General features: G+C 43.5%; 3 protein-coding genes and 1 long non-coding RNA gene across 4 annotated transcripts; 3 read left to right on the top strand and 1 right to left on the bottom strand.

The window, feature by feature from the left end:
* The first annotated feature begins 4213 nt into the window (after positions 1 to 4213).
* LOC310847935 (BPI fold-containing family B member 4-like) lies at positions 4214 to 26170 on the top strand. Its single transcript, XM_083746271.1, has 16 exons — positions 4214 to 4223; positions 9427 to 9692; positions 11376 to 11562; positions 13932 to 14036; positions 15595 to 15741; positions 16382 to 16442; positions 17409 to 17472; positions 17981 to 18072; positions 19197 to 19364; positions 21826 to 21867; positions 22462 to 22617; positions 24067 to 24134; positions 24479 to 24521; positions 25057 to 25120; positions 25251 to 25327; positions 25953 to 26170. Exons 2-16 carry the CDS (start codon positions 9452 to 9454, stop codon positions 25974 to 25976), a joined length of 1539 nt encoding a protein of 512 aa, XP_083602397.1. The 5' UTR covers positions 4214 to 4223; positions 9427 to 9451; the 3' UTR covers positions 25977 to 26170.
* An 11075-nt stretch (positions 26171 to 37245) lies between these two features.
* Positions 37246 to 116932, bottom strand: NECAB3 (N-terminal EF-hand calcium binding protein 3). The gene is made up of 13 exons (XM_083746312.1): positions 116623 to 116932; positions 86810 to 86834; positions 83828 to 83936; positions 71734 to 71759; positions 71094 to 71191; positions 48756 to 48892; positions 47065 to 47186; positions 44983 to 45062; positions 42561 to 42617; positions 40511 to 40623; positions 38695 to 38772; positions 38213 to 38304; positions 37246 to 37559 (listed from the first exon to the last, which is right to left on the bottom strand). Exons 1-13 carry the CDS (start codon positions 116737 to 116739, stop codon positions 37531 to 37533), a joined length of 1083 nt encoding a protein of 360 aa, XP_083602438.1. The 5' UTR covers positions 116740 to 116932; the 3' UTR covers positions 37246 to 37530.
* Positions 54851 to 59225, top strand: LOC310847988. The gene is made up of 2 exons (XR_014566090.1): positions 54851 to 55297; positions 58792 to 59225. It is a non-coding gene; the product is annotated as an uncharacterized lncRNA (long non-coding RNA).
* ACTL10 (actin like 10) lies at positions 61719 to 64861 on the top strand. Its single transcript, XM_083746305.1, has 2 exons — positions 61719 to 61882; positions 63448 to 64861. Exon 2 carries the CDS (start codon positions 63538 to 63540, stop codon positions 64654 to 64656), a length of 1119 nt encoding a protein of 372 aa, XP_083602431.1. The 5' UTR covers positions 61719 to 61882; positions 63448 to 63537; the 3' UTR covers positions 64657 to 64861.
* Positions 116933 to 144179: the final 27247 nt, after the last annotated feature.

Genomic DNA, 144179 nt, shown 5'->3' with positions numbered 1-144179 from the left:
TTTAAACAATTATTTTTTAAAAAATACATTTTAGTACAGAGTGCTACATCCTATGGCTACTTAGATGGTGCTGTTGCCTCAGCGGCCAAAGCAAGAAACACAAAGAAAGTGAAGTCCAAAAGCTCTTCACCAAACCTGGTAAGTGATTTACCGTATTTTTCGCTCTATAAGACGCACCTAGTTTTTAGAGGAGGAAAACAAGAAAAAAAATATTCTGAATCTCAGAAGCCAGAACAGCAGAAGGGATCACTGTGCAGCGAAAGCAGCAATCCCTGTTGCTGTTCTGGCTTCTGGTATAGCTGCGCAGCCTGCATTTGCTCCGTAAGACGCGCACACATTTCCCCTTACTTTTTAGGAGGGAAAAAGTGAGTCTTCTAGAGCAAAAAATACGGTACTTACTTTGAGGATGTGTCTACAGTTTGCTGGGGAAGATACAAGGTAAGCTTCCATTGAACTTGTTGCTCTCAGTGTCTGGGGTGGCTGCATATTTCCTGACCCCTTGAAGCCGAGAAGTAGGTTAGGGTTCAATTTGTAGCTTGGGATGGAAGCCAGAGTCAGTGCCACTGTTACCAAAATTTGTGGGTTTGCCAGAGAAGATCAATATAGGTCAGGGGCCAAACCTGCAGGTGAGATTTAGCAGCCTCTTGGGCAGGGCCTCCATGTTGCCAGAATCCTTAAGTCTCATTTCCTGGATCAGGCCCATCAAGACAAGCATCCTGTACTCAACAGTACTGCAAGCAGGACCTGAGCACAACAGTGCCCTCCACTACTGTGTTTTCCAGCTACTGGTATTCAGAAGCATTCTGACAGTGGAAGTAGAACATAACCAATCAAAAACAGTAGCACAGGCCATGCTGGTTGTGGAGCTGGGAATCCAACAACATCTGAAAGGCCAAAGGCCCCCCAGCCACTCTGTGTAGGGAGACAGGAATCATGGAAATTAGTAGCCAGACAATGGTTAGTAATCAGGGCTGCCTGTCTTGTGCAGAGGCAGGGAAATTTCCGGCTCTCCGTATTTGATGGACTCCGATCTCCCATCAGCCCCAGCCAACAGTGATGGGAGCTGTGCTCCAACAACAGCTGGAGGCCCAAGTTTGGGAAACCCTGGTCTCATGTTTAAGTGTGAGGTGGGATTTTGGAGAGTTTTTGCTTTAGCACACTGCTGTGGAGTTCTATAGTTTCAGAGTTTACTCAAGAGCCTCACCTCCCTCCCACATCAATATATAGAATATTGCTTGTCCATCTAGGGCTTCCTGGCCCAGTATTGGCCCCCAATATTGCAACAGAGGGTCTGCTGCGGTTTAGTCTTGCCACCACTATTTTATTATATGTAGTATGTAGTATCCCTGCAACATACACTATATATTAAAAGTATCTGCTTTTGTTACTCCTTTTTACTTCCTGCCCTCAGCATTACATAAATAAAATAATAATATTCCCGTACATATTTTCTCACCTACCATAGGTAGATACAGGGCTGACAGACTGGGGAATTAGGGTCTGAAAGTCAAAACAAATGTGATTTATTAAAATTTAAATACAGAAGAACATATTTAGTTGCAATTTGGTTATGTAACAATACTTTGCTTCTAGGGATTACTGTTGCTTTATTGATGTTACCCTTAAATTTAATGATTACATTTATTTTATTTTATTATTTTAATGCTTTTGCTGCTACACAAATACCTTTCCTACAGTAAAACCATTACTGAAACCTGGCAACTTTCTTCAGCATCAGCAACTGATTAACTGCCTCTTGGCAGATTGCCTGCTGAACCCCAGTGAGGTCCGGCCCACCCATGAGGTAAAGTGAAACAACTACCTCAGGCAGCAGAATCCACAGGAGCACCAGTTCCCGATGTCAATCTTTCTCTCCTCGCCCCCTTGTTCCTGATGTAGATCTTCCCTCACCCCTTCTTTCTTGGTGGGGAGGGGGGAGTCATTGTGGGGTCCTCCTCAGATGCCAAAATGTCTTGCGCTGGCCCTGAACCCATCCAATGCATTGCTCTGGCTTCAGCTAGGAGTACAAGACCATTGTCCCCCTCACACAGTTGATGATATAAAGTCTGAGCCGTGTTTAAAACAAAACTACATTTTTTCATTTAAAATTTTCCTTGGAAATATACAGTTTCTACACATTGTCAAGAGCTTTAAAGCTGTATTTATCAAATAAAGAATAAAAATTATGCAGAATGCAGGCAAACACTCCCCCCCTTTTTTTTAGAAGTTAGCATTCACAGGGAAAGTGAGCACCTCTAAAACATTTCTGCAGTTTTGCAGGCTTCTTGCAACTGGCATGTCTTCACTTGCTATTTGTTCTTGCTAAAGAGAAAGAGATATATACACTCTTGCTAAAGAGAGTGTTCTTTTTAGTTGTTAATTGTTTCTTATAGAATGTGGAAATTCTCCTGATTTTAAGTTCAACATGTCTTTGTTCTATGTTATAAACCATGTAAAAAGGTAAAGGTAAAGGACCCCTGACTGTTAGGTCCAGTTGCAAACGACTCTGGGGTTGAGGCACTCACCTTGCTCTACAGGCTGAGGGAGCCGGCGTTTGTCCGCAGACGGTTTTTCCGGGTCATGTGGCCAGGTCATGTGACAAAGCTGCTTCTGGCGAACCAGAGCAGCGCACGGAAACGCCGTTTACCTTCCCGCCGGATTACCTATTAATCTACTTGCACTTTGACATGCTTTCGATCTGCTAGGTTGGCAGGAGCAGGGACCGAGCAACGGGAGCTCACCCTGTCGCAGGGATTCGAACCACTGTCCATGTAAAGATATATAAATTGCCCAAATAAATAATTTTGCTATGGGCCATAAGGTTTATAGAATTTATAGAATTTAGCTTGTCTATGAAAAGCTGGGAGAAAAACCAACGAAAAAGGGTGATTACTTCAAGCTATATATAAGTATAAGAAAGCAAACATATAGAATAATTCTGAAGAACAGTTTTGTTCCCCAAAACGCCTATGCCCCCCTCCTACCACAGTGTGGCGCCTGTGGCCTATCTTTGTGAATCACAGGCTTCACGCTCCCCCCCCCCCCCCAAGGTTACACAGATATTTTCCATGCATGTTTTTAACCGCTGTACATCTCTGGATGATTCAGATTAAGCTTCCCAAAAGAGTCTGGTTAGCCATGGTTTAGAAACTGGACTCTAGACTAGCCCAACCCTTTGTCTGAACTTGCTTATAGATAAGCAAATTGAAAGGAACTGCCATACCACTTCCCTATAACAAACTAGCTAGAGGAAAGATTTGGAATTTTCTGCATCCTCTGAGCACAGTTTGCATTTACGAACGCATTTCCAAATAAAAACAGGAAAGGCACAGTCTTGAACCACAATAACTTGAACCACGATAACTAAGAACCTCCCTAACTACAGGACCTTGGGAGAAAAGCAATGACAAACCTAGACAGCATTTTAAAAAGTAGAGACATCACCTTGCCCAACAAAGGTCCGTATAGTAAAAGCTATGGTTTTCCCAGTAGTGATGTATGGAAGTGAAAGCTGAACCATAAAGAAGGCTGATCGCCAAAGAATTGATGCTTTTGAATTATGGTGATGGAGGAGACTCTTGAATGTCCCATGGACTGCAAGAAGATCAAACCTATCCATTCTCAAGGAAATCAGCCCTGAGTGCTCACTGGAAGGACAGATCGTGAAGCTGAGGCTCCAATACTTTGGCCACCTCATGAGAAGAGAAGACTCTCTGGAAAAGACCCTGATGTTGGGAAAGATGGAGGGCACAAGAAGAAGAGGATGACAGAGGAGGAGATGCTTGGATAGTGTTCTTGAAGCTACCAGCATGAGTTTGACCAAACTGCGGGAGGCAGTGGAAGACAGAAGTGCCTGGCGTGCTCTGGTCCATGGGGTCACGAAGAGTCGGACACGACTAAACAACAACAACAACTACAGGACTCGTTTTTCCTTCAGTTCATTCAGAAGGGCTTTAAACAACAATAAACAATAGGTTGGTATTTCCCCAAAATTTAAACATTCCATCAGCCTAAAGTGTTCTGTTTTTGAAAAATAACCAGGTCCTTTTTCCCATGTAAGGCAGGCAGCCTAATTAAAGCACCAAGCAGGGCATCATCACTGATGTCTACATTACCATTTTTAAATGCACTTGTTGCAATCTGTGATTTGCTTGTTGGTAATAAATGCAGAGGATCAACAAACTGTTGGCCACATTTCCTCAATGCACAACAACACCTTTTAGGTAGGCATTTGCTAATTACTAAATATTCATTCATTTGCTGGTTGCTAAATATTCATTATTACTGTTAATTACTAGAATTTCTGCAGAGTCTGGAGGCTACAAAAGAAATCAAGGCTCTACATGAGATTACAAATGCAGATTTAAAAGGGAGTGAGGAAAGAAAATGACTTTTTGAGTGAATCGTGATTCAGCCTGTCTTAATGGTGGCTCAGTATTACGTGCTTTAGCAAAGCAGTGTTTAAAAACCAGAGCAGTTAAGAAGTGCTCCATTCCTTGTTGTTTTCTCTCAACGGATATTTTGCAAGCGGGTTGTGAGATGGAAGGGTTAATGTTTCCATGATAAGAAGTTCACAAGATGAATTGTATGTTTGGTCAAACCCATGGAATAGGTCTCCTGACAAGACACTCATCACTTATAAGAATAGTCTTAGAGAAAAGAAACATTTGGCATATGCAGCTTCTCATTCGATAGCACTGAATTTTTGTGGGGGAAGTTGGATTTGTAGAAATTCTCCCATGTATGGAAGAAGGCACAGAAGCTCAGGTCTATGTGGAATCACATAGGTAAAGTGAAACAACTACCTCAGGCAGCAGAATCCACAGGAGCACCAGTTCCCTTTGTAGACACAGGTAGTGAGGATGTATCACTTATATTCCACAGGGCAGGCGTTGAATGCGCTTGCTTGTGGCGTGATAACGTTCCATCGACTGCTGTGGAATATCATAGGGTATGCTTGAAAAACCCACCTGTTCAAAAGTGTGAGCGGCTTCTTTCTGGTCCTCATTGTGTTTCACCTCATTGACCACTTTGAAATACCATGGTTACCACCTCATCATAATGCAACCCACTGTCCCTTCCTGGTGCTCTGTTGACTTGCACAGCTGCTGTTTCTTACAACAACTTCACCATAGTCAAGCAGACCTTCCAAGCTGAAATCACTTGGTTTCCTCCTCCCCCGCCCCCACCGCACACACACACAAAACCACAAACACACAGTAGCAACAGAATGTGTTGGTCTCCAAATGCAATCACCCTTGACTAGCATTCAGCACCTGTGTGTCTAGGCAAACTTCTAAATGACCCAGCCATAGAACTGGGCACTGCTTCAAGTAAGAAAGGCCCACACAGCCGGGTCATTGACATATTCTATCTGTAAATTTAAACATGCTCAGGAGCTGCTTGTTCACAAATAGCTCCCTTGGTGCTAGGAGAATGTCTAAAGGCACCTGTATCTCCTCAGAAATAATGGACAAGCAATTCCACCGTTGTGTCCTCAGAATAGCAGCAGATGCCTCTGACCTGCAGACATGGGTCCCATCTGCATTATATATCTAGAGCCATAGCATACCACTTGAAAATGTCCCCACCTTGCTCTGACCCCAGCAGCTCTATACAGGCAGGCAGGCACACCATTCCTTTTCCTGCCCTGCATCTCCTTCAGTCTTGGAGATATATGTGTGACGCCATTTATGAGTTAGCTGGACCTCATGCTGAATCCAGCTTCCACAATCTCTTTCAAGTATTTGCTGTGGTTCTTCCTGTTATGATAAAAAGAGTTTCTGATCGTCCCTTTAGTGAAGCCAGGGGACATTTCTTTTTCAAAGACCAAAAATGGGAGGCGAAATCTCTGTGACATATTTTGCGTTGCCTAATCCCCTCTCTACTCTTGATGCCTTTGAAAATCTTCCCCTAGAGCAATTTCTTTCCTGCTGCTCTGCTTCCATACCTTGTGTGTTTGCATATGCTTACATGGAGACAGATATGAAATGTGGTATGTGTGTGTCTATATATAATCTCACTTTGAGAGGGACCATCCTAACGTCTGGCAAGCGCATCCCCCTCTCAACCCATGTTTTTCCATTTCTTGCATGGTCTGATTCTTTAAATGAATAGCATCCCTTCTTTAACTAAGAGGGTTTAGAGATGGCAGCCCTCATAATAAGAGCCAATAATTAGTTAGCAATGAATAGCAGGTGATAAACAAGCTCAGTTTTGTCATTTTGAAATCAAGGTTAAAGCTTTTGTGAAGAGCAGCTCTTCTGTAAGCACAAGAACAGAAGAACAGAAATACAAAGTGAATTTCACTTAATGGGTACAACAAGCTTTTTTTGGTGGTGGAACTTTGGGATTTTCATCCTGAAAGCAGCTCTCAAGGAAAGGCCAAACTCCTTCAGCAATATCTTCTTGGCCACTTGCTGTGGTTACTTGTTGCTAAAACTTAGAGACCAGCAATCACATAATTATGGATCTTCATTATACTACCTAGTTAGGGATGTAGGATAGGTTTAGTCTATTTGAATCTTTCTTGAAATATCTGCTGGTGATTTGAGACCTACAACTGGATCTATTGTGTTTTTAAAGGGTTGCTGGCTTTTAAGGGGTTGGTGGAAGAAAAATGGCCAGGCGTCTGAAAAGGCTACTCACGTAGGGGCTATTTCCGTTCTACTGATCCCAACAGTGCTGACAAATGGCGTACTATAGGCTGATCTGCTACCAGCTTGTCCATGAGGAGATGGAGAACTGTGTGTGAATCCAGCAATAAGCTCAACAGGACTAAGGAGCAGATTTCTATACACACTGTAACGGCAAAAATTTCACCTGGACCCTCTCTGATCTCCTGATTCTATGCAGCAGTGTTAAATCAGGATCATAGACAGCCACTGGCTGCAGGAAATTCATACTATCATTGTTCCAGTATCTATTCACAGTCTGAAGCTAAACAGGTCTGGATCTGGTCAGTGCCTAGACAGGTGATCTCCTAGGAACCACGCATACGCCACCTTGGACTCCTGCAGAATCAATCCAGTCGTCAATGCACATGGTTCATACTAGCAAAATCTAGCAAGTCTCTCAAGCAATGGCAGTGATGAGACTTAGGGCTCATCCACATTTACCTTTAGCCCCATGTGTTCTAGGCACAGGTATCCATACTTTCCCAGTCCATGTCTGAGAGCTCCAACCCTACCCCACCCCCACTTTCCCCAGAAAAACCCACTCTTTAATGCTGAATCAGAACAGTGGCAAAGAGCAGGTTTTCATGGGGAATGCTGCGGGGGGGGGGGGGGGCAGTGTTTGATGGAGAGTGCTCTTCATGCAACCAAGTTCCATTTGATTCTCAATATGTGACATCTGCAAAGAACAAATATTAAGAAAGTTGGGAGGTCTGCATCCACTGTTCCTGCCTCTTTTAATGCCCACTGTGTTGCTTATCAACATCAGAGTCCAAGAGAAATGAATAACCAAATTGGCTCAAAGTCTGTAGCCAAACATAACACCTACTGCTCACAGTCAGAATATTGTATTTTACCCAATTATTTACCTTGGAAGGTTGGCAGGAACATAGGTCTGCTTCCCACAAACAATCATCTTAGTGCACAACCCCTTCATTAAGATATTATTCAATTAGTATATAACAGTGAGAGCAGAGGATGGAGCCAGTTTGAGAAGCCGTTGCTGGAAACTCTTTACTAGGTAAAAGCTACCTGCCACGTCATCCACTTTCGGTAAGAACAAAACCAAAACAGACTATTTGGGGACTGGGCATTTAGAAGAAAATTTATTAAGAATGTAAATACTCTGGTTGGTGTTTTTTCTATCCAAAAAAACAGAGAACAATGTGGAAGCTGACACCTGTCCTTTAAAATATTGGTCTTGAACTGGTGAGTCAGGACTTACTAACTCTGTTACAGCAGCCTAACCACAGATGAGTTGCAACACCAATATGGCCACCACACAAAGATTTGGTAAAAAGTCAGCCTCAGTCAGTTTTATTGCACATACCCAAAGGCTGCCACAATGTACACAGAATTATTTGACAATTAAAAGTTATGAAGTAGGTCTCTAAATGCGTGTTTGGGCTAAAGGTGGGTCCCAGATGTTAAAATTACTGCCATAGAACATGTTTAAGGGTAGTGGTGCTCTCCCTGTAGAACGCCCTCTCTTCAGATGTCAAGGAAAGAAACAACTATCTGACTTTTAGAACACATCTGAAGGCAGCCCTATTTATGGAAGTTTTTAGGGGCTGATGTTTTTATTATTATTTTAGATATGTTGGAAACTGCCCAGAGTGGCTGGGGTATAAATAATAAAATTGTTATTGTTATCGTTATTGCTGTGTGCTACAACTGAGCTTTCATTTTGTACAGTCTTGCTTCTTTGCATTTAATTCAGTGGTGGGAAATATGCATAGGTGGCATGACTAACAAGACTGAATTTCTCCTCAGAATCCACATGGGTGTAGGTGTGCCATAATATTCACACTGAGATCTGAGAGACACACAGGGTGTCTCTGGAGGCGGGTAAAGAGCAGGGAATAAACTTCCACAGTGGAGGAGAAATAGGTGAGGGAAACGACGAGGTATAAAAGGTCAAGTCTAGGAAAGCAGGGAGAAGAAGAAAAAAAGAAATGGAGAGGGATGAGGAAGCCATTTAGGAGTGTTTAGGTTGTGCGTTGGCTCCTAGAAAATTCAGGCAGTGATACGGACCACTGACACAAGAAAGCACAGCAAGGGAAACTAGACTGGAACATAACACAAACTTGTAAAACGTTATTTTTTACTTTCTTACGGTGCATCCAGACTGACAGTATTTTGCTGGAGGGATTCAAAAACATACTGTACCTTTGGCATTTGCACTTAAAGTGGAATAAATGGTTCTATTGCCCCATCCTATCACAACAAATCCACTTTTGAGAATAATCTGTCTTTTTGCAGCTGGCGTGACAGGGAAATGCATTGAAAAATGACATGGGACAGACAAAGGGAAGACCTGTAGATATCCTACAAGCAAATTGGGATGCTCATTGTCACATAACTGTAGTACATGTTAATGTTGCTGGGAACTGCAGCATTGTGATGGGAAAACTACAGTTCCCAGGACTCTTTGGGGGAAGTAAAGGTAAAGGTAAAGGGACCCCTGACCATTAGGTCCAGTTGTGGCCGACTCTGGGGTTGTGGCACTCATCTCGCTTTATTGGCCGAGGGAGCTGGCCAGCATGACTAAGCCGCTTCTGGTGAACCAGAGCAGCGCACGGAAATGCTGTTTACCTTCCCGCCGGAGTGATACCTATTTATCTACTTGCACTTTGACGTGCTTTCGAACTGCTAGGTTGGCAGGAGCAGGGACTGAGCAACACGTATTTCTTGGGAATCTAAGATATGGAAAGCATATTATTATTTGATCACCGTTTCTTTCTTTGCAAAGGTGCTTTCCCCATGTGTCAGGGGCAATGATGCAAAGCCTCTGGAATGTGGTTCTAATCTTCTTTTACTGCAAAACCAGTGCCAGTATAGTTGACCCAACTGTTGGGGAAGGAGGAGGAGAGTATCTGTTTGGAAATGGAAGCTATTTACCAGCTAGTAAAACAATGAGACTAACCAGAACCGCGAGGAGTCAAGTCGGTTCATTTGCAAACAGAGCGGTCTATGCCTCCATCACTGCAGGCATCAGTGACACTGCATTCAATGACTGTAAGTAATCAGCATTGCATATTTCTATTGCATACACTGCCCTAACTGCCAGAAATAAACTCTTCCATCAGAAATACTGACCGAAAACAGGGATATGGCATTGCTTTTGCAGTTATTCTCTTTGATGTTTCTTCCCTCTGTCACCTAAACTCCCATTTTAAGCAGGGACTGGGAACCTCAGTCCTGTGGGCCAAATGCAGCCCTCTGCCTGGCCCTTAGAACCCTCCCAGGCCACCCCCTCACTGGTCCTATTTTGTTCAGCTTGGAATGTTTCCTTGAATTCTGATGGAGGTTGGAGAATAGAGATGGGGTATGTTAGTGTGCAGAAGTGACACTAGCTGCACAAAGATTTTTAAAAATTCATTCATTGCTCTGCCCACCTTTACCTTTTCACCCGATGCTGGTGTATGGACCTTGGAAGCGGGCCCAGAAGGAAATGCATGTTAAGTATAATTGTTTAATGCACATTAAAATGGAAAATAACTCTTGTGGTGTGTCTGTATGCATGCATGGCATGAAAATTTCCACTGAAGCTAAATTGGAGCTGAGTAGAGAGACTAACAGTTGATCATTAAGTGAGGCTGTTTCTCTGCTGGGTCAGTCACAAAGTGTTTAACTTCAACCACATGAGAAGTATACTGTTATAAATCTATGCATATGCTAATTTGTAGAGCTCCATTTTGGGTAGAGCAAGTCTTTGTTCTGAAACTGCTGAGGAGAATGTTGCTAATCTCTTTCCAGGAAAACAGCCTCAGGCTAATGGAGGCTGTTTAGAGGAGAGGCAGAGCTTTGATTTTTAGCTCTGTATGAAAGAGGTTTTTAATTCTAAGATATTTTACCTGTGCTAGAATTTGCAAATGATATTATGCAACTATTTGAATGTAACTTTGTTGTTTTAAGTTTTTCTGGAGTTACGTTCTGTAAGTAAGGCCTTTGAACCATATTTTTGGACTGGGGAATTTTTATTGCAAAGAAGAGCAAGTTTTTTTAAAACCAATTTGCTTCCGTATGCACAATATCAATAACCTCAATAATTCAGCCCTCAGGCTGAGAAAGGTTCCCCATTCCTGATTTAAGGCTCCCTCTTGCAGAAGGTGAGTGTTTATTTAATGATCAAAACATGCAAATTGTCTTTCTGGATTGGACCAGGTATTCATTTTATCTAGCATTCTGCTACAAATGGTGGCCAGTCAAATGGGCCTCTGGGTGTCCATAAGCAGAAGATGAAGGTGATAAGACTTCCTTTGTTGCTATTTTCCTAAACATCAGGTGGTTTCACTGGTTATTCTGGATCCCTGAAACACGGCATCAATAGCCACAAGCCATCCCCCCACCCCAGTGCTAGGAGCCCTGCTCAGGTCAAGAAAACAACAACAGCTGACCTTCTCTTTCAATTTAAAAGTTTGTGGTTGAATCCAGCATTTACAAGCAGAAGAGATAACATCATGTACAAAAGTTCCCCTCTTCCCACTTTATCTCCCTGCTTTGCAAAGATTCTCTATTTATCATAAAGTAATAGATGCCTTAAATCATGGTCAGCCTTTTCTCTGGGAATTTGTCAGGTTATTTAACTGTGATGGATCATTGTGATACCCCAGCCCTTGAATTTTGTGACCTTCTGTGTTCTCTAACTCCCTTAAAGCTTGTTTGTGAAGAAGTCAGTGTACCACCTCCCACTTTCAGATATACAAGGCTTACTGTCAGAGGTGATCAAGCAACTGCTGCCACTGGACATAACAAACTCACTGCCGAAGACAATCAAAGATGTAAGTGAGCTCTTAAAAGGCAGAGAAGATACAAAACTGACTGGAAGCTTGAGAAACAAGGCTGACGAAACAGAGATGCTCAAAGTGATACAAAGTATAACGCAGTAAGTATATCACTGTCTTCAGACAGCTCTCATCATGAGTGGCATGCATAGCCCAGACAAGGGCAGTATCTTTACAGATGTTGGCTTATAGGCTATGCTCCATCCTCAAAGGGGCATCCTCTTTTTTTTATAATAATTTTTATTAAGGTTTTCCAAATTAAAACAAATCAAAACAAATTAAATCCAATCTATAAACTTTTTGCCAATAACTAGGACTTCCCCTCCCTACCCCCTCTTGTGTTCCAAATCTTCCAAATAAGCAATTAAATTCAACAAGTTCTTATCCCCAAATTACACTCTTCATCAATAACCCAATTTATCCAAATTCCCATCCCCTAAGATCGATCTATACCCTTCCACGAGTTTCCCCCTTTCAAACATAGTACAGATGGAAATAAGATAAATATGAATAATAATTTTACAGCCTTTGGATTCCAATTTTCCCTCCCCTCTTTCCCCTTTGCGTTTCACCTATCCCTCCACTTCTAATATCTTCCTGGAGTTCCCACATTACACTATGTCCCTCAGGTTCTTTGCCAGTCTTTAATTACGGATGTCCAATCGTAGAAGGAGTCTATCAAATAAGGGCCCATTTCTTCTATCCAGGTTTTTATATCCAGGAGTAAAAACTCCAATTTTGTATCCATAAGCTTGTCAAACCTGAATATCCCAAATGTTCCCCCAGTTCTGTCCAGTTCTTGTTATTTCCTTGTTCTTGTCAATCATTCTCCTCCTTTTTATTTCTCTGTTCTCCCACAGAAATGTTCTTTTTCCAAAGGTTTCTAGTGTCTCTGCAGAGGCTTGTTATTCATGAAGCAAAGCATTGCATCATGTTCCTTTCATTTTCCAACAAATAGTTCCATTGTTTCCTGTAGTGTGTAGACCTCTGTAGACAAAATAATGTTCCATTCCTGCAGTTTCCCAGGAGATTAAAAGTTCCATTCAACTGTTCAAATTTCCTGTGAAAAACACATGCAATATCCCTCGGCTCCTCTAGGTGGATTGCAATAACAAAGTTCCCTTCCAGAATCACATCCACCAGACCAAGTAGCTTGTTGACCGATATTTAAAACAGTTTGTATTCAATTTGTAACAAATATAACCGGCAAAGTCCTCATAACAAAGTCTCTATTTTAATCTTCCTTTTTGACAGCTCTTTGACAGCTGTCAAAACCTCCATCACTTTTCTCCAGGCAGTTTCACGAATCGCTCCAGGGATTCCGGGGAGGTTGCTTTTTTTAAAAAAACAATTCCACTTTTCTCCTCCAGCTCAATCTTATAATTTTCCCTCGCGAAGTTGCTGATTCGGCAAGATAAGGTTACACTCGATCTTAGTTGTCCAGTCCTTTGTTTTGGCTCTTCTACAATTTAGGGGTGGGCTGACTTCCTTTTTTCCGCCTCCCCCGTTCGCTCCGAATTTTAAAAATTTATCCCCCTTTTTTTAGTCCATATTCCAATTACTAATGGGTTCTTCTTTAGAGCCGAATTTTCAATAGAAGAAGTCAGCGCTCTCCGCCGGATGGCATGCGACTGCGCTCGGCAGGGATAGCAGAGAACTCAAAGCACCACGCTTCTCCCCGGCACCCGATCCGTAGCCTTTAAAAAGGCTCCTTCACGAGTCGGGAGAGCGCTAACGGTGCCAGCCGAGTCTCCATGTCCACGGCCTCACTCTGGCCGTGGTTTTTAAGGGTCCCCGCATCGCCGGTGCGGTAGGACCCAGCCCCTGCCAAGCCGGCTCCCTCCGGAGCTCGGAGGGAGCCCGCCATTCGGCGATGGCGCCGACCCGGAAGTGCTCAAAGGGGCATCCTCAGATGCCCCTACAATAGGGGTGGGAAACCTGTCGCCCACCAGATGTTTTTGGATTCCAGTTCCCATCAGTCCCAGCCATTGTGGTCAATGGTCAGGGATTATAGGAGCTGTAGTCTGGCAACATCTGGAGGGCTGCAGGTTTTCCAGACCTGCTCTAGAGCAATGCACCATGGGATAGAATATTTGCCTGATGCAATGTCATCTAACCTCCTTGCAAACCAATCAAAATGGATGCTCAATAAATAGCCAACATTGTGTTATCTACCCACCAACAAATTAGGATAAATAAACAGATTATCTGGAAGCAACATCGTCTTTGCTTTAGACAAGGGGTACCAAGGCACCTCCCCCCCGACCTATATTTACAAGAAAGCTAGTTACAGATGAAGGTGGTTGCTAGACGCAACAATGGGTCATTGATTGTCTTTCAGTCTGGTAAGGAATCAAATGATTCTTTCATTACTATTCTGTTCTCACCAGAAGTCTGCTTGGGGGAGGAAAGATTGCAGTAAAAGACCTGCTTGACTGTCTCTTCTCAATACTCTCCCTGCTTTTTTCAGCTTGGCCATTACAAAAATTACAATTCTTCCAACTTTGATGAAGTTTTCATCTGGTGACAAGGTCCACCTTTCCCTTCCAGTTGAAATTTCCATTAAAGGTGGAAGGTAAGTGTCCAAAAAGATCGGGCTGACAGCCAGAAGAGCACCAAACACACTTTTCCATTTCTAACAGTTGGCTTGAGCTGCAAAACAGCACAGTCAGAAGTTGGATAAGACTTCCAATCTCCATAAATACCCTTTCATGAAGTTGCACTGTGGCTGATGTCAAGAGGAATCTTGCCTGAACCTTGGCAATAGGAAGTCAAAGAGCCCCAGTGTCACCTGTGCCCAGTAGCTCATTTCCACCCACAATGTGTACTATTGTGTCCTGATGTCTGTTGAAGTTTCTGAAGAAATGTTCATCCCAAGATAAATGTTCAAAAATGTTTAATAGAATTATGGAGTTTTTGCAAGTGGCCTTACTGGTCATCTACTCCAACCCTCCGCTTTATATGGGGTATGCAATGCATGACACAACTACTAGAGCATCCCTGATGACCACCCAGCCTCTGATTTAAAAGCACCAGCGAAGATGAAGGGCCCACCACCTCCCAAGGAATTCAGTTTGACAGCTGAACAGGTCTTACAATTAGAAAGTTACACATGACACTTCACCAAAATCTGCTCCCTTGGAATTTCCAGCCATTGGTTCTAGTCCTGCCTTTCAAGCATCAACCAAATAGTTTGTAAGTTGGCTCATTAGCCGCGCAAGACAAAGTATCTTTATTGAAAAGTAAATTGCAGTTTGCTGAAGGGGACTTACTCTCTGGCAAATGTGCTTAAGGTTGCAGGGTATGATATAAAAATGGGCAACCCCTGTGAAATGGCTGGTTACCACTGTTTAATATGTTTTAGAGGGCAAATAAATTGTCCATAGGGATGATTATTCTCTGTGAATTCCTATGCAGAATGTGATCAGTACTTCTTGAACAAACATGTGCATTGGTTCTAAGTCTTAACAAACTTAGTTTTATGTTGCTGGGTTTTTTAAAATGAAGTTGGAGATGTTACGTTTGCTGGAAATTTTATGTTTAAATTCTGATTATGTGTTGGGATTAAATTTGTGGGTTGTTTTGGTTTTTATTGTTTTATTTTTGATTTGTTAGCTACATTGTGAGAATTAGGTCTATTTTTGAAGACAATAAAATAGTTGACCAGCAAATTTTGCACTTCTCCAAATAATGTGACATAGTTTCTCATCAAAATACACATTTAAAGGCTAATCTTTTAGATAAAGTAAGTGTTTTGCATACATACTTTGAGAGAAAATGCACATTTCAATATATACTTTGAAATTATTTAAATTAATAATAATAATAAATTCATATAAGTGCAGAGATGGAACAGAACAGAATTATGGTTAAAACATGATAAAATGACAGAGACCAGAACTATAATATGTTAATCCTTAATGTCTATAGTCTTGGCTCTAACTCAAATCTGATTACATTGGGAATTTCTTTGAAATAAAATTCTAAAGAACAAGAATATTAATAACACAACTGAATGGTGATGGCTTTCATAGGAATGCAGATGCAGTCATTAAGAATTGTTGTTCTGCCAACATCCCGAGCCCTTGTAAAAAAGGAGAAAAATTGTTTATTTGCTTTTCCTTGGAGTTTAGCACCAAGAGTGGTGTCTTCAGTTCTGAAGTGAAAGTCAAGATTGATGTTGTATCCAAACTACTCTGGGATTCTTCCAAGAATCAGATATTCATCATTGAAGCTTCAAGGATCTTTATCAACGATATTCAAGTCAAACAGCAAAAGAGGTGAGTGGGGAAGATAATTCATATCCTGGTAACTGAAGAAGGTCATGAGCAGAGAAGGATACATCTCAAATACAAATCTGAGATAAAACTAAAGAGTAGAAATAAATAGCTGGCTCAGCTCTTGCTGTTAGTGCCATTTTTCTGGGTTAAACAGATAAGTTTCAGTCTAGATTTTAAATGCACCTGTTTCTGTTGGATTGTCCCATGAGTCTAACCCAAAGTGAAGAATAATGGCAAAAACTGAAGCAATTTTGATAATGATAAAATCTGATGGCAACATTTTTGGCTGCAACCTAATTATATTCTGCAACCTTGCTAATTTGCTATCAAACGCATTTTGTCTTCAGTTGTGGGTTTCTGCATGTGTAACTTGAAGACCATCAGGCCTCTTCCAAAGACTGAAGTTAAAATTATTTTTCAGTGTTTGGACATGTGGAATACACCCAGCCATTTGCCAGCAGCATATATTCTCTAACTTTTTCATGTTCTTCCTTTATATCTGTATTCCTGTTTTGCAACCAACCTAGGTTTAAGCTTTAGAATGTGAGATAAGAATTGTAAAGCAATAGGAATACTGAAATTTCTACATGCTTATAATTGATCCTTATAATCAGTGATGTCAATAATTCCTTTTGCTCAGTGTGGCTGGACCAGATGAGAACAACATGCAATCTGTGGTCTGGACAATTTTGATTGATGTGGTAAGCTGGGCAACTATGTACATTGGTTTCACAAATATATATGTTTTTGTGCTCAATTTCCCCTGAAATAAGGTATCTTTGTACCCATTTTTTTTGTTGGAGAACTGCATCATGAAATTTGGCGTAAATTAGCTGTCCTTAAATTTGCATATTGGTTTGAGAAATGTGAATTATGCAGGTTCACGTGAACCACAAGAGTTTCTTCCCTATGAAGAGCATGCAACTCACAGTGGAGTAAAGTTGACAAAGTTCTCCAGCACCACATTTTCTCTATCTGGGGACATTTGGGTTTACTCTTACAGGATACACACAGAAATTTCTGTGTCGCAGACACATAGGACATTTGGATCCTAATTTGTCTGCAGGGAGATTAGATGACCTTGACTATTTAAGGAGCATCTGTTGCTATTTGTTTGTGGGGAGGCTAGACAATGCTGTGTCAAAGCAAGTGTTATCTCACATTTTCCATTGCATTTCCCCATCACTTTCCTTCTTGCAAAAAGTCCAATATTTGGGGGGAAGTGGGGTTGTTGTGCAAAACCTCCTGTTCAGCTATGATTGTGCAACCTGGATTTGCTGGTATGTGATTGAATCCCACCCAAAAATCGCTATGGCCTAGAAGTGTCTGCAGGTATTCAGCCCTGATCTGAGTGAAATTCAGAAATTCCAGAAGAATTTCCTAGGTTAGCTAATTCATTGTGTAGTTCTATACCAAAATATGCATTTTACATGATTCTTAAAGAAGTCTCTCAGCACCTTGTTTCAGGAGGACTTGGTAACAGTCCTTCCCATTCCAAAATATTCTCTTCCTGACTTTGTGTGTTTGATTCTTTACTGTGTGCTCTGGTATCTGAAGAAGTGTGCATGCAGACAAAAACTCATACCAATAACAAACTTAGTTGGTCTCAAAGGTGCTATTGGAAGGAATTTTTTTATTGTGTGCTCTGCATTCACTCTGTTTTACAGATCCGTCACTGCATCCGACTGGTGGCTGACATCCTTAATGTGTCACTTCTGAGTACACTGGCTTGTAAGTTGCTGATGACATCCTCTTTTCCCAACCACCTTTGTTTCTGCTGGGGAGACTTTGTGGAACAGCCTAGCAGAGGCTAACAGATAACTTTGTTCGGAAACAGAAGATAAGAAATCAGCTGGTAACTCTCCAAGTGTTCTATGCCCTAAATTAGGTATGATTATCTCACAGTGATTCTCCATGGTTTTATTAAGTCAATCCATCAGTGGAAGTGGTCTATATTCAGGGACACCTATCTGGTCCCAGGAATTGCTGCCAATTGACTCATTGAGCATCATAAGCAACAATTGCCGTTGTCTGATAGCCTGCCCTATTTCTAAGGCTCGAGGCAAGTGGTTGAACTGAATGTACTTTTCAAGTCTGTTTTAACCTTACAATTATAAAGATATCGTATATCGTATATCGTAAAAGAGCAGCACAAAAGAGGTGGCTCAGGTTGCAATAGCCACATGCTCTTTCATGGGTTTTGCACGTGATTCAACAATCTCTTTGTATGTCTCTGCAGCTGCAGTTCCTGTTGGAACATTTGGGACCATCCATTATGATCTAATAGGTTCCCCTAAAGTAAACGATAGGTATTTCCTGATTCCTTATCAGGCAAGTATTATTCTTGGCTTTGGAGAACAGGTTGCCTTATGAAATTCTGACTAATCCCCATATCTATAACCTCTTTTCTTGCCTTGTGATTGTGGCAATGGAAGTCAGGCGTAGATGTAGTTGTGGTATGGCTTTCTGCTGCTGTTCCTGTTTTATTTCTCAAGATCTGCCTTTATAAGAAGAAGCACATGACACAGCTCTCTTGGGAAGGTACCATTTCAGGATATGTGGGGGGAGCGGAATTGCATGACCCAACACCAGAAATTTCTAACACAAAGAAAACTAGTAGGTTGAGGGGAAAGGTAGACAAGAGGGAGAGGGAGAGAATGTGTGTGTGTATCAGGTGAGAGGATAATCAGCCCAGCTTTAGGCAAAACTCCCCACCTGGGTCCATGGCCTTAAGTCTAATAACATCTGTAGGACTCAAGAGCACAGAACTTGACTGAGGGTTAAAGGCAAAGGGATCCCTGACCATTAGGTCCAGTCTTGACCGACTTGGGGGTTGTGGCGCTCATCTCGCTTTATTGGCCGAGGGAGATGGCATACAGCTTCCGGGTCATGTGGCCAGCATGACTAAGCCGCTTCTGGAGAACCAGAGCAGCGCACGGAAACGCCGTTGACCTTCCCACCAGAGCGGTACCTATTTATCTACTTGCACTTTGACATGCTTTCGAACTGCTAGGGAGGAGCAGGGACCGAGCAACGGGAGCTCACCCCGTTGCGAGGATTCGAACCGCCGACCTTTAAAAATAGTTCCAATACAGATGGGGATTGGGACAAGATCTCCACTTAAAAGTCTTTCCAAAAGAGGAAGGTCTTCAGTAGGTCCCCAAATGATAACAGATGGGGTCTGTCTAATATGTAACAGGAGGGGAAACCAGCATGCTGAAGTTCTTATTCCTGCAGAATCCTGAAGTTATCTGCAGGATACCCTCTTCTGCAGAGCGCAGTGGTTGATTGTGGATAAGGGGATAAACTGGGTTTTTGAAATACAAGATTCTCAAAACAGCAAGGAGAGTTCCTGCAAACAGCTGGGAAGGAGAAATAGCAGCCTTAAGGCTGACATACTCTCTTTAAAGGATTAACAAAGATGTCCTGCATTTCCCCCTTGGATCTCCCACCAGGCTACATTTCAGGTTTCTCTGCCGGGAAGTCCACCCAGCACCACACTTTTCCAAGCGACTCCACAGTCTGGCACTAACTTCCACTTGACTCTGAGCAAGGATTTCATCAGCATCGGGATTGCTGCCCTGACTGGAGGCTGCAGTGCCAACCTTACCAAAGGAGCAGGGGTAAAGTGACCATAGCTTTTGGGTTTCCGTGCTTCTATATGACACAGTGTTAGTGCTATACATTTTGTGGCTGTAGATGATATGTTGCCAAAATGATCTACTCTTAGCCATACATGTGCACCTGTGAGCCCTTGCAACTCCACTCCCCACACTGGTGATTCCATATTTTAGGAGCAGTATGGGGAGCAACAACAGGAGATGGATTCATATCTTGCTTGTGGGCATCTGTTTGGCTGCTGTAGAAAAGAGGATTTGCTCTGATCAGCCAGCAAGTCTCTTATGTTCTTGTTCCCCTTTCTCCCTTTACCTCTCTTATGCCCCTCCCCCATCCTCTGATGGATCCATTGACGTTCTCATGAAAAGCGCCCCTTTCCATTCTAGAATCTGTTCTTTACCAAGGGTTGATATTTTTTTCACTGGCCTCTGTGGCTGTGCTTTTAACAGTAGCTTAGTGTACAGAAACACTAGGCAAAGCTTTTATCAACCTAGAGATAACTATTTAACAGCTAATTTCCTGTAGATTAAGCTGTTGCCCAAGAGAAAAATGTGCAAGCCCATCTCCATTACTTGCACTTGTGTAGAGCTAGGTAGGAATGGTTGAATCTGTCATTTTTGGCTTCTCTTGATTTCTCATTTTTCCAGTCAAATTCAGTTTATGACATTTCTGCAGCTATTTGCAGCATATATATATATATACACATATATGCTTTCTGGAAATTCACCAGTGTTTTACTGCTAATTTCTGCTAATGAACCCAGTTTGCACCAGAGAAATACTTTCATTACAAGCTTGTTTCCAGCAATTGCTTTGATTATATTCTTCCTCCATCATTTAAAAGCCTCATGCAAAGCTTACAGCTCACACTAAGAAAAGCTTCAGGGAGATATGAAACTGCAGCAAGCAACCACCCAAACAATGGAACAGTAGCTACAAAATCTATATTATAGTAGAGGTGGGGGACCTATGGTCCTCCAGATGTTGCTGGGCTATATTGCCATTGTCCTTGACGGTTGGCCATGCTGGATGGGGCTGATAGGAGCTGGAGTGCAACAACAGCTGAAGGACCACCAGCTCCCCTGCTATAGAGGACTGTTCCAAGGTTATCCTTGATAGATTTAGGGCAGGATGACTGGACATTTCCTGGTTTTGAGGATTGCTTCTATTTCTAGAACAGCGTAGCCTCATAGAACATAAAAGGTCATCCTCAATCTAGAGGATGCATAATTGGCTGTGCATCTCCTTCCTTCTATTGTCATTTCACCAGAACATTTTCAAGCACACTTTCTCTAAAAATAACATGATGAATGGAAATGGTTTGCTCCTCATCCCCTGTCCTATCACTGATTGCCCCTAATTAGCTTTCTGCTTCCTGACTTCTCCCTCTGAAACGGACTGTCTTGTTAAGGAAGTAATATTGTTTCTGTGGTCACTTTGAACATATGTCTTGCAATGTCCCTTATTCCTGCCCTCATCTTTCATAATCAGATGCTTCTCCTTCTCCTTGCCTTTGCACACACCTTTCATCTTGTTTGAGAGAGGGAGATTGCTTCTCCCTATGCTTTGTGGATGAAGTTTAGTGCCAGGCTTATCAAAAAAATGTATGATGTAGGAAAATCCTGATTGTTCCAGCAAGTCTCCTCGACAATGGATTCCTAGAACCCATGACAATCAGGCAAAACAAAACAAACCCCCAAAACAAATTGTGCTTGGACACAGACAGCAGCTGATGACCACTGAAGCCAGTGGGGCAAAGGACAGAGCAGAGGGCAAGGCAACTAACAGCAGGTAGAGCTAGTGTTAAGTGGAGCCAGAGGTCTTGCACAGAGAGAAAACACTCAGAATTGAAGCAGTGGGACAGGTAAAGAAAAGATGAGGCTAGAGGTTAGGTGGGGGAGAAAAAGATTAAGGGTTGGGTCTCTTGGAGACAGGAGAGAGAGAGAGAGGTTAAGCAGCAGGAGGAAGCAGAAAGATCAAGGCCCAAGAGGCGGAAGACAGACCAATGCAAGGGGCTGGGAGAGAGGAGAAACAGAGAGTAAGGGGAGGTGGGAGCTTTTCTGTGCTGCCCTGCAAGAAATGAAGTCCTTTTCACACAGCACAACACAGAAGCCAAACTCTCTTGTCAGGGTTCCTTGTCCCTGCTGTAAAGCAAGGCAACACAGTGTCCCTTCTGCTGTTCCCCATCCCGCCTCCAAAGTGGTGTGTTAGCTCATATTGGAGTTATTTGGTTCCAACTACCTACGTAAGCCCTTTTTGTATGCAGAGTAAGGCAACGTGAAAGGAGAGAGGAAGAGAGACAGAGTGAATGGTTCTAACATGGGAGTAGGGAAGAGTGGGCCCAAGCTGCTGTTGGTGGGTGGCCTTTATGTTTTGTCCTATTGGCCTGCTAGCCCTGAATGAGTGTTTCAGAAATTAATTAGAGATATCCAAAGCTGATTCACTTTACTATTCCCTTTATCAACAGAAACAACTCATGACAACTGACTTGGCAAGTGCAATTACAAAGGTTAGTGTGTTTTCTTCTTATGCTCCTCTGTCAATAGGCCATTCAGACCAAGCACTTGATCTTCTCCTTATATGTGTGCATCTTTTAAAGATATACCGTAAGTCATTAAGGCTGCAGTCCCATGACAGAAAGCTCCATTGAACTCAGTGAGGCTTTCTTCTCAGAATACATGCATAGGATTGCCCGCTTACGCAGCACAGGACATAACTAAGCCATTCAACACAAAGTTTGCTTGCTTAAAAAAATAAGTGCTTCATACAAATTTGCATGAATAGAGTCAGCAGGCAATCACTGTTGTTGCATACAAAGTCTAACTAATTAGCTACCTAGATGCACTGCTATGCTTGCCTAAGTATTAGAATCTTATATGCTTATTAAGCTTGGAATCTGCTGAATATATATTTGCATTAAAAGCTCTTTTGGTAGCAGAACCTGAACACAGTGTCTGCATTCTAAATCTCATTGTCTCCTGAGACCATCCTTTAGGATAATAGTCCTGGAAATTGTGTCTTGTCTTAATGGGAACAAAGGTCTGTAGAAGTGGCAGCCAAACACAGATACCAGAAGCTCATGACACCTTGCCTTCTCTTGCAGATTTCTGAGCGCTTCCCTGCTCCACAACCTTTGGTGGTAAAGATAAGGGGCTCAAATTTTCCACTCATTTCCATAGACAGCCAGAATGTTGTGGTGAAACAGCCTCTTTTCTCTGATATGTTTGTACGTGGTCAGTCTGTCCTGCAGTGGGAAGTTGTGAGTATTGAAGTAAAACACCTGCATGACCTCCATTTTAATTATTTATCTAAAAATGTTCTACCCTTCATCAAAAGCAGAGATAGGAACCAGGGCCTTTCAGATGTTGACTGGCCACAACTCCAACAACCTCTGTATATTAGCCATGCTGATGAGAGTTGGGAGTCAAACAGCAACAGGAGAGCCAAAAGTTCCCAATCTCTGATCAATAGATTCCAGGAGCAGTGTAAACCAATAAATACCACATGGCATCTGGTTGGCCACTGTGAGAACAGGATGTTGGACTTGATGAGCCATTGATCCATTCCATCAGGCTCTTCTTATGTTCCTAAATAAACTTTACAAAATGCAGAAAAAAAACATGAATTGCACAGCACATTGGCCACGGTACACTAATTATATTCTTCTGATGGCCAAGTTCACCTCAACTAAACCTCACTTATACACGCAAGATTCATACACATGCCCCCATACAGTAAATGCAAACTTGTCAGAGTATCCTAGCCAGGTTTTCACTGACAAAGCAATGGCCAATTCCTGTTGAACAGAATAGAAAATAATAATAATAATAATAATAATAATAATAATAATAATAATAATAATAATATATTACTTATACCCCACCCAATCTGGGTGGCTTCCAACAGAAAATAAAAAAGTAATGAAATATCAGGCATTAAAACTTCATGATACAGGGCTGCCTTCAGATATCTTTGGAAAGTCATATAATTGTTTATCTCTTTGAAACAGTTCACTCATAATAGGATGGTCTTGTGTTGTATGTCACTTGATATATGTAGAAATGAATGATGTTCCCTATGCAGCCAGAGTAAATTAACAGTGTCTTTTACAAATAAGAAGAAAGAAATAGAAAAGGGGTGTGGGGTGTGCTATAATCCATGCATGTATACATGCAACTCCCAGCAGTTCCCCCCCCCCCCCATGGCACAAACTTGTTATGTGATCTACAACAAACAGAACAGCAATAACAACAAAGCTAAGACTTTCTAGAGATGTAGAATCATAGAATAGAATCATAGAATCATAGAGTTGGAAGAGACCACAAGGGCCATCGAGTCCAACCCCCTGCCAAGCAGGAAACACCATCAGAGCACTCCTGACATATGGTTGTCAAGCCTCTGCTTAAAGACCTCCAAAGAAGGAGACTCCACCACACTCCTTGGCAGCAAATTCCACTGTCGAACAGCTCTTACTGTCAGGAAGCTCTTCCTAATGTAGCATTTGCTGTGCTAGTCTAGGTTCCACAATTTAATACATATATTATGGTATTAGGTTTACATCTGATGAAGTAGACGCTAGTCTGTGGTGCCATAATAAATGTTAGCCCATAAGATGCCACAACACATTTTTTTAAAACAGTAAAGACTGTAATTGAGGCTGTGCCAGTCCAGCCATTTGCAATGATACATATTTTTGTTGTTGTTGCAGGTCATCATCTTCAATGCAAAGCTCTCAGCTTCTAATGGCAAACTGTTGATCTCTTTGTCACAAAAGAGGTATGGGTATTTTTCTTACTGGATTTGTTTTCAGGTAGTAGTGAGAGATTGTGAGCAGCTAGTAGAAATAAGGAATACAACCATGGCACACTGGTTGAAAACCACTGCTGTACAGAGTCATGCAGTGGCGTAGCGTGGGGGGGTGCAGGGGGGGCTGGCCACACCGGGCGCAACATCTGGGGGTTAGGGTTAGGGGGCGCAAATCCACGGGTTAGGGGGTGCAAATCTACGGGTTAGGGGGCGCAAATTACTTCCCTTGCCCCGGGTGCTGACAACCCACACTACGCCACTGGAGTCATGGCTTGCATCCCATCCCCTAATCTGATTGCTTTCTTTCCCTGTAGCTTTGATGGTGTTCAGGCATCCTCATCTGTTGGTTCTACCAATGTAAGTCTTCTCTTCAAGGCCTGAAATATGCCACAAGCAAATCAATCTATTTTGCATGAAACAATAGGGTGTGCTGTATAGCATGAGCCTTCAATCCACAACCTGATCCAAGAGAATTGAGGATATTGACTGCATGTTTTATAGCCAGATACTCTAGGAGGAGGTAAAGCTCTCTCTACTCCAAGTGTATCTTTGCTTACATGTCTTCTTGTTCCGCGCATTCTGCACAAACTTATCTACCTGGCTTAGGTACAGCTTTGTGGTTTGACATCTGAGAATGAAGGCTGAATACACCCTAGCCACCAGGCAAATGGGTGATTAATGGATTATGTGAAAAACTTCCTGATGAAGCTGTCTGTGCATGGATTTCAATAGATTACTTGAATCCACTTTTATTATAGTCCTTAAAAGACAGCCCAATCCTTTAAAAAAGTATTATAGTACATGTGGTGGATATATATGGATTTAAAATATGTACTAAATGTGGGACTCAGGCCTGTCTATGATTCTACTGAAAGAATGTCCTATATTCCAGGCCCAGAAGCTCCATGAGTACATCAACAACCTTCATACAAACAGCTTCCTACCAGCCATGAATGGTAAGCCAGGCAGCTGTTTCACAGAAAATGGAGGGCTTCAGCTGAGGGAACAGGAGCTAACATTTCATGAGGGGCAGCTCAGCTAACTAATGACCATGAAGGCAGGTCCATTGGCTGTTCTCTGTTCTAGGCATGCTCAGGAGAGGAATTACGTTGCCTTCCATGCTAAATGTCAAGTGGACCAAAGTCAACACTGCCCTTTTCCAGGTACAGCAAAGACACAGAACCTTATAGCAAATGCCCATCAATGGAAGGCTGCCATCCTTCTAGCACCACCATGGCATTGCAAGATGGACACTGTGGAGGAAGGGGACCTATTTTCTTGTTTAGATCCATTTATTTAGTTCCCCATGTATATTGTATTTGTCCTGCTTGGATTTCCAAGGGAAGTGGGAGCACAAAAACAAGGTCAGGCAAAGAGCAGCATCCACTAATCCTTCTGGCTAAGCTCTGAAAGGTGCTGTCTTAGGAAAGAGCTAGGCCCACCTGAGGCCTTAGGTAGGCTGGCAAGGTCTGCATTGAGGAGCTAGCTGTTCTGACTCAAAGGGTCCTCAACCAATTCTGCACTTCTACAATGTGGAAGGGATGGGGTGGGATGTTATTGGGGGTTCAACCTGTGAGTTGGAGGGAGGCAAAAGAGCTATGTCCTTAGGTTGGGAAGGCCCATGGCACCGTACCATTGAGGGGCTCCCACTGAGTGGAGTTGCCTGTGTTTCCTCATCTGTTTCCTCCTTAAGGTAGTGTGCTGGGCTGGGTACTTCCATCTGTTATTGGAATAAAGACTGGTATCTCAAAGGAATAATTTAAACACCTATAACTTCTCTCTTCTTAGGATGGCCTAGTGATTTCAATGTGACCAATCAAATCAGCAGCACCTTGAAGAGGCAGAATGTTAAAAGAGTTCATCAAATGTTCACTTCAAACTGATTGGATTATACCTTCTAATGCTCTGGTATTTATCATATTTCAGCTGGGTGATGGCTGTTAATTCAGTTTGTTGTAGGTACCGCATTTCTTGTATATCCTGTAATAAAGGGCTCACATGGCCCTCTAAGGGTGAGATCTTCATCTCTTGGTAGGAGGGACACCAATATGCAAGAATTATAGAATTGTAGAGTTGGGAGGAATCCAATGGGTTCAATCCAATCCAACACCCTGCAGTGCAGAAGTCATACCCTGACAAATGATATGGTTAGTTCCCTGCCTCATCTTCTACTAGAGGCTTTTTATGGTACCCTTTAAAAAAGCCAGGTGGGCAGTGTACAAAAAAGGTCATTAACCCAAAATGATGCAATAGGGATTGGCAGTACAGTACTCAGAAATACACTTTGGGCTCTGCTCATTAAAGCAACAACTTTCCAGTAGCCAGGAAAGCTGCATAATATTTAAAGGTTGTGTTTATTGGAATTGTTCACCGTGGTTGAAAGTTTAAATTTGGAAATAAGTTCTGTCCATAGTCCTCCTTTCCATCTTTACAAGGGGTTGTCAACCTGCTGCCTGCCACCTACTAGTGGATTCTAGGTGGGCGGTAAGGGGTTCTACAGCACAAGCTGAATCCTCCTTCCATTGAGCACTGGTGGGCGGTAAGGAAATTTTACCACCAAGAAAGATGCATTAGTGGGCGGTAGGTATAAAAAGGTTGACTACCCCTGATCTATACAGATTGTGGTAGGACCAAGGCTCCTCCAGCCTCTTCCTGCAAGTCTTGTTGCCACAGCCACTACATCCCTCATGCCTCTCCCTTCACTTCTGTGATTGCATCCAACCAAATGCAGGTTTTCTCCTGTGGTCAACAGCTCTTAACCCGGAGTGCTGTTATACCTGACCCTGACCATTGTGCTCCTGAAAGGTCCTGCTAATGCTCCCTCTGGCAAGTCATGCTGAGCTGCCCAAAGCACAGTCGCTTTCTTCCCTTATTAAGCATGCCAGGCACCTTTCCGCATAGTTCCTGTGTTGACATGATGCCCTTCTGCTACACAGATGGGGGGAGATGGTGGCTGCTCGCTGCCACTCCCAGATAGAAAGTCTGGTTCATCTATTATGCAACAAACGTAACAGGGCAGTTCTGCTGGAGAGATGAGGAGCGTCAGGCACACAGCAGGAAGGAACCCTGTGGCCTTTCCCCCGCTATTGTGTCTTCCTTGACTCCGACTCAATTTCTCACTCTCCCAGCTGTGATGACCACCTGGGCAGACCTGGCTTTAGCCCTCCTGCTCTGTGGTGGGGAAAACTGGGCTTCAAAGACACCAGGAGAAGGTGTAGATTTATGCAAGTGTGGTGCCAGAAGAGACACAAGGAAAGAGCCTTCTCAGGGATGGAAGCAGAAATGCTAAAGCTGTAGTTTGTCCATGTGTCTGACTTTACAGAGGTCAGCCCTCTGAACTGAAGTGCTATCTGTCTGGAGGTATCCTCACTTTGAAGGGTTGTCCCGTCTAAGTCCATTTTAAAGATAAAAAACCACGAAAAGGAAGGACAGCAGCCTTGAAGCTTATCAACAACACGAAACAGCAAACTGAGCTGGCACAATCTTTCCCACTTTGGTGTGTTGTACTTCTGTTTAAGGAATAGCTCAATGGTGGGAAAGCACAAATTTTGGACACACTTTACTAAAAATCAGTTTGGACACCACCTCCAATTTTCTCCCATGATGTGTCAGATGGAGCACCAGTGTCCCTTCTCAGGAGTTACCGTACTTTAAATTGCTTTTTAACACATAGTATGGAGAGTGGGTTTGTGGGAATGAGCATCCCCATCCACTGTTATTTCAGTCACCTACTGGCTCCCCATACATTTCTGAACCCCATTGTGTCTCCACATGTATATTGTGTATACTTCTAGGGTAATTTCCATGGTATAGTTCCAGGGTGGGCTACAAAAATATTGCAATTAAACTAAGTATGATTATCATTAACATACCCCCATAAGTGTCCTAGAAAAACTGGGACGTTGTTTTTCCCTGTGAGAGCTGGTGGCCATTTTGGGCACCGTGATCTCTTAGGGGGCACTTGACTTGTGCAGGAACACGGCTGGGAAGACGCACATCCCAGTTTGGGGAGGCAACATGTTGGGTCAACATGTATTAAGAGCAGCAACCCATCATGTTAAAACCTAGCCCATAACAAATTTAATAAAATGTCAGTACAACCATGCATGACTAACACTTGAAAGTATGGATGTTGAGCAGGACTGAGTAGAAAGAAGCAAGGGAGACAAACCTAGCTATGATTCAGTATTAAGTGATTCAAAACAGCATCTGTAAAGTACAAGTGAAGGTAACTAAGGTTGCAATCTTAACAATGCCTATTCAAGTCAGGGTAGATGGATCTGTTGATTTTTCTTCTCTCAATTTCTCATTTTCCCAATCATAAATTCATTTATCCCTATTTCTGCAACAATTTGCAGTGTTTTTAATCAAAAAATCCTCATGAAAACTTTTCAGCATGTTAGTGCAAATGCCTTGCAATAAATATCTGTTTTGTATGCAGTTTTGACTAATGTACATATTTTAGGAGCACTTTCCCCAATACATCTATTTGTGTAAACATTGGTTGGAGACGTGTACCAGAAAATTTGTAAAAGTTCAAATTTTAAAGGATGGCCGTGTTTCATTTCTAACACTGTTTTGGAGATTGAAAATTTGGTAGGTTTGCCTTTAAATGTAAACTGAATCAAATTTCTCCCCCATCCTTACCCAGAAGCAAGTCCCGTTGATTTATATAGGGCTTCATCCCATGTAAGTGAGATTAGGATTGCAGCTTAATTCTCATTGGTTAGTCCAGCTGTAGCTGTGGCATAAATGAGTCCTGGGGATGGGGTGAAATTGTGCTTACTGGTGTAAAGTGACAGTGATTGGAAGCAGAACCAGTGACTCCTGCTGCATCTACAAAATTATGGACCAAATCTGAGTTTCTACATGCCTTGTTTGCATAAAATCACCTATGAGAAATCACAGATGCTCTCTATCTTTAGGTCTCTTGTCAGTTTGTGAAAGCAGATGGGGCTTGTTGCAGCAATTTCACAAATGGAAATGTGGCCTGTTTTGATTTCCCTTGCAAAAGAAAACACCACCACCACCAGATCCCTTTCTATGACTGATAAAAGGAGTGCCGCAGAAATAGTGGCGGGTGTTAAAACTCTGTGACTGATGGACAGTCCTTCCTTTGACCCTGAACAGTACATTAAAGGTTCAAGAATCAACCTTATCTGAGGAAGAACGGTTGCATAAATGTTAGCAACAAGCCTGGTAAAACAAGACAGGTGATTGATGTTAACGTAACAGCCATTGATTTTCTGCCCATCTTAGGACTAGACCACAAAACAGATAGTAGGTCTTTTGCGCGGTGGGGGGGGGGGATAGCCCTCAAATGAGGGCCCATTGCAAACAACTACATTGATAATTCGTAGAACAACTGATATATTGTGAGGGAAGGGCAACCCATGTATTCTATTCCAGTACCAATCGATGGGGCACAGTTTTGTAAGTTCAGTAGTCTGTATATGAATCCTGCCATCTCTAAAGGTGCCTCTCCCCACATATCTTTAGCACAACAGGACAAGTAAAGTGCAGTCAGTCACAAAGCAATAGAGCCACCTCTTTGGGCTAGTGTTATGATTTGCAAAATCAGCCTCAAGAGGACAGTGGTTGTTGAAGAGTAATAGGCAAGTGGATAAAATTGTTTCTGGACATTACAGAGCAAAGGCAGTCAGTTAAAGCTGCCATGTGGGACTGCTTGAAGTTGTCTCTGCCTGGCAACTGCTCCATATGATCACTGCAAAATGTAGAGCAGTTTGCCATGTGGATCACCCTGAGTTTCAGTAACCCCTTTGGCCACCATGACTAAAAATGCCCAGTGGTGCCATGTGGAACGTCCACAAAATACAGGTGTTTCCACCCAGGAAACTCTTCAAAACATTAAGGCTGCCATATGGAGACTATTTCAAGCATCCTTCACCTGATGCCAAAATTATGCAGGCCCGCATAAACGGGAGGGTGGTGCCTTTATGTTACAAACCCCAAATAAGAAAGCACTCCAAGATGCCTGAAAATATATTTAATGCAATATTTTTGCTATATTTGGGCTCAAAGACTCCATACTACCAGTTTACACAGGAACATACAAAGCTGCTTCATACTGAGCCAGACCATTGGCCCATCTAGCTCAATATTGTGCTCTGGAAACAATGAAACAATGAAAGTTTGCCACCCCTCCAATGGCTGCGTGCTGGTGTGTGCGTGCATGCTTGTGTGCACATGATCTCATGGAGCATACACAGCACACAAACAAATACACCCTAAGAATGGGGGCTGGAGTAGGCAAGCAGCTTCAGCGGAATGTAGACTCTGCCCTAACTGCCAGTTTCAGACCAGGGTGGCACTGTGGTTTAAACCACAGAGCCTAGGACTTGCTGATCAGAAGGTCAGCGGTTTGAATCCCCGCGACGGGGTGAGCTCCCATTGCTCTGTCCCTGCTCCTGCCAACCTAGCAGTTCGAAAGCACGTCAAAGTGCAAGTAGATAAATAGGTACCGCTCCGGTGGGAAGGTAAACAGCGTTTCCGTGTGCTGCTCTGGTTCGCCAGAAGCGGCTTAGTCATGCTGGCCACATGACCTGGAAGCTGTACGCCGGCTCCCTCAGCCAATAAAGCGAGATGAGCGCCGCAACCCCAAAGTCGGCCACGACTCTTTACCTTACATCCCAGTCCTACTTAGAGATGCTGGAGAGACTGAACCCAGCACCTTCCACATACAAAGCAGGTGCTCTCCCACATAAACCAACTTCAGACTGTGGTTTCTGAAAGCAGCTTGCTTAAACTAACCATAATTAACGTTAACCAGAGTTCGTTGTGGAAGCAGAAGCTTTTGAACTCCTTCTCCTGGCCACACAGAGGGAGAGGGGAACACACAATCCTAGGAGGAGGCCATGTTGTAATATACAGTTATTGACTCACACTTGGATGCGTGAAAAGGTCAACTTGAACCCTAAGCTCTAGCTACATGAGTAGGTGAGGTTTAGCAGGCTCTCAGCAGCCTCTGTTCCCCATCCTGTCAGTTTTCCCCTCTTCGTTCTTCCTGGAAGAAATGAAGAAGGAGTCATGTGGCCATGGCTCCCTGCAGGTGAAATGAATCTCTCTAAAATGACATTTTAAAGTCTGCATCTTTGCTAACCTGAAGATTGTGAGATTGGTTTTTGTAAAGAAGCCAAATTATTTTCTTTTAAAAAGTTGTTTGGAACCTTTTTCATCTTCATTTTACTGCCAATAGATGTTTGCTGTAACGCTGTGAGTAAAATATTCACTTGTTTGCAAAGCTAGCTGCCTGTGATTTAGTCCAGCCTAAGTATTTTTGTGGGGAACATTTGTTTAAAGGTGGGTGGTGGCAGATGTAAATCTAACCAAGTTTTAATGGGCTTGGCGCAAACGCCGATGTGCTAACTCTGCTATGAGAGAGCAAAACTCAATAGTAGCCATTAGTAATGTTGACACCTCATGAAAGCACCACCATTAGAGTTCTCAGATGTTTTGCTTACCAGAGCTGATAATGAAATATGCCCGAGTGTCATTGAAGATCCACTGACATCTGCCCCTGTAATCTTTCAAGTCCATTACTGGCACCCAGGCAACCCACAAGCTATGCCCTCACAATCCATTGAAGTATCCCTTCATATCATCTAAGGATTAGCTTCTTATCCTGTACTGAATACCCAGCTTCTGTAGTTACCAAAGCCTTCCTTCATATTCCACTACTAAAGAAGACTACCCTGTGTTCTTTCCCCCTAAATGTTCAAATAAACAAGACATTTCAAAATGAACCTGCTAAAAATATGTATATATATATTTAAAAAAACCATTGAATGCAAAAACACATTTATAGAGAAAATACAGATGGCAAAGCATCAAAGTGCCACTTCAGAGAAATCAATCCCTTGGTTCCGCCCCCGCCCCCAGCTCACTATTTTATGCTTTCCCTTGTTTTTTTCAGGTTTTTGTATGCGTGTTAAGGTTCACTTTATTTATAAGAGAACAAGTGTTTCTGAGTGGCCTTATTCTGAAGAGTTCCATCAGGGAACCTGCACTCTCTTTAGCTTTGGATATTCACCCAAATACATTTAGGAAAATTCATCAGAGGAGGCAGACTTAAAACTCAACCAATCCAGTCCAGGAGTGTGGAATTGTTTATTAAGAGATAAGGAAAACTGGATAACACAGCCATGTGTCAGTTACTGAATACAGGCAGAGCCTTGAATATACACAAAAGGAATACTAAATAACCAGGCATTAGTAAAATAAATGAAGCTGCTTCTCTCTCTCCCTCTCTCGTTTTGAAAACGACTCCTTATTTTACTGGAAAAAAATATTCACAGAACATAGAACGCGCTACAGATGGCAAAGTGCCACTTCAGAGAAATCAATGTCTTGATTTGAAAAGCGTGCAATTTTCTGTTCTTCTTTGTTGTTGTTGCTTTTGTTTCAGGTTCATATTATTCATAGCAGAATAAATTTTGCTGAGCTGCCTGTTGGCAGTGGTCTGCCATCTAGAACCACAAGAGAGGAGCAGGAGGGCTTTCTGCAAATCATTTTTACTGGTATAGTGGTACCTCGCAAGACTAATGCCTCAGAAGACGAAAAACGCGCAAGACGAAAGAGTTTTCCGTATTTGGAGTCGTTCCGCAAGACGAATTTCCCTATGGGCTCGCTTTGTCTTGCGAGTTCTTGCGAGTTTGTTTCCTTTTTCTTAAAGCCGCTAATAGCCGCTAAGCCGCTAATAGCCGTGCTTCACAAGACGAAAAAACCGAAAGACGAAGAGACTCGCGGAACGGATTAATTTCGTCTTGCGAGGCACCACTGTATTTGCAGGAGGGGAAACCAGGCAGTTGCACCGGGCGGCAAATTTGAGGAGGCCATGTTGGTTTGCATCCTTGCCCGGCAGACCACCCTGCTCCTAGGCTAGTCCGTTTGGGATTCATGGGAAGATATGCACCACAGGCTCCTGAATAGGAGCGATTGCAATTCAGCTTGCATGCACTGACTGGGTGACATAAATTACCTGAGATTCATTCCATGTTGGGTTATTTTATGCTGAGCAGCCACTGCACATGTGAGCTTATTTGCTTTCATTTGAGAGATGAGATCCTATAGTGCTGTCCCACCAAGTACAACATGCTGGAGGAAGCTTGTACGTGGCGGCAGCAGCAGGCCTGGCCTTTCTCCTTTCCCCCATGCTTTTGAGCTGACAGGTCAGACTTTGTTTCTCTTCTCTAGGAAGGTGATGCTTTCTATGTTTACATTATCATTTCTAATGCTCCACACACTTCATCTCAGTCTCTTACCTTTTTACAGCACCCTGGTAAAGTAGGTCACAATTATTCCCCACATACTGCAGATTGTAAAAGGAGCCAGATCATTTGCATGTCTACTTAGAAGTAAGACCTAGAGCATGGGTAGGCAAACTAAGGTCTGGGGGCCGGATCCAGCCCAATCGCCTTCTCAATCCGGCCCGCAGACGGTCCGGGAATCAGTGTCTTCTTACATGAGTAGAATGTGTCCATTTATTTAAAATGCATCTCTGGGTTATTTGTGGGGCATAGGAATTCGTTCATTCCTCCCCCCCCAAAAAATAAAGTCAGGCCCCCCACATGGTCTGAGGGACAGTGGACCAGCCCCCTGCTGAAAAAGTTTGCTGACCCCTGACCTAGAGAATAGCATGGAACAGCATGAAGGAGCAGCCCCATCAAAGAAAATAAATTTCTAGCCTCTGCATCTAGCCTCCCCCTGATTATATCCCTCCCCTTTTGATGTCCACTATGCTGAATAGACTGCAGTTTCAGTTATCTCTGCCCCATGGCATAAATCACAGGACATGATCCAGCCAAAATTAAGCATTTTTCACATGCCATTCATTTCAGCAGGGCTTTAAAGTTGATTATCTTTGACTACAACATGCCCCGTAGTTTCACTTCCCTGCACACACACACACACACCTGTGCCTCTAGAAAGTTTGTCTCCTGTTAATGAGGTTCCCCCAAAATAAAATAAAGCACACGCTCCCTTTCCCCAAGTCCAAATGCTTTAAAAAAATTGCTTTGAAACTCCAGTAGATTATTTTCATCCAAGCTGCAACACTGTTGAGTTGGTGTGTGTGTGTGTGTGTGTGAGAGAGAGAGAGAGAGAGAGAGAGAGAGAGAGAGAGAGAGAAGAGGATTATTGTGCTTATCAGGCAGTCTGCTTCTCTCTCCTGCCACCAAAGCTGCGTGGAGGAGGAAGCCAGCCCAGATTGATCCTATTCAGGATTCAACACAGTTTTAGCCCCACTTACCTGTGACTGGACTTAATTGTCAGGGGTCCCTTTACCTTTTACATGAGAGGAAACCTCATTCCATCTGGCAGGAATTATTTCTGAGTAGACATGTAGGATTTATTATTGAAGGGGTGGAGCAAATCTCTTCTGCCCAGGGGCAACAGCCACCATCAATGCACCACTGCTTAGGGACAAACCACACATCACGGTGCAGCCACACGTCACACCCATTCGAGCAACCCCTTCACCTTTGCAAAGTACTTTGAAGCAGAGAAGAAATAGAGAGGATGGGGGGGGGGAGTGTTTAACTCTTCAGTCCTGACACTTTGTTTTTCTTTGCAGATTTTAATAATATGATGCGTGAAAGACAGACATTTCAGGACCATGTTTCAAATGCCAGCTTTTTAAAAACTGAGCTGGTCCTATGATGCTTTTAATTGTTGCTTTATGATGTTGTTTTTCTTCTCTTTTTTGTTATGTTTTATATTATTTGCAGTCTTGCAAGCCACCCAAAAAATCAATGTGAAAGAACAGCATTGAGTGTTTTATATAGGACTCTGTTGATGGAGGGTAATTTAGTTGTTCAAAACCCTGGGTTATTACTCTACACTGCTGTGTTTTGAGATGAAAATGTGCTTTTATTATTGACCATGTGTGTTAAGATTGTTGGAGAAATTGGTGGGAAATGGCCTTGTGATTGCTATGGATAAAGAAGAGCAATCTTGAAATTCAGTAAATACATAAAATTAACACACCCACCCACCAAAAGACACTGTTTTCACCAAGTTTTCTATTTTTAGGAGGATAATTAAAATTCTGTTGGTGATACTCATCTATATTCCTAATGCTTCTTTGAGAATATTCTCAAAGCCGAAAAGGTAGTTGAGGCTAGTTTTAGATCAGGGATAGCCAATCTGGTGGGTCTCCCCCCCACCTCAATGCTGAGGACTACAACTCCCATCATCCCTGACCATTGGCCATGCTAGCTGGGGCTGAAGGGAGTTGTAGTTCACAACATCTGGAGGGCACCCCAGTGGATATCCCTTTTTAAGATTAAGAGTTCAACATGTTTACTGAAACCCCACTGGGGATTTCTCCAAGGAAAGTATGCATAAGATTACAGCCTAACAGTGCAATTCTATTCATGTATAGGTAAAGAGACCTCTAACCATAGGTCCAGTTGTGACTGACTCTGGGGTTGTGGCGCTCATCTCGCTTTATTGGCCGAGGGAACCGGCGTACAGCTTCCGGGTCATGTGGCCAGCAGGCCTAAGCCGCTTCTGGCGGACCAGAGCAGCGCACTGAAACGCCATTTACCTTCCCACCGGAGCGGTACCTATTTATCTACTTGCACTTTGATGTGCTTTCAAACTGCTAGGTTGGCAGGAGCAGGGACTGAGCAACGGGAGCTCATCCTGTCGCGGGAATTCGAACCGCTGACCTTCTGATCGGCAAGTCCTAGGCTCTGTGGTTTAACCCACAGTGCCACCAACTTTGGAGTTCAATGGAACTTTCTCTCAGATAAGTGTTTGTAGGATCACAGCTGCCTAAGTCATACTCAGGGCTTTTTTCAGCTGGAACCCTCTAGAACTCAGTTCTGGCACCTCTCAGATGGGTGCCATTGCCATTTTAGGAGAACAAGTGAGGAGTTCATGGTGAGTTCCGGCACCATTTTTTCTAGAAAAAAAGCACTGGTCATACTCCTTTGCTGCATGTATATTGGTGAGATTCTAGGAAAATGTCTATCTTGAAACAAAGAACACAAGAGCATGAAATTTCCTGTCAGCTACTCATGGTACTATGATACCATAGATGACAAAACACATTGTCTGTTCTGGCTCTGATGCTAGTTATGACCTATTTCATTTCATGGAATCAAGCGGGAAGGGACCCTGAGGATCATCTAGTCCAACCCCCTGCAATGCAGGAATAGGCAGCTGTCCCATATGGAGATCGAACCTGCAACCTTGGTATTATCAGCACCACGCTCTAACCAACTTCTTTAGCATTAGGAGCTGGACCACCTTTCTTTAAGCTTATTAGTAAGGAACACACTGTCAAAGGTACTATAAATGCATCTATAAATTGAGGAAGTGATGCTCAGAAAGATTGCATTAACAAGTAAGGCAGATTTGGAAAAGGTCAGGGGCTGCCATTTAACTTGAACTGAACATTGCAGATATGACACCTAGTTCTCAAAGGTCAGACTGGGCTTTAAGTATGTATGTATGTATGTATGTATGTATGTATGTATGTGTTGTTGTTGTTTTTTCACTTTGGCAGGATCACAAAATGCACACAGCCCCTAATGCAAAACATTGATCCTTACTGGAGAATCTTCTAATTTTACCCTCCTTGATCAAACTTTCCTAAGCACTCTGCAATGACCTCAGGCACAGGGCAGGAAAGAGCTGGTTACAGCTGACCTAAAAATTGTTCGGTCTTCTCATTAATTTATCCCCAAAGCTTTGTGGGATGACAATATACAGCTCCAGTATTGGCCTTGCATCTCAGAGTTATGGCCTTACATCTCCACAATAATCTGTATGAATTGTGCTCCCTTTGTGGCGCCATCCTCATACTGCAGGAAGCGCTTGCTAGATGGGGCCAAAGGCCCATGTTCATATGGTGGGTGGACAATCAGATGCCTATGGCAAGCCCCACAGGTAGGACCTGAGTGCACCAGCACTCTTCCTACCTGTCATTCTCAGCAACTGGAATTCATAGCCGTGCTGCCTCCGACAGTGGAGGTACATCATGCTATGCCGGATGGTCAAACCGACTGTTGTAGCACCAACAATCCGAAATAATAGGCTGTTCTTATCGTCAAAAAGGCTAGCAAGGCTATGGCATTATTCTGGGTGAAACTCCTAATGTCAAAATGGTAGGAGGTGGCAGGAAGACGACGTTCAGGAAGGATTGCAGGGTGCATTCCAAAGTGCTGCCCCATTCCCAAAGCTGCAGAAGGAAAGAAGGTAAAAGCATTCCACATTAAGATAGATGAGAAAAGCAACACTGAAGAGGGTGGGAGGACAACCCTGGAAGGAAGGATGTCTTTCGAAGAGAATGCTTGCTCCATCCACATGCTGGCTGCCTTGAGGGAATGCCATGGGGAGATCAGTTATTGTTCATGATCCACCAGCAAGCTGAGGAAACAAAAACAAGGGGTTCACAAAACTCAAATGCAGGACCGGCCCACCCGTGAGGCATGGTGAGGTGACCGCCTTAGGCAGCAGGGTCCACTGGGGCAGGAGAACCCAATGTCCATCTTTCTTTCCCATCCTCATTTGTTCCTGATATAGATCTCCCCCCACCCCTTCTCCCCTGGTGCAGAGGGCAAGGCACTATAATGGTGCCAAATTGGCTTGGACCAGCCCTGCTCAAACGGACAGACTGGGCTACAATTTAGTCTAATAATTTTTAAGTATTCCTTTTGCAAGAATAACTACAACTTATTCCAAGGACCATGAAGTATGGAACACAGCTCTGAAATGCCAAATAAAATTTAGATCGGAATTGAGACACATCGAGACATGTGACCTGTTTCTGATGTAATGTTAAGAGGTCTGATTAGAGATGGGAAGGCCTGGAAAAAAACCAACCCGGAAAAATTGGGGAAATAACCAGTTTTTCTGCCTTTTCCAAAGCCGTTTTTTAAGTTTGGAGAAAAAGAGGGAAACTGGTCCCCTCCCCATTTTTCTGGTTTTTTCCAGGCCTTCTCATCTCTAGGTCTGATGCACTTAAAAAAAAAAAAAGCAATACAAGCAAAATTGCAAATCTACATCGATCAGTACTCAACCTGGAAAGAGCATGGTGGTCAAAAGTTCTGGAGAGTCCAATAAGTCAATGATGGCACGCTGAAACTTCTTACTGTAGTTTGATTGCAGGTGGCTGCAAAGAAATGGGGAGAGTTGGGACGGTATCTATATATCTATATCATCTATATCATCTATATCTATATCATCTATATCTATATCTATATCATCTCTCTCTCTCTCTCTCTATCTCTCTCTCTATCTCTATCTCTATCTCTATCATCTCTATCTCTATCTCTATCTATATCATCAGGTGGCAACAAGAGGCAAGTCTTATGGAACTTCTTCTTCTATGGGTGACTTCTGAGATTAGGAGTAGCCAATGTGGTGCCTTTCAGATGTTGCTGAACTACAACTCCCATCATCCCTGAGTACTGGCCCATGCTAACTGGACATTCGCTTTGAGGCCTCCCCCCGCCACTCCGTCTCCCCACAAATACTGCATGAATTGTCAGGAGCCACCAACCTTCTCCATGAAGCCACATCTTGCCAAAACTCATAGAGGATGAAGCAGGCATCGCTCGACAGTTTGTGGGCAGACACACTACAGGAAAGGAAGACAGGCCATGAGGGAAAATGTTATCGCTACATGTCAGACAGTGTATAGTCTCTGACCCCAGGATTCACAGCCAGCCTAGCTCTTGAACCATCTTCACAAGGATGTTTAAGAACTGCCAATGTTATTCAAGGGATCATTTGGCGTGTTGTGACGGCCCCATTTTTTGCACAGCCTGCATTCGGCAGACTAGGAGACATTGAATTTTTTATCTGATGCTGTGACCTTCCATGTCACCCAGTGGCGTAGCGTGGGTTGTCAGCACCCGGGGCAAGGCAAGTAATTTGTGCCCTCTAACCCGTGGAATTGCGCCCCTTAACCCTAACCCCCAGATGTTGCGCCCGGTGCGGCCGCCCCCCCCTGCACCCCCCACGCTACGCCACTGATGTCACCTTGACTTTAATGAAATTGCTGGACATGCCGATATTCTTCACTCACAAGAATTGATACTAGCCTCAAACTCTACTAAATAGGACCTGTTCACAGAACCACTTCTGAGTGGAACTGGGTGTTATACTTGCTGTCAAAAATAGTAGCCCTGTGTCAAGTTTCCTTCCAAACATTGGGAGCTACCAAGGATGTGGAATGTGGGTGGGTGACTGTGATGAGGTCATGGCACACATAAATTGCTTTAATGTTTTGGAGGATGCTGGTGATTGGAGATCAAAGGATTTGTTGATTTCAGATCTCCCAGTTTCTCATTTTTCCAATCTTAGATTCGGTTCTCCGCATTTCTGCAGCTTTTTGCAAATTTCATTTTTTGAATAATCTCAATAAAATGCTTCAGCATTTTAGGTGTGGCTTTCTGCTAATAAACATTTTTTTGTGTGCAGTTTTGGCTAATGTACACTTTTTTGCTAGCAACTACCTGTTATTTTCACCAACATATTCATTTCTATGCATGCTTTCCCACAAATATATGCATTTCTCCAGACATTATTTGGTTGGAGAACTACAGAGAAAATTTTGTATAAATGTAACTTCTGAAAAATGGCTGTGTTTTGGTTATCCTATAGTTTTAGACCCAGCAAGGTCATAGTCTCATGCTCCTTCAGACCATATCCTGCCTTGAAGAACTGCCATCACACAGCCAATTCCAGCAAACAATGAAATTGTGCCAACTTTCCCACGAAGATAATTGATTAATGCTAATACCTTCCCAAAGTTTTTTTTATTATTATTACTGTATGTTCATTAATTCAGTAACTTAATCTGCTGACTCTTCCTTTCTCACTGTTTCAATGATGAATGCTTTTGTTTTTTTCCAGTATTTGGAAGTAAAATACAGGCAGTTACTAATACATTTCCAATTACTTAATGCATTTTCCAACAGCAAAAATAATTACAAAACTAGGAAAGGGGGGAGAGTCTGCATTCACAATCATCTGAGTGTGCAATTTTCTTTCTGTGCTTCTGTTTGTTTTGCCATCTGTACAGAAAAAGAGTAATAATATTTCCCTGTAATGAGTCTGTATTTTGTAGTGCAGCATTCATCTACTTTATGGGGGATGTTAGGAGGGCAATTTAGTTCATAGATATTTTTTTTTCAGGATTAACTATAAAGCAACCCTGTATCTTTGTTCTAAATAATAACACTAAGCTGTTTGGGAGAGTGAGTTAAAATTAATAGCCTGAAGATGGAGAGTTCGACAAAAGCCACAATTCCTGTTCTTAACAACATTTCTCATCCAAACAGCCTATGAAAGTCAAACTCTGGAAGACTTACTGTAGGCAGCTGCTCTGTCCGGCTGTGATTTCTGTGTAGGATTGGAGAGCTTGGCGGAACGCCTCTAATCCACTGTCTGCCACTGAGATCTGTCTCTGTGCCACCAGGATGTGCTGCAGAAAGTGGCAGAGGCAGGAGGGGGAAGAGAGATGGTGAGGGGTGATAGACCCAGTTCCAGTATGCTACATGCAATATCCCTGTGATCAAAGGCAGCCCTTTGTATCTAAGGACTGCATTCCACTTAGAAACACACACACCCAAACAGGTTCTGCAACACCCACTTATATTGATTTGGCAAGTTTATGGAAGAAGCCAGTGGCAAACAGAGAGTAACAGAGAGAAAGATAGTTCAGGAAGATGTGTGTATTATTGCTTAAGAAGCAACCATCCCTCGCATGGTGCCCTCCAGCAGTCTTGATCCAGAGCATGCAGATAACAAGAGCTCTCAGAAGCACTGACAGTGTACTATAGCTCCCCGTTATATGCAGCATATCTCTAACTGGCACAGAATACTTTTTAGCATGCATTTGGCTGGCCCATCCATCCATCCATCCATCCATCCATCCATGCTTTCCTTTATTTTGTGCAAAGGCTATGGCAGATGTTTTGAAGTCCTTCCTGTGATCATACATTGATTAAGCTCCACGAATGAAGAAGAAGAAGAGTTTGGATTTGATATCCCGCCTTTCAGTGGCGTAGCGTGGGGGGTGCAGGGGGGCCCGGCCGCACCGGGCGCAACATCTGGGGGTTAGGGTTAGGGGCATAAATCCACGGGTTAGGGGGCGCAAATCCACGGTTAGGGGGTGCAAATCCACGGTTAGGGGGCGCAAATTACTTGCCTTGCCCCGGGTGCTGACAACCCACGCTACGCCACTGCCGCCTTTCACTCCCTTTAAGGAGTCTCAAAGCGGCTAACATTCTCCTTTCCCTTCCTCCCCCACAACAAACACTCTGTGAGGTGAGTGGGGCTGAGAGACTTCAAAGAAGTGTGACTGGCCCAAGGTCACCCAGCAGCTGCATGTGGAGGAACGGAGACGCGAACCCGGTTCCCAGATTACGAGACTACCGCTCTTAACCACTACACCACACTGGCTCTTGCAAAGTGAGCAAAGTTCTCGGAACAACACAATTGTTCTTGGGAGATGACTTACCCACTTTAGGTATGGTTTTAGTTCAAAACTCATGTGAAAACCTGCTCATCTAAAGACACACTGTGGCTTCTGCAATTTTTGTTGGGTTCCTTCAGACAACCCATTTATTGAGCATTCGTCCTGATTTACTTGCATGCAACTTACATGGAGGCTGAATTGTTTTTGGTATTTATTACACATTTGTTCTGGTTTGGTTGCAGAGAGGTTATACTACAATGAATATTCACCCTGCATCCATCCTGATGTGTTTGTGGGGCATTTAGATGTCTCCCCATTACTGATTTGTTCATTCCCATGCTTTCCGATGCATGTCACCATCGCTATCCTAAAGGCAAAAAGCCCATTTATTTATTTCTTAATGTGAATTTGTTGTACTGAAGCAACAGAATGCTTTAATCCACTGTAATTGTGCCAACCTACATTTCCTGGAATGTGCTTGAGTCCTTCCAGCAAAATACAGTCTGGAGTCCCCTTTTGTATTGGCACATATTTTCTCAAAGGTTGACAGCTTTAGAAATGTCAGTTTTGATCAAACTTCTGCAGAGGCTGCCATATAAACATGTCGTCACAAGCTGGTACTAGCAGCTTCCCTTGCTGAGTGATCACAAGTACTAGAGAACTAGATTGCAACACCACTGACAGCCCTGGGCAGAAGAGAAAGATCTGGTGGAGGCAACTTTTCTCACCCTTGTAGCCCTGTGATATAAAAAGCTGTTCTTTCTAAAATTCCTTCCTCTATACGGCTCTCAAAGGCATAGGAGCCCTGTCCTTTACTCCATCTGGTCATTAAATCATCTTCTTTGTTTCCACCAGTATATTAATAGTATCCCAAGCACATTGGCTGAGGGATTTGCTCATTTTGATTATCAAATAAACGGAGCAGTCACAATTAAACTTACAGAAGAATCTCTTCCTTTGCAGACCACATCATCTTTCAGAGGTTCCAGCCTTGGACTCTGAGTAGACAGAAATGCACAATTATTGCAAAAGTAGAACAATGAATGTGGAAGTGTGAAATGTATAATTGACTTAATGACTGCCTTTTTTTTGCCAGCATTCACAGTTGCTACAAACCACGACTTGGCTGCTTTCTTTCTGGGGGTACTCAGGGATACTCATACCCCTAAACATTTTGTGAATCTTTGTACTTTTGTCCAATTACTGTATTTATTTTTTTCCGATTTGACTATAAAATGGTTATTTTCTTGAGTCAAAATGAGAGTACCCCTAAACATTTTTTTTTTTAGAAAAAAAGCACTGCATAGAAGTATGTCAGAGCAAAAAACCTGGTAAGTTGGCCTGATGCAATATATATGAGAAGAATTGGAACCCCACTCCCTTTAGGGTCTAGCCTTTGTGCTTTTGAGCTCTTCCCAGAAGCAAAACCAGCCATTTTTACTGGTATCCAGACATAAACCAGTGGGAGTTTTAGCAGTTGGTTATTTGATGTCTCACAGAATGTGTTACGGGTGAGTATAATGTGTAGAAATCAGGGTAACATCAGATGGTATTTCATACGTATGGAACACTCTTAAGAGACCACACACCATAGGCAGAACTTTCCTATCTCCGGACACAATGATTTTCAACAGAGGCTGTTCACACTTTCAGCTGCAAATGACGAGCGTGCATATATGAATCAGCTCCAAGGTAATGAGGAGGATATTTCATTATCTCATCAGCAGAAGTCCCATCTTCTTTCATAGGCGGAACAGTAAAAAACCCGAGGAAGTGAGTCAAATGGTATATAGGAACCTATGTCATAGGAGCCTAGGAAGCCTGCCTTATACTGAATCAGATCACTGGCCCATCTCACTCAGTATGCACTGAGTATACACTGACTGGCAGCAGCTGTCTGGGATTTCAGGCAGGAGACATTCCCAGCCATACCTGTAGATGCTGGCGATTGCACCTGGCACCTTCTGCATGCAAAGCAGATGTTCTGCTACTAAGATATGGTCCTTCCCCAGAAAGATTGGAAAGTGGAAAGAACAAAATTTTCTGACATGTTAATATATGCATTTATGTATTGTGTGGCATAAGCTTTTGTGGACAACGGTTGACTTCACTGAGCTTATGCCATAATGAATTTGTTAGTCTTTAAGATACCACAAGGCCTTCTTTCCCCTTCCCCCCTCTTTTTTCCTTTTGCAACAGGCTAACGCAGCTACTGTACTGGAATATTTCACAGTAAACACCCTCTAGAAATGCTCCTTAGTTCTCTGTTTCATTCTAGGGTTTTGGCTAGGTTCAATTTCAGCAGAAAGAATATGGACCTTAATCTAAGCTGTGAGAATGCGTCACCTCCCTCTGAAGTATAAAGCATTCTTTATACATGACTGGAGACAAGGGACTCCTGGCACCATAAACAATTCTATAAAAACTTTTATTCCTTTGTCTTCGCCCTGGGAATATCCCAGAAAGGGCACAAGAAAACCATTTTGTTTAAGGACAGAATTTTATTTAGGATTTTTACTGCCACTTTGTTTTGAAATATATATGATGCTGTACATTGAACAGACTCTGGGTTGGATCCAGACTACACCTTCCACAGACGGAAAGGCTCCTTTCAGCTGGGAGGCAACGGAGGGATTTTCCTAGGAGGTGGAGGGAGGCAACATTTGCCAAGTCACTCAGTCCTACAGGGTTCACCCAACCCTCTGAAACCAGCAGAAGCAATGTCTGGATCTCCAACTCATAATGTATTAGGCAGGCAATGCATGTACATATATTTGAAACACATCAGAGTCACAAAATAGGGCCCACCATGTAGAAGCTATTTGCATTTTAGATTTGGTTGGTTCATATCAGTTGCTTTGGTTAATGCAATAAACCTAAAAGAAAGGTTGCAATATTTCTATTGACACTTGGCTTCTGTACTCCCCCCCCCCCTTACTATAACTACATATCTTAGGGTCCCTTGACTGGTAATTGTGACAGTTTAAAACTGGCTTAAAGATGGGTTTAAAGCATAATCTACTAAGAAAAGGTACAAAGGTGGGGCCTAATGGATAAAAATAAATCAAATCTTCCAAACCCTTGTCAGTAGACAAGTTGACTTTGAGAGGCTGGGAAAGTGATGAATGATTATAGGGTTTTATGCTCAAAGATTCCCTGGTCGAAGGATGAAGACTTCAATCAGATATGTCTAGGGAGAACATGAACTGCCCCAACAAGAGATGATATTAAAGCGAACTAAGTTGTATTTTGGACCAGATCCAAATGCCCTGAGAAGCAGCCAGGAGCTTGGGAAAATGCATCTCTGTTCTACACAAAATCTCCATCATGTATTATTACTACCAGTTCCATCTGTTGGCCCACCTTACATTCCAGTTTGTCAATAAGCTGCTGTAGTTGGTCGATCTCAGCTGTCCACTGGCTGTCAGTTTCCACACAAACACCTGGATGCAATGGGGAAAGGGGAGAAGGAGGAGCTGAAATCATGCAAAGTCTCCTTCTGCCTGTAGTTCAGCAGATAGGGAGTACTTCTGTAGAGTCAGCAGACAGATGGATGGCATGGCAAACCTTCACTCCTTCATTTTAGCACAAATTAGGCAGGTCTATTTGCTTGTTATTCCTCCTTGACCCTGTGGCATTGCCCACTCCAGCCCACAAAGGCAATATTCCATTCTCTCTCTCTCTCTCTCTCTCTCTCTCTCTCTCTCTCTCTCTCTCTCTCCCCCCCCCTCTCTCTCTCTCTCTCTCCCTCTCCCCATAATGATTTCCTTGTGGTTGCAAATGTTTAAAGAATAATGTGCTCTGTGCTGCAACACAGACAGTACCTCTGCCTGGAAAATAGCTATGACCACTTCTGACAGGTTTTCATTTGTGAATGTACTTACACTGCTGGTGTTGTGGTGAAAAATGTAACATGGGAGAGCCCTGGCCTGTGTTAGCTCACAGATCAGAAATGGGCTTTCAAGCTACTTCCAGGCTTGTTGTTAGAACGATGCCTCAGGGCCTAACTAGATGTCACATGGACTGAGTGGTTGTCACACCCAGCATTCCCCAACCCTTGAAATCAGTAGCCAGTTATTTGGAGTGAAAGGGGTGGAGAATGCAGAAAGTGATGATATCACGTCAGGTGTTTCTTTTACTTGACATTACTTGGGAGATGTGGGCTGGAGACAGTTCCTTGTAGGGTGGGGTGGGGAAAAGGATCAGGCTGGAAGGCCTGACCTAGAAGTAGCCTGGCCTCGTGGGCTATTTTGATAAGTGGGTGTGGCCACCTACCTGTCAGTCACCTGACTGCACAGTGCTAAGGTTAGAGATAAGCCATTATCGTTGCTGCTTTTTATTATCAAAGAGCAAGCAGGGAGCTTGTCTCCAGTCCTAGTGCTGTGGAGATTAGCACTAAGATCGGAGATTCTCCTCTGCCTGTAAAAGGATAGCTAAAGACAGCAGCAGATGCTTATCTCTGATCTTAGTGCTGTAGTACAGTCTAAGGTCTACTTGGGCCCTGATTTGCAGCAATTCATTAGAAAGAAAGGCCCAGTGTTTCTTCTTATGAAGGCATTAAGTGTGCCTACCTTTTGGTGTACCTCTTGTATCCCTCGTGTACACCACTTAGAAATGGCAGTATTAAGTGCTGTATAAATTATTAAAATAGGTAAATAAATAATTGTGTCCCTCGTATGCTGACATCAGCATCAAATGGTGACCTGCATGAATAAGCCCCCGTGTATCAAACTCTGTACCTAGAATTTCCATATAACCTTTCATGACCATGCTTTTTTCAAAACACAGCGCACACCAAGTCACCAGATCACTGAGTAATCAAGGCCATGTTCATGTGTTCGTTCACATGGAGGACACTAACATGTAGCAACAGGAGTGGGGCTGTGCTTCAAGTCCTGTTCTCGATGCGTGGAGTTCTTATGCATGAGTGGTCAAATGTTTAATTTGCATCAGGGGCCTCTGTTACATGCGTGAGACCTCTGTGCTCACGATGCTGAAGGTCTGGTGATAGGAAGATGATGCAACGGTGGGGTGGGGAGGGGTGCAACTAGAAGCATGGTCCTGCTCTGCTGCTAGATGTGAGCACTCTACGTGGGAGTAAACATGTAAACACGTTTTACTATGTTTTTATATGTGCTGTAAGCAGCCCAGAGTGGCTAGATAGGTGGGTGATGATGATGATGATGATGATAATAATAATAATAATGATGATGATGATGATGATGATGATGTCAATAGTGCTCAAGTGATGAGAAACCAGGTGATGCCTACGGCTGTGTGCACCAGGCCATTGTTGACGGTGGCCAGGAATTTGTACAAGACTTTGTTGCTGCATTCAGACATTTTTATACCCTATTTTTCCAGAAGCCACCCCTCTGCTTCTGGCAGTGAAGCAGCCAGCCTCAATGTGAAGTCTGACAAGAGGGATGGGGAGCCTGCCAGTACCTGTGGTGAGCATCCCTGAATAAGGATCTGTTGGAGACAAACAGATGTTCTTCTGAGCTCTACGGCCACATCTTTTAGCAGTGCGTGGACCAACAAAAGCTTCTGATTTGGTAACATCCTTCCTGAAAAGCACAAAATATGATGATGATGATGACAATCTTATTATTTTTTTCAATGTATCACCTGTCCTTCGCCATCAGGTCCCAGTTCAGGTTGCAACAATTTAAAATTCAATATTAAAAACAGTTAAATTATAGATAGGGTAAAGAGATGTATCTTCAGCATTCACCAAAAACTGTGCGATGAAGGTGGCAGACACACACAGCTGCCATAGAGAATGTCATCTCCCAGGACACACACCCCCAAAAAAAACCCACCCCTCCGAAAGAGGTGGAACCCATAGGGCCTCCTCTGCTGTTTTTAATACCCAGGAGGAACTGTAGGGAAAGGTAGTCTTTCAGATATTAGGGGCCTAAGTCATTTAGGGGTTTAAACATAGTATCAACACTGTGGGTGGCGCTGTGGGTTAAACCACAGAGCCTAGGACTTGCCGATCAGATGATCGGCGGTTTGAATCCCCGCAACGGGGTGAGCTCCCATTGCTCGTTCCCAGCTCCTGCCCACCTAGAAGTTTGAAAGCACATCAAAGTGCAAGTAGATAAATAGGTACTGCTCTGGTGGGAAGGTAAACGGCATTTCCATGCGCTGCTCTGGTTCACCAGAAGCGGCTTAGTCATGCTGGCCACATGACCCGGAAAAACTGTCTGTGGACAAACGTCAGCTCCCTCGCCAATAAAGTGAGATGAGCCCCGCAACCCCAGAGTCAGTTACAATTGGACCTAATGGTCAGGGGTCCCTTTACCTTTACCTTATCAACACCTTAAACTGAGCGTGGAATTGAACTGCCACCCAAAGCAGCTGTTTTAAAACAGGGGTTATATGAGTTCTAAAGAGAATCATAGCCAGCAATGCATGCCTGAGTCACTTCTATTGTGTGAGTTTCTGCACACAAGGCCCCTCATTCTTCATGGCAGGAACACAAAGGAGACATACCCTAAGCGCACTCTTGGTCTAAAATCTGTAGGGGCTTTTTCTAAAGCATTGTATTATTTACTAGTAATTCTGAAAACTTCAAGGATACGAAAAGTGGTATCCGCTTTGGGAGATCAGATCTCATAAGAATGAAATATTGGTTCCTCTCAGTTCCTGTGGGTTGCTTCTCCCTGGTGGCAATTACGTATTATTCCTGTCTCTGCAACTGAATGTCTATGTGACAGCTACTCTGACTTCCAGAACAGCACTGCAGCATTCAAGCAGGCAGGAAATGCAGGAACTGCTCCCAGAAATGGTGGGGACTGGGAGAAACCCTGGGCCAGAATGGGATGCTGGATGTAGACTGCACAACCCACTCCAGTCCTGTCACTGCCCCTATTGACTTTGTGGGCAGATGAAATATCAGTAGGAAAATAAAGTTCCACATGTGAATGGAGCCTATCTTTCTGGTTTGAGACGAGGAGAAAAGGAAGGAAGGAAGGAAGGAAGGAAGGAAGGAAGGAAGGAAGGAAGGAAGGAAGGAAGGAAGGGTGCTCTGAGACCATTATCACATGAAGTGGCATGCCCAGAGAACCTTCTCCTCAGATTTTGGTGGCGCCTTTACATCTCTTTCTCACTCCCCCAGCCCTTTCTTGTACCTTTCTCGGCCAGCCTGTTCTTCAATGGTGTCTGCAGCACATTCCAGTGAGACCTGCAGGGACTGCAGCTGGTTCATTGTCTCGCGAAGTAAGAAGCGGGTCACAAACTGTTCCATTTTGGAGGAGCTCTCATATACCTGGAGAAGTGAGGGCAGGGGGTTGGGGGACACAGCAAAATACTTCTGAACAATCTTTCCCCAGAACTGCTACCATTGCTCTTGCTCTGTTCAATGCCCCGTGGAAACTCTTCTTTCCACCATCCAGCTGCGTTCACCAAGGAAACCACCTGGCAGAAGGAACCTGAGCTCTGATGCAAGTTCAGAGCCTTGAGGGGAAGACCCAGTCAGTATCGTGCCGCTGCTGCACTCTAACATCTTTTATCCAAGGAATTCCAAATGCATAAATATAAAGGGGAGTTTTCAATATCCTTGGTAACAAAGAGAAAGAAATGCATTGAGATTGCTTTCCATACATGAGGAGAGAGGGCCATACAAACAGAAGCTCTGCACTGTTATTGTGGGTTTTTTTTTTGGGGGGGGATTATAATTACAAATAAAAAAATGCTCAAAGCACTCTCACATAAAATTAAACCAGGAGCATATAATCAATAGATCTTTGAAATATTAGCAGGCGCATTTGTTTGTTACTTTCTTTGAAGTGTTACCTTCCCTGCTGCAATTAAGTTTAAGATCATACACACACACACACACACACACACACACACACCCCAGTGGGCTTTGTTCGACGATAATGAAAATAAATAAATAAGAAGTGCTTTGTCCACCAAGCTACGCTGCGAATGAAGAGCCTCTGTTTTCACACACAATGGAACAAAGGGATATATATATATCTTATTAGCCACGCTACCAGAGCACAGGTAATAATGCAATATTGTGAAGCTTCTGTTCCCCTCATTTTTTGTACAATAAAGATGATCCACATAAAATGGCTACTTCATCCATCCAGATGAATTGCTATTGTGAGCACAAATCTATTAGGCCTGACCTGATTATATAATTGTGGATTCAGTCATCTGGCAGAAAAGTTTCCGTCAAGAGACTATACTTTTAATCCAGTTGTAGGTGTACTTAGATGTAACAGCAGCTGTAGGATCCTTGGATTATTGGAACATAGGTTGTGCTGAACAGGTATAAATTGGACAGTGCAAGTGCTGCTTAAAGCAGAGAAGCAATGGCAAAATAAACATAGTGCTGTTTCATAGAATCATAGAGTTGGAAGGCACCCAAGGGTCATCTAGTCCAACCCCCTACAGTGCAGGAATCTCAACTACAGCATCCATGACAGATGGCCATCCAACGTCTGCTTAAGAACCTCCAGTGAAGGAGACAAACATGGCACAGGTCTTGCAGGTCGCTGCAGCAGCTCCCTCGCTATCCATGTCTCTTGGTCCTAAATTCTACAATTTAGAATATTCATTTAAACATCCTTAAAATATCAATTACTTCCTTTCTTCTCCTTCCATGGTTCATTTTGCATATCATAAATCTCTGCATATTTTACATAAACTAAACCATTCAGTATTCCATTATTACATCCATCAAGACTTATTTACACTGTTGAATTTAACTTAATGCTGCCAACGTTTTCGAGTGTACACAGTTTCTCCCCATATATTCAGTAAACATTTTACAGTCTTCTTTAAACATATGTTCTTCTTGTTCTCTTATTCTATCCTCTTTACAAGTCCTAGTCACAAGCTCCCAGAGGCTGCAATCAGCTAAATGGAACTGCTGCTGGCTTTTAACTTCTCAAAAAAAGAGAGAGATTAAAGTTGGTTATATCTCATTTTATTAGGATGGTGGGGGATATAATATGAGCCTTCAATTCTTGCTGAACAGATATAGCACCACATTTATTTTGCATTTCTTAGCTTATTGAAATTTGCCACCTGACTCTGGAACTCTAAAAGGAAGTACATTGTGTAAGATGTTGGTGATGGCAAGTATCCACAAATGGCAGGGTGGATTTTGAACAAGAGAGTCAATCCATCTCCAGAAGACCCAAATGCATTACATTATTAGTGCAATTAGTTGATTAATTCCTATGGCGGTTTAGATGGATGTTAAGGGGATCTGTCCTCTGTGAAAGGTCACTCAGATGACAAGTGCAATGACTCAGTGGCTAAAGAAGAAGTCTTTAATCCATGAGAGCTGGGCTGAAGTTCCACTCCTGCCATAGTGCAGTCTTGGCCAAGTCTTGAGCTCACTTCCTTGCTTGTATTGCAGTCAAGCCCTTTGTGGAAGTTTGCGCTGTATTTGCCAGCACAAAATGGAAGCTGAAGAATGACTGGGCTGTGTGCTTTTTACAGCCAGTCCAACAAAGCAGATGGAGAGGAAGACTAGCGATAACAGCGGTGGCAGCCTTTCAGAATAGTCAAAAGCTTTCATGACTACCTGTAAAAGTAGCTTTTTTCAGCCGGAACTCACCAGAACTCAGTTCTGGTACCTGTCAGGCACCATTGCCATTCTAAGAGAACGAGGGAGGTTCCAACACCTCTTTATCTAGAAAAACAGCATTGATTATTCCCATATTGCGGCAGGATGTGTGTTTGTGGGGGGGGGGTGAATATGAGAGAGGCTTGCCCAAGGATCCCACCCAATGAGTTCATGGCAGAGGCAAGATTTGAAGCAGGAAGTTCCTGGCTTCTCAATGAGCCTCCTTGCCCACAATACTACACCAGCTCTCAGTACTGGACTTTCCTGACATATCCCGATGATGCCATTTCCTTGCACAGACAAAACTAGACCTCTGAAACACACATATTAGTTTTTTGTTTTTTTCCTGAACCACACATATTTGGTTCAACCTGTTTCTTTGTCTGTTGCTCAGTCGTGGTGCCAGCTATTTATTTATTTTTGTTAGGGAATTTTTTTTTTTTACCCAGCTCTTCAACCAAAAAGGATTCCTTGGGTAGCTTACAAATCACTAAAAAAAACAACAACCCAGACAGCCCCTGTCCCTGAGGTTACAATGTAAATATGCATGACACCGAAGGAAAATGGATTGGAAGGGAGGAGGAAATAAGCAAATTCAAGTTCAAGTTCTTAGTTACATGTTGTTCTAATGAACAGCTGGAGTGGAATAAGTTGCAGAATGCACCTCTACAGAGCCCTCCAGTGGTAAAAATGGGAATAAGAGTTGTTGTGGCTGATGGAAGGCCTAATGTAATGGAAGCCTGTACAGTGGTACCTCAGGTTAAGTACTTAATTCGTTCCGGAGGTCCGTACTTAACCTGAAACTGTTCTTAACCTGAAGCACCACTTTAGCTAATGGGGCCTCCTGCTGCATGAGCACGATTTCTGTTCTCATCCTGAAGCAAAGTTCTTAACCTGAGGTAATATTTCTGGGTTAGCGGAGTCTATAACCTGAAGCATATGTAACCTGAAGCGTATGTAACCTGAGGTACCACTGTAAATGTTGCTGAAAGACATTCCACCATCCCTGGCCATTGGCCAGGCTGGCTGGGTCTGATGGAAGTTGTAATTCAGCCTCATTTTGAGGGCCACAGGTTTGTGATCTCTGGGTTAAAGGCCTCAATAAATTAAATGTAATTAAATGTACTCAGTTGGTAGAGCATGAGACTCTTAATCTCAGGGTCTTGGGTTCAAGCCCCACATTGGGCAAAAAGATTTCTGCATTGCAGGGGGTTGGGGTCCCTTCCAACTCTACAGTTCTATGATTCTACTACTAATAAAAATAGTAATTTATGGCCCACCCTTTCCCCTTAGGTCCTAGGGTGGGTCAGAACAATTTAAAACAAAATACAATCACTAGAGGGATGTGGGTGGCGGTGTGGGTTAAACCACAGAGCCTAGGACTTGCTGATCAGAACGTCGGTGGTTCAAATCCCTGCGACGGGGTGAGCTCCCGTTGCTCGGTCCCTGCTCCTGCCAACCTAGCAGTTCGAAAGCATGTCAAAGTGCAAGTAGATAAATAGGTACCACTCCAGTGGGAATGTAAACGGCATTTCTGTGCACTGCTCTAGTTCGCCAGAAGTGGCTTAGTCATGCTGGTCAGAAGCTGTACACCGGCTCCCTCGGCCAATAAAGCGAGATGAGTGCCGCAACCCCAGAGTCGGCCACGACTGGACCTAATGGTCAGGGGTCCCTTTACCTCACAATCACTAGAATAGGCTGAGTCCTAAACTATGCATCTCAAGTGTCAAAGCCCAGGTTTAAGAGGTGCACACAGGTCAGCAAACCTCTTGAAGCAAACAATGTAGCGAAGATTTCCTAAAATACTATATGCCTAATTGAGGTGCTACAAAATTCTACAATCGATTGGTTGACCAAAAGCAAGACTGTTGTTTGAAGCCAATCCTAAAACATTGTCCTGTTTGTGTCAGCCATCCCCAGTTCAGCTGTTCGCTGGTGGTGGGAAGTTTTATTACAGGAGCCATCATGAAGTCCGACGCAGACAGAACCATTTCTGTGTAGGAGATAAATTACTGAGTAACGTAAGGAGGCAGTGAATAATTAGATACCAAAATGGGGCTCATAAATTAAAGAAGAGGAAAGATGCCAGAACTGCACACAATAAGCTGATAGGGGGGGAAGGGAGGGGCCATTTTACCAAGGTAAGTATCACCCCAGTGCAATTTCTGTGAGATACTCCATCAGCTGACAGCATCTGCCTGGTTGCTCTGAACAATGCACTTCCATTTCCATTGAAAGGGAGGAAGAGGGATTTTTGATTCATTAAGAGCCAGCACACCGCAGATTAGCAAAAGGCAAACTCCAGTGCACATCCTCTGGCCACAGGAGCTTCCCCCTCTTGTTCCTTTTTGCTTCATAAATATGCTAATTTCCCCTTTCTTCTGCATTCCTTCTTCTTTCAAAATTCCATTTCATGGAGACATGATGAATCTACTTTCCAGCTATCTCTGCTTTGCAAAATTATCTTGGAGAAACAATCATGCAGTGGGGGGGGGGAGAATCTGTCTCTTTGCATGTTTCTAGGGTAAAAGGTAAAGGTACCCCTGCCCGTACGGGCCAGTCTTGCCAGACTCTGGGGTTGTGCGCCCATCTCACTCAAGAGGCCAGGGGCCAGCGCTGTCCGAAGACACTTCCGGGTCACGTGGCCAGCGTGACATCGCTGCTCTGGCGAGCCACAGCCGCACACGGAAACGCCGTTTACCTTCCCGCTGGTAAGCGGTCCCTATTTATCTACTTGCACCCGGAGGTGCTTTCGAACTGCTAGGTTGGCAGGCGCTGGGACCAAGCAGCGGGAGCGCACCCCACCGCAGGGATTCGAACCGCCGACCTTTCGATCGGCAAGTCCTAGGCGCTGAGGCTTTAACCCACAGCGCCACCTGCGTCCCACGCATGTTTCTAGACAGGGGCTTAATATTGCAAGGAGATCATTTAGATGTTGGATGATTGTTAACAATTTTTTTTTAACATCGATTCTTGCTGGAAAGGGTACATCCAGGTTAAATGGGTGAGAAATGCAGGCTGGCATTTTGGTGCCAACCACATCTGGAAGACCCTTTCCCTCATAAATGGAGAAAAAGCAACAAAGAAGATGAAAAGCAAGAAAACTGTAGGTCAGATCTGGTCGCATCAGATTAGGTTTATTCAATTTATAAATCACTTCCCACTAAAGCGATTTACAACCAGTAAAAAAAAATACAGCAAAAACCTAAATAAAGAACAAAAAACAGATTCAACAGCACAATACTGTTATCATTAGTGCCTCCCAAATGTCTGAGAAAACAAAAATGCCATTGCCTGTCACTGAAACAATGACAAGGTTGGTGCCACACAGACCTCCTTATGAGAGAGCTTTCCATAAATGGGGTGAATGCTACAGAGAATTCCCATTCTCTTCTTGCCACCCTCCAATTCTCTCTCAAAGGGGACACACAGAAAAGGACTGCAGATGATTATCTCAGGGTCCAGAGAGGTTCAGGTGGAGACAGGAAGTTGTTTAGGTATGGTGAGCTCAAGTTGTGTAAGGCTTTCAGGGTCAAAACCAGCACACTGTGAAATGATGCAGGGCCTAACACAGACCTTCTAAACCAGAGGAAGTCAATGCTGTGCCCTCCAAACACTGGACTACAATTCCTTTCACCTCTTATCACTGGCCATGCTTGATGGAGGTTGATAGGGTTGCAGTTCAATAACATCTGGAGAACTCCATGTGTTCTGCTTAATTCAAATATATTCCTGCTTCCTGGTTGTTGTGGCTCAGTGACAGAGAACAAAGGGCAAAAGAAGAAGAAAGATCTCAGCCACTGGTGACCGCAAGGGCTTAGCTGTGTATCTCTCAGCCATTGTAAGATTGCCCTATGAACTTGGATGACATCACAATAGCACCTGATGTTAAAGTCCCAACCACAGGAGGGGCTGGTAGCAACATTATCATAGCTGCTTCCCCAGGAGGAGAGCCACTACCCTGGTGGCATGATGGGGAATAACATCTCCCACAGAAAAATAAAGAAAAATAAGTCTGATAAGTCTGCAGACCAGGACAAGGACAAAAGGGGAATTTTAATCTGCTTGAAAAAAGACAAGTCCACTGTAAGTACCAGTCGATTAGTTGCTCCCCCATATCCTCACCCCCAAAAAACACCAGAAGCTGAGGGTGCCCCCTACACCCTCTTTCTGCAGTCTTGTACAACTGCGTATAATATACGTCCTCCCCCTACACAAGGTTTCTCTCCTGCCAAGCTGTTTCTACATGCAGAGATTATGCCATAATGCTGACAAGACTAGAGGTAGTGAATGTGTTGCCCTCCAGATATTACGGGACTACAATTCCCATCATCCTTGACCATGTTACCTGGGACCGATGGGAGTAATTGCTCACCAACACTTGGAGAGCATCATCTGGGCTACCCGTGAAGTAGACCCAGGGACCCCAGTGTCACCACCATCTGAAAAGAGACCTGGGAGTGAGTATTCTCAGCACTGCCATCCCAACTGTGGAAGGCTCTCCCCCCGAGAAAGCCACCCGGGGCCTACTTAGCTGTCCATTCAGACCAAAGAAAGACATTTCAAAAACCTTTTCAGGCTTTTCAGACTTCACTGCAGCCTTGTTTCTGGTCTCAAATGTATAACTGTGGATCCTTCACACATACCCCTCCATGTAGGTTGGTGGTGTCACATTCTATAAGTGGTGATGGTAATCTTCAAAAATATTGGAGAGATTTCCAGATATCAGGAGAGTGCCTTTTTGCACTTATCATTTATGGTGGCATAACTGTTCTTTCCATCAGGGTTTCTTTTCTGGCATATTGCTGAGCAACTTCGTTATTACTCAGCTAGTACTGTATTTTGAAATGATGTACTACCCCCACCCCTGTGTACCACAAAAAAATGGACTTTTGTGAAAGATCTGGAATGGATCATCAATATTTGCATTTGTGTGGCATTGTGTAAGCATTGTCTCAGTTTTTGTGTGGAAGGGTTGAGAGATGCCTGTTTTCCTTCACTGCGAGCTGTAAGCACACAAGCTCTGTTCAGAGGAGGGATATATACAGGGTGAGTCTTTTAAAAGAGGCCCCATGGAACATGTGTACTCTGTATCCACGGGGCCTCTTTTAAAGGACGCACCCTGTATATGGCAAAAGGAATCAATGGTACTGAGTCAATGCACTGCCTATACCTTCAACTATTAGCTGCAGACAAAATTCCATCACATTGACAAGGCAGATAGGTAGCCGTGTTGGTCTGCCATAGTCAAAACAAAAAAAAAATTCCTTCCAGTAGCTTTCATGTGCATGCACACTTCTTCAGATGTATCTGAAGAAGTGTGCATGCACACAAAAGCTCATACCAAGAACTGACTTAGTTGGTCTTTAAGGTGCTACTGGAAGGAATTTTTTTTTTTGTATTGACAAGGCAGACATAGTTCTAATCTCCTATCCTCCCACAATATCTCCTATCCTCCCACAATATTCCAGCACAACAGGCATTAAAATAAAAATGATAAAAGCTGTGAAACGGCTATCTCAGTGCACACGCTCATAACTCTGACATTTGCTGAGGGACACAAGGGTACTTGAGGGATAGAACTACAACAGTGGCACTTTTCCCATGAGGGCACAACTCACCCTTAGTTTGGAAAGCAAAACCTCAAAGTCACTCTCTAATAACTGTGACGTGTGAGCAAAAGTGCAGGCAATCAAGCTACAAATTAACTCTTTAAAAAAGCCAGATCAAATAGCAACAGTGCTATGATAATTGGTAAGGGTGGAAAGGAACTAATTCTTCTCAGTCAGCTCCCAAGAAGAGACATCTATTGATCATCCAAAGGAATGGTCAACCAATGAAGTTGAAGGATGAGAGATTTGCAACAGACAAAAGGAAATCCTGCTTCACACAGCATTTCATTAAATGGTGTATTTAAACAAGATGTGGAGGTGGCTAACATTAAGAAGAGCCTGCTGGATCAGGCCAATGGCCTGATATGAACGGTAACATATCTTTGCTCCTAATGAAGGTTAGCTAACCCTGGGTTATAGAGATTACAGGGATTTCCTGCTAGTGTGACCTAGAGATTCTTCTGCACTACACACACACCAGTTTCCTGTAATGACACAATTTATTTATTTAGTTTTATTTATTTATTTAGTTAGTTAGTTAGTTTTGCCGTTTAGTTTTGCAGTTATACACTTTTGCTGCTTTGTCCTTGCTGTTCCGGCAACTATTTCGTCATGGAGACCACATTCCCTATTTCACTGCAAGTCTCTCTTCTTTCCCCAATTTTGAACGCAATCAACCTTAAGAGGGAACACTATAAAAAGCTGAGACTAAGCTTCCTCAGTTCCACTAGTGCAGGAGTCAGCAAGGCTTACCAGGCATGGGCCAGATCACTCCCGCAGAGATCCTCTATGGGCCAGACCGGCGCAGCGTGACGCCGAAAATCGCATCTGCGCATGTCCGCAGTGCCAGAAATCACTTCTGCGCGTGCCCAGACACCGGAAATTGTGCCTGCGCAGAAGCAACTTTTGGCATCTGGGCATGCACAGAAGCGATTTCTGGTACCGCAGACATGTGCAGATGCGATTTCTGGCATCTGGGCATGGGCAGAAGCAATTTCCATAACTGCAGAAGAGAGTCCCCGTGCCACACCAGTTTAGCGCAGTGGGTGGTTCGTTCGGGGGTGGCTTGTGGGCCGGTTAAATGGCCTCCATGGGCCACTTCTGGCCCATGGGCCGCAGGTTGGGGATCCCTGCACTAGTGCATTAGATTTCAGTACTACTGAATACAACTGATTACAGCAAATCATCCACTGATCTACCAGTAGATCCCAGTCTACCTCTTGCCCACCCTTACCCTAGATCTGCCCCGCCCTTCTAGGGCCCATGCCCCACTCAGGGCAACTTTAAAATTACAATACTACTATATATATAGCAACATTAAAGATCTGTTTAAAAAACAATGGCAGTGTTAACAGGTAAAAATGACCTTCATAGTACTTAGCAGGCAAAAATGTGCCAGAATAAAAATGTCTTTACCAGCTAGCTAGCAAATCACAATTTATATCACAAAGTGCGATATTGCTGCAGTCACTTAGAAGACCCAATATCTTGCTGTCATCAACTGTGCCTCCACTTCCAGAGAAGGGCAGGTTGGAAAGATGATGATGATGATGATAATTTATGTCCCGACCATCTGTTTCCCATAGGTGGCAATCTCATAGGTACACTGGTCATTTAGGGCTTTAAAGTTGATCACCAACACTTTAAATTGTGCCAGGAAACAAAAGGGCACTCAGTGAGGATGCCGCAGGACAGATCAAACACAGTCCCTCTGGTGCCCACTAACAACCTAGTTGTTGCATTCTGGGTCAGCTGCAGCACCCAGAGACTCTTCTGTTCAAAGGTAGCCACTGCAAGAATCACATGAGAAGAAGCCAACAGTGTTTAAATATCTGTCCGGAGGCAATAGCTGAGACTATGAGGCCCAATCAAGTGCTTGACTCAGGCTGCAGAAATGGATCAGGGAGAATTCTTGTGCTTGAGGGAGGAAAGTTTCAGTTTATTAGGAAGATTCTGTTTTGCTTACAGGTCAAGGTAGTGCTGCTTCCTCCTCTTGGAAAATTGTCTCATGGCTCCAAAGTCCTCCCCCTCTTCACTCTCCCCCTGGGGAGCAGGGTAAATTTTTGTGGCCGGCAAGAGCCAAGGGGCTACCATGGAGACAGTTCCAGCAGCCCCTCATTGCCGTTTCCTTCAGCAGCCCGACGAGGAGGAGGTGATGGAGACCACCAGCTGCGGAAGATTCTCACAATGTTTTTCTTGGTTGAGGCTGAAAAGACAGGGGTCAACGCAGAGGGAGACTCCACGGTTGCCAAAAATAAAAGCAAGAATTGGTACACCATACATCCAGTAGGCATGAGAGGACCACCTGGACTGTGATCAGCAGACATTGCCAGGTCAAGGGTATGGAAACAAAAAACCACAGGACACAGGAAGGCAATAAACCAACTTGAGCATCCCAAAAAGGCTGGTCACCTTTAGTGTGTGCTTGAAAGTGGGGCGAGAACAAGGGTCTGTTCTCAACTGCTGCTATCGTGCCGATCACAAGGGCAATGTGAGGTTAAAGTAAGACTTAATGGGTTAAAGCAGAGATGAGGAGCCTTGGGTTTTCCAGATGTTGTATTCTGACTACCATCAGCCCCAGCCAGCATCGCCAGCATGGCCAATGGTTAGGGATGATGAGAAACAACTGGAAGGACACAGGTTCTGTTCCCGGGTTGGATAGTTATCATTGTACAATATTAATGCATGAGCATGCTAGAATCATTCAGGCAATCAAGCCCATCATTGTAAGAGGCAAGCTACACAGGTTCCTTGAGGCTGTCAGCCAAGAAACAGGTATGGTCCTCCTAGAAAATCCAGCAGACACCATCCAAAGAATCCAGAAGAGAAGTAGCTGTAAGATGTTGCACCAGCAATTGCTGATTGGGAACTAACAGTTGTAACATTGTGGAATGTGCTGTGTAATAGGGAGAGGCCCTGATTCCCCTCCCACGCTTAACTATAAGCTATGAGCATTTTGCTTCCTTTGGGTGTCTTCATGTTGGTGCCTCATGAGGGAATCAGGTTGTTGTGGGTTCCAAAGCCTGAAAACAGCGGAACAATTGAGGAGAATTCAATGGCACGTGGAAAGGCATTTCCACACACCCTGTGGCTTTATTGGGTGTTTTGGAGGGAGAATTATATACACGGAATGCCTGTTTACAGAGTACCTGCAAGAACGTCAAACATTAAGAGTTTCTCAGCTCCAGTCCTAGCAGACACTTTAAGAACAGGCCTCCCTCTCATCTTCTGAAGGGCCAGTCAACTCATTACAGCATTCATTGAGAAATAACGATGTATTCTGAAAAAAAATTGGTATGTAGCTTGGGACTACAGGGGCACAGTGCTCCAAAACCACATCCATACTCAGCTCAGATACCATCAATTCACATTTCCATAGGCTTTTATAGTTTGGGATTTCTTATGCTATTGGATATTAGCCATGATAGGTCAAACAGAACTTCCAAGGTTAGAGGCAGGATATATTTGATTTTCTGGATGCCGTTGACAAACAACAGGGCACCCCTGTTATATTATGTCTGGCCTGTGAGCTTGAAATATGGAATTTGCCATATAGCAGGTCAGACTATTTGTCATTCTAGTCTAGTACTGTCTACTGACTGATGGTGTCTCTCCAGGGTTTCAGGCAGAAGAGGTCTTTCCCACCATCTGCTATTTGATGGCTTTAACTGGAGATGCCAAGGATGGAGCCTTATGCACGATAATCACTTGCTGTACCTCCGATTTATGGTTGCTACCCAGAAAGCTTCCCAAAGCATCTCGCTGGCCTTTGTTGGGGACTAGGTGGACCATTTGTCCATCTAGGCAATCCTTATGGTCTTGCAAATCATCCCACGTTTTTCCTATATGAAGAAGCTAAAAGCGTATTTGACAAATTCATGGCGGATAAGGCTATCAGTGGCTGCTGTTCATGATGGTTACATATTACCTTTGCTACCATAGGTGGCAAGCCACCGTATGCCATTTGCTGGAGCTGGCAGGGGCAAGGAGCAAGAGAGGGATACTTCATTTATGTCCTGCTTGCAGGGATCCCAAAGGCATCTGATTGGCCACTGTGAGACCAGCACACGGAACTAGACGGGCCATTGGCCTGATCCAGCAGGCTCTTCTTACATTCTTATATTGTCTATGTGGCTCTTTTAAAAAGGAAATCATTTCAAAATGATAAGTGCAGAAAACAAAACACATTGTTGTGACAGGTATGTTGCTGAATGACAACATATGCAAAAATGTCATGTGTAAGAAGTCTGTAATCTTCACAAAACATAAATATCCTCCATGCTTCCTTCTTTTGAGGCACTTTTGTGGGTCCCTTTGCCCTTTGAGGTTAGATGGGTGGTAAATAGAATAGGGCCTTTTTCAATTGCAGAGCCCAGTCTGTGGAATGCCCTCCTTCCGCAAGCATGTATTTTAGCTCCTGATGGAGACTTTAAAATCAATAATAGTAAAATTGCCCAGTTATTTCCCCATTTTTTATAACTGATTTTCATTTTACGGTATCATTCTGCTGAGATTTATTGGCTTTATACTTATTTCTAATCATCTGGAGTTTTTGTTTATTTTAATGGTCTGAGAGGTCATGATGATGTTTCAGAAATGAAGCTAAGCAGGTTTGGCTCTGGATGAGAGACCACCTGGAAACCTCACGAACATTGCTCTGAGCTTTGTGAAGAAAAGGAGGGGTACAATGCAAATGAATGAACATAGCCAATGCTACTTGGATTTGACACCAATGCAGAGCCCACTCCCTTCAAAAGCTTTCCAATGGGGTGATGTTGCCTGGGCATAATGGGAGCTGGGGCTCAGCAACGCCTGGAGGGCCACAGATCACCCACTGCTCCATTGCCATGGAACTGCACCTAACAGAACCCAATGAAGTCACAAGAGAAGTAAATCCATGTTAGGAAGAGAAACCACAGCAGGTTCTAAGAATTCCCATCAAAGCTGGGCATTTCCTTTCTTTGGCAATCTCATTCAGGACCTCCCCATTGTTGTGCCAAAGTTTTCTAATATCCAGAGGCTCCTCAGATGAGGTAAACAGGAGGAGACATATGACAAGGTATGAAATCGATTCCACCAACCAACAATGGTCAATGTCAGGAAGGGTTATTATTGATTGTCCACTGTGGCACTACATGAGGACATTCTAGTTTATTTTATCTTCATTATTTTGGTAAGTGGATGGTGTTTTATGTATGTTCCCTGCCATGAGATTTTAGGATAAAGGGCAAGTTACAGCTATTTTAAATAAATAAAACTCCCAAGCTGGGTTTATGGGATGCAAGGGGCTCCAGCTCACCAAATATTTTTGGGGCAGGGGGCTGCACCCCCTCCCAATATTGAGGGGGCTGTCACCCCTGCCACCCCCTGTACCCCAGTCTCTGCCCAGCAGCCCAGGAACCCAGGAGCCAGGTGGGGGCTGGGACAAGCGAGGGCAAAGATTGTCCTCCGCATGTCCCACCCCTACCTGGCACATGCTGGGCAGTGTCACATGACCACCACCCCTCAATGTGTGGGGCAAGTTGGCACCCCTGCCAAGAAGGCACCCACTTTCCATGCAAAACCAGTGGAGATGCACCATAAGTGCAACCAAGAAAAGTGCTGGTACCTATTATCTGAGTGGGAATATTAGGCTGCGAGACCTGTGGGAAGCATGAAATGCACACTGGGCAGCTACAAGCTGCACACATGTCTCTGCTATGCCTTTTCATAGGGCTGTTCATCTACAAAAAATGTTTCTTATCCTATACATTCTAGCACATTTCCCCCATCACCTTTCTAAAGGCCATAAAGTCCAAAAACAAAAACAAAAGAAAAGTGCACTGGAAAACATGGGATAATAGCCACTAGTTGCTAGTGACATTTAACCTCCACACAAACATATCAGGATGAATATTCAATGAACAGGCAACAGGCTTTATCTCAGTATCTTATAATAACAATGTCTTTATTTCCACAACACTTTCCTATGCAAGCACACTTGGGGATCTGTAATAAACTGTGAATTCTGAAGTCGACACGATACCATTTCCTTTGGAATGCATCCCATGTTAAGCTAAGCCATGGTTAACATAAACCAAGGTTTATAAACCAGCTGCAAACCTTGGTTAATACATAAACCAAAGTTAAGCTGAGGTGCAGGTATGGACAATCAGGCTTAACTGTGCTTAAGTTAAATCAGGGTTTATAAACCATGGCTTATTGTCACACACAAACCAGGTTGTGTTTCTACTACTGAGTGCACATACCAGCACTATGTAAGTCCTTAACATCTGTTCAGTCTTGTCTATGCAGTATTAAGGGTTCAGGGCACTAACAAAAACACCAATACACCATAGGGGTCATGATGGTCACATCACTTGTCATTTATTTTGAGTCCATGAAGAAACACAAAACCTTGGTGTATTGCAGCACCATGTTTTATCTGATCGCTATGGACTGCAGTGCTGCAACCAAAAGGGATCCCCAAGGGTCTTACTCCTGTAAGCAACAATTGTATTGTGAGATTGCTCAGATATCCTGACTCTGATGCTCAACAGGAATCCTACTTTCACTTCAGCAGTTGACTACCAAGGGAATTCACAGCCTCATTCCTTCTTTACTTATGTTTTGGTTTTTTGGCAGGGTGACAAGAGCTTTTATCCCTCTCCAATTCTGCCAACATAATTCCACTTCCACAAAGTCAGAAGAGGGCATGAGGAAAGGCGCAACACTATGGGGAAAGTTGCGATTGTGGTAGACAATGGCAGTGCCTTCAGTCGATCAGGCTTTGCAGGAGAGGAAAGGCCAAGGATTTCCATGAAGACAACATACTTGCCTCCCACCGATCCAGGGATGACTCAGGATAAACACCTATCTATTTCCTGTAGTGTCAATGCCAAAGGCAGCTCCAGAAGATCCCCAGACCATCCAGTTAGGCATGGCATCATAGTGGACTGGGAGGCTATGGAGAATCTGTGGAGCCATCTCTTCTACTGTGGATTGAGAGTGCCTGTTGAGGACCATCCTATGCTGATGAGTGACTCTCCCTCCTGCCCTACTACAAACAGAGAGAAGATGGCAGAAGTATTTTTTGAGAGCTTTGGTGTCCCAGCTTTACATGTGGCCAACACAGGATTCCTCTCTCTCTGCGCCTGTGGTAGAGTCACTGGACTGAGCGTGGAGGCAGGGGCGGGGGTTTCTCATGTCACTCCGATCCACTCTGGGCAAACCTGGATGGAAGGCACCTACCGACTAGATGTGGCTGGGAGGGCTCTCTGCAAGCACATGCATGCCCTGTTGCTGGAGAGTTCCAATGACCCACAGCTTCTTGGGTCCTTGGATAAAAAGATGGTGGCCCGGCTTACAAAACAGTACTGCTATGTGTCCATGGACTATGAAAGGGATCTTCAAGGCAAGGCTTGCCAGGACCCTGTGAGCGTTCAGATCGCTGATGGGCACTTGTTAATGTTAGACAAAGAACGTATTTGCTGCCCAGAGCCACTCTTCAGGCCACATCTGTTGAGTCAGAACTCCCCGGGACTTCATATCTTGGCTTTCCAAAGTTTGCGGAAGTTTCCAGCTGAGTTTCAAGGAGAGCTCATGCAGAATGTTGTATTATCAGGAGGCTCCTCATTGTTTCCTGGCTTTCCAGAGAGGATGTGCAAGGAACTGCATGCCTTGCTTCATGGCAGGGGGCACCCTATAAAAATCCTGGCTTCCCCAGCAAGAGGCAAGGCAGCATGGCTTGGGGGCTCTTTGGTGGCCTCACTCAGCTCTTTCAGTGGCTTTTGGATGAACAAAGAAGACTATCAAGAGCATGGGGCAGCTTATGTGCATGAGAAATTCAAGTAGGCAAAGAAAATGCCACGACTAAGATAAGGCAAAGGCATAATGGGGAAGAGAGAAAACAGCAAGAGCACAGTGGCTTTCCAAATGCAATTGTATTTTGTATCCAACCAAAATTTGGTGCTTTGTGTCATATTGATTTCTGCTCTCAGCTCTTTCTCCTTGAAATCAATGGGAGTTAAATAAATGGAGGTCTGATTGTGTGCCTAAACTCTCTATGGAAACAGGTTTTTCTTTAGCAAATGGAAATACGAGAAGAGAAAAATGCACGGATACCCATCATTTCTACACTCAAATGGAGATAAAAGGAATTATCATTCATTACAACATGACCAACTTTACACATTATACATTCTACTTATCTGGTGATTAAAACTTCATACCTGTTGCCAATTTTCTAAGAGAAATGAAGAAATGAAAGCAAAACAAATCAAACAGTGAACCATTAACTCAAATGCAACATAAATGTGCTGCTCCTCTGAAATAGCAGAGAAAATCAAACATATATTATTATTATATTATATTATATTATATTATATTATATTATTTATTATATTATATCTCCTTATATATGTAACTACTAGATTTATATTTGTATGAAAATTGCATTGCAGAATCATGGTCTTTCCCATCAGCTGCAAGAAAGAGGGCTCTTTAAAAATAAGGTATCTGTCTGTCCCAAGATGTCCTAACTTGATAGCTGAGGACCAAACATAACTGCAAGGCACCTAGAGACAGTCTGCTGTGTTAGGTAACTAGCAAAATAAATAAATAAATAAATAAAAATTATACTTGGTATGATTAGCATTTGTTATTATTTATTCATTACCCGCCCTTCACCTTAAGGTCCCAGGGCGGGTTGCAACATTAAAACACAATATCAAAAAACACTTTAAACCAACTTAGAATCACAGAAATAAAGTTGGACACACACACACACACACACACACACACACACACACACACCTCAAGTGTCAAAAGCAAGGGCTTTTCCTTCAGCATTCTCCAGAAATTATATAATGAATGTGATATTTCACACACAAAATTCTGTTTGCAGAAGATAGCTATTTCAAAAAGTATCCTGTCATTTACATCTGGGTCCCAGCGTCACCTCAACTGTCTTCTTCCAAAGCTCAGCCATCAGGGCCCACTGGGAACTGACCAAGGTCCTGATTTGCCTTGCTCGCCCAATTGCTACCATTTCCCCAGCAGGCCCCAAGCCCAGGATGACTGGCTGTCATCTATTTTATATGTGAATGGGTTGGGCAACTGAAAAGAAGCAGGCTTCTGTGCCCATTCCATCTAGTTTGGTCCTATTACACTTCAGCTTTTCTACCTTATTAGTCTACAGTCATTTCTGTCTCTCAGCCCCACTTCTATTTTCAAGTCTATCCAAAACGTCTGTCATCATCAAGTCAGATTAGAGATAGGCCCACTTTGTGCACATATGCCTTAATCAAGTCAGAGAAGTGGGTATCCCATTCAAATACCAGGCTCCCTGCTTAGATGTGACCTTTGGGCCATGCCTATTACTATAGGGGAATTGAATCACAGGAAACAGCAGAAATCTATCATGCTCCCCTCCTGCTGAGCACTTTGAATTATCTCTCCAATACATTTGTGTCCAAAATAGAATCCAGTGATACTACTTGTATTATTAAGTTTGAATGCTTTCAGTTCCCATGGAGAAGAACTGTAATCATGAGAGCAGAGACAAAGGATTGTTAAATGTTGAAGACCCCAAAGAGAAGACACTAAGAGCCATTTCCATGTGTGAATATTTTTTTTGTCCTCCCATGGAGATTTGGTTGTACATGGCTTCAGGGCCTTCTATGTGGTAGCTCCCCTCCCCCTCCGATTGTGGAAGTTTCTTTTCATGGGATTGTGTCTCTTCCCTGTACTGGCATATTTTCACCAACAGCTAAATACAACATTCATTTGTTCAAGTCTTTGGGAAGGGTGATTGGCACAGAATTATTTATCTCTACTTGCTGGATTGGGCAAAAAAATCAATAAACAGGCAAGTAGTTTGGGGCCAAATGGAAATTCAGATCTCCCAATAACTTTTTGAAAGTTTAAAAGCGGACATGGGGGTGGGCAGATGAGATTTGAGTCCTGATGCTTTGGGGTCTAACCCTTTTCCTTGCACCATTTCCCCCAATCAAAACACCTGCAGGAGAAGACAAAGGAAAAACAGGATCCTCATATCTTTTCTTTCCCATCTCCAGCAAGGTTATTAGCGTCATGTCATTTTGATCAGAGAAATGGCTGTCTCCCACTTTAGACACTCTGTTAGGTGTTTTGATCGACCTTCCAAAAAAAGAAAAAGAAGAAAAAAAAGATACTGGGAGATCCAGTCATGGCTCACATCAAGTTAGACCTTCCGTTTCCCCCTAACAAAGCTTGTCTGGATGGTATTGCTCCAAATCAGCCTTTGCCAACCAGATGGCTTGCAGGGACTCATGGGAGTTGTAGTCCAAAACATCTAGAAGTCACCAGGTTGCTCTAAATCCTGGGAACATAGTAATAAATATAACCTCCTGCTTAGCAATCAATGCTGTCTCAGCACTGTATTACATAATGGATTGCTGGAAGACAAGCGGCCCCATGTAAATCAATAAAGAACAGTTAGGTCTTAGCATTGTTTTGCTCAACCTTCCCTGAGAGGTGTGGAAGTTCAGAGTAGCCTTGATGGTTCTCCAAACAAGGCAGCATATCTTCAGGGTTCTTCTGACATCACTTGAGCAGCATGAGACGCAACTTACCCTACGGCTCAACTCCCCTCTAAATGTGGCTAAATGTGACATACCTTTCTACAGCCCCGCTATAGTGAATAATCCATAAGTGGCCGCATCAATATGTGAAGAAACTTGAACGATGTAAATATCTGAGAGAGACATTGAAAGGGAAATGGGATGGACAGAGCCAGACCAATAGTCCATCTATCTTTGTATTGTTTACACAGCCTGGCAGTGGCTCTCTGGGATTTCAGGCTGTGAGACTTTCCCAGCTGTACCTGATGACACCAGGGACTGAACCTGGGACTTTCTGGATGCAAGGCAGGTGCTCACCCACTGCGCTAAAGCCCTTCCTTGAATGCACAGGATATCGAATAAGGTTTGGATTAACTCCCTTTTGACAAATAGAAGGGAACTCAGATGAAATCAATCTGAGATGCATCACTTTAGAGGACTCTAGGACCACCTGAAGGAAGACGCCTGTGTGACAGCCTAATATAATGCCTCCCCATTTGGGACCTTTAGCAGCATACATTATTGATCTGCTGCTGCATTGTTGAGCCCATGCCATTTTCTCTCCAGGATGGAATCCTTCCAGGATCCAAATGTCTTTCCTTCCTTCTCCATCAGCGCTGGGAGCTTTTCACATTGAGCAACCTTTGCAACCATACAGCCTGGCATAATGAGATGCGTTTTCTCCTCTTCCTCTGCCTACTGAGACTCCTGCTGAGGCAAGCAGAAGCTGATGCTACCTTAGCCTATTAATACTTTCCCAGATAAAGCACCTCCATACTGGGAGGGCTGCACCTGTTGAATTTTTGCCCGTCATCCTGCTGTTAAACAACCTCTTCTAGAAGAAAAGTCAGCAACCCTGTTTTGAATCTTTCATTTAATTGGCAACCTTCTGGTCTAAACATTTGGGCTTTTTTATAGCAACTAAGGAACTTTCTTTTAATTTTCTGAGATGATTTAATTTTTTTGACACCCATCTCCTTAAAGAGTGCATAGCCAAGCACATATATTGATGTGGCTCATACGTTAACTGAAGAAAGATCATGGAAGGAAATTTTCCAGCCTCTTTTCTCCAAAAAGTCTCTCTGGAGGGTCAACTCTGCCAATTCTCTTCCTGTAATCCCTCCCTCCGTCCCAGACTTTTAACAGGCAACAATTTAGCAGGTAAAGTGTTGTTCTAGAATAGGGATGAGGCGATATGAAAAGTCCAATGAACTGAACTTCAGCATTGCAAACAATAGTGCAGAAGCCCTGTGAGGAAAAGAACAGTTGGCAACACCTCTGCCCTTCACAAAGAACACGGTCCTCAGTTAAATCCACCCTAGTTTTAGGAAATATTTCAGGTCTACTTAAAACCTCATTTTCACCCAGAAAAAAAAAGAAATGGTAAAAATTATTTGCTGTTTCAGGGCTCTGTTGACATTACTGGCTTGAAACACAGTTATTTTGTTCATTATCACAATTCAGAGCAAAGCTGGTTTGGAAAAAAAATGCATCAATGCACATTTCATTCAGGGTAGATATGGATTGTGGCTAATGCCTTGTGTACACTTCTTGGTAAACCCATGATGGCAGCACACTGGATGCAGAGTAAACAGGTGTGTGCACACCCAATCACAGTCTTTTTCTTTTCTTTTCTTTTTTACAGCTGACATAATGCTTGAGGGTAAGGAGTACCATATGAATCTTCTTCAACCATTAAATATTGACCTTGAAAGACCCAGAAATATTTTCACATGCATGCTAGGCGCAGGTGCACCTGACATTTCACCTGAAAGGCCAAGTCCCTGCGATTTCCCCTCATCCTAAATGAGAGAAAGCATTTAGGCACAAAAATGAAATTGTTTTGCACATTTAAGGAGGAAAAAACAAAACTATTCCCAGGAAGTTTTCTTGTTCATTATTCTCTAAGATTTTCTCACACACATCGGGTTTAACATGGAGGGCACTCAACTGCAAACATAAAACACTGGCAGAAGGTTTTAAGAGGGTTCACAATGTTAGGTTTTGCTAAGACTTTCTGCCTTTTAGCTACAGAAATGGAGCTTGCAAAAAGAAACAAATGCTGTACAGTTAAGCTTAGCAATTAATTCTCTGCTAGGAGCATATTCAGTTAAATAGATGCCCATCTTCCACTCACAGATTATCCTTGAAAAACAGATTCTCAACTCAAACAGAATTTTTTATCCTTATGGAATTAGTGACACTCCCCCCCCCCCCCCCCCGCAAATCACTTTGGATTTGTGGAGTCTAACTACAGCCATATCCTAGGAGGCAACAACTTCTGAATTCATTGCTGAGTACAATCAAAATTGTTATTCATAATAATATCAACCACTGGGGAAAAATTAGTGATACTATCATATAAATACAGTTACAATGCTTCTAGGGTATGTGAAACATAGGATGAGAAAATATCTGATGTCTTGGTATCACAGATGTTGACAATGTTGCAATTGGGTCTCAGAGTAGACCTAATGAAATTAATGAACATGACTAACTTAGGTCCACTAATTTCAGTAGGTTTACTGTGACTAAAACTGAGTTTGATACAACCCAACAATGGCTAAAGAAGAAATGAAATATATTGGTGATGATGAAAATAAGAAGATTCAATAGAATTGGACACCATTTATTCTGTATTGGAATCAATATAAAACTAATGAAACTGTCAACACCCGAAAAGGGAACTTGGACCCCTGGAGGTTCCACAAACGATGCTCTTTAGAGATGTTGCACTCATACCTTTGAACATTCCAAGATCTGCTGGAAATGAAAGAGCCCAGATTGGGAGTGGGAGTGGGTGGGAGACAGGAATGATGGAGCAACAGAGCAGGAGAAGCTATGACTGCACCTGTTCTCCTACAGTGCATTCCTATATACATCAGATGCAAGTTCCACTTTATTCAGTGGAACTTATGCCCTAGTAAGTGTGTTTAGGATTGCAGCTACAGATGCAGAACTTTTAAAGGTGTGTAGAAAACATTCAGGTTGTAAACTGGCAACTCTATTCACAAACACACTATCACTCTATCAAGCCTAGAAAGCTTTTCTACTGGGTATGAGGCAAAGTCATTCACAAGTCCCTGGACAACAGAGGCACTGGAAAGAACGGTGACCCAAGTGGACTGTCTCTAAAAGCCTTATTCCAGTTTGGAGAAAAATAAAATGAGTTCATTATATCTATATTTTTGTTTATGAAATACAAATTTCAGCTTTTCTCTTGAGAACCATGAGAGCCATACACACAGGAATACAATTGAACTATGTACCTCATTGACTGGATGCCTAATTATTGCCTAAACAAAAAAAATTCCTTCCAGTAGCACCTTAAAGACCAACTAAGTTAGTTCTTGGTATGAGCTTTCGTGTGCATGCACACTTCTTCAGATACACTGTATCTGAAGAAGTGTGCATGCACACAAAAGCTCATACCAAGAACTAACTTAGTTGGTCTTTAAGATGCTACTGGAAGGAATTTTTTTTGTTTTGACTATGGCAGACCAACACGGCTACCTATCTGTAACTGTAATTATTGCCTATTTATTGATCCTGGGATATTCACACATGAATGAATGTTCCATTATAAAGAATTGGATGCAAAGAGTGATTGAAGGCTAATTAAGGCTGTCAGTGTCAAAACATATATTACTGGCTCCATTCATGCCCATATCAGAATGAATGCACACCTACCAGTTTGGTTTTATCCATGGCTGACAGGACAGCAGTGTTTAGTTGCTCCAATGCAGACAGGACATGCCTGTATTCTCCAAGGTAGTCCGAGAAATACTCTACAGTAGGAGAAACAGCTTGTGAAGATTTCAAAATGGCATGCCAGTTTTGTCCCACGCCTGCTTTTCAAAGAAATGTTGCCTCTACTAATATTTACATCTGTGTTGTCATCGCTGGGAGGAGTGGCCAGTAGTATCATAGAGTACATAGGAACACAGGAAGCTGCCTTCTACTGAGTCAGACTATGATTCCATCTAGCTCAGTATTGTCTACACGGACTGGCAGCAGCTTCCCACACATTCAGGCAAGCTGTCTCTCAGGTATATCTGGAGATGCTGTGGATTGAACCCGGGTCCCTCATCATGCAAGGAAGATGCTCCACTACTGAGCTACATCTCTCCCCCAAAGTATCTCTTCTCTTCCCTGAAGTATGGAGTATTCTATCACCAGGAAACCTCCTTTTTGTCTAGTGCCCCATCTTGGGGGGGGGGGGGGGAGAAACTTCAACAGAGGAGCAAAAGCCACATGCTTTGTGTGCACTTACTGAATAACATGCCTAGAAGTACATTTTTCATAGGAAGGAAGTAAATGGCCTACTTACCGCAGAACTTCTCCGTCTCTAAATTGCTGCAAGAGAATGAGGGAAAAAAGAAAAGAAACTCAGATGAGATGATGGGTCTAAACCTTAGATGAGAAACAGGTGCTGGAATCGGATGAAAGAGGAACCATATTTTCAGACAGCACGCTAAGCGAAGCCATGTCTCAGCTCACAACAGGGCAGCAGAGGAGGACCAAAGAGGCCACACTCTCCTCTCTGGCAGCTCACACATTCAGACATTTGCACTAAGCAGGTTGCTGACTGCAATAGGACAGAGGTAAAAATGGAGGAAGTGGGGAAAAGCCACCCACCACCCACTTTGGTCACACAGCAATCCAGCAAGGTTTAGGACATTGTGTAACTCCTTCAAAGGAATCACCACCACCTTCACCACAACAGGACCGCTTTGTAAAGGGTAAGACTTCCAGCGCTCTCATATGCCAATGCAACGTGACCGATCTTTTCTCTCCCATCTGAGCTTCTGGCACCCATACATTTTACATTTTTCACAGCGCAGCTTTCAACCTTCTGTCTCAGTAATGACATTGTGCCACCTTTTCTTTTTAATGAAAATAGATGCCTCACTTAAGCCAGCTTTTTGCTTTTTTTTTTAAGGAAAAGGGCGAAAAGGTACATTATGGAGGAATTTTATTGCACAGCCAGTGGCATAGTAGTAGTAACAATAATGATAAAAACCACTCCATGCAGCCCTTATGTGATATATGCTGAAAAGACACTGAGCACAGATGAAGGATGCAATTCTGAGCACTTCCAACTGGGAAGAAAAGCCACTTGAAATAATCTGCAGCATACATTTTAAGCAAAGTCCTAACACTTCAAGCAGTTGTGGCTCCCCCCCCCCAAGAATCCTGGGAACTGTAGTTTGTTAAGGGTGCACAGAGTTGTTAAGAGCCCCCCCCATCCTCTCACAGAGCTACAGTTTCCAGAGTGGTGTAATGGTCAATCCATCTTCCCAGGGAAATCTAGCCTCCCAGATGTGTAGCCTCCCTTCAAACCAATAAGAGTACAGTGGTACCTCAGGTTACATATGCTTCAGGTTACATACGCTTCAGGTTACAGACTCCGCTAACCCAGAAATAGTACCTCGGGTTAAGAACTTTGCTTCAGGATGAGAACAGAAATTGTGCTCCGGCGGCGCGGCGGCAACGAGAGGCCCCATTAACTAAAGTGGTGCTTCAGGTTAAGAACAGTTTCAGGTTAAGAACGGACCTCCAGAACTAATTAAGTACTTAACCCGAGGTACCACTGTAAGTGCTTATTAAATAGCATAGCCTCCAAAATTCCTCAGATGCAAATAGGGACTATTTTATTTTAGTAGTTGGTTGATTTTACAAAAATACGCACCAATAAATAAATTATAGAAAGTGGCAAGAATAGATGTGGATGCATGAAGCATTAAAAAAAATCAAATCAAGACTCCCTGCACTCTGCTCTACTCTCCCTTTCCTCCTACCCAGGGCAGCCCTGTCCTCTACCTGCCCCTCAGAGTCATGTGGGTCTGGGCCTTGGCTGCAACAGCCTCTCCCCCACCTCACCTGCTCTCCAGCAGCTGCTCAAGAGAGGGAGGGGGCTGGCAATGGTGGTCATGGAGAGACTGTGGAGAGGCAACGGTATGATCCCTCACAGCTGCCATCACTGAGGGCAAGTGCTGGCTCATCCTCCTCCCCAAGCTTAGTGGTGGCAGCACTGGCGAAGGAAATAGGAACATTCCAGGATCAAATCAGAAGCTGGGGTGACTTTTGTAATTCCAGGACTGTCCCTGGAAAATAGGGACACTTGGAGGGTATGTAATAGCCAATGTCACCCAATCTCCCTGCAAACAAATCAGAATGAGTGCAAGGATTTCTGCCTGCACAACAGAACTCCCCCCCCCATCTTCCTCCCCTAAATCTGTTCTTTGAGGTTCCCCAAACCCTCTGGTGCTGATTTGGGGAGGACACAGCATGTGCAGGGAAAGGAAGGGATAATTTATTACTATTTACTGGAGCAAGTTATTTACTTTCCCCACCATCTGCACTGCTGGAGCCATTCTTTGCCTAGACCATCCTATGCCTGTTGAAAACGTTGCACATTATTATTTAACCTTAGACTTTTGGCTTCCTCTTAAAATTGTGTCTGATGGCTGTCATCCAGTTAATAGTAAAACACCGGAACAATCCCCCCCATATAAAAACTGAACACTCCTGATAAGACCCACTTCCCTAAGGGAGCCAACTGCACTTGGCACTTATCTAGCCCTTTTCATCTTCTGAATTTGTAACAAACATTAACCAATTAATAATTAAAATGCTGAATTATTCAATGCACAGGCAAACCTTGAGAAAAACCAGGCAGAGAGGTCTTTGCCCAGGACTTTAAAACAGAACAGAATCTAAACAGAAATATGGTTTTCACTTCATTTTGACTTTGTTCTCAGTACTAATACTAATTCTGTAACATGTTCAATGTAAAAAGTGATTTACAGTTTGTTTTTTAGAAGACACCATTCCTAGCACAGGACATAAGTACATCAGAAGAGTCATACTAGCTCAGGGGGGAAGTCCTATCTAGTCCAGCATCCTCTTCTCACAGTGGCCACCCAGATGCCTGTTGAAAGGTGAGCAGGACATGCATTATGCCCTCTGGAAGCTCAACGCAAGCAGAACAAAAAAGATACCAGAACATTTGTGACATAAAAAGGTTCCAGGATTTCAACATCACAGCATTTGACTATTCATGGTCTACTGGGGTAAGAACAATAAACAAAATGGTGGGTATTATAATATCTATGGATCCAAGTTTTAAATTACATTACATGTCTTATACTAGCAGAGTTTCAAGACATCGTATTCAGTCTTTTAATGAAAGCTCACCTGGTGTTTCATAAACACTGGAAAGACGATGCCATAGCTAGAGATTGGCCAAGAGTGTGGGAGACTATGAAATTAGTCACACTAACAGTTCAATCTTGTGCATGTTGACTCAGGAGTAAGTCCCATTGTGCTCATTTGTGCCTACTCCCAGGTACATATGCATAGGATTGCAGCAGTGGCAAAGTTTGGGTTTTCAAATTTTGGAGGCGCCCTGTGTGATGCTACAATTTGCTCCTTCATCTCTCGTGCTCTGTTCTATATCATTGTTGTGGCTCATCCTGCATTGTGGCTGAGCCATTCGCGCGACCCGAAAATTGCCTCTGGATTACAGCCTGTTTTAATGAGATCTGCTTACAAGCCACGAGGGATCAATCAGCCTCAATTGCTCAAATAATCTTTTATTAAAGGAATATAAACTTTGGGTACACTTTTCCTGTGGCCCTATTTGTTGTAAATGGTGTAAGACAACTCCACTGCGAAAAGCATCTGATATATGGTACTTGTGTGAAATCTGAGAAATTCAGTAAAACAAATAAAGCAAAACAAAATATTTAAACATTCTTCCAGGCCCAGATTGGCTTCCAGAGGCATTTCATTTCTACAAAACCTGAAGGGGGAAGGAGAGACATTGTTGTACCTGTGTTCTTATTGCTATTCCCCCGCTGCCACCCTTGTTTTATTGATGTGTTGCCTGCATACGATGGTTTTGCTGTTCCCTGCACAATACCATTCTATTGCTTTTTGTATTAATTGTTTCTCATTTTTATTTAGTTCGTTTTAAAATGTACAAACAGCCCTTTGTTCAAACATGGATTTCAGGGCAGCAACTTTTTAAAAAAATCTGCAGATACAGTTATACAGCGTAACCAGCAACGCAATAAATTAAGGAGGAATGAAACCAATGCACTCAAAGAATACAGTGCTGGTACTAGTCATACTTTCCTTGAGAAGCGGATCAGCACCAGCCTTCAGGAGGCCTTCAGTATGATGCCCCAACCTGCTAATGCACACACATGCCAACGTGCCAACAGAGTTTTCCCACTCACCACCACCTCTGCTGCTGCTGCCATGGAAGCTGGGAGGTATTTTAATGGAGGGCTCCTGTTAAAAGCTAACCTCCCATCCACTGTGGCTACCTGCCATCTTGCTTTCCCTGAAACGCAATACCCCTGCTTTGGATCTAGACTTCATAGGGCTGGCAGGGAACAGTGGCACAGCTGAGTCAGGCCAGTAAAGGAGTCCTTCTGAGCCCCTTGGACACCTCAGCCGGTGAAGTGCCCGACCTGGCTTACTGCTAGCATGGTGGCTGCAGGCAATCCACACTGAGGAATGTTCTAAACCCTTAATTGATGGGGGTTTTTTAAACTCTTGTTCTTCTCTACCTTGTAAACTTCAAGGCTGAAAGATGGGATATAAATATTTAAGTAAACAAACACAAGAAGCAGCCCCGAGTGTAACTGCAGGTATGTGTTCTGAGCTTTTGTGATCACAGTCTAAAAGCCACAAACACACACCAAAACCCTGGTGTGAATGAGTACTAAGTATATAGGACAAAATCCAACCATCTCCACCTCCCAGCAGCAGAATGGATACCCTCTCCTTTTATTATGGGTATTTCAATTAACTAATTGCTAATTAACTAAATGGTCATTTCAAGGTGGTTTAAGATAATTAAAAACAGTTAAAAGCACAAATACCGGTACATAAAATACATGCTTTTGATACCATCAACCAGAGCATCCTTCTGGGCCACCTTGCTGGGATGGGACTTGAAAGTCCAGAGAGAGGTTGTCCGGAGTTTTGGGTCTGGTGTCACCAGTATGCTGATGACACCCAGCTCTATTTCTCCTTTCCATCTGGTTTTAAACACATTTTGTACTTGTATATAGTTTTGATTCTCTTACTGTTTAATTGTTTTAATGGTTGTTGTTTTTCTATATTTTTAGCGATTCTTGTTTTTATCTGTAAGCCACCTTGAGTCCTGCAAGGGGAAAAGGTGGGGTATGAATAAATAGAAGAAGGAGAAGGAGAAGGAGAAGGAGAAGGAGAAGGAGAAGGAGAAGGAGAAGAAGAAGAGGAAGAAGAAGGAGGAGGAGGAGGAGGAGGAGGAGAAGGAGAAGTTGTTTGCACCAGCAGCTTTAACTTGCACCAGTAGCAAATTGGCAGACACTGTAAATCCCGCAAGCAAGGTATTATATACTGGCTTGTCCTCACAAGCAACCTAGCTTCCGTGTTCATACACAGGAGATAAATCATGCTGGACCTGACCAAATCAATTTCCTTGCCCAATCTGATTGTGAAGATTGCCTCTCTTACAGTGTCAGCATCAGATAACTTATCCAGAAGAGATGCTTTTTATTCTCATTTGTGCAGCCCTTTCTTCACATCAGGCAAGGGCAGTGAAAAGTCACTCAGACATGTTAGCGTTCCATTCTAGGAAATCAGCAGCCTGCCAGCTTGAGAAACTCATTAGGAATGATCTTCATTGCACAAATACAATTCCAAGCTCTCATCTTCCTTGGATTTCCTTCGGCGACTCCCTCCGGAGCCAGCCATCTCACCACACCACCTCCATATTCTTCAGGCACCTTCAATTACCTCTCAGAGTACCTTTTGTTGCCTGAGATTAATCTAGGTTAATTTAATCACTTCAGGGAAATTGCTTCAGGCCTGGGTTGAGGCATTGTTAAGGGAAGTGAAGCCCCCCTAGTGCCCAAGGTGTGATATTTCAGAAGGTAAAGCACATTATTCCCACGGCTCTTGGTGCCATTGACAGCAGGGAGTGGGGATAAAAAAAAACCCAGCTCTCAAATATGCACAAAACATTGTGTGCTGTTTGTACCTCCCCATCTCCATGCTCTCAGAGGATGTACTGCAAGAGACGGCTGCTTCCACTTCCTAATCACTTACAAAAGAGCCGTCCTAGGTACTGTTATTCTGACTAAATTTAGATCTGTATTGTGACAGGTATTTCTCCTACTGCAACATTCTACTTCCCACCAGTTCCTCTGTCACTCTCTTTCTCTGCGTACAGGGTGTCTTTTGCTTTCTCTGGGACCATGACACTCCAGTGAAGAGGTCTATGAAATGTACAGGGTCCCATCCATGCCCCTTTCCAGGATATGCCATTCCATTCTGCCTCCCTGCTACTTTTGCATCCTGCCCATGCCCCTAGGCCCCTAGGTAGCATTCCTTAGCCACTAAGCAGGCTTTGTTCTCATTAGGCTATTCCACGCCCCTCAGTCGTCTCCTCTCCCCCTCCCCCCCAATCCCCCAATTTTTAAAATTGTACTTTCACGGAACTGGGTTTTCCCCCAAGCCTGTTGATTCCTTCCTCTTGTGCGCAGATGGTGCTGTTTGGGCTACATAAGGATCCACACTCAGAGAACCGAGTTTGCTATTAGTATACAGTCGTACTTTGGTTGTCAAACGCCTTGGTACTCAGACGTTTTGGCTCCCGAATGCTGCAAACCCAGAAGTGAGTGTTCCGGTTTGTGAATGTTTTTTGGAACATCCTGCTGGCTTCCACGGCTTCTAATTGAAGAACAGACTCCCAGAACAGATTAAGTTCAACAGCCAAGGTACCACTTTATAGGGTATGAGGACTATATTGTTGTACCGCTTCTCCTCTTGCCCCTCTGTCCTCCCCTCTTCTTTTCACAATGGGTGTTTGTTCAAGGACAACGAATAACCGAACCATACATCTTTAAGTTGTTGAGAGATCTGCACATCCCCATGCAGGGTGAATCTGCTATGAAATGGATGAAGCTTCAGCTTCAGGGTCCCTAATCCCAGAGAGTCCCCAGAAGCAACTTTAGTCCACATTGCTTTTTTTTTTTTTAAAGGGTCTGGTAGACCCTATTTGAGTGGCACGACTCAAATTAGTTGTTTTTTTTATTCTATATATCACAACAATCCCAGAGTTATAGATTCAGTAGCACAGAAGGTATAGAGATATGGTGATCTGTCATGGAACAACCCTATTGAAGAAGATAACAGTGGTTACCCAGACCTCGTTGCTGGTTGCGAAGGGGCCCCAAAATGTGGGTCCACCACTGTCCCCTTGAGCTTATTGCAGGCATCCCTTGAAAATTGGAAGGGGGCATGAAGAGTGATGTTATATGTATAGGAAACCTGTCAAGACGGAGTACATTATCTACATGGGGTATCTAGGAAGGAATAATTTCCTTTATATTTTGGAAACCACTGGAGAGCTCATTTTTTGCCTAGTTAAACTGAACTTTTGAAGAATGCTTGCTATTTTGAGTGCTGAATTTCTAACAGGGGAATGGCCAGGCTTTATACCTACATGACCTCTGGCTTGAAAACCTTTTATGAATTACTCCCAAAAGACAAGATGTGCTACTCCTGAGATGTGAGATAGGCACTCAGCACATGGCTGCAGGCACCCATTCAGGGATGCCACATCTAGGTGATAAATAAGTGCTAGGTTAAGGAATTAAACCATTCTGAAAGAAGAAAAAGAGGCCCTGGATCCCTCAGCCAGCAAATTTAAAAACATTTTAAAATTGCTTTTCTTTCAAATGTTCATATGCCACTTTCCCACTTAAAATTCTGTGCAGTGGCTTGCAAACAAACTGTAAACTTATACAAGCTGCAGATGGCAAGTGCCATCTTTTTAAAAAGGGCATTTCCCTCTATGCAGACTAGAATAAGGAATTCACTTTCTACCCTGATACTTGTTTGCAACACTTGCATCATGTAATGACAACATAGGCTTCCCGCATAGCTTTCCCCTCTCCTCATATGTAAATACATGCATTTAATTGTTTTAATCTACAACACAAGCATTTTATTGTTTTCTTAATATTCCTTCAATTAGCAATTTATGTATTCATTTAAAAATTTATCTCCCACCCTGTGTCTGAAGGTCATGGGGCAGATTGCCACAATAAGTAGTGTTAAGTGGAATACAACCCAGAAACACAATTTAAATAATAAAGAACACTGAAAAATAACCTACAGTATGCTATGGTTGTTCCACATATTCCAGTGGTGTCCCTTGGCAGAGTGGAGAGGGGGCACCTCAGTGGTAGGGCATCAGTTTTGCAAGTGGAAAGTCTTAGCTTCACTCATTGGATCTCCAGTTAGGATTGAAAATGACATTTCTGTGAAACTCTGTAGAGAGCTGCTGCCAGCCGCTATAGACAGTATTAATCTAGATGGATCAGTGGTGTGACTCAAAATAAGGCAACTTTTTACAATCACCGATTTTGAAGCAAAGCCCTGGTTATATTATGCTGTCGTGAAGAAGGACCGCTTTATTTCCCAGTGCTTATTTAAGAGAGAGGCTACTCAGAAACCTTCCTAAGCTGAAAGAAGAAGGTTCTCCTTCCCCAGCTTAAACTGCAAGCATTGGAGCTTGTACGCATTCATTACCGTCATCTATAAAGAGCCAGCAAAGCTCCTGCTCTGTGCAGCAGCAATCTCAACCCCAAGCCAGCTGACGCAAATGGGCTAATTCCTAATGTGTCTTGAACATGTGGAGGCCAGAATCCAGAGGCTCATTCCTCTCAGGCTTCTGGCTGCAATAAACACCCAAAGGCAGAACTGGTTGCTGTTATATTACAGCAGCCAGTGAGACTCAGATCAAGAAGCTGAAGACAGATGGTTGCTTTAATGCTGAATGTGAGCACCTCCTTGTCCCCGAGACCACAAGGGTCAGAGACTTCCTGCTTACCAGCTTGCTAACAGCATACATTGAGAAGCATATGGATGAGAGAAGCACGGGTTGGGTTGCTTTGCTGCTAACCTCTGCATGACTCAGATTCTGGTGTTTTGCCTGCTGCAAACAACAGTATGGGATAGGCTTGCCATACATCAGGAAAATTCCTGACATGTCCTGGTTTTCAGGTGTAAAAATCAGTAGGGGTTAGGGTGTCAGGAATTTTACTTTTTGAAATATGGCAATACTAGCATGAGAGAAACTGCTTGGCAGATGATGAGATGATGGGAGGTGTGGGACACACGAATGCAGAGGTTAAAGCCTGCATGCACATTTCTTTGTAGTTTTGTCAGGCAACAAAGGGTGGGGAGGGGAGCTGAAATTGGTTTAAGAAAAGCATCACTGCAAGATGGGAATGGCTGTAACATACAAAACTGGTGCGATAGGCATGGCCCCTAGCAATAGCAGATAAGCTCATGGAAACATGGAGAGTGGCTAGAGGTGAATCTACTAATCATATGTTTGAGACCAATTGGTTTGTTTTCATTTCTTCTGTTAACTCTCAGCCTGTTGGGTTGGAGTCTCCTATAGTACAATAATGTCTCATGCTGTATGACTGATGTAACTGACTTGTATGTAACTCCATATATTGGTGGTAGCTGCCCACCTATTTTGATTATATCTGTTCTATGTTGTATTTATGCTTTATAAAAATTTACAGTGCAAAAGAAAAAAGAAAAGCATTGCTGCTCCCGGTGTATATACTCATTCTATTTTTGCCCCTAGTTAACTGTAGGCTTTAAAAATAAATAAATGAAAAACCCATTTCACCAAAGACAACTTGCATCAGGGTGAGGCATTTAGGATGAGATGAGAGCCAAGGGGACCTCTGGGTGCATTCAGTCTAATGCATTTTAATTCTTTTTCATCAAGGAATATAACCATTTAATGTCATTAATAAAGCATAGATAAAAATCTCAAAGGTAGAGCCCACAATTGTTGGTACTAACAATACAAACCATGGAAAGGAACAAAAAAAAAGTAACAATTTTTAAAAAAGGAATACAAAGTCCCATTCTTTCCCACAAGTTGAATTGTTTCTGGCAGGATTTGTGATAGTTTTGAGATTTTGAACACTGTTCTGACCCAGTTCTCCAAGGTCACTTGGAACCTTTATTAAAAGAAACAAAAGAAAAATAAAATCTGACCCTGATTTGCTCCATCTGTCTTTCTTTCTCATTGAAACATGTTTTATTTATATGGGCATGAAATTAGTTTGCCTGGCAAAGATAAACCTGAGACCAGGTATTCACACACTTAAATGAGCAACAAGAGCAGATGCTGAAATCAATTCTATGTCGCCAGTGGACAATGGTGGTCAGGACCCAAATCCTCCTGACAGTTGAACCCTCAGGCTCATGAGTCCTTCATCTCAGATGCCACATGTTGGTGATCACTCAGGGTCAATTCACATGACTTGTCTTTTTTTATTATCTGCGGCAGTGGCACTTTTCAGTTATCCAGTTATCAGTTTAGCAGTACAGCCACAGTAAGCAATACACATGGATTTGCTTTGGGCATCCAAACACAACTGTAGCTTTTTTTTTTAGGATCAAGCACCAAAAGCTGATCTGTGTTAAGATCAGTAAAATGATACCAGCCACAGCAAGCGCATGCTGTGGAATATCGTACAGTCTAACCCCACAAACTGCATGGAGAATTTCCCTGTTAGATATAACATCCTATTTGCAAGGAGATGGTCAGGTATGATAATCATGTACATGTGCATTGCACCACATTCAGACAATCGTCCCAGCCATCAAAAAGACCAGGAAATTTCTAACTAACCACAGCTTCCCATTTTGTCCATACAGGGGGGTGATTACCAGCTCTGGAACAAGACAGGATATTAATCCAGTTTGAAACTGTTTTAATATCCTGGTTGCTTCCAAAGCTGTTGACCACAGTTTCCCAGTTTGGACCAAATGGAAAATGAAAATTAACTGTAGATGTCCTGGTTTATTTACTGGCTCACATGAAGGGAGGACTGAAGCATTTCTAGCTGTTTTCCTTTGGGAAGTTTGTTTCTTGTCTGGATGCTGTCTATTCAAAATAAGCGAAGGGGCCAAGCTGAGACAATGCAGCAGAAAGGCCATCTATCTTACAGTGTAATTGAAGTTTTGCTGTGATGGACAAAACCGCAGTGTAGGGCTTAAAAGTGAGCCAACAAACAAACATCTTGCCTGCATATTTCATAGAGGGTTTACATGCCATTGAAATCTGCACTTGAACAAAAATAGCAAAGCAGATTTTGATCCATGCAATTCAAGCATACTGCTGTGAAGTTAACACACTATCTTAATTATGATCAGAGTCTGGACTATTTTTAAAACAGCTTTTAATTCCCAGGCTTACCGAGTTCCATCTTCAAGCTCCATGATGCTCCCATATTGACATAATGCATCCTTATGTAGCTCACAGACAAACTATTCTGCCGTCTCACTGGATGATGATTCGGAGAATGACTGAAGGTCATCTAGCCAAGCCTTCCCAAACCTGGTGCCTTCCATATATATAGGACTACAACTTCATTAGTCTCAGATGTCAACTGGAGGGCACCAGGCTGAGGAAGATTGATTCAGGCTAATCCCAAAACTTAAGGCAGGTTCTTCTACATATACCAGTCATTGTATACTTCAAAACTCAAAATACAGCAAGACGGAAAAGGACTAAACCAATTTAAGTAGAATGAAATCTCATGTGGCTCTGCTCATATGTAGCCCTGAGCCAAACTGCTTTAGTGAAAACATGCCAGCATGCCAGTGCCTGGAGAGGGGATTGTGGCCACTTTGTTCCTCCTCTGGTCCTCCTGCTGCTGCAAGCTAAGTCATAGTTTAGTATGTCATCCAAACCCAGGCTCATGGCTAGTCTCCTCCTCTGTAAACAAGCCATGAGCTCAGCTTGGGATGGCCAATCAATAGTGTAGCACACAACAGTGCCGCAGCAACAGGATGAGAAAAGGAGCTAAGCAGCCACAATTTCCTCTCCGGAAATTTGTGCATTCACACTAAGCCATGGTTTGTCTTGGCACTCAATGCAATCTAGGCCACAATAGGCAACACCATCTATCTAGTCATATTCTTGATCCTCTCATGGCATGCTTACATAGTCTGTATTGCCAAGAGAAAGCTTTAGGTTCCACATCAGTTAAGTCCAGTTTACTTAAGGGTACTTTCATGAGAACAAAACAAACTAGACCAGGGTCTCAAACAAGGATCTTGCCCAGCCCTACCTTGAGATGCCAGGGACTGAATATGGGATTTTCTGTGTGCAAAACAGATACTCTGCCTCTGAGCTACAGCAAATGTCTGCATTGTATATCTGACAACTCTAACAGAGAATATTATCTTTGTTATCTATGTAACACACCCATTTGCATTAAGTGCATGCTAATCTGACATAGTGCAATGGGTGTTGGGAGGGGGAATTGACTCTGCTTGAAATCTCCTTGTTGTTAACATAACAGGCGCCTCCTTACCCTGACTGACGCCTGTCAATGCCACTGAACAACTCCCACAGTTCTTCAGAGTTGAGGATGCCATCGGCACAACAGTTCTTAAATTCTTCAAATGACAACTTCCCATCATCTACATTTGAATGAAAGAGAAGGAATAATTATACCTTTGCAGAGATGAGAGCAACATGAGTCTCTGTATGTTATTTTGTCTAATTCAGCAAGCTGTGCAACAGGAAGAGATTATGGTATAACACTGGAGCCAGGAATTCATAGAAAAACAACAAGGAATCTTGTGGCGCCTTGAAGACTGCCAGATATGCTACGGCCATCTTTAGGAAGGGGCCACAAGATTCTTTGCTGTTGTCTGACAGACTAACAGGGCTACTCGTCTAGGAATTCATAGGTCTCTGCTGAGCAACATCAGCAGTGCTGAAGACACAGGTTTTCACTGAGATGGCAGAGGCTGATGCAGGTGAGATCCATGGGTTCCTGGCTGACATATCACACTGTTCATGCTTGGAGATCACTCTTACTCACTTGGAGATCAGTGGCTATTAGTTAGGACCACCTCCTCCCATATGAACCTACCCGGACCCTGAGATCATCTCCTGAGGCCCTTCTTTGTGTGCCTCCTCCTCGAGAGGTCAGGAGGGTAGCAACACGAGAACGGGCCTTCTCTGCAGTGGCTCCCCGTCCGTGGAATGCTCTCCCCAGGGAAGTTCGCCTGGTGCCTTCATTATACACCTTTAGGCACCAGGCAAAAACGTTCCTTTTTAACCTATACCCTTTTTAAAATGCTGGCTCTTTGGGGAGGGGTTTTTATTGGGTTGTTATTTTTGTTTTGATTTTATGTATTTGATAATATATGTGAACTGCCCTGAGACCTTCGGGTATAGGGTGGTATAGAAATAAAATAAATAAAATAAATAAAATGACAGCTCTGCTCTGCCTCCATGGTTGGAGGCAGTAATGATTCTGAATACCAGCTGCTGAAAACCACAGGAGGGGAGTGTGCTCTTGTATTCAGGTCTTGCTAGAGGGTTTCCCACAGGAACCTGGGTAGCTAATGTGTGAACAGGCTGCTGAAGTAGATGGGTCACTGGTCTGGTCCAGCAGGTATTTCTTAAGCGCTTATGCTCCATTGAGCAGCTGTAGGACATGTAGACACTGAAAACCAAAGAGTTCTGCATGTTTACTGACCACCACTGCCAAGCTGCATCTTGGAGGAAGTGCAGGTGCTCTATTGAAGTAAGACTTATGATTCTGAACCTGCACAGAGGCTTCTAGCAGCACATGGAGGTATGAACCAATCCACAGTCTGTGCAGGATACTAGGGGCCTGTCTACATGCACATCATTGTCAGATCCATATTATCTCCTCCCTAGTCATATCTTGGCAGCGGTGGTTAGCCAATGCACAGACCTTCTGCTTCTTTTCAGCTTGCCGTTTCTTATGAATAAAGAAAGCTGCCCAAAGAATGGACTTATGAAACCAGGGTTAAAATCCAACCTTGGGTGCAATCTGAGTGAGCCAATACAGTTTGGACTCAGTTTTCCACTTGTAAACGGGAAAACTTAAAATGGCTAGTGTTGTGAGAAAACAATTGCAAAACACTCTAAAAGTGGAACAAAAATAAAATGCCAAATGGACAAGTGTGCATAATAAAACTAAATAAATAAATAAATAAATAATAAATTTCAGATCTGTTTCCTGGGAGTGACAGGAGTGTGAACACAGCAGCCACGGGGGGATATAAAGGTCAGAGCAGATAGCAGAATAGCAATGAAAGATCAGCATTAATAGATGGATTTGGCCTAAGTAGGAAGAATGATTGACATGCAAGTTTGTATGACAAGGGCAAGGATGCATGGGTATGGGAAATAATAGACAGCAATTGCCAAAGTGATAGACAGCAGGGGGCACAGGAATGTCAGAAACATCCAGGGATTAAATTGAACCATAGGTCACAGACTGGGTCAGCAAGGCTATAGAAGAGCCTGGATGTATCCTCTCACCCATGAGGCCTGGACTTTGGTTATCTGTTGAAGAACTTGAAAACTAGACAACATTGGCCTTCATTTATCATAAAGTTTATAGCTCTCATGGTTGCTCAGAAATTATGAAAGCTAGAGTGGTGGAATGCAGGACTAGGAATGGGGAGAACCAGGTCCCAACTTCCACTCATCTGTTTTCCTGGTTGGCTTTCAAACATTAGAAGCAGGAAACTGGCTAGGAAGCTGGCTAAGCCTCTGGACAACAAGGAACCAAAGGTTTGCTAAAAAAGGAGATTGCAAAGAAGCTGAATGAATTATTTGTATCTGTCTTCAGCACAGAAGGCGTAGGGCAGATCCCTGTTCCTTAACCAAGTTTCTTGGGAACAGAGTCTGAGGAACTAAGGCAAAGAGACACAGTTCTAGGACTTATTGTCAAAACAAAAGCTAACAAGTTACTGGGTTTGGATAGCATCCACCCAAGAGTTCTTTAAGAATCCAAATTTAAAGCTGCTGAACTTCTAGCAAAAACAAATGTAGCTTGTCTCTAAGATCAGTCACCATAGCTGAGGACTGGAAAGTGATCAATGCAGCATCAATTTTTTAAAAAAATATATCCAGGAGGATTTGGAAATCATAGGCTGATTAGCTTAAGTTCTGTTCTGGGAAAACAGGTGGAAAGCTTTGTTAAAGATAAAATTACAAAGCATCTAGAAGATCAAGTCTTGCTGGAGAAAAACCAGAATGGCTTCCACAGATGTAAGTCTTTTCCAACTAATCTTTTAGAGTTCTTTGGGAGTGTCAACAAACATATAGATAGGGATGATCCACTAGATATTGTGTACCAGGGCTTTTAAAAAGATTCCACCAAAGATTCCTGAGTAAGCTTAGTGGTAAGAGGGTTTGGTTGCTCAAGCCTAGTCTTTAAGATGGACTAACATTATATATTTAAATGACGAGACATAAATAAAAAAAAAGAAGGGCAAGGAAATCATGTGGGCAGGTCACTCACCGTTCTTGTCAGCTCGTCGAAAAACCTGAAAAGACAAAAATCACATTCAGCAACACAAACTTGGGTGGGAAATTCTTTTTGCACACATGTGTGTCTATAAAAATTAGTAACTCCTTCAACCAGCTCAATCCATATGCCAAGCCCAAATGAATTAAGCTCTAGTTACCAGGTATCTCCAGACATCAGCTTCTTTCTTGGTTTGTCACTGTAAAATACAGCAGGAAATGAGTGAAGTGCCCCAGAAAGAGGCAGATTCCTCTTCCATTGGTTCATTCACACCAGTGTACACAGGGGGCAAAGAGGGGCAAAATCCAATTGTGTGCAAGCAAAAATCATTGAGCTGACAGGATGAGAGAAATGGATATTGCAATCTCTCATACTGATAATGGGCTTCTCACTATAAAGCAATACCAGATTGTTGCAAATATTGAGAGTTATTGCAATCACTTGCATGCTTTGATTTTATACTACACACCCGCACCCCATTAGGTTTAGTTGAAAATATTTAGGTTTGATACTTGTTATTTAGCTGTGATTCCTGCATTGCAGGGACCTGGACTAGATGGCAATTTGTGTCCCTTCCACCTCTGCAATTATACAATTCTGTGATTCTATGATATGATTTCCCTTCTGTATTATTGCAGTTCAGGACTGGGCTAATTTGACCATAGATGGGAGTTCCGCTGTCAGTACAGACTGAGCCCACCCACTCCCCCACAGATATTGGGATGATAGACAGTTACACTAGCACAAATGTGGAACACGGCTCAGAAGGGCAAGTGCACTGTGTGTGCTGTGGTGAAGCATGTGGAGGATTTAATTTCAATGGAAGTAGCAGATTAGCACGAGTAAAGGAACAGGGAACAAAGCCAGAACTAATGGGCAACAGTTATAGGCACCGGAGTTCCACATGTTCATCCAAGTTACTGCATCAATAACTGAGCTGTGGGGTATCATCACTGGTGTTATTTCAGCACCAGTATATCCACTGTTTTGTTGCTGTGCATTCCTATGTCACACTGATTGCTTCTACTTAAACAGGGGAGGGGGGCGGCTCTGCCATGGGACAGTTCATCTTACAAGACCACAAAAATATGGCCTGGTGGCTAGAGGGATGGTTGGGAAAGAGTTTATAGTTGCAAATTCAGAGAGCTGTTTCTAACCTTTACCGTATTTTTTGCTCTATAAGACTCACTTTTTCCCTCCTAAAAAAAGTAAGGGGAAATGTGTGTGCGTCTTATGGAGCGAATGCAGGCTGCACAGCTATCCCAGAAGCCAGAACAGCAAGAGGGATTGCTGCTTTCACTGCGCAGCGATTCCTCTTGCTGTTCTAGCTTCTGAGATTCAGAATATTTTTTTTCTTGTTTTCCTCCTCCAAAAACTAGGTGCGTCTTGTGGTCTGGTGCGTCTTATAGAGCGAAAAATACGGGTACTTTTCAAGGCCCCCACGGAGGCTTGCCTGTGCTTAACATAAGGCATCCAGGAGCATCCTTTCGCTCCTTTACACTTTTTAGGTAAGAGCGCACAAGGGAGCCTCACAAAAAGAGAAAAACCTAGACTTCATCTCTGCTACATTACAGCTCATGTCTTTAAATTTTCAGCAGCTTTAAACAAAAGAGGATTCGGCTTAAAATACACCCGAACAAAACTTTTAAGTGCATTGCCTTTTTCTGTCAAAGGGGAACACATCCCTGAATCTGACAGCAGGAAAGAAACGAGATTCCCCCATACATAAATGCCTTTAACAGGAAAATCGTCCTATAGCATCTTAGAGGCTAACGGGCATACAGTTTCAAAGACTACAACTGACTTCATCAGAAACAAAAGTGATACCCTCATTTGGTAGGTAGGCATCAATAGATATATAGACACACACTTTGTTCAGTTATGATTTTTTTCATGTTATATTATTGTAATCGGTAATGGCTGCCGGGGCAGCACAGGTTGGACTGTGTTCCTGTCCTGGCTTCACTGTGCATCACTGCTGGGAAACGGACAAGGTGGTGGGTAGTTTGGCATGGTGCAGGCACAGCATCAGGAACATTGGGTTGGCTCCGCAGCTGCGACACACCAAGCATCCCACTGCCTTTCGCCCCTCCTTCCCAGTAGCTGGTAGTGTTGTGAAGAACAGAAAGCAACACCTGTACCATCAAACGCGACTGATTGCAATGATCTGGTTGGTTAAACAATAAAATAACATTCTCGTAATACTGCCCCTTCTCACCCTCTCACCTGTACCTGCCTCCTAGAACATCTGTACGATGTCACCACTCTTGCTTAGTTCAGACCCTTCTGGCCTCAACACAGAATAGGCTGAATGTTCTAAACTCACATCCAATTCATCCTTTCCTCAGTCTTCAACTTTATTCATAACTTTAATACAATTTAAGCAGCGGAGAAGCTGTAAATGCAGTCAATCAAGTTGCAGAAGAAGGAGTGAATCTGGTAGAGATTTCAAAAAAATAAATAAAATAAAAATGGAATGGATTGAGTGAAAAGACCTTCAGCCTGCAATGCAAGGTTACACGTGAATTCTTAAAATGTGGATGGGGGGGAGGGCATGCACAGGGTGCCCACCTCCAACATCCTCATGTATAATAATAATAATAATTTGTTATTTATACCCCGCCCATCTGGCTGGGTTTCCCCAGCCACTCTGGGCAGCTTCCAACAAAATATTTAAAATACATTAAAACATCAGTCATTAAAAACTTCCCTAAACAGGGCTGCCTTCAGATGTCTTCCCAAAGAGCTAGTTGTTTATTTCCTTGACACCTTGACATCTGATGGGAGGGTGTTCCACAGGGCAGGTGCCACAACCGAGAAGGCCCTCTGCCTGGTTCCCTGTAACCTCACATCTCGCAGGGAGGGAACCACCAGAAGGCCCTCAGAGCTGGATCTCAGTGTCCAGGCTGAATGATGGGGGTGGAGACACTCCTTCAGGTATACTGGGCTCAGGCTGTTTAGGGCTTTAAAGGTCAGCACCAACACTTTGAATTGTACTTGGAAATGTTGTTGTTGTTGTTTAGTCATTTAGTCGTGTCCGACTCTTCGTGACCCCATGGACCAGAGCACGCCAGGCACTTCTGTCTTCCACTGCCTCCCGCAGCTTGGTCAGACTCATGTTTGTACTGGGAGCCAATGTATGCCACTTCCCCACCCTGAGCAGTCTCCAAATGATCCGTGTTCAGTGGGGAAGGTTTGCAGGGGTCTATTATTCACACTCACTTATTTTAGCTATGCAGCAGAGTCCAATTATATATAAGAACAGAATAACTAATTCACAACAGCAGTCGCTGGAGATATTATATATTTCTATTAGCATTTGCATTAATCTTTCTCTGAAGCTTTTGTGTGAAGTATGGTCACTTTCAGGTCCTATATCTGGAGAAGGGATGTGGGTGATGCTGTGGTCTCTACTGAGCCTCTTGGGCTTGCTGATCGGAAGGTCGGCAGTTCGAATCCCCGCGATGGGGTGAGCTCCCGTTGCTCTGTCCTAGCTTTTGCCAAACAAGCAGTTAGAAAGCATATCAGTGCAAGTAGGTAAATAAGTACCGCTGTGGTGGGAAGGTAAAAAGCATTTCTGTGTGCTCTTGTTTCCGTCACGGTGTTCCATTGCGCCAGAAGCGGTTTAGTCATGCTGGCCACATGACACAGAAAGCTGTCTGTGGACAAACGCCAGCTTCCTTGGCCTGAAGTGAGATGAGCACCACACCCCATAGTTGCCTTTGACTGGACCTAATCATCCAGGGGTTATTTACCTTACCTGACCTTATATCTGGTGACTCATTAAGTTGCAAATGTGAAAACGGGGAGGTGGAAGAATCTCTGGAGTCTTCCCAAATTCTTCTTTCCATGCCTCTTCATCACAATTTCACATCTAATGTTTCACTTTCTGCTGGGGGAGATGGTAGGAAGACCCAGACCACCAGCATAGGCTGCTACTGAGACAGTAAATTAAAATCCACTCTTCTACAGCACCTCATATAAATCTATCCTGCTGAGACAAGCTCCCTCTCATTAGCTGCTCTCATTCCCCACTTGCGAGGTCATACTAATATTTGAATTTGTCCCAGTTGCCAGAAGTATCTTCATGAAATTGTTTTTAAAATGATAAAAGCATTCAATACAGGAAGCCAATTTTCTGGGGAAATGAGGGTCATGGAAGAATCCAGTTCTACATTTCGTGTGTGATACATGCTGCAATCTATAATGATCTCTTTTGTGACTGTCAGAAGAATGTGAATCATTAGAAGCAGGAATTTAAAAATAATTTGGTGGCTGGCTCTCCTCCCTCACTCTCACATCTTCAAAGCGGATGGACCACACTACCCTTATCTCTCCACTTGCTGGTATGGACTGATATAATCAGGACACACTTGGCTTTCTTCAGTTGCACTGAAAAGATAGTAATGTATCATGCTCATTTGTAAAAAGCTGACACAGACACTGCAGTATTATAATGGACAAAGCTTCCAAGTTGCTTTTTCGCTGGTGTGCATTCAAGAGACTCAGTTTGCTGCACTGATGGACTTGTAGCCTACAGAGTCATGGCTGTTCAGCGATGACTCACAAGAGCTGCCGTGGGGGTGTTCTGTAGCAGATCACCAGATAAGTGGTCTTCTCTTCTCTTCTCTTCATTTATTATTTTTATTTCTTTATTGCTCTTAAAAAACCAGTATCAGTTTCACAACTCCATGTGGGGATATTATGATATATCTTTATTGTCAAGACCTTGATGCAACAAAAGAGTTGCACTATGGGGATGTGGGAGGCAATCCCAGGTGTAGCAAGGCAGGGCTGTCTTAAGCATATGCGGCACCGGGGTGCAAAGATCCGCCCGGCACCCCACCCCGGTTGCCCAGTCCCAGGCTCGCAGGTGGGCAGAAAAGCTTGCCATGGACTCAGCTCTTGGGCCCCAGACTCTTGGCATGGTGCCCCTGAGAGCCCGGTGCCCGGGTGCCCCCCACCCCTAGTGCCTAAGGGTAAGACGGCCCTTTAGCAAGGTCCCAAGCCATGAGCTTTATAGTTAGAACCATAACTTTTAACTGATCAAGAGGCAGTGAAGGTTTTAGTATTGGTGTAATATGTTTGTAATGCTCAGTTGCAGCTGGAACTCTTACCACTATACTCTGCACTAAACTATACTTCTGGGCTATCTGCAAAAGCAGCAACATGCAAAAGCAGCAACATGCTTTAGTAATGCAGATAGGAGGTTACCACAGTCAAATCCGTCAATTTCAGTTGCTCTTAGATTCTTATCTTTCCAATCTTGACTTCTCTACATTTCTACATTAGTTTGTGATATATGTATCTTTAAGTCTTCCTGGAAATTCACCAGCATTCTATTGCAAATTTCTCCTAATATACACATTTGTGTATGGAATTAATATGTTATTTTTTAGGAGTATAAGCATTCTTAGGCACACTTTACTGTAGGATATGCATTTTTATACACATTATTTGGCAAGAGAAATGCATTGTAAAATTCAGAAAAGTGTGAATTTCAGAGGATGCATTGTAAAATTCAGAAAAGTGTGAATTTCAGAGGATGGCTTTGCAGAAAGTGCAAAGTAGGTAAGTTCAGCTTTAAGTGTGAACTGGATCAAATCTAGCCTCCATCTCTTACAAGAATAGTAAGGCTATACCCATTCAGATAGAGTCATAGTTGACATATTAGCCAGCTATTCCCTCCCTGCTAGAAGAAAAAGATCCAGAGTGGACAAGTTTACAAGTGGTCAAATTAACCCTTCCAAACACATTCTTGAGCCCTATCAGCTGAAGTTCATCCATCATCACAGGACCAGGCAGTGCTTTAGGACACCTTCACAGACTGACTGCCAAAACTACAGAATCTAAATTGTAGTGGATGCAAGTGGTTTTATCCTCAAAATGCTTTTGTTTCCTTCCTATGCTAGAACTTTTGTTAGGATCTTGACACTCATGAAGCGCTCCATTTCAAATGCCTTCTGATTGGTTTATTTAATTCAGAGTTAAAGACTTTTCCAGTCCAAGGAACAACTCAGCACAACCTTTGAAGCTGCTGCAGGAAAATAAATCTGTTCTCATCTTGCCAGTGTTAGGTAATGGCTTCCTGGGGGAGACAACCAGCAATGCTATCTTAGCACAAAAATATCAATCTGCATTCTCAAAGAGTCCATTAGCCAGATTTAAGAGAGTTTTGCATCTAAATAAGGAAACTTTTTTATCCACTAGGGATCTTTCTAAGTTTTAGAAGAAAACATTCCCCATGCAAAATGAATTTCTCAGTGGGTTTGCTTCCTTGAGTGTTTATTTCTTAATGATTTGCTCTCAAGATCTAAGGGATATGCTGTACAACTGCCTGGACCTACATGCCCTATGTGTGCAGGATTGAAATTTCCCTGTGGGGATCTATGAGAGTTGGGGTGTACCTAGTAGAGTCACTATCCTTTTCCCCCTTTTTGAGAGTGGATGCCCAAGTTTGGTTAGTGTGGGTTACTATATCTACCATTCTACATGGTACCCAGCCATATTTCCCTAACTTATACAAGTTAAATTTCTTGCATTTGGGGGCAAAGGCTGAGGAAGATGGAAAGGTAAAGGTAAAGGGACCCCTGACCATTAGGTCCAGTCGTGACCGACTCTGGGGTTGCGGTGCTCATCTCACTTTACTGGCTGAGGGAGCCAGTGTACAGCTTCTGGGTCATGTGGCCAGCATGACTAAGCCGCTTCTGGTGAACCAGAGCAGCGCATGAAAACGCCGTTTACCTTCCCACTGGAGCAGTACCTATTTATCTACTTGCACTTTGATGTGCTTTTGAACTGCTAGTTTGGCAGAAGCAGAGACCGAGCAATGGGAGCTCACCCCGTCGTGGGGATTCGAACCGCCAACCTTCTGATCAGCAAGTCCTAGGCTCTGTGGTTTAACCCACAGTGCCACTAATACACATACACAATCAGGGTCAAGAATACTGGGCTAAATAGACCAATGGTCTGACTCAATATAAGGCAGCTTCCTCTGTTCCTATGACAATGACATCCCTCCCACCCAGCCCCAGCAGCATCTCTTTATACAAAAGAAAAAAAAAACTATTAAAAAGAGAGAGCACATAGGTTAGGTTACTGCTGAGAAAATTTATACAGCAAAGAGCAGATGGACCGTTTTCATCATATGCGATGAGAAGTGTGTGTGGAGCTTCCGCATCATTCCTTGGTACGAGAATAGCAGAGTGACATGCTGGTCGCATTTTCATTTGGGAAGTGTTAGAGGGTATGTGACAAGTGTAAGAGGGAGGCATGTACCTTTTGGTGCCCAAGTGACAAGTGAGCATGGGTGGTAGATTGCAGTTCAATTATAGGAACTGTGAAGTGCGGGGTGGTGTGTGCGTGCATGCACATGTTCAGGGCTGGCCTTGCCATTAGGCAGGGTGAGGTGACTGCTTCAGGCAGCTGATTTTGAATGTCACGAAGTGGCAGCAAACCTTTAATTGTTTAATTTATTATTATTAAATGTTTCAGCCAGGGAAAAAGAGAGGCGCTTGTGGGATTTTCTGGCATAAGTTTATCTGGCCTTCGATACCATGCATCTTGTTAGGGGGGTGCATTTTCTGTTCTGGCTCAGGCAGCAGAATACCTTGGGCTGGCCAAGCTCAGAAGCTACATTATGAACAAATAACAACTCTACAAGCAGAGGCTAGTAGCAGCCCACTGATAGGTGTCTCCTTCTCTTCCCCTGCTTCCTTGCAATCAAAACAACAGTAACAAACTCCTTTCCACCAAGCCCTTTCTTTCTCAGGTTCATTTCGTCTCCACTGCTCAACAAAGCCCCAGATCTGCTAATCTCTGGATATTTGCAAGATTGGTTTCTCACCAGTAATTATTACTCAGCACATTCCATTACCTAGTAGTGCATTTTGCAGCCGTTTGTGTGTTGGCGTTTAAATGAGAAACACAAAGTTTCAGGAAATTGCTCAGAGAGGCAACAACTGTTCATTACTGAAAGCGATATGAACGTCTTGAGCCTGAGGTGAATCAAAAGTGTAGCTTTAATGTTGAGAAATATGGTCGGGAAACAGGGGGTAAGCAAATGGCACAAGAACACAGCACACAGCCGCCCTGTCCCCATGTTTGATCTTTTCAAAGCTCCCTTTCTCCTTTTGTGAAGAACCACGCAAAGAACTTCGTGGGACATCAGCTACTAAGACGTGCTTAGCAAGGAGGGGGTGCTAATAAGTGGGTCACTGCAGTTTCTGCAGTTTCTGAGGTTTTAATGAGGTATGGATTGGTTGGGGATTCTTCAGTTACAGTTTTTTTGTGTATGAAAGTCTCTCCCCAGCCCCTTTTAGTTTAATACTTTCCCTGCTCTGTTATGTTTTTAGTTGTGATCTGATCATTGTTGTATGTATCTGCTCACTTAAAGCTCCTGTGATTTTAAAACTCTTAAATTCATTAGATAGTGCAGTCATTGAACAATTAACAAAGCCCATCCTGGATCATACACTTTTTTTTAAAGCAGAGATTCATAGCTGGAAACACTTTCATTGGTGAGCGGCAGTGCTCACCTGACCTCCAATCAGCCATGTTATTGCTTAATGGGAGGCAGAGGGAGAGGACAAGGTGGTGGTCAGATCATTGTGTAGCAAATGGTGGGAGCATTGGATTGGCTCCACTAGTACATTTGCACTAACCTTGCCACCGCCTTCCTCCTTCCCCTCCCAATCCCAGTAAGTAGCAGCAATGCATTAACTCCAAAGAAGAATGCTTCAAGAGGGGTGTTATGGCATGACTGCAATCAGGTGGTCAGGTGAGTCCTGTTAGCCCCATCATGACATCCACAAGTGGACAAAGGTAGATATCACGGAGTGATGCCAAAGATAAAGAAGCTAATGCATTGCACTGGAAAGAACATTGCCAGCATCTTCTTAACCGCAACTCCCCCATAGCTGCTGAGGTCCTCTCACAAATTCTGCAAAAACAAATCAGAGATGAGCTTGCAGTATCGCTAAATCTGAGAGAGTTGTGTACAGCTATTAACCCACTGAAAAATAACAAAGCCAGCGGACCTGATGGGATACCTGCCAAAGTCTTCAAAGTGGGTGGAATTGAACTTACACAACAACTTCACAAGATCATTGGGGGGAAATCTGGGAGAGAGAGGAGATCCCAGCAGACTTTAGGAGTGCCAAAATTATGAATCTCTTTTTAAAAAGGTGATAGAATGGATTGCAGAAACTATAGATGCATCTCTATTCTTGCAAGGATCTTAACAAACTGTCTCCTAACTATATCCGAGGCTACCCTTCTTGAATCCCAAAATGATTTTCAACCTTCTAGGGGGACAATGGACATGATTTTCACAGCTTCAAGAAAAATGCAGAAAGCAAAACCAACCTGTATGAATGATATTTATTGACCTGATTAAGGCCTTTGACACTGTAAATCATAATGCCCTGTGGACTGTCCTTCTGAAAATCGGCTGCCCAGATAAATTTGTGAATATCATTCAGCTCCTCCATGATACTATGACAGAAACAATCGCAGATAACAGTGGCTCCCAAAGTGAACGATTAACAGTGGGATCAGGTGTTAAACAGGGTTGTGTTATCGCCCCAACTCTATTTATTATTTTCATTAGATATCATATATCGAACAGATGGAAAGCTCTTTCATCTGAGTAGACTGAAAGCAAAGAGTGAAGTTACCATAACTTCTGTCATAGAGCTTCAGTATGCTGATGACAATGTAGTGTCAGAGGATGACCTCCAAACCATCCTAAATATTTTGCAGAAGCTTATGAAAAGCTTGGCCTATTGCTCAACATACAACAAGGACAAAACCACCCCTCTGCAGCACCACAAATCCAATTCAATGCTGTAACGTTGGAAAGTGTCAATCACTTCTCCTACCTGGGCAATTATCTTTCCACAAGGGCCAACATTGATGCTGAAATCCAGCATCACCTGAGCTCTGCATGTAAAGCTTTCTCCCAATTGAAGCGTAGAGTGTTTAAGTGAGGACCGGGACGTTCAAGGGAAACCAAAATGCTTGTTTACAAAGCTATTGTACTACCAACTTTACTGTATGCTTGTGAAACATGGACCACTTATAAACACCATCTCCAACTCATTGAAATATTCCATCAGTGGTGTCTCTGAAAAATTCTACATATTACTTGAGAAGACAGGCGAACTAATGCCAATGTACTGGAAGAAGCAAAGATCACCAGTGTCGAAGCAATGATTCTTCAACATCAGCTTCATTGGACTGGTCATGTTGTTCGGATGCCTGATTATCATATTCCAAAGCAACTACTCTATTCCGAACTTAAACATGGAAAGCATAATGCTGGTGGTCAGCAAAAGAGGTTTAAAGACTCTCTCAAGGCAAATCTAAAAAAATGTAGGATAAACACTGACAATTGGGAAACACTGGTCTGCAAGAGCTCCAGTTAGAGCACAGCCTTTACCAAAGGTGTCATGGACTTTGAAGATGCTTGAACTCAGGACGAAAGGGAGAGATGTGCTAAGAGGAAGGCACATTTGGCAAACCCTCACCATGATCAACTCCTGCCCAGAAACCTATGTCCCCAATGTGGAAGGTCGTGTGGATCCAGAATTGCCCTCCACAGTCACTTATGGACTCACTGTTACCGTGTTCACGGAAGACAAGCTTACTCAGCTATGAGTGATCGCCAAAGAAGAAATACGGTTGTTCAGAGCCCACCTCTGAAATACCTGCCCCCTCCCTCCCAAGGAAGCTTGCTTGCCGCCAGCTCAGTTGCCTTTGGGGCACAAAGTAAATACCTTTTTTAATTTTTCCAGGACTGTTGAAATTGCTTTTATCCTGCTGCTATCCTACTTTTTTATTGCTTTTGCAGTTTTAATTTGTTTCAAATTAGTTTCAACTATTTGCAGTTGTGCTAAAATGTGAGCCAGCCTGGGAATAGAAACACTGAAAGACAGGTTACAAATCTTTTAAATAAATTAGTGGACGATACAAGTCTACAATTTTCTCAGCGCCATCATTAGATTCAGCAATTTATTTTTGCTCTTTCATTGTTGTATATCTTTCTCCGACATTGCGCTTCAATTGCCCTGCTGTTAATGCTGTTTGGTTAAAACTTTCCCCCTGTTGGTTTCTAGATTTAAGACTTACATTGTTCTAATAGGAAATGGGTTTAAAACAAACAAACAAACAAAACTAAACCAAACCACCTTGGGAGTCACTATAATTGTCATTCACTCATTTAGGCTGCAATCCTATGCCTACTTCTTGACAGTAAGCCCCTCTGAAATCAACAGAAGTTACTTCTGAGTAGCTATGCATGAGATTGCACTATTAGGACACAATCCTAACCTCCTCCCACTGCCACCAGAGCTTTGTGGAGTGGCGGGGCCACTGTGGCATCTGCAGGGAATCCATGGCAGAAGGTGAGGGAGGCAAAGTGACTGGACCCAATCTGGGTTTAATCACTGACACAGCTATCAGGCCTGAATCAGGTCCAATGACTTCACACAATGGCAGTAAGAATGGCTCAGGATCCAGCAGACCCCATGCCAGTTCAGCCATGTCACCCCTTCCCCACCTTCATCCGTCTGTATTTTGGGAAGCTGGCAGGGGGCTGCGCTAGGCCTTGTGTTGTCTCTGGCAGTTGCAAGGCCTGGAGCGGCCTTCCAGGGGCTGTGCTAGGTGATTTTGGATTGTGTCCAGCGGCCACCAGGCCTGGCGTGGCCTTCCCATGGCTGCTCAGCCTCACGTTGTCTGGAGAAGCATCATCTCTTAAGCAGAAGGCCAAAGACGGCAAAGGTAAGAGAGGGGAGGGAAGAGGGGGTGAGCAGGCAGGTGAAGAAGGGATCAGCAGCAGGGAGGGGGCGAATGACTGAGATGCGGGATGGGGTATGTGTACGCCCTGAATTTTTCTCACATAACGTTGGTGGGTATGTCATTTTCATTTTTAATTATGATTATTAAATATTTCAATACACAGTTTGTCTTTTACTGCACACACACTATTACGACTAGTTTTCTCTGCCCCCCCCTCCAGCCCACCTACAAATATGTCCTCTTTTTTGCTGTTTGGAATATGGCAACCCTATTTCTGGTAGTTATAAACTTCTGTCCCCAGAGGGGTGGGGGGTCTTGCATTTCACTATAGTCGTTGAATTTTTTATATTTTTTAAAGTATTCACAGAATATCTTCTGCAAAGCATATCTTCACTACAGACTTAAAAACTGGTCTTTAACTATGAAGTTAATTTCATCTAATGAAAGCCTGTGAATGTTAGTTCAGTTGTAGAGGTTGGAGGGAGAGGAATCTCTAAATACGAATTCTCAGCGTTTTACCAAACTAGAATTCCCAGAGTTATTTGCTAGCCAGCTGAAAACAATTTGTTACATAACATGGATAATATGCCTTTGCAGTGCAATCTGATGAACCCAGAAATAAGCCCCTACTGAGTTCAATGGAACTTAACAGTGCAATCTTAATCATGCATGCTCTGAAGTCCTATTTAATAGGGCTTACTGCAAGGTAATGCGGGTTAGGGGGGACGCAGGTGGCGCTGTGGGTTAAAGCCTCAGCGCCTAGGACTTGCCGATCGAAAGGTCGGCGGTTCGAATCCCTGCGGCGGGGTGCGCTCCCGCTGCTCGGTCCCAGCGCCTGCCAACCTAGCAGTTCGAAAGCACCTCCGGGTGCAAGTAGATAAATAGGGACCGCTTACCAGCGGGAAGGTAAACGGCGTTTCCGTGTGCGGCTCTGGCTCACCAGAGCAGCGATGTCACGCTGGCCACGTGACCCGGAAGTGTCTGCAGACAGCGCTGGCCCCTGGCCTCTTGAGTGAGATGGGCGCACAACCCCAGAGTCTGTCAAGACTGGCCCGTACGGGCAGGGGTACCTTTACCTTTACTTTAATGCGGGTTAGGATCTCAGCCTTCCTTCCTAGTAAGTGTGCATAGGACTGCAGCTTCTGTGAATGCTTTTAAGAGGACCGTTATCTGATGAGGATTTGCTTTCCCTTGACTCTGGAACTTTCACAAGCTCAAAAGTGACCCAGACTTTGGTGCAATTCTCTTCAGTCTCTCAAATAACTCTCCTAGCACAAAAGTTCATTGCCCGAATGGTGATTCAACTTCCTTTGCAGGTAGCCGAATATGTAATAATGAATGCAAAAAAAAGGAGTGTTTCATGCACTGAATTTGTTTTCTTCCTGTGTACAATTACTGCTCATCAGTTGTTTTTCTGCAAGAGCAGCTGTTGGCAGGGCAATAATAGTATCTTGCAGTGTGTTGGCATTTCATATCCCCTGTGTGGGTACAGGGAGGTTGCAGACCGTAGGTGGGATGTATTATCCCTCATTTGCTAATATAAAACCCCTGTCTATTGTACACTGCCTGACTAGGCTGAAGTGTCCAAGAGCAACACATACACACACAAAAAGGAAGCACTTACAGCTGTACATGGCAGAGAGATGGCATTTCCTTACAAACTCCCACTTGTCCTTTACATTCACAGCACGCATCCTCTTATTAAATATGAATTGGCCTGACAGCTGCTCTTCCTTTTGATTCACAATCCTTGAAATAGCAAGGCTACTAGTCAAGGTTGCTGTGCTAAGAGCCTGAGCAACTTGTAGGAAAAGGCCCTCTGACCTACTTGTGCTGTAAATTCTTGAGGAAGCACCATCTGTCAAGGTAGGACAGACTTTTTGGTGGTTCCAGGGCTGTGAAGCAAGAAACATTGCCCAGTAAAGACTCTGCTCTACCACCTCTCCCATCCTGCTTGGCTGAATGAATTGCAGATTTAGGACGCAGCTACATGTATGGAAGTGAGAGCTGGACCAGAAAGAAAGCTGATTGCTGAAGAATCGATGCTTTTGAATTATGGTGCTGAAGGAGACTCTTGAGAGTCCCATGGACTGCAAGAAGATCAAACGTATCCATTCTCAAGGAAATCAGCCCTGAGTGCTCACTGGAAGGACAGATCCTGAAGCTGAGGCTCCAATACTTTGGCCACCTTATGAGAAGAGAAGACTCTGTGGAAAAGACCCTGATGTTGGGAAAGATGGAGGGCACAAGGAGAAGGAGACAACAGAGGACGAGATGGTTGGACAGTGTTCTTGAAGCTACCAGCATGAGTCTGACCAAACTGCGAGAGGCAGTGGAAGACAGGAGTGCCTGGCATGCTCTGGTCCATGAGGTCACGAAGAGTCGGACACGATTAAACGACTAAACAACAACATTTGTAAAGAAAAAGCGTTGTACAGTCAAACCTCGGAAGTTGAACGTAATCCGTTCCAGAAGACAGTTCGACTTCTGAAACGTTCAACAACCAGAAACTGAAAGCGGAAGCCTCAATACAATAGGGAAACTCAAAATGGAAGTCACGTGGTATGTTTAGCTTCTGAAAATTGTTTGAAAACTGCAATAGTTACTTCTGGGTTTTTGGCGTTCGGGAGCCGAAACGTTCCAAAACAGGTGTTTGGGAACCGAGGTTTGACTGTATATGTGTTAGAACACTGTGACACCAGATGGCACCTGTCTTTCGCCAACGTGATTTCCCATAATAAAGTTTACAATGTGTTTAACTGAAACAGTTTTTTTATGTGTCTAGATCTAGCCTTAGTCTCAAAGCTCCCCAGTGCCATTCAAACCATGAGACCTAGTGTGGATGAATGTAGTTACTTGCTCAACCTCATAAATCTATGAGAGATGCATTGTGCACTGCTGTGAGTGGTAGAAGTCGTGGTGGACTGTAGCATTGTCAAATTTTGGAAAAGACACATTTTCTGATTCTGTGCCAAGTGTTTGGAGTACTGCATGTATCAGACTATTGGGGAAAAGTTCCCCTTCTCATTTGCCTCTCATTTTTTACCGTTTCCCCTCTGACTAATTTCCAGTTGTGTTAGACTGGGTGACACAAGGAGAAAAAGAAAAGTTCAACAAGAAGGAAGCTGTCATGGCTTGAGTTAATGCAAGCATAAATTTCGACGTGTGAAATGATAACCTGCCATCCTATCTTATCTAGATTCCTTAGAACGAAGAATGCTAATAATAGCAATCTCAATTAGTACTATCTTGATGCCTAAGAATGGACAACTGAATGACAGCTGCAATCCTCTCTCTACAGCAGCCTGTGTTAGCCCCCTGGCTACACAATTAAATATTTGCACATAGTTGCAATATACTGTATTAGCTTTCTGTGTGATGATAAGAGCCAAGATTTTGCAGTAGCTTCTTTTTAAAAAGCAACAAGTTGCTAAATGTATTTCCTAAAAATTAACTTTTTCGTTTGCTGGGCCAGCCAATCAAAGCATTGGACTACTCTTGTTCGATCACCAGGTTGGGGGAGGGGCTGGGAATTCAGTCTGATTCATATTTTGGAGTAAGCCTACCTAATCTGCACTTCCCAAAATAATATGCTGACTGAAACATAGCTATCCTTCCATTTTTTTCCTTCTGCATATTTTGTGCTGCATCTTGTCAGTCAAATAATGCGCGTCAAAATGTGTATGTTAAAAGTGTGCATAAAAAGACATAGTAGTGAAAATGCAAAAGTGCAATATATTAGGAGAAATTGCTTGCAAAAATGTGTACATTAAGGCAATGCTGCACACACACAAAAATGTATTTTTGGGAGAAATTCATATTAAAATGCTGACAACTTTAATTTTACTAATAGAAGAGGCAAATTCATTTCACACAGAAAACTGTTTAATGATGTTCAGTGCCTTCAAACACAGCTATGGAAGGGGGCTGTTTTGAACATAGGAGTAGCAAGGGGTGCTTAATCTTTCCGCTACCTGCTAGATATCTGCTCCATTTTTTAAAAAAAAATAGTTTTTATTAAAGATTTTCTTGGTTTACAAAAGTACATGCATTGTCTCTTTTTCAGGTTGTGATTTCTGCTCCAAGTTGACCCAAAAGCTGTTTTTCGGGATTCAAATCCCCCTTACAGGATTTCCAAGCAAGCAGTGCTTCTGGAATGGGGACAATTTCAAGCACAAAAACAGGAGGCGGGGAAAGGGTTATTCACCCCTCGGCTTCTCTAGTCAAAATAGCCCCCTCACACAAGTAGCAATATACTGACAAGGTGAAGAAAAGCAGCTGCGGGAGGGGGCTATTTCGAGCTGAGAAGCAACAGGGGGAAGAGGTGATTAACCCTTTGTCCTCCTACTGCTTTTGGATTTGTCCCCAAGACCTAGAATTTCCAATCTGACAGTGTTCATTCACTTGCCGACCGGTTAAGAAAACAGACCCTGCCAAAATGCCCTTGGAAATTATTTGAAAAGTACTGCTTCCCTGTCTAAGTTGGGTCAAATATTCTCATCTCATAGCTCCCTCCTGCTATTTCCCTTCCTAAGAAGCCAACGTGTCTCAGGGATGATGAGCTGGATTCTATTCAGCCCCCTTTATCGTCAGTGCAGCTGTTCAAAAGGCAGAATTATTGGTACAGATAATGGTGGATGAGTCAGTGAGAACCCAGCATGACTCTCTGTTCGTAGGCTCAGTTTGCCAAGTTAACAGCCAGAGAAAATCTTTAAGCTGTGCCCTGGGACAACACCATACAGAAAAGGCCTATGAGTGAGAGACACAGCACAGCAGAGGCTTGCAATATAAAAGATAAAAACTGCATATGTGGATATCATCCATTCATGTACTTTTAAAAACGGAAAAGATGCACATCTTTATTTAATTGTTTTAAAATTAAATCCTCATCACAAGCCCTTTTCAAAGTGTTTTTTTAAAAGTTGAATGAATGTGCATTGGGGGGTGGGGGTGGAATGGGGCACCAGTTCCATCCCACCCCAGCATTATTTTTGGAATGCCGCTGTGATTTATCCTCATGACCCTGGCACTCACTTTGCCATCTTTGAACTCTGAAGGAGGGACATAGTTGGACGTAGGTCTTGCTAAAATAAACAAACGTGCACATAAATACACGGGGAAAGGCACAAGGCACCTGGATCTCATTTTTCTTTCTACAAAACACCTTATGGATCTACAGTTTCTGCATGCATATTTTCCAGGTGTCATAAATTATCTTGGACACAAGCTGCAGAACATCTAGTAATTTGAGAATCCCTTTTAAGAATTTGGCCTACAATATGCTATTACCCTAATGAGTTTCTGGCTGAGCAGAAGTGGGAATATTTTCCAAAGCCAGATATCATATAGGGTTGACATTTGGCTTGTTTTAAGCAAAGCTGCCCAGCTTTTCTATCACCTGGCTAAGTTTTTATTTCCCAAGCTAATGTGATATCTAAATTAAAGTCAAACACATCAAGAGAAGCGGTGGGTGGTATCCAACTAAGTTTTACTCTGTGTAGCCCCAGTAAAATTAATGGACCCAAGTTAGTCATGTTCATTATTTTCAATAGGTTTTCTCTGAGTAGGACTGGCACTGGATTAACCAAAACCACATTTCTAGGCTAAAAGGAGTCACTGTAACCTTAGAGGCAAGACTATGCTCATTCTATGATAAAAGAAGCAAATGAATGTAAATAATACTCTAAGAGAAACTGAATTATGAGACCTGTATCAATTAATATATTTATATCAAATAACTAGCTATTGATGAGCTAGGCATTGTCCAGAACGTTCTAATCCTTTTGCGGGTGGAAAGTTGATATTTTTTAGGATGCTGCATTCTGGGCAATTTCTCTGACTGCATAGCATAATCGCACATTGTGCACATTAGAGCTCTTTATACAGAAACCTTTCTCCTGCCCCCATTTTCTTTCTCACCTTCTACAGGGAAACCCTTCACATAAACCTGCCAGCACATTTGCAAACCGGTATGGTTTCAAATTGGATGGGGAGGACCATGTGTGGAGATTCCTTCATTGCATGGGGTTGGAATAGATTACCCTCGGCATCCCTTCTAACTCTAAAATTCCATAATTTTACATTCATTCCATACTCTGTTGCTGCAAGCTCCTGCTTTGCATTATCATTTTGAGTCTTTTTAGCTCAAATGTACCGAACACTTTTTTTAAAAAAAGAAAACCCTGAAAGCATTCAAAGACAGCAGCAGAAATATTCCATCTGTTGGCACCTTTCACATTTTTCTTGTAAAAGTGCAGGTTTCTTAGAACTACAAAGCAAACACTGGGGCCATCGAAAAAGGCTGACCTTAAAATGTAGCAATGATCAGAACAGCAATTCGATAAAGACAGAGCCTTACACCTGCACATTTGTTCTCTTTGCCTCTATGGCGCAGAGTACTAACAAAATCACCCTGAGCAGAGTGAACACAGTAAGGCAGAAACAAAAGGATTCATGCTGAGCACATTGGGACAGATATTCCCAAGGGCTCATTCACACCATGCTAGGTTAATGAGGTGGCAGAATTTCAAAATACAACAGCATCTTAGATATGCATGGGAAACCCAGGGTTTGTTTATTTCTTTGGCATCAGGTTTTTAATGGCATTATGCTAGCTCTTTGGAAACTATTTTGTTGCATAAAAGGAAGACGTTCAGCTTTCTTGTTAACAGAAAGAGCAGAAGCCAACCCAAACCTCTCTCGCCACCAAAGGAACACATGCGAATAGTAAAGAGAACCTGCACAAGCGACACCGACACAAAACCCCACACGTACATTAAGTAAAATAAAAACATCGCCACCCGACTACCCACGCACCATGGCCCCTTCCACCTCTTCCCCCCTTTTCTTCCTCATGTAACACTAATGTCTCAACAAACTGATCTGTAGAAAATGTAACTTGAAAAAAGAGACATTGCACATATTTTTGTAAACCAAGAAATGTTTAATAGAAAAAATAAGTTAAAACAAAACAAAACAAAAAGAGCAGAACACATTTACAATGGCATTTAGCATTCACAGAATGTTTTTTTTTCCTAGGTGCTCAAAGTGCTCATCATATATTGTCTCCGTAACCCTTTCGACACCCCTGCAAAATAGGCCAGCATTGTTATCCACCCCATATTGCAGAAAGAGTGGGTGGAAGGTTTGAGGCCAAAGGCCGTGCAATAAGTTCATGGCTGAGTTGAGAGTTTGGGCAAATCCTTGGGAGAGCATAGCTTTGTGAGGCTGTGAAAACAGTCACAGATAGGGAGGGGGCGACCTGTTCCATTTCGCAGCCTGGGGCAAAATGAGAAGGTGTCATCCCAGCACACCACCACCAAAGCCTCGCTTTCCAGGGTCAGCTCTGGAGAAGTGAGGAGAAGCAGTGGCAGCGACCAGATCTCCTAACTTCTCCAGCAATCGTGGCAGGGTGGGTAGGGTGCATGTGGAGGAATTGCTCCCACAAGACCATAAGATCCTGCTAGATAAGATCAATGGCCCATCTAGTCCACCATCCTGTTCTCATATAGCCAACCAGATGTTTGTGGGAAGCACACAAGCAAGCCCTGAGTGCTCTGCCCATATGTAACTCCCAGGAACTGCCTCTGAATACTGCATGTGACTAAATGGGCTAGGAGAGAAAGGGCAGAGCACTTCACCCATCCTCTGCATTGGGTATAAACAGGGTCCCTACAGGACACTTTGCTTGCTATTCTCTTGGTTTCGTGCTTATATTACACCGGTCCTTAAAGACCTACATTGGCTCCCAGTACATTTCCGAGCACAATTTGAAATGTTGGCGCTGACCTTTAAAGCCCTAAATGGCCTCGGCCCAGTATACCTGAAGGAGCGTCTTCACCCCTATTGTTCAGCCTGGAGTCTGAGGTCCAACTCCGAGGGCCTTCTGGTGGTTCCCTCCCTGTGAGAAGTGAGGTTACAGAGAACCAGGCAGAGGGCCTTCTCGGTTGTGGCACCCACCCTGTGGAACGCCCTCCCATCAAATGTCAAGGAAATAAACAACTAGCTGACATCTGAAGGCAGCCCTGTTTAGGGAAGCTTTTAATATTTGATGAATTATTATTTTTAATATTTTGCTGGAAGCCACCTATTATTATTATTATTATTATTATTATTATTATTATTATTATTAAGTTTATTCCCTCACCTGGGCAAGGACCTGTGGTATAGAGGTAAATTCTTACTACAGTAGAAACCAATTGGACTGCTAGAAGAGGAATAATGTACTCCATCCTTTCTCTGGTATGTAGATTCCAGCAAGCTAGTGATTTTATTTTTATTTTATGTTTTGCAGCCTAGTAACTTCTGTGGACTCTTTACCAGGATACTTTAATAGCTACGAAGAAGAGAGGACCTTTGACAGGTTTGGTTTTTCCTGACATTGTACCATGATGGTAGAATTTTCACCTGTCTGGGGGCAGGGGGAAATCCTCCTGCAAAACAGGGGCTCTGAGCCATATTCAGTCTGGCATCCCATTCTGACCCACCTAGATTGCAAAACTGGCACAAAGAAGACCAGGATGCATTTTACACTCTGATAATGGTGGAGCTACAAGCACAATGTAGATCAGGTTTAAATAATACAGACACCTCTGCCTTTCTCCCCTGGCAACCCTGCTACCTCTTCTAAACCTTCCTGCTGCTTAGTAGTAACACCTGCTGCCAGCAATAAGGCTGTTTTTGTTTGCTATATATAATGTTCTCTACAAAGCAGCACAGATGCATCAAGGGATGACAGGCAGATGCTTCTGGGCATAAGGAGCATCTTGTCCACAATTACAGGAAAGCGCAGAGGAAGTTACCATGGAAGTGGCAAGGTCAAGTAGGATCAGGAAGGTAGCAACCACTAAGGAAAAAGTCCAAGGTACATTATCTTAAAAGTGAGTCACTCAGTATATTTCATCACCTGCCCCTAGGATTGTTGGCTGCAACCTTGAATGAGCTTTTGCACCTTTAACTATTGCATAAAAGAGAGAAATTTGCAGTGTGTTGCCCCACATGGAGAAGTGCAATGATAAAAGAATCCATACCTGATGAGATTGTCTCTCTTTTATGCGGTTCTTAAAGAAACAGGCTCCTCAGGATTATGAGCTGGCAACTTTTCTTAGCTCAGTAAATGACAAACAGAGCTAAGAGATGATGGACCAAGCTGTCATCTGCACCCTGTTGAGCCAAATCTATTGTTTTAACATTTTATCAGCAGCTACTTTCAGTTTACCCCTTGGACTCTACAATAAAATTATTATTATTATTATTATTATTATTATTATTATTATTATTAATCAGAAGTAGAGTACAGGTGGGATGAGACAGGCATGGCATTGACAACTGAAAGTCTAGAGTTTGTAAACGACTTAAGACAGAGCATTTGATGTGTCAGACAGATTTAGATAAGACCCAGCTAGGTGCAAAAAGTATTTAACTTTGCACCTAGGATTTCTGGAGCAAAGAAAAACATAATGGCTGTTCCCCACATTTCTTTGTTTCCCCCCAAAAATAAAATGTAGCAGTTACTCAGATCTGTCTCCAGGACTAAGAGGAACACACAGATCCATCTTGAGGCAGTGGGGGAAAATAATGAGAAACTTGGTAGTCTTTATATTACCAAAGCTGTAGGTTAATTTTAGATGGTGTCCTAGTTAAAAGAGTGAACAGTGGTGTGATCTAGTGTCAAGTTCTGTTAAGAAGAGTAAGGTGCTGCAAATTCTCAATTTTCTCACAGATTTGCTGCTTTGGACAAGATTTTCCCCATGCTCTACAACCATCTAGATGTCTTAAGATCACATTCCTGTCTTCTTATCCGTTGACAACAAGACCATCAACACTATTGATCACACAGAAAGTCATGGCTTTCTCTTTGACTTTCCTCCCCTCCTTTGTACCCTCCCCCCCCCTTGTCCATTATCAAATCATATTGCTCTCTATTACAAAAATACAGGCTTCCTCTTTGTCCCTTCAGATAAAACTCTGGCAAATGCCCTGATTGACTACTGCAATCTTATTGTCCCTAGTCTTCCAGTGTGACAGTTTCATTCATGTGCATCCATTCCTCACATTACCTGTTTTGTGCTTACACACCATAAGCGGTGATCTGTCTTTTGTTTGTTTCTTTTGGAATTTTAGACCTTGTTTGTCAATCAAATGATTTACCATGGCAGCTTGCAAGCAACAGATAATAATACAACCCCCCCCTCCCAAATCACACACAGACAGACACACCTCTTAGTCTCCTGGCTATACAGTGTTCTAACAATGATTTCATAAATATATAGAATCGTAAATTCTATAAAGGTACCCTGGAAGCCATCTAGTCCATCCCCCTGCAATGCAGCAATAATTTGCATCATTCAAATAGACCAGGATATATGTAAATACGTTAGCATCTAAACTATGAAAGAAGCAGCAGTCCTGACTTTGTGTTAGTCCCTTGGCTGTAGTACTAAACTTGGAGACCTGACTTATTTGCATGCATTGTTGGGCATATGTGTTGAGCCTTGCAAAGGAACTATACAATAGACATTCTCATTTCTGTCACACTTACAGAGCTATTTACACATCAACATCTTCATCTCTGCCTTGTCAAACATATGTGCACACGTGTGTGTTAGGGTGTGAAACCTAAGACGCTGGCAAGTTAGCAATGTCATGTGACTTTAAGTAGTCAAGCTCGTTAAGTTGTTAAGTTGCTCAGTATATAAAGAGAGTTTGTTTTCTCTGCCTGCGGGGCGTGAAGCAAAAATGTCTGAAAGCTCCGGAGGTGTTTCTGTTATCTGTCTGCAATAAACCTGTCTTTGGAAAGACAGGCTTCCCTGTGTCGTTATTTCTTTGCTACTGAGACTCTGAAGCTTGTACTGCAACAAGAATCTCTGCACTGGACTTAATTAATACTCTGCAAAGAGAACTGTTGCTGGTTGCGCAGCGGAAGCATTTACTGGACCAGTACACAGACTCTCTTAGTGTGCAAATGTGTCATATACCCATACAGAACATACGTACACACACACACACAAAAAAAAACACCTTAGTCCAAAATGGTGGCTTTACTTTCCTAGAATGTCTTAACTCCTCAAATAGCAAATATAATTTGCATTATGGCAGGGAAGTTAGCCCAAATCCAAGATGTTCGGCACTAATTAGCAAGATAATTCTGTAGACTGATTAATTGCTACAAAGTAGAGTGCTTTCATTGTACAAGCTTCATTAACTATGTCTGAACCAAGCTGATGAGCTGTGGTGCAATCTAATGGCTCTGAGTATTTATTCTTCCTGTCAAATCTTCCCTTCTCCCACCCCATATCTCACCCACCCTGGGACTGCCAAAGCTCTGCAGCATGCACTGCAATCCAGACTGGCCATTCCGCCTTACCAAAGTCCTCCTCCACACCTCACCCAGAATAATCCAGTGGCCTATATCCCTTCAGCAACCATATGGGGGTGGGCAGCTGTCCTGTATTTACACAAGACCATTTTCTATTTAAAGGGCTGTTTGGTCCAAGTCTAGTTAAAAGATGAAGGGCTCTAAGGAGGAACTTGGAGGTTGCCCATCAACAGTTACCACCCGGGCAATAGACTCAGGAGATGCACAGGTCACCCTGTCAGTTTTCCCCACCACTACTGTGAGATGTATTGTAATTTCTATTTAAATTATAGTAATTTGCATCTATACATATACATTAGGACCTGCAAATGTCATTTTCTCCTCTTTTTGGTGATGTAGTTCATCTTTTTTTTGCTGAAGTGCAAACAACCACCTTACTCTGTGTGCAGATTATTCTTCTCAGCAGATAAAAATAATGTTGCACGCTAGAAGCAGCGGGGACAGCACACCATTGAATGCCCAAACACCTCGAGCTGGGAGGCATGGTGCAAAGTAGGAGGCACGGCTACCTTTTTGGATGGTACCCGTCCCAGGGACTAGTGTTTTTAAACTCAAAGCATGGTCATCCCCTCTTGACTTCCCAGCTGGCACAGCTGCTCCTTTAAAAGTTGCATAGAAGGAGATGTCACAGTAAATGAGGTAGTAGTAGTAGTAGTAGTAATGAAATAATGAAATAAAATTTAATAATATTAATAATAATAATAATAATAATACAATTAAAAATAATAAATTGTTACCCATTCTTTTCTTTAAAAACACCCACTTAGAACTATATTTCTCCACATTTTAATGCACTATATTTGCATTGTTGCCAGAAAAAAAAATCACATATGGTGACATTTACCACCTATCCCCACAATACCACTGGCACACCAATAAAGAAAGAATAAGAAGTGTTTGGACTTGATATTCCACCTTTCACTCCCCTTGAGGAGTCTCAAAGCAAACAATCTCCTTTCCCTCCCCCCCCCCACAACAAACACTCTGTGAGGTGAGTGAGGCTGAGAGACTTCAGAGAAGTGTGACTAGCCCAAGGTCACCCAGCAGCAGCATGTGGAGGAACGGGGAAGCGAACCTGGTTCACCAGATTACGAGAAAACAAAGAAAGTGGCACAACAAAGCAAGGCTTCCCCTGCTCAGCTGTCAAAAATGGTATCTGGTATCTTAAGGCGATTGGGGGAAAGTGGCAACTGTATGGCCATACTGATGAAGGCTTGTTGGAGTCTTGTCTCCGTGTTACTTTTTATCATAGTGAAGTTATCACAAAATGGTTTAGCTTCCATCACTTTCACCTGATGTCATGAGAAGACATCACTCGCTCTACTAGGAAACTCTGCTAATGATTGCCCATGGAACTGCAGCCGAAACAGAGTCACCGGGAAATAAGAGTTCATAGGCTATGGAGAAGCAGAAGGTTTGCAGAACTATGAAAATAAAACTATTTAGGAACCTCCCATTAAAAAGAAAAACCCCAATAAGACAGAATCAAGTAGCATATAAATTAATAAATAATAACAATTAAAAATAATAAATTGTTACCCATTCTTCTCTTTAAAAACACCCACTTAGAACTATATTGGAAATGTAAAGAGGCGGAAGGGACATTCTTTCACCTCTGGTGGACATGCCCGAAAGTGAAGGCCTTCTGGGAAATGATTCATAATGAATTAAAAAAGGTACTGAGATTTACCTTACCTAAGAAACCAGAGGTCTTCCTTCTGGGCATGGTGGACCGGAGAGTGTTTAAGAAGGACAGAACTTTTTTTATGTATGCCACTACAGCAGCAAGGATTCTGATTGCAAAATACTGGAAGACACAAGATTTACCCACACTGGAGGAATGGCACACGCAGTTGATGGATTATATGGAACTGGCTGAAATGACTGGCAGAATCCGAGACTTGGGAGAAGAAACATTCGAGGAAGATTGGAGAAAATTTAAAGACTATTTGGAAAAACATTATAAGTTGTATGAATGTTAAAAAATGCACCTTTTTGGAAATTCTAGCTTCAGTAATGTTAAATTCAAGAAATGGAAATTAAGGTACAAGGAGTCAGAGATAGAATAATGAAACAACTTTATTGTGTTAAAATGAAAATGTACATGATTTGGGTTATAATACATTTGAAATTGGGCAACATGATAAAAAGGAAGATACATTAAGTATTGAAATAAGTTAACAAATTGCAGACGTTATGTACTACAGAGAATGCAGGGTTGGGAGGATGTGGGGAAGTCCAATAGATTTGGAAAAAAGGGTAAGAAAAATTTGTAACTTTTCTTTTTGGCTTTTATAATACGTTCTTTATTCTTTTTTCTGTACTTTATAAAACTAATAAAAAATATTATAAAAAAAAGAACTATATTTCTCCACATTTTAATGCACCATATTTCAGGGCTAATTCTGGACCTACTTTGAATTATTACTCTTTGAGTCGAGCAAATATCTACGTCATTTCCAACAGACGCTCCTAAGATTTATGGCCATTGTCATAACTAAAATGGTTAATTACTGGATGATTTCATCCTCTCTTTTCGCTTACGCTGAGTATACCAATCCAGCTTCTATGAAAAAAGCAATTTTCCCTGGGGCAAACAATTGTTTACATGGCAACATGCTTATGATAGCATCTTTGCAGCAATTGGCACTTGATTTGTTAATTTAACTATATTTAAGGCTGTAAATCCTATACCCTCTTACCTGGGAGTAAGCCGCACTGAACGTGGACTTACGTCTGAGTAGACATGTAATAATAATGTGCTCTAGGCATTTCCAAAAGGCAATCTATTGTAGAATAAGATTTGTGCTTCATTACAGCACTGACACAACTAGGCTGAAATATTTGACTCCTTAAATTTTTATGAGCTTTGCTTTTGCACAGGAAGCTACAGGGCTTTTAGCTAGTGTCTGTATTGCATTGTAGGAATAGAGGATCAAACACAAAAGACCGTTTCGAATGCTTAAACTCCTTTAAATCAGAAGCCTTCTTCTCTGTGCCCACGAGTGGAGGAAGTGCTAATAGATGCTCTGAGCTGTCTGGATCATTCAGTACTTATGAAACCTTGTGCACATTGGCTTGAAAGGAAATCCCTTTGCATTCAATGGGATGTCCTCTCAAGAGAAGCGTGCAGAAAACCGCAGCCCTCCAGTCCTCATCTAGAACCGTCCCCAGTTCTTAAGCTTATGAGACATGCAGTGTGTGCAATTATGGCTGGGTAATCCCTGTAAATCAGTGATAAATTTGGAAAGCAAATGTTTTCAAATATTCCCCATCTGCCAGGCGCTGTTTTAAATATAACTGCAGGGAAACAGAGGCACTTTATAATTCATTTTAAGCCCACCATTTCTGTCTCATTTTGTTGTTATCTTAAAACTCTCAGGCTGGTAGCTAGAACATTTTCCAGTCATAATTTCCCGCAGATACAACATCCCCAAGGTCCTCCCTATCTGTTATTGCTGATGATTGATAACGAAATAATCTATTTTTGATTGCATTTCAGAAGGACACTTAGTTTCAGATGAGCCAGTCAGAACCACCTTGCAGTATGGAAAAACACAGTGGCCAGGCTACATTGTTAAAGAGAAAGTGTCTCAAACAAATAAAATTCCATCCTTTTCTTTGGGAAAAGGTTTTTCCAAGTCTAGGCGATGGAGACTTCACCCCAAACATAAAAACAAACCAACCCACCCCTATGTGTGTATATTAATATCATCTAGGCCAGTGGTTCCCAACTGGTGGTCCGCGGAACCCAGGGGGTCTGCTTAACCCACCCAGGGGGTCTGTTGGTGCCACCATTAACACAACAAAACTACCATAGAGATATCGATTTTTTTTCAAAAGTAAGGGGACCATTGCTTTATTTTTTGAAAAACAGGGGGTCCATGGTACTTTGCTAACTGGGACCCACTGATCCAGGCTTCCAAACTCATGCATTTTAGTATCTCATAGGCCACTGTTTTGAAGTGCATGCTTTCAGAACTGTCTTGCTATTACTTATCAGTAGTTTTCAGTTGCCTGGGCTTATGTTTCTTTTAAATTTAAATTTTCTTTTAAATTTATTATGAATTACTTCAGGTGGTGGGTGTTTTTTTCTACTGAAACGTGGTATGCAAATGCTATAAAAAATTAATCATATCAATGGCATCAAACAAACATAGTGCATTGAACATTTTCAAAGCGTGATACAATTTCCATTGCATTTTATTTATAAAAATATTTATGTACCGCCATATCACAAAAATCTATCAAAGCAGTGTGTAACAGTAAAAACAAGATGAAACAATACAACAAAAGCATAAAAAGTTAAAAACATAGATCACAGCAACCCAGAGGAAGAGGCCTTTGTTAGAGCTATACCATCCAGGGATCTGACTTTACAGAAGACAGTTGTCTGTCTGACAGAGTCCTCTGTTTGGAGGGCTGTCTGATCCAAGACTGCTTTAAAGATTAAAAAACCACAAGATGGGAAGAGCAGAAGGGGCCTTGAAGTTGCCCACCAACGCCTAGCACCAGGATGGGAAACCTAGCAGGCACACAGTCACAGTCTTCCCCACTATGGTGAAATGTATTGCAATTCCATTTAAATTATAGCAATCCTTTCTAAATTTGCATCCATACATATAGATTGGCATATACTAATTTAATTGAAAGCACTGGCATCTTTTGTCCCCACCCCCAAGTTTGCACATTTCTTCTTTTTGGATGCTTAACCCCAGTTAAACCTTGATGCATTCCTTGGATTGTATCCCACGCGAATCAAACCCATTGAAATTAATGGGTGTGATTAATTTAGGTCAATTAATTTCACTTGGTCTACTCTGAGTAGGACTGAGTTGGAGGTAACCCCATCAACAGCTGCTTCTGCAGGCGATCAATTTGCTGGAAAAGTGTAGCAGCTGAGATGGGAACTCCTGAGGCAGCATGAGCTGTCTTTTGACAGCAACTTCCAGGAATGAGCAAACTTGAAAATACACCTTGCTTTTCACAGACTTGAAGTTGCATTGCATTAACTCCCCTTCATACTTTGCATATTGATCAGGTAAGATATTATTTGTTCCATTTAGAGTGTCCCCAGACCAACAATACCCTTCCCCCCCCCCAAAAAAAATGCCACTGATCACAGTGTGAGCACAGGGAGATCAGGGCTCCATTTTCCATGAAATAATTTGTCCTTCATTAAGGAAATACTATTATGTTGAAGTGGACTCTAGTCCACAAAACCTTATGCCAAAATAAACATTGTTAGTGGTGTTTGGATGCAGCAGTCAGTACGTTCCATCTTGTACACTTATTCACCATCATAGCAAAACTTAGGATCTGGCCTTACTGCCTTAACAGCCACCCTACCCTTGCTTCTTTTTATTAATATAGGAAAAACCAATGAAGAGGAGTTCCTTTTTTAAAAATGGAGTTACACTTCTGGTTCAGACTGTGTTCTTTATATATATATATATATATATATATATATTTACAAACAATGAAATAGTTTATATTAAAGACTTTTTTTAAAAAGCTGTTTAAATGTTTATTTAAAAATAGGAAAGTTTGTATTTAAGCCCTGTTTAGGGAAGTTTTTAATATTTAATGCTGTATTGTTTTTAACACTCAATTGGGAGCCACCAAGAGTGGCTGGGGAAACTCAGCCAGATGGGCAGGGTATAAATAATAAATTATTATTATTATTATTATTATTATTATTATTATTATTATTATTAACATGCTGTAAGACTCTCCCTGCATTTTGCTGCAACAGACTAATGGTGCTCTGGAAACTATTCCACAATTTCTCTAGGCAGAAATCTCACACTCCTTTTCTTCCTTGCCATTGTGCAGTCTCTTCCTCTTTCGACAGTGGACCCTTTGCTCAATGTGCAAAACGTTCATTCACCTGGACATTTTGTTAATTTTCAACTGCTAATTTCTTAAGTATAAACTGCACCAGGTTACTTCATGGCCTGAATAGGATCCTTCCCTTTTTACATCTTCCGTATAATTTATTGGCGAGATTAAGGGTGCACAGGTGAAATTTCAATTTTGGCAAGCTTGAAAACTAAGCTTACAATTCCAGCAGGAAGAAATACATACAAATTAGCTTGAGAATGGGAAAAGGGCTGAGAAGTGAATGGAGCAGAAATATTACTGCAAGAACTGGTCTGCATGCAGTGCACTCTTATTCCCATGCTAGAGTTGGGTAACTTACTGATCCACCACAATTTGCCAGAGATCATGGGATACCTTTGCAGAGGTGGGACAAGAGCCCAACTCTTTCTAATCTTGTTTTGAAATCACACCATGAAACAATTTTCTCTCTACTTCATCCCTGGCTCTCCAAGACACACACATACAAAAAGTGTAGCACGAGCAAGACACACACATGCAAAAGTGTAGCACGAAGGCTTTCAGCGCAGAAACTCGAGGGCTTTGTAGTTGCCTTGCTCCTTGGGACTTGGCAAGTTTTTCAAACCAGAGCTCTGAGCATACCAAGGGAAGGTGGAAGCAGGAAATTATGAAATCCAGAAAGCTTGAAATGGGAGGTGAAGCAACGGGCAAATCAAACATTCATAGTATTTCTCTTCAAACCACTCTCCATTTACAACATAGGGAAAACATGTGCCATGCAGCTACTTACATCGTGGAAGATTGCTAGTCCCTTGCCATAGTTCTCCAGGCTGTCTTTGGCTTCAGGGCTGTAAGCGTGCTTGGCAGAGAGCAAGCACATTGTCAGCATCTCTGTACATGCCATCATCTTCTCGCTGAAGATTGCTGGGTTCTTCTTTCACAGATGCTGGGAGGCTGGTCCCTCAGTTACCCTAGCCTTCCCGGATTGCTTGGCACGCTGAATGCCCTGGTTTCAGTGACTGTCAGTGAACAAGCCTGCTCTGCAGTTGTTGGAAGCAGCAACTACTGTGCACTGAGAGATGCTCTTGCCAGCCACTCGGCAACATTCAGTGTAGGTGTCTCTGTCTCAATGCCCTCCCCTTGGCTGCAGCGATTGGTCAGGGCCTTTGAGTGGCAGGATTTCTTATTAGACTCTCGTCATCACCTCAGAGCGGCAAAGTCAGCAAGAGATTCCTCTTCAGAGAGGAGGACTGACTTCAAGGATTGCAGGCTGCACTTCTGTAAGCAGGAGTGAGTGCAGATCCTTGATTCCTGGCAGTGCACTGGGTTACACCAGTCAGTCTGAAGAGGATTGATTGATTGATTGATTGACTGAGGTGCAGGAAAGGAGTCAGAAAAGAACTGCTGAAGGAACTGGATAGGGAAGAAGAATAAAGTGGTGTGTGTGTGTATTGACAGCTATGAGCATTTGGAAAGAATGTCAGAAGGAAGGCCTAGGAGGCTGTTAGAATAACAAGTGCCCAAGCAGTTAGTTACATAGGAAGCTGTCTTCTACTGGGTCAGATCTTTAGTTCATCTAACTCAGTACTGTCTACACTGACTGACAGTGGCACACAACTTTCCCTCCCTAGAACAATGAAGCAAAGGGAGAGGAACTGGAGCTGGTCCAGTGTGACAGAGCTGGCTTGAGGAATGATATCCCTTCCTGCAGAGATGGCTCTCCCCCAAAAAACTGCTGGGCCAGCCAGGCTGCAACCACTGGCTGCATTCACCTAAGCACCTATAAGCAAGTCTCGCTGAGTTCCACAGGCTTCACAATGCAACCACTCTAGTTAGCTGTCCCTGCTTCACAGAAGCTGTAAAACGGTTGGATCAGGAGCCTGTGAGGCTGAAACCCAAAGCATCCCTTTTTTTGGAAAGGGGAAAGCATCTTTGCCATGAACACAGTGGGGTTTACTTCTGAGTAAACAGGCACAACTCTGCCTCAAGACTCAAAGGTGCTAGTCTTTTTCTCTGGGAGGGAGAGCAAACAAATGCTGTGAGAGCCATTAAGAAATCATTTTCCCACCTACCACAATTCTCAGCCTTGACAGTTAGGGCCCCTAAAATGTTGTCACCCAAGGTAGCCACCTAGTTCACCTATGTGCCATAGCTCCCATGTGCTGTTGGCTGGAGACAGGATAGTACTTTATGTAGATGTAGACTGCTGAGTCAAGACTGCAAACTGCAACTTGCTCAGGTTCAGATCTTGAGCATAAATGCACTTTGATAAGCAATTCATTTTGCTCTGGTATTCTGTACAAAATGTTCTCAGAGAGTGAGCAAGCTCTTCATTTCCTAGTGTCTCACAGTAGAAGAAGAACCGTTCCTCAAAAAAGACAGCCAGATTTTTAACAGAAATTATTGCCACAGCAGCGTCAACTGGACAGCTATTTCTCAAAACAGATTGGAGCTATTCTTGAGGGTAAAGGTAAAGGGACCACTGACCATTAGGTCCAGTTGTGACCGACTCTGGGGTTGCGGCGCTCATCTCGCTTTATTGGCCGAGGAAGCCGGCGTACAGCTTCCGGGTCATGTGGCCAACATGACTAAGCCACTTCTGGCGAACCAGAACAGCGCACGGAAACGCCGTTTACCTTCCCACTGGAGTGGCACCTATTTATCTACTTGCACTTTGATGTGCTTTCAAACTGCTAGGTTGGCAGGAGCAGGGACCGAGCAATGGGAGCTCACCCCGTCGCGGGGATTCGAACCGCCGACCTTCTGATCAGCAAGTCCTAGGCTCTGTGGTTTAACCCACAGCACCACCCGCATCCCTCTTGAGGGTAACCTTCCCCCAAATTAGTCACTGCAGTTCCCAGGGTGATTAAACAGTCAGTTCCTCTTCCCAGGGAAGTGTTGCTCTGTGAAGGGAGTAGGGGTTTCCTAACAACTCTCAGCCCCGTTAACAAACTACAGTCCCCAGGATTCTTTGGTAGAAGACACGGCTGTTTAAAGTGGTACGGTACTGCTTTAAATGTACAGTGCAGATGGGACCTTTGTTACAACAACAAATTATTTATACCCTGCCCATCTGACTGGGTTCCACAGTGTGGGTGCCACTACCAAGAAGGCGCTCTGCCTGGTTCCCTGCAATTTCACTTCTTGCTGTGAGGAAACTGCCATAAGGCCCAAGGTGCTGGATCTCAGTGTCCAGGCTGAACGATGGGGGTGGAGATGCTCCAAAACCATTTAGGGCATTAAAGGTCAGTACCAAGACATTGAATTGTGCTTGGAAATGTAATAGGAGCCAGTGTAGATCTTTTAGGACTGGTGTTATATGGTCCTGGCAACCACTCCCAGTCACTAGTCTGGCAGCCACATTCTGGATTAGTTGTAGTTTCCGAGTCACCTTCAAAGATAGCCCCATGTAAGGTGCATTGTAGTAGTCCAAGCGGGAGATAACCAAAGTATGTACAACAGCACACAACAAGTGAGCCAAGAATCATTTCTCCCTTTTTCCTGGGAGACTCCTCAACCTGGCATGTTAAATGTCTCCTTTTTACTCTAGATGAATTAAATTTGGAATGTTTCCAAAATCAGTAACAGAGAAGAGAATAACCACGCGGTCCTTCAAATGCACTTGGTAGCAGCAGGGGATCCTTTCACCATGTGTTGTGTCCTCTTGGAAGGGAAGTGGGGTGAAATACATTTTAACTCTTGTTATCCAACACAAAAAGGAATAGCAAGACAAAAGCTGGAGTCTTTGACAGATTGTTTCTGTGTAGCACAGGGCCTTAACAAACACTTAACATTTTTCACACTTCTGTTTCCAGCTGTCCTTGCAATAACAGCCATATGGACTATTTACAGGAAACTATAGAGGCTGTTTCTCCAAAGTGTGTGGCTGTTCCCCCCTCCACACACACCTGGCATACAGCACTTGTTTTTGTTATGACAATAGCAGCGACTACAGGGACTCAGGCACCCAGTGCTATTCCCTCCAGACTACTGAATCCCCAAGTGGTTATTAGTGCATAACAATCAACACAGAGCGACCACTGACAAAGTTCAAACCCTGTCGCAATAGCAATAAAGCAATGAGATCAGCAGCAAACTGGCAGCCATTAGTAGCCTGATCCTGAGTTCAGTCAGTCTTTGTCCCATTTAAGTGGCTGTGGGATTGCATTTTAAACCAGTAGATCAATCAACGAACCATGCGACCTCAACCTCCTGATCTATGCCACTTGAAGGGATTAGGATAAAGTGAAGGTGACCCTACATTGTGGGTTTTTTGGGGGGGTGGGGCTCTGCCACTGCACCTAGGGAGTCTCTCCCATCAGTGGTAAAAGGTAAAGGTCGTGACTGACTCTGGGGTTGCGGTGCTCATCTCGCTTTATCGGCTGAGGGAGCTGGCATACACCTTCCGGGTCATGTGGCCAGTATGACTAAGCCACTTCTGGTGAAACAGAACAGCGCACGGAAACGCCGTTTACCTTCCTGCTGGAGCGGTACCTATTTATCTACTTGCACTTTTGACGTGCTTTCGAACTGCTAGGTTGGCAGGAGCAGGGATGGAGCAATGGGACCTCACTCTGTCAAGGCGATTCGAACCGCCAACCTTCTGATCAGCAAGTCCTAGGCTCTGTGGTTTAACCATCAGTGGTAGCTTATGGAAAATCCTCAAAACAGGGTGCTTGGGGGCAGGGCAGGGCAGGGCATGGATAGCTTGGGCTATGCTGGATTCAAAGCGCTGCAGAACTTGGAAGGGCCTGGAAAAAGAAGGAAAGGAGAAAGAAGAGGGGAAACAACATCATGGGAGAAGTGTTTTCAGCTACCCCACCCTTTGCCCTTGGGAGCCTTGTAAGAAGCTGCTGCAGGAGAGCGACACTGAGCAACATCAGGAAGGGGTGTTTCTAGGACAGGGGTCAGCAAACTTTTTCAGCAGGGGGCCGGTCCACTGTCCCTCAGATCTTGTGGGGGGCCAGGCTATATAACCCAGAGATGCATTTTAAATAAAAGGACACATTCTACTCATGTAAAAACACGCTGATTCCCGGACTTTCCGCGGGCCGGACTGAGAAGGCGATTGAGCTGGATCTGGCCTCCGGGCCTTAGTTTCCCTACCTATGAACTAAAGAAAACAGCTTTTGTTTCTGTATTGGAAACGTTTAGAAGAATACTGTAATCATGAGATTAGTGACATCCAACTATTGCCTCAATGATACCTTATTTGGGGTTTGTTAGGGGGACTGAATCTGCTTAACACTCAGCTATTGCTGAGTATTTTGGTCCTTTTCAGCTGCGTCATTTAATTTTATATGAGAATGTACTGTGTCCTAAGAGTGAATGTGGGCCTACAGAGATAAGCCATTGACATAGCATTGCATCACAAGTACATATCATCTCTTGGCTGATTGCCATGTTTTCATGGTTAACTCTTTAAGGTCATGGGCATCGTGGTGACTAGGAGAACCTAGTAGAAGAGGGCAGCTTGCCAACCCTTGGACCTACATGGGAATGTGATGGCACCATCAGTACTTCCCCTGGATGACCACAGGAGCATAGCTGTCCGCCATGTTCCTGGCTATAACAGTAAAAATATGATAGACTGTTACACAGACACAGAGAAGCCAGCACAGACCAGGATGTGCTATGCACCAACTGGCTCTAGGGCTATCATTTGCAGTCGTGTCTAAGGATTCTCCCAACAGCAGATAGAATGTAAGAATGAAATAGTCTGGATTTTTTTATTATTATGATAGTGCTTAAATGCTTAGTAATTTGCCTTAGTGACTATGTATGTGCATTTAAGGCCAACACTTGCTGTGCAGCTAATAAACCTTGCCTCTGAATCCAAACGAACAGCTGCCCCCCAGCAAATCAGCTTGTTTCCAGTGTTGCATTTTAAATTCAAAGGTGCTGTTTATTTATTCTGTTGCACGCCACTTCATGTACACAGTGAGGCAGGATGAAAATGTATGAAGCACAGGATAAAGAGGCAATCAACAGATAACACTATCACAGACCCACCTGGAGATGCCAGGGAATGAACCTGGGGCCTTCTGAATGCAAAGCAGATGTTCCACTGTTAAGTTGTGGGTGAACATATCAGACGACACAGTGATTCTTCAAACAGCTCTTGTTTATTCACAGGCCTGAACAGAACTGAAGGGTTTAGCCACCCTGCTTATATAGAGCTCCGGTACCACACAACTGTAACAACTTTCTGTAACTATCCAATCACTGAACGTCACTTTCAATCCCTTATTTGCATATGTGGACCTGAGTGAAAACTATCTACAGTATCCCCCTGCTGGCCCAGGGTGAGAACTTCAGTACATAACATCCACCACTGAGGAACCCCTCTTGTCTGCCAGCCCACTCATGGGCATGCAATTCCCAGCACTTACATGCACGCAATCTCTTGTTGCCTATGGCAGCCAGGCGAGTTGTTGACTATAAGGCACTTTGTGCCTATGCGGATCCTCAACTACTGTCAGTAAATTACACACAAAGAGAGAAAGAGAGCAGCAGTAGATGGGCTTTCTAAGGAGCATCTGATGATTGTCCATTGTGAGAACAGAATGCCAGATTGGATAGGCCTTTGGTCTTATCTTATGTTCAGGTCAGGCGCATGTTGCCAATGCCCAAATCACCCTAGATGCCTGATGCTGTTCTATTTCATGCTACTGTAAGTCAACAGAACTCTAATAACGGACTCATCTTTTCATCTCTGCCATCCCCAAGGAGCCAGAGGCCTCTTCATAACCTTAGCAAATGCTTTCAGCATTATGCAAAGTGAACCATCATTTTATCACTAGCATGGAAAGTGAAGATGTCCTGTGATGGGGAAGGTGTGAAAGCCGGTTCTCCCCCAGCAAGCTGTGGGCAATATTTAAGGGTTGTTGGGGTTGCTTTGGCTTTTTGCAGAATTCAGAATTTTTTGTCAAGTGGCAGCTGGAGCTCAGGAAAAGAGAGAAAAAAGCATCATCTGGGGAAAGGAGGAGCGAGAGAGCAGGCAAGATTCCCGAGGGCTGTTGCTTCAGGATTTCTATCCTGTGCACAAAGGGAGCCTTTTCTTCCCCTTTCCACCAATCTCTCTGGGGGCACTGTCATACAGTGGTTCTTCTTCTTCCTCCTGGGCCATGTTCAGAAAGTCGTGGGGGTGTTGAGTGTTCAGTCCCCTGGGCTCTCATTTGTGGGGTGCCTCAGGGTTCTGTCCTCTCCCCCATGCTTTTCAACATCTACATACAGCCACTGGGAGAGATCATCAGGGGGTTTGGACTGGGTGTCCATCAATATGCAGATGAAACCCAGCTCTACCTCTCTTTCAAATCAGAACCAGTGAAGGCGGTGAAGGTCCTGTGTGAGTGCCTGGAGGCGGTTGGAGGATGGATGGCAGCTAATGGATTGAGGTTGAATCCTGACAAGACAGAAGTACTGTTCTTGGGGGAGAGGGGACGGATTGGTGTGGAGGACTCCCTGATCCTGAAAGGGGTAACTGTGCCCCTGAAGGACCAGGTGCGCAGTCTGGGAGTCATTTTGGACTCACAGCTGTCCATGGAGGCGCAGGTTAATTCTGTATCCAGGGCAGCTGTCTACCAGCTCCACCTGGTACGCAGGTTGAGACCCTACCTGCCCGCGGACTGTCTCACCAGAGTGGTGCATGCTCAAGTTATCTCCCGCTTGGACTACAGCAATGTGCTCTATGTAGGGCTGCCTTTGAAGGTGACCCGGAAACTACAACTAATCCAGAATGCGGCAGATAGACTGGTGACTGAGGGCGGCCGCCGAGACCACATAACATCGGTTCTGAGAGATCTGCATTGGCTCCCAGTACGTTTCCGAGCACAATTCAAAGTGTTGGTGCTGACCTTTAAAGCCCTAAACGGCCTTGGCCCAGTATACCTGAAGGAGTGTCACCACCCCTATCATTCTGCCCGGATGCTGCGGTCCAGCACCAAGAACCTTCTGGCGGTTCCCTCATTGCGAGAAGCAAAGCTACAGGGAACGAGGCAGAGGGTCTTCTCGGTAGTGGCACCCGCCCTGTGGAATGCCCTGCTATCAGATGTCAAAGAGATAAACAACTACCTGACATTCACAAAACACCTAAAAGCAGCCCTGTTCAGGGAAGTTTTTAATGTGTGACATTTTAGTGTATTTTTGGTCTTTTTTGGAAGCCACCCAGAGTGGCTGGGGAAACCCAGCCAGATGGGCGGGGTACAAATAAATTATTATTATTATTATTATTATTATTATTATTATTATTATTATTATTATTCTGGCAGGAAAGCTGCTGGTTGGTGGCAATCAGTGCAGTACAGTGGTACCTCTGGATATGAACACTTCTGGTTGCGTACACTTCAGGTTACGAGCTGCACTAACTCAGAAGTAGTTGCTCCTGGATGCAAACATCGCACCAGGATGCAAGCGGAAATTGTGCGCAAGAGTTAAGAACAGTTTCAGGATAAGAACAGACCTCTAGAATGAATTAAGTTCATAACCAGAGGTACCACTATATTGGCACCCCCCAAAAATCTGAACAATGTAGGGTTGTCCTTTCAAAAAAGGTGGGAGTTCCTGCATCTCTTTTTCTAGGAAAAAAGCACTGGTCCCTTCTGTATAAGAACCAGCTGGTGCAGAATAGTAAGCTGGCCTTGTTCTCTGGCCTCCTTTATGCCAGTGGTTCCCAATTTTTTTCTCAAATGAAGCTGGGCACTGGAAGGTTCAGGGTGGCCAAAAGCAAGCATTTCTTTACCTAGTGTGCACTTAAACTATGGAATTTGCTGCCACAAGATCTACTGAGAGCCACCATTCGGACACCCTAAAAGGGAATTAGACAAAGTCTTGGCTATTAGCAGCTGCTAATCATGATTGCTGTGTACTGCACCCAGTACTGGAGATGTTGGCATGTCTCTGAATGCCAGTTGCTGGGAATCACAAGTGGGGAGAGTGCTATAGGCATCTGGCTGGCCACTGTGAGTCCAAGATGCTAGACTGGCTGGGCCTTTTGGTCTGGTCTATCAGGAGTTTTCCTATGTTGCTCTTAGGAGTCAGCTACAATAGTAAGGAAAAAACGTTTTATATGCGTTATAACACAGTGACACCAGATGGCGCTGTGGAGTCCCGCCTTTGCCAACGTGATTTCCTGTAATAAAGTTTACAACACGTTTTCCTGAAATGCCTTTTTGATGTGTCTAGATCCAGCCTTAGTGACCTTTTGCAGCTTCTGAGGCAGGGAGGGGTACCTTAATTGCTCAGTTCAAAGACAAAGCTCTTGTTGTGATGTTTTTTCAGGAGGCAGAGTTGTTCTTTTGCCATCTGCACCACCAACTGTCTCTATTTACAGGGGGCAATCCCTGTTTTCTGGTATTGTCACTGCTAAATCATTCCCTGTGTTCCTCTCCAAATTTCAACCGTTAGGCATAACATGCCTTGTTGATTTGTTTAGCATGAGTCATTAGAATCACCCTTCCCAGAGTCCCTAGTACTTACATCTCAAGCCCAATCTGGATAAGATGATATTCACACAAGGAACAGTGGTTCTAATTACTTTTTTAAAGTGCATATTAGGTGCAGGAGGGGCAATCTAGATCATAGTTGTCAGGGACTCAAGAGCGGGAGCACAGGGAAGGGAGGAGATGGAGAGCGAGGGGGAGCAATCCGAGGGCAGCGTAGGAGAAGATGACAGTGGCCCGAGAGATTCCATGAGCCTCTCCAGCGAATCAGAAGATTCACAGAAGGGGGCGCCGGTGGCCAGGGCAAGGGGGGCCCCAAGGGGGACACTCCAGAAACAAGGGGCCAGCGGGGACTCCCAGAGCAGCAGTTGGAGATCAGGACCAGCTTCCCCACCAGAGCGTAGTGGGGGGGAGGAGTCCCAGGTATCGGGGCCAGCGTATTCACCACCAGGGAGAGAAGATGGGTCAGGGTTGACCACGCCTACATCGGAGAGTCAGGCAACGGAGGGGAGGTCACGTCCAGCCAGCTTCCAGGAGGAAGGAAGCAGTGATAGAAGCAGGGTAACGGTCAGGAGGAGGATCACAGGGTTGGCGCGAGAGCCAAGTTCAAATGTACAGGAGCGCGGGGCAGCAGAGAACGAGGATTGGGAACCAGGTCCTAAAGCCCGCAGGAGGCAGGGGGAGGAGTCAGGCGACTCAGCGTCAGAAGAGTCCAGAATGGTGAATGCCCCAGCGGGCAGAAGGACCCAGAGGAGGAGAGAGGAGAGGAAGAGGTGGAGCAGGGCTAGGATCTTAAACTGGTGTCAGAGGGGAGGAGATTCAGACGGAGCTTCGCCGGTCTAGGGTTTAAGACGTAGAGCTGCGCGCTGCGGCTTTGAAACAGAAACTGAACTTCAACAAAGACTTTTGTACATAACGACAGCCTGGCGTTGGTCCTCTGTGAGCTGGGACCTAGGGGCGGCTCTGACAATAGCCATGGTGGGGGTAGGGGTCTTTAACCAATTTTCCCTTTCTGTGGTCTGGATCCAGACTAGGAGGGGTCTAAAAAGATAAAGGTACCCCTGCCCGACAGGGCCAGTCGTGACCGACTCTAGGGTTGCGTGCTCATCTCGCTCTAGAGGCCGGGAGCCGGCGCTGTCCAAAGACACTTCCGGGTCACGTGGCCAGCATGACGAAGCTGCATCTGGCGAGCCAGCACCAGTGCCGCACACGGAAACGCCGTTTACCTTCCTGCTATTAAGCGGTCCCTATTTATCTACTTGCACTTGAGGGTGCTTTCAAACTGCTAGGTTGGCAGGAGCTGGGACCGAACAAGAGGAGCTCCCCCTGCCGCGGGGATTCAAAGCGCCGACCTTCTGATCAGCAAGTCCTAGGCACTGAGGTTTTACCCACAGCGCCACCCGCGTCCCAGGAGGGGTCTAAGCACCTGCTATTTGCATTGGAGAGACCCCTCTGGAAACGGAAGCTTTTCTTCCAAGGCAAACAGTAGGCACTGGTCCCAGTCCTAACTGGTGGGCCTCCACCTGTGATTAGAAAAAACATTCACCCAATTTTTCATTGTGTCTTTTGGGGTGATGGGGGGGTTGGATGCACCCCACCTTGAATGAACTTACAGGCCAGACACATGTACATAAAATACAAAGGCTGCCATCTTTTCACACTTACTTGGGAGTAGGCTCTATTGAACTCAGTTGGACTTAAGAGTAAGCAGGCACTAATGTATGCTGTGTAACACCATAGAAAATGCAATACACATCCTGCCATTTGACACACTGAAGCTGCAGAGGTCTGCTTTGGCTGATGGATTACCTGTACTTAATTCATTCCGGAAGTCTGTACTTGTCAGGTCTGCCTCTAGATCCCAGCTCACAGAGGACCAACGCCCGGTGGATATAATGTACAAAAGTCTTTATTGAAGTTTAGTTTCCATTTCAAAGCTCTGGGCGCGCAGACCCACGTCTTGACGCTAGACCGGCTAAGTCCCCTCTGACTCACTGCTCCACCCACACCAGTTTAAGATTCTAGCCCGGCTCCACCTCCTACGCTGTTCTTTCCTTCGCTGGGTCCTTCTGCCCTCTGGGGTTTCCTCCTTCCTGGACTCCTCTGACGCTGAGCCTCCTGAGTCTTGCCCCTCCCTCCGGCGGGCTTTAGGACCTGGCTCCCTTCCCGGGCTCCCCGCTGTGCCGCGCTCCTGTACATTTGAACTTGGCGCGCGCGCCCAGCCGGTGACTTTCCTTCTGACCGTTTCCCCGCTTCCTGATGTGGGCGTTGCCAAACCTGACTCCTCTCCTCCCTCTGGTGGTGAGGACACTGGTCCCGACTCCTGGGACTCCCCCTCCCCACTGCGCTCTGGTGAAGAAGCTGGTCCTGATTTCCAACTGCTGCTCAGGGACTCCCCGCTGGCCCCTTCCTCCTGGGGCTTCCCCCCTGGAACCCCCCTCGCTCTGGCCACCGGCGCTCCCTTCTGTGAGTCCTCTGATTCGCTAGAGAGGCTTGTGGAATAACTCTGCCCACTGTCACTGCCTGCGCCCCCCTCGTACTCCTCCTCCTCACTCTCCATTTGCTCCCCCTCCTGTGTCTCTCCTTCTGAACCCCTGACAGTACTTAATCTGAAACTGTTCTTAACCTGAAGCACCACTTTAGCTAATGAGGCCTCCTGCTGCTGCCGCGCCGCTGGAGCACAATTTCTGTTCTTATTCTGAAGCAAAGTTCTTAACCTGAAGCAATATTTCTGGGTTAGCGGAGTCTGTAACCTGAAGTGTATGTAACCTGAAACATATGTAACCCGAGGTACCAGTGTATAGCAAAAAGAAGCCCTGCTCTGGACAATAACTCCTGGAAAGTGTGGCTATAGTTGAATATAGGAATACGGCAGACATCAAGTGTTCATATAACAGAGCACTGCAGGCTTGTTTAAGCAACAGTCTTCGGTACTGAAATTGTGTGTTAGACGAGTGGGTGGTACTCAACTAAGTTTTACTCAGAATAGACCTGTGGAAATTAATGAGCATGACTAAGTTAGTGCATTAATTTCAACGGGTCTGTTGTGGGTAAAAGTTGGTTGAATATCACCCAATGTTCCCATTTTCTTATCTGTGAAACATTGCCAGCTATGCAGTTTGTCACAAAACACACTTTAGCCGAGCCCCTGTGGGTCCAGCTGCTGGTCTTAGTCTGTCTCATCTCCTACCTGAGGCAACTGGTTTGCCCCAGCAGTCCTGGAAACAATTCTCACACAAAGCTGGAGAAGTCACGCTTCATGATATTTAGGATGCTATAAAAGTTGAGAATAAAAAGAATGGCAGGATCCTTCTCACCTTTAGTTGAAGGCTTGCCCATGGCTCTGCTGGCCCGTTTTCCCACAGGACCACTTACCTGGGGGGAAAGGGCAGCCCTGAGGGGATATGCTTAGTGCCATCATTTTTTAAATGAAATGTCCTCATTTTCAACAGTTAAGTGATGAATGTCAGAAAAAGCAAAGCTCATCACTGACAAGAATTCCCTTTGGGAGGGTGATTAGAAGTCTCAGAATCCAAATCATTTACCTTGAGCCTGCCAGCTTCAAAGCCAATTGCTCTGTGCTAGTCAAGTGATGCCCAGTCCACTTCCACTTCTCCTACAATGCATTTCATTAACACATTTAAGTTTTAGGGCAGAAGGAGTTGGAAAGCTATCTCTGGAGTCTTTGCTTCCAGTGGCTGCTCTGAAACCCAGTCCCAGGGCTAAGCAGCCCATCATGCAAGACCCTGGAGATCTGCATTTAGGAACTCCCACCATTTAAAGACAGCAAGTTCAGGAAAGAGGGCTGGAATTGGAACACAGCACTGGAGAAAGAGGGTTTTCAACTGTCTTCTTCACGCCACCTTCCCAGAAAATCAAAGTGATGAAAGAGAGAGCAATAGAACCATAATGCTATTTTAGGAAAGGTGGTGTGTATATATTCTTTAGCCAGAAGAGGACAAAGAGTGCTGCGTGACATTGCTCTCTTTCCCCATTGAAATCCAATCACAGGCTTAAGCTGCTCTGGATGCTAGCACTTGCTGCGACAGTTACCCAAATTCATCCGAACAGAATCAATCTCAAGGGCTTCAGGTGTGATGTGTTTAAAATGCAAGTGAGTGACCATTTCTCCTTATTTCACAAAGAGTTGCATTCTGGAGACACTCTCAGAATAGCCCCCCGAGAGTTCCAAAATTGTTCTCATTATAAGCAGGACATTGGTTTACACTGGCTAGGCCAGGCAGCTTCAGAATGGGGTGTTCTTGAGCCATACAATCCGTAATTAAAAGTCGGTGAATAGAATAGCATTAATTCACAAGCGGGTTGGATTAGGACTGTACTTTCTAAGGAGTGGGTAGCCTGTGGTGGCCTTCTAGATGTTGTTAGACTACCAGAGGGATGGGGAGTCTCATGCCAGGAGACCATATATGGCCCTCATGATCTCTCTATCAGGCCCTGGGACTCTCTCCAGGCTACACACCCTCTGCAGCTTTGCACTCTCCTTGAGTGGTTCCATCAGCCTGGAACGGGTCACTGGAACTCTGATAAATGTTTCTTGCTTGACTGGATGGAGAATTGAGAGAGATGTGTAGAAACTAGCATACTTTATGAAAGTGAAGTGTACTTTCCCTCTGGTCCCACCTGCCACTAGTATGCAGCTTCTTGGACATTACCCAGAAGTGAATGTGGCCCTTAGGCTGCAAAGGGTCCCCCATGCCTGAACCACAACCTTCATCATCTCTTGGCCTTGCTAGCTGTGGCTGGTGAGAACTGGAGTCCAGCAACAGATGGAGAGTCACCTGTTAGCTACCCTGTTCTAAGTCAACATTTCAAACCAAAATATAGGTGTTTTTTTCGGACCCTGAGGTTTGCAGCTACCAGAAAGTGGAGGGAGGGTTGCAGATCCAGGTCATTTGCTTTAGGAAGAACTAAGTTTGCTTTAAAGACTAATAGTGTGTATCTCTGTGCTTGCCAGCTTGACTGTTATGCATACCTGCAAATAAGTGGAAATGATAAGAATGCTAGACGCCTCCAGCGCTGCCACTTGGAAGCTGCTTGTGTGAAACAGCAGAGACACAAGACATTCTGAAAGAAGCTCCCGACTCAGGTTACCACTTCTGAAATTCAGCCTGCATTCATCTTGCCAAAGGCATACTAGCTAGCATCAAACGTGAACATCATAGGAAGATATAACAGTTTCAGGGGGGAAGGGTGTAAGAGGTACCTACAGGAGCAATTCTTATATGTGCTCCCTCTACGAGTGAAAGTTTTTAAAAAGGTGGGGAGGAAGTGGGGAAGATGGAATGTTCAGACATCACGTTATGCTTAGCTTTGTCTAACGTGGCACAGCAGTGCCGGCTGGGAATGATGGGAGTTGTAGTCCCAAAACTCTGGAGGGCACCAGGTTGGGGAAGGTTAACACAGCATAGCCACTGTTGTTTCCAGAACAGGTGCCAATGCAGCTGTTTCTGCTCTTAAACAGGGAGGCCCTTTCCTCTGCAAGAAAGCAGATTCAGGTTGCCTGTTGGAAGAAGCTTCCAAACCACATGGAGGCTTTCAATGGAAGTCTGGTCAAACTTCTTTTGGGTATGATGATACACTCGAAGTGCATAGCTTCCTCAAAAGAATCCCGGGAGCTGTTGTTTGTTAAGGATGCTGGAAGCTGTAGCTCAATGATGGGAGAACTATGGATCCTGGGATTCTTTGGGGGAAGCCATGACTGCTAAAGTGATACAAATGTGCTTTGAATGTATGATGTGGATGTGGCCTCTCTATCTGTCCACCTGGCTGTCAGTGTGAAAATAATTACATTTGGGGATGGGCCACCTGATTTGCACACAGGAAGTCTCAGGTTTAATCTCTGGCTGTCCCAGGCAAGGCTGGGAGAGGCCTCTGCCAGTCAGTGTAGACCAGTGTTTCCCAATCAGGGGCCATGTGGCCTCTTGTGGGGGCCCAGAATATTCCAAGGGGGCCACAGGTGAAAAATGTGTAAATGGGGGAGGCATAGCACAAGGCTAGGGGACCACAGAGGGAAGTGAAGAAGAAAAAATAATATATATGCATCTTAACACCATCTAATGCATTTCCATGCAATTAAAAAAGGTGGCTGGATCCCAGATCAAGGCTAAATTCCCCAGGTAATATACAGTGATTCAGCACAGGACGAAGTCAAGAGGTTAGGCAAGAGTGCTAGATTAATAAGGCTGTAGGAAAAGATCTGCCAAGGAAATTGAAGAACATATTCATGTATGCGACAATGGCGGCAAGAGTCTTAATAGCACAAGGATGGAAGAATGAAGAAATCCCGACAAAAGAGTAGTGGCAAGGGAAACTGATGGACTATGTGGAACTGGCGAAACTGACGCATAAATTACATGACAAGGACAACTTTGACTTTAAAGAAGAATGGGAACCTTTTACAAAGTACTTAAAGAAACAACAAAATGAACTGATCTCCTTGGCAGGTTTTGAATAAACAGACACAAATCATTATTGGCAACATATAGACAGATAAATTAAGGATCATTACAACTTGGGAACATGCAGAGAGTAAAATGTGTTTAAAAACCAGAGAGAGGAGCTGAGGGAAGTCTGGGAGGTGGGAGGGTGGGTTCTTTTTAAGGAGGGGGAGAGAAATTTATTGGGGGGAAATGAGGTTGATATGTTTATGATAAATTGTCATGTTGAAATGTTTAATAATAAAAAAATTTATAAATAAAAAAAGATTAATAAGGATGATCACTCGCTAAGTGATGAACATCCACCTGTGATCTAGCAGCAGAAGTGTTGCTATATATGACTTACATTCAAGGTTCTTTGCACGTGAATGATAAATCCTTTCTATCTACAAATAGAAAGGGATGTGTTCCATTGCCTGGCTGATTAATTAACATTCTCAGCAGTTTCAAAAGCGTGGGAGATGAGTTTTCAGCAGTAAAAAGCACAGAAACTATTCCAGAGCCTGGCAAGACATACAGTGATACCCAACACAGTGGAGAGCTTTGTGAATGAAAGCTAATGAGCTCAGCTGAAATTCTTTGCCATAGATGAAGGTGTGATGGAGCAGTTCATGCCTTACTAAGGAGGAATTGAAATGTTATTTGAGAGAAGGTTCATTCATGCAGCTAGGATCTACATAACTACACATTTGAATTGACAGCAGCATTGGACCTGAGATCCTGGTTCAACACCAGCTAAACAGCAGGGTTGGTATGCAGTTTGTAGCAGAAAAGTAGTGCCATATCTTTGATTTTTCTCCCACTTTCTGCTGATATCCTACAACTTCTTTCCCTAGCTGATATTCCCCTGTGACGCAGCAAACACATTCCCTGAACTGTTACCTTAATAATCAGAGGGGTTTAATCCCCCCCAACCCGTTTTAGGAATAAACTAAACAGTCACGTGAGGGAAGTTTGGCTAAGTACAACTGGCCCACAGTCACCCCAGTGAACTTTATGGGTGAATGTGGATGTCAGCTTGGCTTCTCCAAAGGAATTTGTTGACTACACCACACTAGCTCAAAATTAATCTGCGTTTCCAGACTCCAGACTGCAGTGTGTAGCCAGACCAAATGACAGGGGCAGGTCAGCAATAACTCATGCTTCAGGCTTCAGTGAAGTTAATTCTGTTCAAAGAAACAAGACAGCCCAGGAGGCCATGCCTAGTGAGCACAGCAACTCTTCCCAGCAGTACCTGCTCCTATGAGGAAGTTGTGAGGACTGAAGGTCCCTGCCTTCCCGCAACTCCCCAAGTCTCCTCCCTTGGTTCCTTCCCAAGCAGTCTGAGACTCCACCACCTTGTTTGTCTTTGCTCCACCCTCTTCATGCTTCTTTGGGTTCTGGGAAGGGGAGCTGGTCACAGCAGCAGGAGGAAACAGCCTGGATGCCTCACCAGCCTGATTCATTGCTGCCTCCTCTCCAGCCTCTGATTCTGAACTGCTCTCTGCCACAGCCTCTTCCTGCTCACTAAAGCCTGTTACCTCTTCAGCTTCCAACACCACCTCTTCCCAGTCTGCTCTGTCTTCTCCCTCTGACCACTCATCATCATCCCATCACCAATCCCCTGGCTCTGAGCCTTCTTGCCTTGGGAATTCCCCAACTGGTGCCTCCCAGCCCTCCTCTGTATCCAGCCAGTCCATGACAGCAAATAGGGCTCAGTGATATATCTAGGTTCAGTGTGCACATTTACTCAGGACTGAGTTCAATTGAGTTGAAAGGGAATTGATCCCTAGTCAAGTACATTCAGAAGACACTTGAGTGCTTCATGCGCGGTGTCTTGTACGAATGCAGGAGAGAGTGTACAAAAGAGACTGTTCATGTCAATAAATGCAGGCTTTACATTTGTATTAAGCACCAACCTAAAGCAAAAAGCATATTTAGTGTGTGGGTGTGTGCTGAAAATGCCCTTTAAAATGCAGTGCCTACCAGAAGCTTGAGGGGGCGCTCACATTAGCAAAATGTACAGAAAGAACGGGCAATCTTGCTATGGGAAAAAAACCCAGAAGCCTTAATATGAAGGCTACTTAATATTAAGATCAGGGACTTAATATTGTAAATGGGCCATTCTGATATCACAAATGTGTCATTGGCAAAAATCAGATCCGCCCCCCCCCCCCAAAAGGGTAAATACAGATTTGAAGCAGGGAATGAGCTGGCATACTGTGGAAAAGTTTGCATGCACAAGCAACATGCATGCCATAATAAGCATCCATCTGGAAGCACCCCTTGTGCTTCAACAACATTAAATTCACTGTCTTTTACAGGAGTTGATCAGTTTTCTTTGCTGTGCTCAGTTTTCATAGATTAAGAAGCAGGCGGATTAAGTGGCATGGCAAAGAGGTGATGGATTAAACCCAGACATAATGTAGGGTGTCTGCACATCATCCACAACAATGCAATTCAGAACCTGAAACTAATTCACCTTCTGCTTGGATTCCACTTTTATCAGACCACAGCATGTTCACAAGGATACAATATCCTGTTTCATGAAATGTGATACCTGTAATGCAATTACTCATGGATGGAACACCTGTCTTGCCATATGCATCTACTGATGTAAACAAAATCATCCCTTTCCCATCCAAGAGCCCATATAGAGTCCTTACGTAGGTTCCCTATTGGTAGGAGAAAATAAAAGAGGCCAACCAGAGAATATTGAGAAGCAAAGCAGCCAGTAAGCCTGATCTTTATTGATCTGTTGCAACAGGGTGCTCCCCTCACACACACAGGAGGGGGGAGGGACTCTGAGCCATGCGCACAAGCCCTTATATAGATATTTTAAATTCCCTGCCCTTGAGCTCAAGACCACCCCCAGAAACATCATACCTACATCCCAGAAAGGGTGGTCTACAGCAGAAATCTGAGTGCATTGTTTATCTCCTGTCATTGTTTATCTCCTGTCTGGCAGGTTACTTGATTGGATACCCTGCTTACTTGATTGGATACCCTGGGGAGCCTGGCCAGTCTTTTGTAATGATAAATACTTAGTAATGATAAATACTTAGTTCCTGAGCCAGGTCACAGGCTCACCCTATTCAAACACAGACATACCCTTTAAGACAGGATTTATGAAGGAAAAGACAATGGGGAGGCTTTTCCATTTTCCTTTGACCTTGCAGAGAAAACATTTGGTCAGTTTGGGAATCAAAAATGGTTTCAGGTCAGTCTTCCTGTGCTGATCTATGTACGTGCTTGGTTGGTACATTTATGAACATTTAATATATATCTGAAACCTTAAAATTCTTATCACACTATGCAAATCAAATCCATGCAAAAGCTATTTTTAAATTGTATTTTCCACCATGCCATGCTCTCATAGAGCCACTCATCACTGCACTTTTTCAACTGCACACTCCATCTGTGAAGTCCCTTGCAACACTAGATTATAAGTTCTCCTGTGTGGGCCACAGGTATAATGTAAGCAGTTTGGGAATCATTGCAGCATTCAGTGAAACAAATCTTATGTCAAGCTACATTGTGCCAAAGGCTGGCCAAATTATTTTGTAAGCTGAGGTCAGAAATCCCAGAAGCATCTCTCCCTGGGAATAAAAATGCAACAATAATAAATACATTACATAACTCACAATTGGTTGTCATTTCATGACACCCAACAAAAGCTGCCTTTTTTGTATCTTCTGTTTTTCTTTCTTGTTTGTATAGTATTATTTTGGATTCAATGTCTGTAATTTTTGTTATGATTCTGCATTGAAAATAAAATATTTTTTTTTTAAAAAAAGCTGCCTGAGGCAGCCACTACACTCTGCCTAATGGTAGGGCTGGTTCTTCCTCTGTCCTCCTAAGAAGAAATGGTTGCAAAAACAGCATCTCCTGCATGCCAATACTTACTCATTGTGGGAGAATATAGGCAGCCTCTACTTTCCATTTGGGTACAGTAGGAACAGGGCCTGTTGCATGGATAGAAACTTTTTAGTTTTCACATTCACTTCTGTAGTAAATTATTGCTGTCATGTGGTAGACACCCTCACCCCATTGATTTAGAAACTGGCCACTTTTGGATAGGGTGGCACAGGAGTGAGGAGTCCTTTTCTGCCCAAGGGCCACAATCCCTCACATGAGGAACCTTCCAGTGGACACATGACAGCAATGGGTGTGGCCAGTGATGGGTGTTCACCTGCTGAACAGCAGCCTGAAGGGGGAGAAGCCAGAGCGACTACACCTGCAGTTGATCAGCCTTCAAGGATACAGAGGAGAAGACACTGATGAGAACGAGCTGACTGCAGCCTTCTTAAGAAAAGCTTCCAGCAGCAGGCTGATGCTGGCAACAACACTTGTAGTTCCTGGTCCGACCTTGCTGCTTCCTGCTCATCTTGACCTTTGAACCCATGATCATTGGATTCCCTGACCCCTGGAATTGCTGTTTGCCCAACCTTAGGACTGGACCTGACTTTGGATGCTGACTCAGCCTCCAGGCAAGTACACCTCAGAGACTCTTCCAGTTCGCTAGCCTTCGACTTCACTGAGCTTTGTGCGCTGTTGCTCAGCAACAAGGCTACCATACTTACCTTTATTGCAGTGGGCTACAGCCACCCAGAAATGAGAGGTTCAAATGTGCACACACACCTCCAGATAGGCAAGCAAGACACATTACCACAGTTCAAGGACATGTTTCAGCCAGGCAAAATCATTTGAGGAGGGGATGGAGTAGGGCCAGTGAGAAGTGTGGCCTGAGGAGGGGATATGAGATAAGGTAAGGTTACCATATTTTTTTCCACTGAATCTGGGGACACTTTTCAACTTCCTACTAAATAGATGGATTTTGTCAGGGGACTGATTTGTAAATCCAGGGACTGCCCCCAGGAAATGGGGACATCTGGTAACTTTAATATAAGGAAAGTTTTGAGAGCCAGAAAGAGAGCCACATTTGGCCCCTGGGTCTGAAATTCTCTGCCCCCGGGTTAGCACGTCATGAACAAGCTGCAGTGAACCTTGGGTTCTTGAGCTCCTTCCCTTCCCCCCTTGTCCACCACTTCACAGCTGTTCCAGAGGAGGCGAGGGTGTGTGTGCAAGTCCAAGACTCACTGTGGCCTATCAATGCCACACTAAAGTATGGTTTAGCAGGACTTCTGAACATTGTGGACAAATACCTCCTGAATCATGCCGTTCATTTTCTTGTGGTTTAAACAGAGAGGAATATGGCAGTCTTTTCTGTTCGATACATTGTGTGAGTTCCATAACATTAAATGTTTTTTGAGATGAAGTTTGACCATGTCTATAATGGGAAATACAATTGATGTTGACTTTGCAGCTGGCCCAATCATTTTTACAGCTCTGTCCACCATAAGGGAGAAGAACTTATATCTGATTTACGCATCAAACAGTGGTAACTTCCTGAGCAGGTAAAATGGACATTGTTAACTGTTGATTTGTGGATCCATTTTGAAAGCTCTGCGAGTAGAAATTTAGCATTTCCAGAAGGAAGGGTCTAGACCAACTCTCTCCCTGATGTGCTAACCTTTTACTTGTAGGGAACATTAAACATTGACATTCCTCCAGCCATGATCTGAGGTGAAAGTAAGCATTCTAGCATTTCAGGATTTTACCTCTTCAATCTGCTGTATGTGTAGAGCAGGCCACAGACAGAGGAATGGTAACATGGCTGCTTCATAGATTTCTCTAAGGGCTCCTCAGTGACCCCAGAATAAGAAAGTATATGCATAAAAAGATGTGCTTCTAACATGAGAATCCTGGAAAAAGCAGATCATTAGATACAAAAGCACTGGACAAGCAAAGTGAACCAACACTGTACTACACAAAAGACACAGCGGTAATCACCACTGCTGACATAGCCAGAGAATAGTAGGAAAGGATTTCACATGTACAAAAGAAAACATATGACTATGCATAAAACAAATGCACCTGTATTATGTGTAATTTGTGGTCCCTGCATGATGGAAGCAGAATGGCATTAGTCTTGTTCAAAAGATCTGCAAATCTGGTTACTTTTTTTAAAAAGCAGATTATTATAGAAAGATTCACCAAAAAGAGAAGCCTTGATTCTTTATATCACCAACATCCATTGTGCTATAGCATCTCTCACAGGAGCATGGAATTCAATTGAAAATCCCTCTATTAGCGGCTTAGGAGATCAGCATCGAACCAAATTTGTCTCGACAGTTTAAATATTTGATTTATAGAGAGTGCTGGAGGGGAACAATATTATTGCTCAGAGTCTGCTCAAAGCTTGTTATTTGTTTGCCCATTTCAGCTGCTTCATGGCTAAATCCTTGCTATTATACCAGTCTCTGACCAGCACTAGATCCCCAAATTCAGTACAATGAGGAAGTGGGTGTGTAGAGACTGCTCCGCAATGCACAGAATAGATAGCTGGTAAGCAAAACCCACCAACCGATCAGCCTCCAAGGCAGAATTGTATTTGCAGAACTTGTTTTATTCATTTAGAATAGCATCTCCTGCTCACTACACTTACAAGGGCTCTTAAGGAACAAAGCATTCTAAATATTGTTAAATCGAAACAAGGATAGCGTTCAAACAGCAAAGACAAACACTGTTAATAATATTAGTGATAGACAGGGCTGGATGGATCAATTTATTTTCAGCCCATGCCTATATTTGTTCATAAGTCTGTCTTGTTTCTGCATTATCTGCAGGATAAACACCTTTTTAAGACTAAAGTTTATGTGGCTAAAGTAATTGTGCTCACACAGTTCAGGAGAAGTGGAAATAAAACCCTCAGTCTGCATTTTGCACTGGGCCAGCTTCTATTGCATAACAAATACCAAAAGCCCAGAGCCTATCTCCTCTGCTTCCTGTAGCTGGCAGGGCTGCCCCCTCTAGTACTTCCTCATAATTCTGAGCGAATGCTCAAATCCCTTTTTATCACATTCCCGGTTTTAATTACTTGCCAAGCCTCAAGCAAACAGAGCAGGCTCTGTCAACTGTGTCCAACACGCTGGAGAAAATTGAGACACATTTTGGAAACTGAAATTAAGCGGATTGACTGCTGATGAAAAATGTCAGACCGTAGGCTCTGGAGACTGACAATCAGCAGTCAATCGCAGATGTCAGGCAGACCTCTGCAACAGAGGAGGATAAGCACATTAAGGATGCAGGATACTCTGGGTGGGGTGGAGAAAGAGGTAATTTACCACTGCGCTGGTCTAAGACACCTGGTCCTCAGGGCTCTTTTACATATCAGCAAGGGTCTGCAATTCCATTTGCCACACTCGACATGCCACGTGTCCCTGTTACTTATTCCCTGACTGTGAAGCTGGGGGGGGGGGATGGAATCACCCCTGCAGTTGCACTGTGCTACTGAAGCTCTCTGAGCACCTCAGGAGCAGATGTTCATTTATAGTAGGCAACCTTGGCCCTCCAGATGTTTTTGGCCTACAACTCCCATGATCCCTAGCTAGCAGGACCAGTGGTCAGGGATGATGGGAATTGTAGTCTCAAAACATCTGGAGGGCCAAGGTTGAGGAAGCCTGCCTTACAGCCTCCAACCCCCTGGGAGCTGGGGAGAGGGAATTGTCCTTGATCTTCTGCAGGATTCAGGTAACCACACATTTTAGGTTGGCTACCAAGGCCAGCCAAAATTTGTTGACTCCTGCGCGCAATGCACAGCAGCAATTGCAACTTTGCCAGCAACTGTACGCTCAGCGTGGAGCCACATCCAGCCCCAAATCTCTGACAAGCATACTTGCACAATGTATGCATTGTCAAACACCCGGTTGCTGTATTTACACATGTATTGGGTGTACACCTAAAAAAAGGGGCAATGTTCAGGCTGGTTCACAGAAATTCACACGTGCAAGTAGCCTGTTTTTTTAAACATGGCCACAAGCTGTCAAGGACAATATGGGAAAACTGATGGTAGAGATCAAATCTCTCAAACACTTCGCTGCCCTACAAAATTTGTGGCAGTAGCATATTTTTCTTGTTTCCTTGGCTACTTCTCGATCCCCAGCAATCGGTTTCCCTGGTTTTTCAGTACACCAAAATAAAATGTATTGGAAAGGCTAGCGGGCATGCATGGGTGGAACTGCACAAATTCAGTGTTTTAAATAATAAAATTTATAAGTTTGAATATCTGCTTCCAGAAGTGGGACGCCTGAGGTCATGGGAAATGCACACAGAGATTATTTCAGATCAGTGGGTGGGGTGGAAAAAAAATGTATTGATTTTATTTATTAAATTTCTATACCACCCTTCATCTGAGGATCGCAAGGCAGCCTGCAATATAAAAACTCAAGAATACATAACATAATAACAAACAAAACAATATCCCTCTTTGTTTAAAAGGCCTTAGATTGTTAAATTAGCAACCATAATAAACAACTAATCTTGCTTGTCCCATAGCCGCAGCCTTAAATTCCAACAGCAATCAGACATAGCTCTGGCTCCAAGCTGCCCAGCCTGCCAGCTTCAACACAACTCTCACCTTTGTCTTTCTAGCTACCAGGAAGTTGAGGGAGGGGCCCCCACCTATTGGTTTTCTTGCACAGAGTCACTTCCCTTGTTACCTTAATGACCCATACTTAGGCCAATACCTTACCAGGAAACTAGTCTGGCTATTCCAAGAGTTGGATCCATGCTGGGTCCAGGAATTAGGTCTCAGGCATGCAGCCAGCACCTTCCCCCCAAAAAAAACTCCATCTAGACTAGTTCTAGCTAATGTAGTAGACGCTTCCTTCTATTTCTGCCACAATGGCACTTGAAAGGAATTCTCTGCTGAGTTTCCTCTGGCTTCCTTCCTGAGACTGCCCTGGACACACTTAAGCTCTTCTCCACGCAGACAGAAAATTGTTTGTTTGCGACAGTTATAGGCCACCCAATAACAGCTTGCAATAAAAAAATTAGGACTCCCAACTAGATGTGAAACCTGAAGCACCACTAGGAATCTTACATAAGTGAGCCAGAAGTGAAATATTTATCAGATTGATTAAAAAATAACAAGCGGAAAGTCGTATGCAAACAAGCAGATAGCTGCCCCAGCACTAACAGAAGCATAGAAAGCACTCAGCCAGAGAGACTGAAGACCTCCTGAGCAAGGGATGACAGAACTCTAAAAGCTCTCAGGTATTCCTTCGACTGTTCAGCATGAGAGTAGAGGAATGGCCAGACTGCCAATGAGCTCGCCGTGTGTTCTGTGCAACTGCTGTTTGGTCAGTTCAGCTGTGAAAATATGACCACAAAAGTGTAGCAGTAGCCTGTCTGCCTGCTCATACCCCTGACACTCATTTGTGTGAGTAAAAGAGATCAACCTTTGTCAAGTGCCTCTATTTGGTCTCCTGAAAGCAGTTTTCTCTTGCCATAGGTGACCAGGTGACAATGTGTTTATAAACCTGCAGTTAGTTCGCTAGAAATGAAAGTCCAAACGTGAAATGCCTATTAATTAATTTAAAAATATATATGATTACCCTGGATGTAATAACTTACCTGGCCACTGAGTGTTTTGGGTGATGCGTTCTCACCAGTAGTTTCCCCCATAACTAAGGGTGCAAATGCTGAGAGCTTTTCCTCCTCCACAACCTTAAATATTGTGGTTTTTAAAACGACCAGAGAGAGGAAACTCCATCATTTATATAAAATTCATTAGAATTCTGTGAGCATCATTGTACCATCTGCAGATACAGTCAGCTGAGTTACTAAACATTTATGGGTAGTTTTCTCTCCCCTTCCTTTTTTTTCTATCAGGGAAAAACAGAATAATAATTTGATTTAGTGTGACTGGTTGATTCCACTCGGGAACAAATATTGTCACACATACCCGGTAGTAAAGCTGGTCTAAATCTGACCTAGCACTAGTTTTTCTAGGGCCAGCATTGGCATATATGAATTAAGGAAGAATGGGACAACATAGGTAAATAGAGCAATCAGATACAGAGAAACAACTGAATGGGACTGACAAAAGTCCAGAGCATATAAGTCTACCTGCTCATTCCCTGCATTACATCCCCATCCCTCCATGTCAGGTGAATTTCCATGTGATGAAAGTCGTTCTGTGATTTCATGTGCATGGCTGAGAATGAACTTTGTCTCCTAGAATGTGGAAAGTTTTGACAATGTAGAACCAGGATGGGGAACCTCAGGCTTGGGGGAGCAAGTGGGGCTGCCTATGTGATATAAATCAGCCTCATATAACTAACATGACTAACAACTAAGGCATGAAGAGGTTAAGACCATAGAGTAAGCAGTCCTGCCAGGCTTAACTAGGCCACATTCCCTCACATTGGGAGGTAGGATTACCAAACTCTTTGTTCTTTCCACCCCACTCCCCATTTTACTGTGTGAACCAGCCAGTAAGGATGCCTGGGCTAGTTGCTCCAAGCCCAGATCATGTGGCCTTAGCAAGCCATCTTTGGTTTCCTATACAAATAATTTAGAAACATTTTTGAAACTAAGTTGAACTGCCTGCCTCTGCTTGCTGCTGTATGGGAAAGCACATGAATCTGACCTTGTGAAGAGCTTGTAAGTAATCCATTTTTTTAAACTTACCGAACTTTCTATGTTTGAAAGAAACTTAGAAGAGGATATTTTAAAGGTCTAGCAGCCTACTTTTCCACATTTTACTTTGCTGCATGTTTTGTGATTTTAAATCTCTGCTGGGGCTGTCTCACCAAAGAGTACTTGGCCCAAACTTGGATCTAGGCACCCATGGAATTCTCCTAAAGGGCACTCCTCGCCAGCATTGCCTCTCATCATCCTTGAGTGCCTTTGCCTGGCTGGAATGTGTCCTTGACAATGACTTTTGCTTGTCTGGAGGACAGAGCAGTGCATGCAAGTGTATGTAGAAATTAGCCTATTGTACAAAGGTCGCTCCACCCACTTTTACCTCCGGCCCTGCCGCTCACTGGCATGTGGCCCTCAGAAAACTGCCCAGAAGGGACTGTGGTCCTTGACCTAAAAAAAGTTTTCCAACCATTGTAGAAGCTCTTTAAATGTTACTCTGCCACACACCTTACATACATGCCCGAGGAAATCACTTTTCACCCTTCAGTTCTTTTATGGATAGAACAAATTCCTTCCTGACATAACACAGAGAACAAAAGATGCACTTATTCTCATGTAAGGCTAAATGCTCTCAGATACTTCAGCAGTGTCCTTTTTTTTCCACAGGAGCATAGGCAAAATTGTGGGAGGCTATCAGACAGAGCACTGCAGCAAGGAGTGCACATCACAAAGCACTCGTGGTTTATTCATTATCTCAGCTGTCTTTTAGCTTTCATTATTGATGACCACATTTCATAGTGTGCCTTTTGAACATACCACAGGATCCTTCTGTGAAAGTCACGGGATACGGAGAACACAGAAAACTACCTCCCCAATTGCAATGGTCTGCCGGTGACCAGAATGGTAACTCTGAAGTAGAAGAGTTAGAGAAAACTACCAAAAGTCTTGCAATGTCTTGAAGATGAATTTCAGAAAATCAAATAAGTCATACTTCGGGTTACAGACGTTTCAGGTTGTGCGTTTATGGGTTGCGCACTGCGCCAAACCCAGAAGTACCAGAACGGGTTACTTCCGGGTTTTGGCGCTTTGTGCATGCACAGAAGCACTGAATCGTGACCCACGCGTGAGCAGACGCGGCACTGTGGGTTGCAAACACTGCGGGTTGCAAACGTGCCTCCCGCATGGATCACATTCACAAGGCGAGCATCTACTGTAGCTTGTTTACTTTTCTTTATGAAATCTAAGTCCATGCCATGTGACAGAGTTTCATTGACAAGAAAGAGCTCTGAAGATAAGGACAGTGCTGAATTCTCCCATGTCTGAAATGCATGGTGGATAAAGCCATCAGTGACTATGAGTCAAGAAGGTTATGTGCTACCTTTATGGAGGGGCTGTAATTCAGTGGTAGAGCATCAATCCCCAACCTCTCCAGGGCATCTCCAGCTGTTCTGTTTGAAACTTTGGAGAGCTACTGCATTGTAGACAATACTGAGCTAGATGGAGCAACGGCAGCTTCCTAGGTGGTTCCAGTGTTGCAGACTCTGAATACCAGCTGCTTGTTCTTTTTATTGTTGGCATCTATCCTTCTCGAGAGACAACGGAGTGAGTCTCTATGGGTGAAGTCAAACTGCTGGAGAATCACAGCACCTGCTGTGGCTACAGAGACCAGTCACTCATAACCACTGCCTCCCTAGTTTTTGCTGTATTAGTAGCACCATAGTGACCTCTCTGCGTTGCAAGCCTGAACAGTGCGCAGGGAGATCCTGGGCTGCCCAGATGACAAGCGCAACCCCTCTTGGCCTTGCTGATGTGGTCCAAAGGGAAGCAGAGCAATACATTTGGCACCAGCTGGGAGGCATACAGGGCGCCATCCAACCATCTTAGGGACTCCACTCCAGATTTATGTAGGGTTTACAGCTTAGCCTTTTCTTTCTATGGTGCTGTGTGGCCATCTTGAGACATCACAAGTATCTGGCTTT

Source organism: Podarcis gaigeae, assembly GCF_964106915.1.
Source record: "Podarcis gaigeae genome assembly, chromosome: 6".
Taxonomy (NCBI): domain Eukaryota; kingdom Metazoa; phylum Chordata; class Lepidosauria; order Squamata; family Lacertidae; genus Podarcis; species Podarcis gaigeae.
The sequence above is the reverse complement of the archived record's forward strand: the minus strand, read 5'-3'. Positions and strand labels throughout refer to the sequence as shown.

Bases quoted from the DNA above. Each gene is read 5' to 3' on its own strand.
- LOC310847935 (XM_083746271.1), top strand. From the start codon at position 9,452: ATGATGCAAAGCCTCTGGAATGTGGTTCTAATCTTCTTTTACTGCAAA. The intron at 16,443-17,408 runs GTAAGCTGGGCA...TCTGTTTTACAG, and splicing joins GGACAATTTTGATTGATGTG to ATCCGTCACTGCATCCGACT. The intron at 19,365-21,825 runs GTAAAGTGACCA...CTTTATCAACAG, and splicing joins ACCTTACCAAAGGAGCAGGG to AAACAACTCATGACAACTGA.
- ACTL10 (XM_083746305.1), top strand. From the start codon at position 63,538: ATGGGGAAAGTTGCGATTGTGGTAGACAATGGCAGTGCCTTCAGTCGA.
- NECAB3 (XM_083746312.1), bottom strand. From the start codon at position 116,739: ATGATGGCATGTACAGAGATGCTGACAATGTGCTTGCTCTCTGCCAAG. The intron at 48,893-71,093 runs GTAGGTGTGCAT...TCACTTCTCCAG, and splicing joins CCATGGATAAAACCAAACTG to GTATATGAGAGCTCCTCCAA. The intron at 38,305-38,694 runs GTTGGTGGCTCC...ATTTCTTTGCAG, and splicing joins GATGTGGCTTCATGGAGAAG to CCACCTGCAATCAAACTACA.